At 40.2% G+C, this 114,443-nt stretch overlaps 1 protein-coding gene and 1 pseudogene across 1 annotated transcript; both read right to left on the bottom strand.

Annotated features, from left to right (window-relative positions):
• Positions 1-357: 357 nt before the first annotated feature.
• RALA (RAS like proto-oncogene A) lies at positions 358-74,159 on the bottom strand. Its single transcript, XM_027574421.1, has 5 exons — positions 73,933-74,159; positions 14,027-14,179; positions 11,625-11,833; positions 6,195-6,369; positions 358-543 (listed from the first exon to the last, which is right to left on the bottom strand). Exons 2-5 carry the CDS (start codon positions 14,138-14,140, stop codon positions 421-423), a joined length of 621 nt encoding a protein of 206 aa, XP_027430222.1. The 5' UTR covers positions 14,141-14,179; positions 73,933-74,159; the 3' UTR covers positions 358-420.
• Positions 34,369-40,425, bottom strand: LOC113911122 (annotated as a pseudogene).
• Positions 74,160-114,443: the final 40,284 nt, after the last annotated feature.

A 114,443-nucleotide genomic window follows, 5' to 3' on the forward strand; every position in this document is an offset into this window, starting at 1 on the left:
ACCATGTTCACAATTGTCATTTTTCAAGGCAGTAGAAGACCAAGACATTTTAAAATGATATAAAATTTAAGCTTTATAATAAACCAGAGGAAGTAGCCTTTCCTCCCATCCCCCCCACCCCGTCTCAGCTCTAACAGTTCCAGAAAGACTGCCCTCGAAACACAAGCCCACACGCTACATTCAGGACCGCGATAAATGTAGGCAATTACGAAAGAAGTTGAACTGTGCTTCTTGGCGAAGCCACATTAATTTCTTTTTTAAGTGAATTTGACTTTCAGTGCAGTTCCAATTCATGCTTTTAGTGATACATAACAATTTCCAAATCGTTAAAGTAATTTCAGTCAATTGAGCCTTCGATGGCAATGCTTATAAATTATATTTATTAGTATGGTCAAGATAAGAAAGGAGTTTGGGCTTTGATTATAAAATGCAGCATCTTTCTCTGATTCTCTTGGCTAAACTTTTCCTCTTCTTTTTTCCATTCTTTTCTTTGCTGTCTTCCATCTTTCTGGCTCGAATTTCCCTCATCAGATCAAAAAATACCTAGAAAGAAGAAAACAGGGTAAATAAAGCCAACAGATAATATGAGGTTGGTACTTCTTGGAACCATAGCAGTAAGCCTTGGGAATTAACTAAGAGTAACTACTTAAGCTTAAGAGCTCTTGTTTGGGGAGTAGAGGGAGAAGTCAGCACAAAACCAGTCTCCTTCTCCAAGTGTACTGGGAAATTTTCTGAGTTACACTTTTTGGTAAAATTGGTCACATCATATAACCTAATCTTCCCATCCCAATTTTCAAGATAAAGAAGACAATAGCACTACAAATGATGACAGTTCCAAAGTTACAGCTCAATGGATTCCGTTTACACAATTAATGGATGTATTTTACCAATTCATAATTAAAGTAATTAATTTATGTTTAATAAAATTTGTATTTACTAACTTGTTTTCCTTCAACTCCGTTTTTAGAAACAAAGCTGAGGAAAATGAGTGCTTCCTTTATCGTTTTGATACCAGGTACTAAGAAAACAATTTTCTTTGTTGCAACATATCTGAGATTTTATCAATTCTGTCTGATGTCTAGAAACTGGCAAATGAGAGCTGTTAGCATAATAATTTAAAAATGACTAGTGTAACAACTCAAAAGTTAAATAACACTAACAAATGTCTGAGGGCAGACAGACAAGGGTCTAGAAGGACATGGGCTCACACCGTACACAAAGAGTTACAAGTATGTGGATGATGACTGAATGAATAACTTTCATGGTCTATGCTCTAAAATTCTGAATTAAAAAAATTCAGTTATTACTTCTGTTTTATCTCTTTTTCTTGTAAGCATGAAATAAGAAGTGACACCACCGATTTATTAAGAACTCCACGGAAAACAAAGATGTCAAAAATTCTAGTTAGCTTGTGCATCGTGACTGTTTTAAGTAAACAAATGTATGTTATGTAATGACCGGTGTGCTTCTAGCTCTCTAAAGGAAAGGCTAACTGAAAAAGCGAGGTGCTGGAAAACAGGTAGAGAGCAACCTGCAGGAGTTATGTGGATCTGCCTGCATCTGAAGTAGAAATGATGAAATGATAAACCAAACACTACTATTATTTTTGGGCTGAAGGGAACAGGGGACATGGAACAGTGTGGCGTGTCTGAATATGCTTCATTATACAACTTCTACTTTGGCAACTAACTGTTCTACATATTAAAAAATGAAATTAAACACAAAAAAGCAGCTGCCAAAAACTGAAAATCAAACTAAAACAAATTAAGATGAATTATGTCACCACAGAGTTGGTGACATAATTATACAGAGGAAAGAATTCAAGAGACTTTAAAACACAGCATATGGAATATACATCTCAGAATAGAAGCTAAGAATAAAAATAAAAAACAAAACCTCAACAAATAAAAAACAAGACCAATCTTAAACATCACTTTGTAATTTAGCTGTTAATAGGAACAGGGAACAATCTTACATATACGTTGCAGGATAGTGTAAGAGAGCAAGTATGCTAATGTAGCTTAGCCTTTAGTGTAAGAGAGAAGATACAAAGTCAGAGTGGCAGAAAATCCTGATTGCTAAAACTGAATTAGAAGTAACAGTATGATCTCATGATTTGTTTTCTTTAATAATACATATTTCCCAGCACTTCACTGAAAGGCCATGAAACATAACAGTAGTGAGCACATTCATCCTCAGGCTATGGCTGCTAAATACCATTCCTCCCAAAGGAACCAGTGTTCCTTAGATAAATGGCTGATTCCTGATCTGGAGCAAGAAACAAAAAGTCAGTCAGAAAGCAAGGAAGCTATTAAAAAAAAAAAAAAAGGCAAGCGATTAGAGACTTATGGCTTAAATCAAACGGACATAGGACCAACAAAGGGGTGCGAATGGTTAGAACAGGGAAAAATGAAGCAAAGAAAATCCACAGAGAATGCAGGAGACTGAAACACACAGTGACACAGACCCCAGGGGTCTCTGCTCCCACTTGCTGCATCTTGGCTTCCCTGGGGTGATTTCGGAATTCGGAATTAGGCCTTCAAGCCCACAGCTGGCCAGCCGCGGCAGGAAGCTTCCAAACTAGCTACGTGTAATATCCGAGGGCTCCCCTGAAGCTTTCTGATGCAGATACATCAATATGGAAGGAACTTTGGAAGAAGATTTAATTTTTTTTTTTTTTTTTTTTTTAAGTAGGCTCCATGCCCAGCATGGAGGCCAACACAGGGCTTGATCTCACGACCCTGAGATCCTGACCTGAGCAGAAATCAAGAGCTGGACGCTCAACCGACTGCGCCACCCAGGCACCCGTTATAAAATTTAAAAAGCAAACTACAGAAATGCATGATCTACATACACAGAAATACTATATATATGTAGTATATAAATGTACTATATATACTGTAAAAATCCTATTTATACAGGGAAAACACAAGCAAACACAAGCCTTCCCTTAGACTCTATATACTGTTCTTTAAATGCACATAAATATCTGGAAAGACACACCTGAGTTACCACTGGTTACCTCAGAGGAAGGGGAGTGGAGTGGAATTTGGGTGAAGAGTGATTCCTTTTTTCTCCTTACTACGAATTTTTCTTTATGCAATAACATGTGTTCATGTTTTTCAATGAAAAAAAATTAAAAATATAGTATATTTCTACTAAAATTCTTTTCCTGACATAAAATTGGCTCTCTTCATGTAAGAAGTCATACTCTCCTTTTTGACATCCATCTACTTGCTCAACCTCCTTCCATTCCTCCACAACGTTCCTTAAAAATTAGGAGCGACCTTGGAGTTACGCTTTATAGAGTCAGAGCGTTTAGCCAGAAGGCCACTAACAAGGTCATGAGATGAACCTGGCACTCAGTGAGTCCGCAAGCAGGTTTGCCAGGGGGTCCTCTCGCCTCTGGGTGACTCCTCTGTGACAGACGTGGCCTCTGAGACAGGTGAGGCCCCGGCTCGACCACTCAGATGGTCATGAAGCTTTTCAGAGGGTGGATTCAAAATCCGCCTCTTGGAAACTTCATTTGATAGTCTATTGGGAATCCGAAAGAGGACATGGCATGAGCCCTTAATGTCTAGGATTTGTTTTCTGTGACAAAACAAGATACTTCCCAATATAATAGAAGGAGACAGTGTTAACACTCATAAGCCCAGAAAAACCTGTAGCAGGCTCCCACAGTGGGTGACACACACCCCGGGGGATACCACAGGTACTCCAACCACCGTGTGGAGTAAAAGAGCGAGATGACCTGGGCACCAGAGTCGGCCAAACCCAGAGCCAGCAGCTGCCATCACAGGCCTTCTGAACTTGACTCCGGTATGTAATTTCTCCACATCTCAGTTTCCTCATCTAAAAAGTGAGCATGAGAAGAGCACTTCTGCTTTATGGGGTTAAAGATGCACGTCTAGTGCTGGCCACAGCGCCTGTGTCTTATCAACACTACCGAGTATGAGCTCTTTCAACTATGAACATGATTTCCTCAGCAAGAAACCATATATCACCTAATTCTAGAAACTGAATAGCTGCTGCAAGTTACTTGTATTTAGCCACTGAGGTATTTTACCTGGCATGTACACTCTTCAGCGTGTAGCACGACATGCAATCACAGTATTCAGTATGAACCTGTACCTTGGTTTACAAGCCGCCACATTTCATCTAATTTTGCTTTGGAGAGGTGACCACTGGCTACAGACTACACTCTCCAAAACCGGCCACAGCAATATTCCCTCTGTGTTCTTCTAGTGTCTTGCCACCCTCCATCAAGAGCTGGAGTCCATTTCCCTTCCTGTTGACCCCGGGGCGGACTTTGGGCCTCCTTCGGGCAAGAGAACAAACTGGAAATAATGCCGCATAAACTCCTGTGGCTGGGTCAGAGAAGGTGACGTGATTCCTGCCTGGTTCTTCTTCTCTGGTGACGCTGGCCCTTGGCACCCACCCCACCTCCCTGCTGGAAGAAAGCCTCAAGTAGGGCACCTGGAAAAGGTCACATGGCGAGGAACCGAGGTGTCCCTGGACAACAGCCAGCATCAACTGGCTGAACCAGACATGTGTGTCCAGTTCCCGGACTTGAAGCTTTTCAGCGGAGGCACCAGACACTGTGGAGCAGGGACAAGCCATCTCCCCTGTGAGCTGCCCAGATGCTCAGCCCAGAGATTCCATGAGCATAATTAATGGCTGTTTTCATCCATAAGTTTTGGGGGTACAGTTTCTCATGTAGCCAGAGTAACTAAAATAGCCCTATACCTTGACCTTTCCTCCTTTGACAATCCATGCATAGGGCCAAAAAATTCCTGCCAGCAGATGACACCACAGAGATCGCTGGGACGACAGCTTCACGGCTTGGTTGGATCCTGTTCGCCTCCTCTCCCCACTCCCCTCAGTGCAAACAGGTTTTAACAGAGTGCGCTCTACCTGCGCAAGACATCCATCAGGAGGAACCCCAATACACACACAATGCTAATATTCCATGTTGCCTCTCAAAACTCCAAACACACTGAACTTTAAGACATATTTTCATTACTAGTTTAAATACATCTGCCATAGCTTTAGAGAAAACCGGTATACTAAGTAGAAATCTTGTAACACTCATTTTGTACAGATATCTTGGGCCTATAGGAATCTGACCACGTGACAAAAAACCCTAATCGGCTTAAGACAGTATGTTAAGCCATAAGTTAAGACAATGACATTGTCTTAACTAATGAATGTCTACAGTAAATGAAAAGAACGAATCTCTAATTTTTTTTTTTAGCCTTATGATTTCTGGATCAGCGTTATAAATCTACAGGCAACAAGCAGACCAGTTCACTAAAACTTGAGGCCACCTAGAAACAGTGTTACTTTAAGTGTGTGGTCCCCTGGGCCACAGTCTGTACCACCAGGGAGTTTCCTGGAAATGCAAATTCTCAAGTCCCACCCACAGCAAATGAATCAAAATCTCTGGGGGTCAGACCCAGGAATCCGTTTTTAAGAAGTTTCATAGACAATTCTGCCAGTTAAGAGTTTGCGAGGCACTCGGCAGAGCCGAGATGCTTGATGGCTGGAAAAGGCCCTACATGGGGGGCTCAAGGAGCCCATGCCTTGACCCAGAGGGCAGTTTTCCTGAACACTGAAGATGTAGGTCTCTGGTAGCAGGAAGAAATAATGTACCTGGGCTGGCTCCTAGAAAGGAGGCAAGGGTGTTCCTCACCTGGACTCAGGAAAGGGCCACCTGAGCAAAGGGGGGGAGATACAGAGGAGGGCAGAGGGAAAAACAGGTTGAGGGTGGGGAGTGTAGGTGTAGTAAAAAATTTCGAAGCCCTCTCCTCTGGGGCTCCTTTGTCTTGGGAGCGGACCTACATGGGGCTGGGCAGGTGTCAGCTCAGAGGACTTAACACCCTGCCTTCTAAATTACCCAGCCCATCAGGATAAGTAAAAAGAAAAATTTAAAAAGGGCAGGGATTCAGGTCAGAAATCCTGTCAGTGCTAGAAAAAAAGTGGTGTCTCGTATTTCAGTGTCTCTTGGGAACCTGAGGACAAGGTGAAGTAGGAAATTCGTAACATGTTGTACTTGAGCATTCAGGGCGGGTAACAATCAGCACATATTAAATCATTGTGTGAAAATTTCACAAATCTCTAGACACAATGGGGTGGAGTTAGAGTGAATCAACGTATTGTTAACACGATGTAGCTGTAAGGAGGCCGCCCTTTACCTTGTCAACATTAGCTCGAGTTTTAGCAGATGTTTCCACATAGTTAACGTTCCACTGGTCGGCTCTGGTTTTTGCCTCTTCTACAGAAACCTGCCTTTTATCTTCTAAATCTGATTTGTTACCAACCAGCAGAAATGGAACGTTCTCATCTTCTTTTACTCTTAAAATCTGCTCCCTGGATGAGAGGAAATGAGAAAGAAATATTAATTATTACCCCCATGTGTTAGACCAACACAATAACAAATACCATCTGCAACGAGCATTTATTTACATGTTTCTTTACAATAACAATGAGCTCATTTGTTGCATGGTGGGAAATAAGCAGCACGACCTCCTCATTCTATCATCAGTCACTTGGCGTTACATACTCACATCTCCGATGAAGGAACAATACACCAGAGAAGACAATATAAATATGGCAGTAGAGGTACAAAATGGAAGTGTCAAATGCAACTTCCTCCAAATGCTTTTTAAAAATAAACTTTTACGAGAAGGATGGTTTGAGATTTGCAGAGAAGTTGTGAAGACAGCACAGAGTTCCCGTCCTCTCTGCACCCAGTTTCCCCTACTGGTAACATCTTCCGCTAGTGCATGCGTTTACCACAACTAACGAGCCAATCCTGATACATCATTAACTGAAGTCCGAATTTTTTTTTTTTTTTTTTTACAGATTTTATTTATTTGAGAGAGAGACACACAGCGAGAGAGGGAACACAAGCAGGGGGAGTGGGAGAGGGAGAAGCAGGCTTCCCGCGGAGCAGGGAGCCCGATGTGGGGCTTGATCCCCAGACCCTGGGATCATGACCTGAGCCGAAGGCAGACGCTCAACGACTGAGCCACCCAGGTGCCCCTGAAGTCCGAATTTTATTCCGATATTCTTAGTTTTTACCTAATGTCCTTCTCCTGTTCCAGGATCCCATCCAGGATTCCACGTGACATTTAGTCATCAACTCTCCTTAGATTCCATGTGGCTCTGACAGTTCCCAGATTTTCCTTATTTTTGATGACCCTGACAGTTCTGAGACTTGCTGGTCAGCTCATTTGTAGAACATCTCTCAACTGGGATTTGTCTGATGTTTTTCTCGTGATTAAACTGGGATCATGGGATTTAGGGAGGAAGACCACAGAGGGAGAGAGCACCATTCTTATTCTTACTCATATTCTTATTACTTCGTATCAATGGTCCCACTAAGTGTTTTTAAAAGCCTCACAAGGGCCAGACATCTCTTGAGTATAGATTTTGTGTTTAGAGAGAGGTTAGAGGCCATCACCAGTTTTAAAGGTATCACGGCTCTCAGTCGCTCCTAGTCACGTGACTCTGAGCAAAGTACTTTGCCTCGGTCTCCTCATGGATAAAATGGGGCTAACAACAGGACCTTCCTTATCCAGTTGCCAGCAGGATGAAATGTAAAGTGCTTCAAACTGAGCCTGGCACAAAGTAAATGTTCAACACAGGTGAGCTGTTCTTAACGATTACCAGTACTCTACTGGAGAAAGAGGTTTTCTTCTAAAATCAACCTTCTCTTTCTACCTTATCAATGCCTCTCCTTTGAAATGAAGAGACGCTGAAACTACAGAAACAATATTTTAGACTAAGAGAAAATGAGAAAATTAAAGGGGTGATCAGAATGACAGGTCAGCAGACGACACTGATTTTGCAGGGATCTATTGTGATGTTTGAGATGGAATACGGATCTTCACCAAGGCTTAATCTCAGATTTGTCTATTTTGTGCTTCTTAGACAGCGTCGCCTGAATACCACTGCCACCTCCGTCACCGCTAACAATTCACTGAGCATCCCCAGTGGGTCATGGGCTTTCAATGCCGATCACTGCATGCATTATGTCATGCACCACTGAGAAAAACCGCTGCTAGTTAGAACAGTTTAAGATGTCCCACTACAAGACATGGCCCTGACATTAAGAGATGATAAAATGCAAAAAAATGTGTGTCTTAGAATCTGTGAAATTCCCTAGCACCTTGTTCATGCTCAGAGCAGTGCCTGGTGCGTGGTGAGCACTGTGTGAGTATTAGGCAGGGTTATGTTTAGTATTCCTGCATTCACCCGATGACCGATGTTGTCGTAAACATTCTAACAGACTCAGTGTTCGCTGGCAGCTCTCTGCACCCGAGTTCCCCGTTTTCTGGCAGGAATAGATTATGGACCACACAGTCACCTCCATCTTTCGCTGATTCTCTCTCTCCCTCTCTCCCTTCCCTTTTAGGAAGGAACAAGGTCAGTGGGGCACAGTAACTGGGGGACACGTGCTGAGCTGTACAGGACTGGAGGGCTGTGATGTTTCCCACCACGCACATGACCTCTTGCAAAGAGCATGTCAACACTCACCATTACTACTATTACATTTCTGATGTGCTTGTGAAGGGGATATGGGTCAGTCATTATCTTTTTCCAGTGCCGGTAACAACAAATGTGCTGGTGCCTTCTTAACCAGCTTCCTTTGTGATCAACAGCCTCAACTAAGATGTTAACAACAATGGGCTTACCACTTGATCTCACTAACCACCAGAGACTGACTCTGGTTTTTGTGACTCTGGTACTTCTGGTCATATGTATATACAGTCATTAGTTTCTTTCTTTCTTTCTATTTATTTATTTTATTTATATTTATTTATTTATTTATTTAGCAAGAGAGGGAACACAAGCAGGGGGAGTGGGAGAGGGAGAAGCAGACTTCCCGCCGAGCAGGGAGCCCAATGCGGGGCTCGATCCCAGGACACTGGGACCATGACCTGAGCCGAAGGCAGACGCTCAATGACTGAGCCACCCAGGTGCCCCTACAGTCATTAGTTTCTTAATAAACACCTACTAAGCTATACTCTGAGTCAGGTACTTCAGGAAGACCAATACCGAAAATGCAGTGATAGCATTAATGAATGCTATCAGAAACGAGGCCATGGAAAGCCTGGACTTACTGGGTTCAGGGGTGAGAGGACAATATTCATGGAGAGTTAATTAGTTGGTTTGAATAAGCTACTTTCCTGGATGTCAGAGAAAGGCAATGCTATGTCTACAATCTTCATACACATTTTACTTAATGTGATGCCCCCTTTAAATAGAGTGTTAGAGGCTGTTACAGAATTTAGAATAGGAAAGTACCTTCACAAACTGGTCCAATTTCTTTTTGACGTAAGAAAAGTGAGAACCAAAAAAAAAAGAGCGTTTTCTAACACTTCTATTAAACATTTGTTTACTAAGTATGCCCTGTATGATACATGCCAGGAACCGGGCCAAATATGGGTACTAGGGTTACTCAGATGGGTAACAAGTGGGTCCTGCTCTCAAGAGTTTTCCCCTCATCAGGAAAAATACATGCAAACCAAGCAGATTCTGGGAGTGTGGTAAGTGTGCTGGAGGCGCTGTTGCAAGCATACTGTGTGTTCAGATGAGGAAACGGTGGCTCTGCCCTGGAGACGGGAGGCCCAGGAAGGCTCCAGAGAGGAGCTGCCACTGTGGGTTAGACCACGTGGAGCATAACCATTCAGACGGCCTCAAAAATGCTTTCCTGTTGCCGCTGAGTCACTGGGACTATTTTTATTTATGGGAAGGCAACACGTCGGAGGTACAACAGAAGAATAATGAATGATTCACTTCTTCTCTGTCACAGCAGTAGCCCAAGATTCTCACTCTTGGCATAATAATTCTTTATTCCCTTGAGATACACTTTGGCTTTGGCAAACTCTGGTGACAACATTTATCCCCTTACCTAGAACAGGACTTGCTATATAACAAGCACTCAAATATTTGCTGAATGAGTGAATGAGCACTGACATTTATATAACTTGCAACATGCCTCCCAAGATTATAAGTTCCCAGGGCCTGCACCCTTTGCACTTTATCACATACAAAACTCCTTCCCTAGAGAAACCAACAAAGTTAATTTTACAAATAAATCTGCATTTCATTTACTTATTTGAGAGAGAAAATGAGCAAGAGCAGGGGGAGGGGCAGAGGGAGAGGCAGACCCCCTGCTGAGCAGGGACACGGGGCTCCATCCCAGGACCCTGAGCTGAAGGCAGCCGCTTAACTGAGCCACACAGGTGCCCCATAAATCTGCATTTTAAAAGTTTCTCAATGACATGTTTTTTTTGCAAAGAATGCTCTCTTAAATTCCTTCAAGTTCTTGAGACTTTCAAGCGGACATGAAAAGGAAGCTTTATATAAGCCCAGGTTCACTTTTTGCTCAACCACCGGAAAACTTCTTTCCTCATCAGTGGAAATCCTTCTGATCCTCCAGGCTCACCTATCTCATGAAGGCCTCTCACCTTCTCTCCTTTCCGGGATCCCGGCAATGATCACTGCCCACGTCTCCTACTTTGTCGCTACCTTGCTCTTGGTTTCATGCCTTTTTCAACTAGGCTGTGTGAATCTTGGAAAACAGAGGATACACTACATGTTTCTTTTGCGTCCCTCATATCAAGGCAAACTTGGCAACACAAAAATAAAAAAATATAATTAAAGAATACTTTTGGGGGCGCCTGGGTGGCTCAGTGGGTTGAGTGTCTGACTGTTGGTTTCGGCTCAGGTCGTGACCTCAGTGGGATCGAGCCCCGTGTCTGGCTCCGTGCTCAGTGCAGAGTCTGCTTGGGATTCTCTTTCTCCCTCTCCCAGCTCACACTCTCTAAAATAAATAAATTTTTTTTTTTTAAAGAATACTTTTGGGCGCCTGGGTGGCTCGGTCGTTGAGCGTCTGCTTTCAGCCTAGGTCGATCAATGATCCCAGGGTCCTGGGATCGAGCCCCGCATCGGGCTCCCTGCTCGGCGGGAAACCTGCTTCTCCATCTCCCACTTCCCCTGTTTGTGTTCCTGCTCTCGCTGTGTCTCTCTCTCTGTCAAATAAATAAAATCTTAAAAAAAAAAGAACACTTTTGATTACGCATGTAGTATCTGAGACTACTCAAGAACTTCTTTATGCCCTATCTCTCTTAGAACCTCTCTCCCCTTCACTAACCACCCCCCTGCAAACCAAATGGATGACAGATTTTGATGAAGCAAATAGTAAATAAGATATAAGAAATATATAACAGAACCTTCTGTGCCAATCTAAAGTGTTATTATTTCTATTAAAACAATCAGTGTGTGCTGCTGGGCATCTGTGTTGTGGGGGGGAGGGCGATGTGCCTGCTGAGCTTTACACAGGCGCTGTAACCCTGGTGACTCACACAGACAGATCTAAAATCTGGGGCAGAGCTCCACGAGGTGAGCCAAGTGTCAAGTATTACGGCAGCAGTAGGAGTATACTCCAAAGAGAAACACTTCAGTAGCAGGTACTGAGGCTGTCACAGTGGGAATAAACACAATGACACACAGAGTGAAAGACTAATGAGGAGCCACCTCCAGCTGTCTGCTTGTGTCGGGGGAAGACACCGCTGCGCGGAATGTCAGCGCAAAGGCCTCGGTCCCCATCGTACCTGAAGTCGGCCGTGGCTGCAAAGGATTCCATTTCTGTGATAGAGAAGACACAGAGGAAACCCTCTCCGCTCCGGAAGTAGTTGTCTCTAATTGCGGCATAGTCCTCCTGGCCAGCTGTATCCAAGATATCGATCTGCACTTCCTCCCCATCCAGCACTACCTTCTTCCGGTAGCTGTCTGCTTTGGTGGGCTCATAGTCCTCCACAAACTGGAAAAGATGAAATACAGATTCATGGGAAGTTGCCAAAACAGTACAGAGCTCCCATGCACTCTTCCTTCTGTGCTCCCCAGTGGTAAACACGACATTAATTTACATTTTCATTTTAGGTAATTCGGTGGCTTCTACTTTGGCAAAAAGCAAGCCTTTTTGTCTCTGGGGAGCTGCCTTCTTCAGAGGGAAGGAGGTAGGGGGCCGTGAATTGGCTGTTAGTTTCTGAGTTTTACCAAATAAAGTAGAATCTAAGAAGAAAAAAAGAAAAGCAAGGATTGAATAAGTCTAGACGGTTTACAGCTTGAAAACTGTGCCTTTTTCTTCCTGCAAACACGATTATACATCTACTTAATCAAATATATAAAAACTCTTTTCAATGTGACTCTAAATATACATTTTCATGCCAGAATTGTGGAAATAACTTGAAAGTGAGTCAATATTGAGGTAAGCATTGAAAGTTGCTTGGAAATCTTCTCTAAAATGAACCAAGTCAATAAAGTGGCTTATACTACTCAGCAGAACAGCAAATCACGAACTTTGAGATCTCTCTCTAAGTGTCTGACTTTTTAAATAATACAATTAAACAACTTTACATTCCCACATCTATCTTCAACTCTGTAAAATCTCATCTTGGTATTTTTGATCAATGTATCATTGTAAGCATGTGTGTATGTATACATACATATTTTTGCAGGTTTTTATTAGTTCCTATAAATATTTTCATTATCTGATACTTCCTTATTTATTGGCTCATGTCTGTATCTCCCTACAAGAATATAACCCCTGGGAGGAGGGACCTTGACTATTCTACTCATCACTGTTAGCTCCCAGAGCTTAGAACAGTTCCTGGTACGTGGAGGATACTCAACACATAATTATTTAAAAAATGAACACAGTGTATTTGTAACTATAAAGGCTACAGAACATTCTGCCATATTTCCATGATTATTTTTATAAGTATTATATATTTATGAAGATTTAACAAATACAAATATTCAGATATCACATCAGATACTACTGTGAATATTAATATTGATGAATACTAAGTGAAAGCTTAACCATTCATCAAATGTCAGGTATGTGAATAGTCTTACTTTTGACCTCCTACTTATTGTTAAGAAGGGGCCGGATTTAGCGATTAGTTTGAAAGACTAGCTATTAAAATGAATAGTATGGAAAACAGATTGAACAGATAAATCAGCAAGTTCATTTGAAGAACATTTCAATCTCTTCTGTTTTCAAATATTTTGCTATAGTCCCCAGTGAGCAAGACAACTGGCTGGATTTAAGCCGTTTGCATGTGTGACAGAAATGCTGATGAGCAGGAAATCGGGTGGTAAGGATCTGCAGGATTTGTTGTTAGGAGACCAGGCTTCACGCTCCGTTACTCATTGGAGATCACACTCCTCTTGGACAGATGGAGAAACCTCTCTGAGGTTCTGTTTTCTCATCTGTAAAATGGGGATACTACCATACCAGGATTGTTATGAGGATTAAGTAAGAAAGAGTAATCATAAAAACTTGCTTCTACTGGAAGGAAGAGTTGAGGATAAATGTTTAAGCTGGATTATCAACTCTTAAATCATTTAGGCTTGGTAAGAGTTTTCTGGGGAAAGAATATATTGCTGTATATGGGCTGAGACCTTAACTCTGGGGCAGTAAAGTCTGATATAAATACAGGCACACAAATCTGTAGCCTTCTCGTAATTATGTTTTAGGGACACAGCCTTTACCTGTCTAATGGTGAGTGTAGCTCCATGCCAAATACTACAACTGTTTTTTTCACCATTATTAAAGTTATTTTATTTTTATTATTATTATTATCACAGAACACCTTATTATGTCAACGTCAAGTTTCAATTAGGTACTGTATCTACTGGTTCTACTAATTCAAGGTGGGAACCTCCATTAAACACTTAAAACAAAAAAGCCAAAGTTAGATTGCTTAAAAGGAGGTACTGTTTCCAGGTCTGTTTTGTTTTTAAAGTATAAAGTTTTTAAGGATCTTGAGTTATTGACTTGTTAAATCAAGATATGTACAGATGTTGGCTCTGAATTTAAAAATGGGAAAAAACGATGACAGTAGCTTTCAAGGATTCAGGAATACATCTAAAAATAGCACCAAAACGAAGCCATAGAAATCCTCTCTGAAAGCCCAAACTTAGCTATTCATTAAAAATGGGCACTCACCTCATCATACATGAACTGTAGGGTCAAAGCGGACTTGCCCACACCACCACTGCCCACCATGATGACTTTGTGTAGGGCCAAAGAATTCTGACCCTTGGGCTTGTTTGCAGCCATCTTATGTCACAGAGTTTGCAGCAAAGGAGTAAGAAGAATCTAAAAATGAGGAATGAAAAAATAAGTAATGCTCAGTACATTCTTCTTCAGAATTCCAAGTGTAGGAAAGAGATACGGTGTCCTTGGGCTTCAAGATACTGGTTTTCATTTTCATGAAATCACTGTGGTGATTTTCAACAGATGCCAAATGAAGTATGCTCATTTAGAGGAAGAACCACTTATCAGAGAAGACCGTGACAATACAAGTATATGAGTCAAGGGCATTTCTCCTAGAACAGCTCATTTTCAGTAATAAGCTGTGACCCAAAGTAAAAATTTCCCAGTGCAACCACATCCTGACAATAATGGAGTGTTACAGGTATTAGAATATAATCACACAGATTATGAAAACAGGTTAAACAATCACTTTGTTTTCTTTTTATTTAAATATTTTATTTATTTATTTGACAGAGAGACACAGCAAGAGAGAGAGAGAGAGAACACAAGCAGGGGGAGTGGGAGAGGGAGAACAGGCTTCCCGCGGAGCAGAGAGCCTGATGCGAGGCTCGATCCCAGGACCCCGGGATCATGACCTGAGCCGAAGGCAGACGCTTAACGACTGAGCCACCCAGGCGCCCCACTTTGTTTTCATATTAACCTTTATTGGCAATAATTAAAGAGATGTTTCTTCTAATTCTAGTAAGAAACAACTGACCCCCGCCCCAGCCCCGCAACAACAACAACAAAAAAGAGGTTGCCGATTGAAAGGTTTACTCACTGTCAGTTTATAAATGAAGAAATCTCATCTCGGTAACTTGGCAGCAGAATTATAGATAGAATCCAATACTGTATACCACATCTCCCAAGGGGCATCATGGAGTAGATGGCCGATCTAACTTAAATGGCTGGATGCAGTGTGCCCTCACTTTCTTCAGAGCACACACTTGTGTACTACTTGTATGTGCTCACGGTGGGAAGACCAGGTTCCTCCAGAAGCTGGAGCACTGCTCCACACTATGGCACCCAGTACCAGGCCTTAGAAAAAGAGGCCATGAGGTCACAACCAGCAGCGTGGGGAGCCCAAGCTAGAAGCCTTCTGTTATTCGAGGTTCAAGGGGCCAGCTGCCGCGTTCCTTCTCAGCATCCTCTGACTGGTTCTGGTTGCCGTATGGCTTTCCCAAATTGCAGCTCACAAGACCACACCTCCTCCTGCCTACCTCCCCGTCCTGTCTCCCAGCTCGGCTGCATCATCCCCCCACTGGCCTCCTTCGGTTCTGCAGTACTCTTTGGTGCCTCTTGGCCCTCGCCATGCAGTATCCTGCGCCTGGCATACTCTTATTCTATTTGGCTAAGACTTCTCAGTTTTGGGGTCTCAGCCTTACCTGAAACTCTCAACCTCAATTAGTTAGGCTCTCCCCTGCCCTGTGCTCTCATACAACATCTGATGATACTTTCCCTCATAACCATTATTACAGGTTGAAACCACTCGAATGTGTTAGTTCCTTCTTCTGGGTCATCTTCCCTAATACACCAGAAACAACTCGAGTGCAGGGAGCCATGCCTACTTGCTTTACTTTATGCTCAATGTGACTAACACGGCTCGGCGAAATCAGCCATTCAGTACAAACATGCTGAATGAACAAATAAATGTTCTCAGTCTGACAGCCTTGGGGAGTGATTTAGGCTGTACTGGTATAAAGTGGCCATTGCTACTAGAGATCCGATCACAAGTCTGGGCAAGGACAGTCCACTGTGGGTCTGTGCCTCACACACTGGCTTACAGGCACTCAAGAGCTGGACAATTCTCAGGCGGCGCCCAGAGATCACACCCATATGACTATTTGCCCAAACAGAAAAGTCTTTTTTTTTTTTTAACGGATTTATTTGTTGTACAGAGAGAGGGAGAAAGAAAGAGCGCGTATGTGTGAGTTGGGGGAGGGGCAGGAATCTTCAAGCAGACACCCTGCTGAGCACAGAGCTCCACAAGGGGCTCAATCTCAGAACCCATGAGGTCATGACTTGAGCTCAAACCAAGAGTCCTACACTTAACCCACTGAGCCACCCAGGCGCCTCCTCAAACAGAAAAGTCTTAAGGAAAAAAAAACACAACCACCCATAATCTTACTATCCATTTAACAACATGAACATGTTATACTTTGAGACTGCTTTCAATCTGTATGGAGCATAACCTGAGCTGACACTATATATGCAATTTCTGGCCCCGTTCTTATTGTGTATCATAGACATTTTAGCAGAAGCAGCTTGCACTGTGAAGCGTCCTGTAAGGAATCTATACTTGGAGGCCAGCAATTTGATCAACTCAACACACAAGAATTGAGTCCCCCCTTTTTCCTGGGACCAAGGACATGATCATTAGATTATCACTGCTCAGAAATAGTGAAAAATAACAGCATATTTCAGATAAGGAACTAAAAGCCTGAAATCTTCCCAGCCTAAGCAGTTTATGGAACATGATGTTGCTGGTGTTCCTACGTGAATCAGGAAATGACTTCTCATCGTTATGATCCTTACTTGCTGGTAGCTGTAATCACTTCATGACTATGTAACTACTGTCTTATTTTTAAAACAGTAAGCATACTCTAAGAGCTGTGTGTGTGTTTTGAAAGCAAAACATTTAGCAGCAATAGCCAACTGGGTTAGAACACTTTTCTTTCCAGAACAATTTAAAATACTGTTTAAATATTTGTAATATATAATTTAAAAATTTACATTATATTTATTTCATATATATATTTAAATATATATTTAAATATTGTAAAATATTGTGATTTAGATATAAAAAAGGCAGATTCCCAAAGATATTTTTCCAAAGTACAATCGGTCCCTAATAACTATGAGCTGCATATCCCATATGTTCAAGAGGCTATGTAGGACAAGAAGCTTCCACCGAGGAGACACTCCTCTCTCCCCAGTTCAAAAACTTGGCATTTAGCTCCCAATCCCTAGTCTAAATGTTGTTTTGATGGTAAATAAGCCAAAGCCCCTTTTTACCTAGAACTTAAAACAAACACAAACATAAATAAGAAAATTCCATAGCGCTGAATTCAATAAAGAAGATGAGGGGCACAGGGCTGAAGAGTAGGGGGACAGGCTAGTTTAACCAGGATGGTCAAGGATGACTCCTTTGAAGAGGTAGCATTTGAGCTGAGACCTGAATTTTAGGAGAGAACCAGGCAGCTCTGAGGGAAGCGCATTCCACACGAATGGCAAGTGCAAAGACCTAAAATGGGAGAGTCTGGCATGTTTTAGCGACCAAGCTGAAGTCCAGAGTGGATGGAGCCTTCGAAGTAACAGTGGGGAGAGTAACAGGAGGTGAGACTGAGAGGTAGAAAAGGCCAACTGACAAAAAGCCTTGCAGGCCATGGAAAGTTGTCGGAGTTTAATTTTAATTGTAAGGGAAGTCCCTGGAGAGTTTTTAAGCAAGATAGTGACATAATTGCACTTACACCTTTAAGAAGACTAGCCTGGTTGGTGTGTGGAGAGTGGCTGGTAGAGGTGCAAGAGCAGAGCGCCCAGGAGGCTGTCTCACAGTCCCCTTAAGAGAGGGCAGATGCTTGGCCTACGGCAGCTGCAGCCCAAATGGTAATACTCCTAGGCCCCCATAACTAGTACTTGCATAACTATCAATACTATCTATACTGGGGACAACACCGGCAAACCTTTACTGAGCACTCACTAGTGCCAGGCACTGCTTAGAGCACCTTACACATATCAGTTCAGTTGGGTACCACATGTTATGAATGAACGGTCCTATGAGATGTACTATCTTAATTTCATTGAAAGCTGAGGATCACAGAAGTTGACTTGCTCAAGGCTGAGTCAGGACTCAAACTGAGGCAGCCTGGCTCTCCCAACTACTATGCTATCTGCATACTTCGGGAGAAACAGCTGACATGGGGGAAATGGCAGGGGGGCGGGGGGAACAAGAGTATCTTCTAAAAATACTGAATGTGTGGTGGTGCCACTACCTAACATGGAAAAAGACAGGAAGGAATAGGTCTGCGAAAGAAATCCTAAGCTCTGCTCCAGTTGGGAATTGAAAAGGAAATTGGACGTTCTAGGAATTCAGGAGTGAGGGTAGAGATGGACACAAGAATTTGAAGGTTAGTTTACAGATGTATTTAAAGATTTTATTTATTTATTTATTTATTTATTTATTTATTTATTTATTTATTTATTTATTTGAGAGAGAGAGAGAAACCACGCACACGCATGAGTGGGGCAGGCAGAGGGAGAGGCAGAATCTCAAGCACACTCCCCACTGAGTGTGCAGCCTGACGTGGGGCTTGATCTCACCACCCTGAGATCATGACCTGAGCTGAAACCAAGAGTCGGATGCTTAACCAACTGAGCCACCCAGGTGCACCAGTTTACAGATGTATTTAAAGTCACAAATCTGAATGAACTCACTTGGGGATAAGATGAAGACGGACAGGAAAAGGCAGCAGAGGAGAGACTCCTAAAACAACCCAGCAGTCTTGTTCAGAAGTGGCCACTCAGGAGAAAATCCAGTGACTATATAGTCAGAAGGTGGTTAAATATCAACTCCTGCTGGGAGACTGAGCTGAGATATGATGAGATAAGAGATTTACTGTAAGATATATAAGATATATAAGATAAGAGATTACCAGATTTGGCAAGATGAAGGTTGCTAATGACCTTGGGAAGAGTCATTTCATCAATGTGGTAAGAACCACAGCCCGGATGGAATTGGTTGAAGAGAAAACAGAAGGTACAGAAGTGCACTTTTACTCTGAAGATGAAGAAATGAGGCCATAGATGGACAAATTTATTGTTTGGTTGCTTTTAAAACATTATTAATGGATGTTCATATGATAATCATCTAAAAGAGGCAGAAACACATTAACAAGTGAAAGGATAAAAACCAGATGGCCATCTCAATAGATGCAGGAAAAAACATTTGACAGAGTACAATATCCGTTCATGATAAAACTTTTCAACAAAGTAGGTTTAGAGGGAACATATGTCAACATAATAAAGGCCACATGAAAAACCCACGGCTAACATCATATTCAATGGTGAAAAACTGAGAGCTTTGCCTCTAAGATCAGGAACAAAACAAGGATGTCCACTCACCACTTTTATTCAACATAGTACTAGAAATCCTAGCCACAACAATCAGACAAGACATAGTACTAGAAATCCTAGCCACAACAATCAGACAAGAAAAAAGGCACCCAAATTAGTAAGGAAGAAGTAAAACTTTCACTATTTGTAGATGACATGATGCGATATAGAGAAAATCCTGCAGACCAACAAAAAACTACTAGAACTGATAAATGAATTTAGTAAAGGTTCAGGATACAAAATTAATATACAGAAATGTGTTGCATTTCTATACACTAATGCTGAAGTAGCAGAAAGAAAAATTAAGAGAACAATCCCATTTACAACTGCACCAAGAACAAACAAATATCTAGGAATAAACTTAACCAAAGAGGTGAAAGACCTGTACTCTAAAAACTATGAAACACTGATGAGAGAAATTGAAGATGACACAAATGGAAAGATATTCTGTGCTCATGGACTGGGAGAACCAATATTATTAAAATGTCCATACTACCCAAAGCAATTTATAGATTTAATACCATCTCTACAAAAATACCAACATTTTTCACAGAAGTAGAACAAATAATACTAAAATTTGCATGGAACCACAAAAAACCCTGAGTAGCCAGAGGAATCTTGAGAAAGAACAAAGCTGGATATTTCAAGATTTACTACAAAGGTATAGTAATCAAAACAGTATGGCACAAAAACAGACAGATAGATGGAACAGAAATAAACCCATGATTATACGGTCAATTAATCTTCAACAAAGGAGGCAAGGATACAGAAGGGAAAAGACAGTCTCTTCAACAAATAGTGCTGGGAAAACTGGTGAGCTACATGCAAAAGAATGAAACTGGGCCACTTTCTTACACCATACATAAAAATAAACTCAAAATGGGAAAAAAAAATCCTCAAAATGGATTAAAGACCTAAATGTGAGACCTGAAACTATAAAACTCCTAGAAGAAAACATAGGCAGTCATCTCTTTCATATCATCTGTAGAAACATTTTTCTAGATGTGTTTCCTCAGGAAAGTGAAACAAGGGCAAAAGTAAACTACTGGGATTAGACCTAAATAAAAAGCTTTTGTACAGCAAAAGAAACCATCAACAAAACAAAATGCAACCTACTGAATGGGAGAAGATATTTGCAAATGATATATCTAATAAGGGGTTAGGAACCAAAACATACAAAGAACTTATACAACTTAACGCCAAAAAAAAACCAATCTGATTAAAAAATGGGCAGAAGACTCGAACATTTTTCCAAAGACGTACAAAGACGTCAATTGACACGTGAAAAGATGCTCATCATCACTAGTTATCAAGGAAAGGCAAATCAAAACCACACCGAGGTATCACCTCACACCTGTCAGAATGGCCAAAAGCAAAAACATAAGAAACAAGTATTGGAGAGGATGTGGAGAAAAAGGCACCCTCATTGCACTGTTGGTAAGAATGCAAATTGGCATAGCCACTGTGGAAAACAGCATGGAGGTTCCTCAAAAAATTAAAAACAGAATGACCATATGATCCAGTAATTCCACTAATTGGGAATTTACCCAAAGAGAAGGAAAACACTAATTCAAAAAGATATGCACCCCATGTTTATTGCAGCATTATATATAATAAGCAATATATGAAAGCAAGCCAAGTGTTCACTGACAGATGAACGGATAAAGCAGATGTGCTAAATATACATAATGGAATATTATTCAGCCATAAAAACAATGAGATCTTGCCATTTGCAACAACACGAAAACACCTAGAGGGTATAATGCTAAGTGAAATAAATCAGTAGGAGAAAGACAAATACCATATAATTTCTCTCATACGTGGAATTTAGGAAACAAAAGAGACAAATAAAAACTCAGATTCTTAAATACAGAGAACAAACTGGTAGCTGCCCAAGGAGAGGTGGGTGGAGAGACGGGTGAATAAACAAGAGGGGATTAAGAGTGCACTTATCGAGGCACCTGGGTGGCTCAGCCGGTTAAGCGTCTGACTCTTGATTTTGGCTCAGGTCATAATCTCAGGGTCATGAGATCGAGCCCCGTGTCCAGCTCCATGCTGAGCATGGAGCCTGCTTAAGATTCTCTCCCTCTCCCTCACCACCAGCCCCCCATACTCTCTCTTAAAAAAAAATAAAGAGTGCACTTATTGTGATGAGCACTGAGTAAGGTATAGAATTGTTGAACCATTATACTGTACACCTGAAACTAACATAACACTGTATGTTAATTATACTTCAAAAATAAGAGAAATTAATGATGTAAAAGAGAGGGTACTTCCAGGAGCGAAGTACCTCTAAGAGTGGGCCAGAGGAATGGAGAAGAGTCATGCAAGAGGAGGGCCATCTCTTTCTTTTTAACAGGAGGTGAGGTAAAGCGAAGAACAGGGGTGTATAGGTGAAGGTTGCAGACAGATCTGATCATTTCTTTATTTAACTGCATCTGTAGTTCCTCAATGAAACATGATCACACAGCAATTCAGTGAGGGAGTTGTAATTCAAAAGCAAAGCCTGTCTAGAAAGATCAATGGAACAGAATATACAGCAATAGATCTGAATACATACTATAGTTTAGTGCGTAATAAAGGTGGCATTTCAAATGGAGGGGGAAGGGGAGCATGGAGGATAATTCAATAAACGGTATGGGGACAACTGGTGAGCCATCTGGAAAAAAATAAAGTTGGATCCATTCTCCTCACACCAATATAAACTGTAAGCGGATCAAAGATTTAGATGATAAAATCACAACAGCACCGGGGCGCCTAGGTGGCTCCGTTCGTTAAGCGTCCAACTCTTGATTTCGGCTCAAGTCACAATCTCAGGGTTGTGCGGTGGGCTCCTCCCTTAACGGGGTGTCTGCTTGAGATTCTCTCGCCCTCTGCCCTTCCCCCATTCATGCTCTCTCTCTCTGATAAATAAATAAATCTTAAAAAAATATATCACAAAAGCACCTGGGGGAGGGGGGAGAGAACCCTGAAAGAACTGTCTGATAATCTCAGAATGGGAAAGGCATGAATTACTACAGAACACTCATCATCAAATAACTGACAAAGGGTGCCTGGGTGGCTCAGTTGGTTAAGCAATTGCCTTCGGCTTGGGTCATGATCCTGGAGTCCTGGGATCGAGTCCCGCATCGGGCTCCCTGCTCAGCGGGAAGTCTGCTTCTCCCTCTGACCCTCCCCCCTCTCATGTGCTCTCTCTCTCAAATAAATAAAATCTTAAAAAAAAAATAACTGACAAATTTTACTACTCAAAACAATTTCTATATGACAAAATCTTCTACAAGCTAAGTAAAAAGATAAACATAAAACTGAGGAAAATATTTGCAATTCATTTCAAAAGAGATAATTTCCCTATATAAAACGTTACTATAAATAAGATCAACAACTATAGGAAAATGAGCAAAAGATATGAATAGCCACAGGAAAGGAAATGTAAATGGCTCTAATATGCTCAACTTTGCAGATAAGAGAAATACAAATAAAATTACATTGGGACACCACTGTTTTGCCCATCAGGTTGATCACAGTATGTTTGCAAAGGTCAGCAAACTATAGCCCCTTGGCCTGCTTTTTGGATAGCTCATGAGCTAACAGTGGTTTTGTTTTTGAAGGATTGTAAACAAACCAAACCAAACCAAACCAAACCAAGAATATACAACAGAGAAGGTATGTGGACCATGCATCTAAAATGTTTACTTCCGGCCCTTTACAGACAGTTTATCTCTCCCTGGTGTAAAGAAACAGGCACACCCATTCGCTGCAGTGGGAGTGTAAGGGTGTGGAGTGTTGCCATTTGCAACCACAAAACACAAGGATGCTCTTTACCCAGTGATATGGAGGGAGCTCCAACATATTGTTAAAGTGAAAAAAACAAGATGTAGAACAGCGTACCTCGTATGCTATGAACCGCATACACAGATGAGGAGGAGGCTTATTTAGGAATTTACTTGTTTATTGTATCTGGAACAACGTAAAATAATGGTAACACAGGGTTGCCTGTGAGTATGGAAATGAAGTCACTTGTGGATAGAAGTGGGACAACGGCTTTTCACTGCGTACCATTTTTTTTGCATTCTGAGAATTCTGTATCATGTGCATCTACAACTTGTTTTAAATAAAGAATTAAAATCAGTCATAAAATAAACTAACAATATAAGCTTGTTTATTTCTTGCATTCACTTGGCAAAAGTGCAATTAACTACCTTGTTGGAACTTTCATCCAAACTAGGAATCGAAGGACTGAATCTACATTTTAATTAAAATATGACATCTCCATGTGTGTGCATGGGTTTCCCCCCTCAACTTATGAGATCGGGATTCTTGAATTTCAAATGGTTTGGTTTATTTGGTTTCTCAATTATCTTCTACCTTTTGCTGTTCAATTTTTTTTAAAAGTGATATCCTAGAATAATACTATAGAACCTGTTTGGTTATGGGTGGGCTTCAAGTTTTCAATCTTACTGTTTTTCTCTGCTTCATTCAGAAACTAGACACCTATAACCATGCTCAAAATGTAAAATACGAATTCCCTGATTTTCCCTCCCTCTCTGCCTTCCTTCTTTCCCTCCCTCCACCCACAAAGGCACTGTGAACTCCACAGGCCAAGGCCTTGCCGCTGAGCTTTAGTGGACGGGTAGCCACACGGATGAGTCTCCTGTGGTTGCTGCAACAAATCACCACAAACCTACAGAGGCTTCAAATAATACACATTTATTGTCTTACACTTCTGACTGCCAGAAATCCAAAATAAGTCTTAAGGCTCAATCAAGGTGTCAGCTGCGCAGATTCCTTCTGGATGCTCCAGGGGAAAATCTTTTCCTTGCTTTTTCCAGTTTTTAGAGACTGGCTTCCCTTGGCCCTAAGCAGTCTTAAATCCCTTTGCAAAAAGGATTAAATCCCCTGGCTGCATCACTGCAATCTCTGCTTCTGTGGTCACGCTGCCTTCTCCTCTACCGTAATCAACCCCCTTTCTACTTCCCTCTTAAAAAGGACACTTATGATTACATTTAAGGCCCACCCAGATTGTCCAGAATAAGTATCCCATCTTTAGATCCTTAACTTAATCGCACCTGTAAAGTCCCAGAAAGTAACATTCAAAGATTCCAGGGATTAGGTCATGGATATCGTGGGCCATTACTCAGCCTAGCACATACAGAAAGGGCAAGGCGCTTCAGACTACAAATCTTCAATCCAAATTCTAAACTCTCTATTTTAAACTTTAAGAAACTTTCTAACAAACGATCCAACTAGTTCTCCAATATTGAATGAGGAATACTCTTATCAAGTAAGATATCAAACAGTCCCTGCCCACCAAAAACAAAAATCCCAACAATCTTCATATTTCCAGAGTTCATTATTGTCTTTACACTTTCCTAATAAAGGCACTTACTATTAGGCTTTAGTCTAACAAAAATATTAGCTGTAAAAGTTCTTAATGAGAGATTCCTTGTACTAAAGAAATTAAATGAAGCATTCACCTCACCTCCAATTTCAATAGTGCATTAAAGGTTTATGATCACTCAAGTTCAGTTCCTATCAAACCGTTACTAATCACAAGTAGGTAGAGGGCGCCTGGGTGGCTCAGTTGGTTAAGCGACTGCCTTTGGCTCAGGTCATGATCCTGGAGTCCCGGGATCGAGTCCCACATTGGGCTCCCTGCTCAGCAGGGAGTCTGCTTCTCCCTCTGACCCTCCCCCCTCTCATGCTCTATCTCATTCTCTCTCTCAAATAAATAAACAAGATCTTTAAAAAAAAAAAAAAAGTAGGTAGAGGCCAAATTAGTGCCCTTTTCTCAAAATGTAAAGTATTTCATGCAAACTCACCCATGACACTCCCTATCTGCATTAAGAATATCTGCTCAGTAAAAAACCCCAGGAATTTAGTATAAAATTAACAATTTTAGAAGAGTTAGAGTATACTTGACCAAGTAAATAAGACACACTATTCTTTTTTGAAAGGGATTTAAGACTATTAAGGTTTATTACCAGGCACAAATAATATCACTGGCATAATTTTCCAGCCATTTAAAGAACAGGTATTATCAATACTACTTACTGTTCCAGAAAGAGCTTCCAAATCCTCCTCAGAGAACTAGCTTAACATCGATGAAATCCTAACAAAGAGAGACTAGAGGAAATGTAGATTAACTGACCTATCATGTGAATACAGTGTAAAAACTCTAAATAAAAAAATGTTACCGGGGCACCTGGGTGGCTCAGTCGTTAAGCATCTGCCTTCGGCTCAGGTCATGATCCCAGGGTCCTGGGATCGAGCCCCGCATCGGGCTCCCTGCTCAGCGGGAAGCTTGCTTCTCCCTCTCCCTCTCCCCCTGCTTGTGTTCCCTCTCTTGCTGTCTCTCTGTCAAAGAAATAAATAAAATCTTAAAAAAAATAAAATAAAACAAAATAAAATGTTACCATATAGGATCCAGCACATTAGAAGAATAAACCAAAGTGACCAAGTGGGATTCAACCAGATATTGCAAGAACAGCTTTATATTTTAGGAAGTCAATATAATTCCTCATATTAATAGATGAAAATAATTAGTATCTTCATAAGATCTAGAATATTTGATAAAATTCAAAGTCCACTACTTATAAAAACCCTTAACAAAGCAGAAATTTACTGGTACTCACACAACACAGAAACTGGTGACCTTAAAACCAAAACCCTAAAAATCTCATCATGCTTCTTGATAAAATAAAAGCATTTCCACTAATGTTTTTGTCAGGAATAAGATAAGAATGCCCACTATCATCACTCCTTTTAGCATTGTTCTGGAAGTAGCATCTGATGACATCAGAAAGAGAAATAAGGAGCAAATGATCATTATAAAATGAATATGATTTCATACTTAGGCCAAAGGAATCAACTGAAAAATTGCTATTATAAGAGATTTCAAAGGGTAAATGGTTCTGTTAACAAATATGTTACATAAAAAATAAATTTCTTCTCAAATAACCAGTTAGAACGTATAATGGAAGAAGGGGCCAAAGCAATTAAATGGGGGAAATGACAACCTTCAACAAATGGTCCAGAAACGACTGTATAAACCTTGGGAGAAAAGAACCTCTATGCATTTCTCACACTACACCAAAAAATTAATTTGATATGTATGATAGACACAAATGTAAAGCGAACATATGAAGTTTTCAGAAAACAGGAAAATACCTTTGAGACCCTGAGGGAGAAAAAGATTTCTTAGAGAGGACACAAAATATATGAAGTACAAAAGAAAAAACTGAAAAACTGGACTATCAAAACATTCTCTGCTCATCAGAAGAGATTGTTAAGAAAATTAAATGGTAAGCCACAGGCTGGGAGAAAATACTTGCAACTTATTATGTCTGTCAAAGGACTTGCATCCTGAGTATATAAATAACTCCAACAAAGTAATGAAAAAATTATAAGCAACCCAATAAAAACTGGGCATAATACTTGACCTTCAAAAACACTTCATAAAAGATATTTATTTGGCCAAAAAGTTCATTAAAAATGGCTCAACATTAGAGGAAAGTTCAAATTAAAGTCACAAGGATATCCTACTTCACGCCCACTAGAATAGCTAAAATTAAAAAGTCAACACTGGATGTAGGCAAGGATGATGAACTATCAGAACTCTAATGCCTTGCTGATGGGAGTATAAAAATGGTACAATCATTTTGAAAAATGGCAATTTCTCAAAAAGCTAAACACATGCATACCCTATGACCAAAAGTTTTACTCCTATGCTTTACCCAAGTGATTTATGTCCACAAAAAGACTTGTACAAGAATGTTCATAGTTTTGGGGCGCCTGGGTGGCTCAGTCTTTAAGCATCTGCCTTTGGCTCAGGTCATGATCCTAGGGTCCTGGGATCGAGCCCTGCATCGGGCTCCCTGCTCGGCGGGAAGCCTGCTTCTCCCTCTCCCACTCCCCCTGCTTGTGTTCCCTCTCTCGCTGTGTCTCTCTCTGTCAAATAAATAAATAAAATCTAAAAAAAAAAAAGAATGTTCACAGTTTTATTCACAGTAGCCAAAAACTGGAAACAACCAAATGTCTAATAATTAAGAAAAAAAAATATATATATATAATGGAAAAAAGACTGAATTTGGGGCACCTGGGTGGCTTAGTCGTTAAGCGTCTGTCTTCAGCTCAGGTCATGATCCCAGGGTCCTGGGATTGAGCCCCGCATCGGGCTCCCGGCTCAGGGGAGAGCCTGCTTCTCCCTCTCTCACTCCCCCTGCTTGTGTTCCCTCTCTCTCTGTGTCTCTCTCTGTCAAAATAAATAAATAAAATCTTTAAAAAAAAAAAAGACTGAATTTACAACAGCACTCACAAAGGGTACATAAGAATAAGACTGACACAAACTAAGATATACATGAAGACAATTTAATAATGTACTTAGTAACTTTATAAAGGGTGACTCAAATAAATGAAGATAGATCCTGTTTGGGGGAAAGAAGATCATATACTGGTAAAGGCACAAAATCCTATAATAAAAAAAGACTATTATTTTTTAATATATAAGGATTTATTTACAATAAAAAAAACAAACACCATTGACTCAAAAGACAAGGGACCTGATTTGGCAGTCATCGGATCTATCTCCTAGAATTTTCTTTACCCTTAAATTTGTGAAGATAGTTTCTGATGTTGAAAACTGGCTTTAACTTTTTCTATAAAGGCAGTTTGGCTTACATACAATAAAATCACCCTTTTAATGAATTTTGATAAATGTATAGAGTCATGTAACCACCATCACAATCCCAAGTAACATTTCCATCCCCCCCCAAAGGTTCCTCTTACCCCTCTGCAGTCAATCTTCCCCATGACCCCATCCCCCTGGCAGCCACTGATCCAGCTTCAGTTCCTAGACCTTTTCCAGAATGTTATATAAATGGACCATATTGTATGTAACCTTTTGTACCTGGTTTCTTTTACTTAGCTATGGCTTTTGAGATACATCCATATTGTTACATGTACCAGTAGTGCATATATCTTTTTTTAATGTTGGATGGTGTTCAGCTGCCTGCAAATAGCACAATTTATTTATCCATTCAGATTTATTTGGGTTGTTTCCATTTAAAAGATGTTAAGGATGAAGAAGCTATAAACATTCACGTAGAAGTCTTTGTGTGTGTGTGTATTTTTTTTTTCTACTTCTCTTGGGTAAATACCTAGGAATGGGATTGCTAAACTGCATGGTAAATTTGTGTTTAAATATATTTTCCAAGTGGCTGTACCCTTCTGCATTGCCACTAACACGTATGTGATTTCTAGTTGCTTTCTCTCCAGTACTGTCAGTCTAGTAGGTTAGTAGTATTTCACTGATAGCAAATCATGTCAAGCATCTTTTTATGTGGTTGTCTGCCATCTATGTCCTTGGTGTTCAAATCTTTTGCCCATTTATAAAAATTGGGTTTTTGTTTTTTCAGTTCTTTACATTTTCTGGAACAAAATCCTTTACCAGAAAATATTTTCTCCCAGTCTGTGGCTTATCTTTTCATTTTCTTTACATGTTTTTTGAAGAGGAGCAGCTTTTAATTTTGACAGAGTCCAATTCATTTTTTTGTTTCATACTTTTAGAATTCCAATATATCTTTGACAAATATTAAGTGACAAAGAAACTACTGTTTTGAATATTTATAAACAAAACCTTATTAATTAGTCATTATTAAAAAGAGAAGGTGGAAGGAAGTCCAGATGAAATGTAACATTAGTAGTAATTGTCACCCTAAAGTCTCAGGAGGTCTTCCTCCACTTTAAAGGATACAACCAAGCTCTGTATGAGCAACATTCAAAGTCGGAAAGTTTTATTTTTGAGGCACTGTTTTATTTTTAAAATGTAACAACATAATATTTTCCAATTATTCAAGCTGCACTGAATAAGGAGAATACAAAATTATAATAAAGACTGAACTAAGGAAAGTAATACTGTTTTAAAGATACAGTAGCTGGAAACCACTTAAAGATGGCCTAACATTTTGCCTTGTCTGAATAATAAAATTTATTTATATGATTTGTCAAACATGTCAGATATCAAAGCACAGACTTAAAATCACAAAGGCTCGAATTACTTTATCTCCTTGGGTCTCAGCTTGTTTGGAAACCCAAGGTTAACATGAATAAAACAGCATATGTAAGATGTCTAACAGAGTAAGTATGGGTAACATAAACATTCATCTTTTTAAGCATCTTTTTAGAAGATCCTACCTTTCTATGCAGCATACATTCTGCCACCAGCCAGGGCAAAATTACTAACAGCAGCACAAAGGTAAAGCCCTTGCCACAGTTAAAACTAACAAAAATTCTCTAGAACAAATGAAGAAGTGAGGGCTGAGACTTAAAAGACAAAGCACTAGCCAACCAGGTAAACCCAGGAGGGAGAGTGAGAGATGAAGCCAGAAGAAGTAAAAAGGGCCAGAAATAGAACCTGATGTACGAGAAAGTTAGATTTTTGTCCTCAGAGCAGTGGAGACCCACCGGGAGTTTTGAAGACAGACTATGACTCAGAGGCAGGCAGAATGGCTGGAAGGCTAGAGGGCCACGTGGACTTGAGTGTAGAGCAGGGAGAAGGTGAGGATGGATTCAAGAGATACTCAACCAATCTGGGGACAGGTTAGATGTGAGACTTGAAGGGGGAAGAAGTTCAAGCCAAATCACCCAACTCTCTGGCTAGAATGGACATGATGGGTAAGGAAAAGAAGAGGAATGAGCAGCCTTTTGTTGGGGGTGGAGGGGTAGGTGGTGAGAAGGGTTCATGCAGGGAAATGATGGAAATCAATACTGATCTTTTAATACAGCAAAATAATTTAAAACAAGAATCTAAGTATAGCCTAAGTGTTTTTTTTCACCCAGGCCTCAGTGGTTTTGTTACCATATTATGACTTGATTTCTTTTTTTTTTTAAAGATTTATTTGAGAGAGAGTGAGAGAGAGAGAGATGGAGAGTGCATGAGTAGGGGGGAGGGGCAGGGAGAAAGAGAAGCAGACTCCCCACCCAGCATGGGGGCCCGATGTGGGGCTCGATCCCAGGACCCAGAGATCATGACCTGAGCCGAAGGCAGATACTTAACCGACTGAGCCACCCAGGCATCCTTTCATGACTTGATTTCAATAATGTTGAGAAATAAATAACAGGGTGGAACCCGAAAGGTAAAAAACTGATAAACTACTATTTACAGCTATTTTAACACTTGTCTTTGAACCCCTAAACGGGCTTTTGAAATAAGATTATGTAGTTTACGAAACCATTAAGTAATTAATAATTATAAACAATATACATTTTGCTTCTGTACTGCTATGGTAACTCTGGAAGGATACATAACAGATAGTAATCATCTGAATTTTGAACCATGAGAATGTTACTTATTTGAAAATTAAATACATTGTTATTTACTGAATTTACCAGCTACAAAACTGGATAAAGAAATAATACTCAGAGCCTGGATGCTTAACAGATCTAATAAAAAAGTTTAATTTGGGTAACTTATATCTGCTTTAGGTTCTACTGTGTATGAGCTATAAATTAGGTATGTGTGTATATATATATGTATATGTATATATATATGTGTATATATATATATATATATATATATACACTGTTACAGTTTCTCTTATTGATAGATTTATGAACTGCATATTGTCTATGAAAGCTTTGCTAATTTAAAAAATGCAACCAGAAAAAAGAATTGAATTAATCATGTCTGGATGATCCAGCTTAAAAATTATTCAAGTAAATAAGACATATCAAACCTAGACATTTGGGGGGCGCCTGGGTGGTACGGTCAGTTAGGCGACCGACTCTTGGTTTTGGCTTGGGCTGTGATCTTGGGGTTGTGGGATCGGGCCGGTGTTGGGCTCTGCGCTCAGCGTGGAGTCTGCTTGCGCTCTCTCTCTCTTTAAAATAAAATAAGTCCATCTCAAAAAGAAAAACAAACCCTAGATATTAGAAGAAACACTGACAAAAAGTTTCACAGTAAATAGTCATGAAATATTTTTCAGGAATCTAAGTTCACATGAAGACATCTGTTAAATTCCGCTTTTTAATGCATGTTTCATTAGTAAGCTAGCTCTCTCTGTGTAAAGTGGCTTCTCTGATCTTTTGGCTTATTTTTGGATTTCCTTCCTGTTTCTTTTTCCTATGCCCATCTTCTGAGTCAATATATAATTACTGAGAGTCAGGTACCATGCTAAGGCATCAGGGGGCAGTAGCGGATGGGCACAGAGATAGCAAGTCAGGATCCCCGACTTCAAGGATCTCACAATCAAGTACTGAGACATGATGGGAAAAGGTTAAGTTGTAACACACAAGTTTGCTTTCTGCATCCCTTTCCACTTAAGTCATACTTGTTTTTCTGTGTTGTTTTGTTGACTTCATGGCTGTAATTCTTATGGCTACTTAATATGTCATTCTGGAGATATACAGCAGTTTACTTACCGAGTCCTGTAATAGAAGACATTATAGCCGGTTAGAATTCTTCAGTGTAACAATGAATGACCATCTATTTCTACACTTAAAATGCTTTTCATGAGGTTAAGGTTTATTAGGCATAATGTCCAACTCCTTTTCAAAAGGACTGTACAACTGTTCACAATATTCCTATTAGCGATTGGTATTCTTTAAAAAAATCTGCTATTTATATATTAGGAAAAAGATCTCATTGTTATTTCTCTGCCATCTTTGATTACATGAAGAGTGTGAATATTTTTTCCATGTATTTAGTAATTTTGTGAATTGTTAATTCATATACTGTACTAATCTGGCAATAGTATCGTATTACATTTTATATAATTTCATGTCCCCATTGGCTAGGCTTTCTTTCCTCTAGCTTCCCCAGGCCACCAGAGCACGTTTCCTCTGGTGGTGGGTAGATCTACTTCCCATTACAGATCTGGAGACTCCATGTTCACTGGCATTTTAACAGACACGCTTCACTTCAAGGTTCTTGGGCAAGCAACAGGATGACAGGTTGGATTCTTCTCCAAATATCCAAACAAGGAGAGCTTACCTTGGGTCACTAACACTTTCACTGGAACTCCTAGTCCTCCTCAGGCTGAGAGTTTAAAAAGAAACCTTTTTTGAAAGCAGATTTCCAAAATTAGCATGGGAACCAATGTTGTTGCAACATTTGTACGGGCTGGGTGTGTGGGCAGAACATCCAGTTAGCTCTTAATGCATACATGCATAATACCATGTCCTACCATCTCTTCTGCTCTGTTCCCACTGACTCAGCTGAAAGTCTCTTCAGCAATCTATGGAGAAGAAAAGATTCCACTTGCAGCTATTCCTCATGGGTATGCTGGACTGGGGCTTCCTCCACCCTGGTTCATCCATCAATGCCATCTGTCTTCTGTCTTCTAAAACCTGGGAAGTCTCTGCTTTGCTGATGGTCACTCCATCTGTTCCCATTCTCAGTGCTGTCATGAATTTACAAATTTCTGTCTGTAAATTTTATTTTCCTCTGTCATTTCACCGGGAGTCGGGGACACAGAGGAGTCAGTCTATTGGCTTTCACTACAAACTTGAGTTAAAATTCTTTGTTGGCTTACTTGAAATCCCCAAATACTTCAAATTCAGAAACTATGAAAATCTCAGTTAAAGACAATCGAATTAAAATTAGCCTCAGCTTTATCTTTTAAGATTATTTATTTATTTGAGAGAGAGCAAGCAAGAGAGCACGAGCGGGGCCGGGGGGTGGGGGCAGAATGAGAGGGACAAGCAGACTCCTCGCTGAGCAGGGACTGCGATACGGGGACTCGATCCCAAGACTCTGGGGTCATGACCTGAGCCAAAGGCAGATGCTTAACTGACTGAGCCACCCAGGGGCCCCAAATTAGCCTCAGTTTTAAAGAATACAATTATCCAGTACCAATTTTAAGAATAAACAGGTTTCCTGAAATGAGTGATCAAATAATCATAAATAAAGAAAAAAGTTAAGATTAGGCAATATCTGGCACAGAAAAGGAGTGAGGCACAAATGGGAGAAAAGAGAAAGGAGAGCCAGTAGTCTTCACTGCTGCCACAGAGAAGACTTGAAGTCATTTTTTAAAAAAATGTGTTCTTTATAGCACTGAGACAGGTTAGCTAAAACTAAGAATTTAACAAGGGCCATACTGATCAATCGTGCTCTGCAAATTAAGTACTGAAACTATTTTTATAAGCCCGGAATTTATTTTTTTTAAGATTTTATTTATTTGAGAGCATGCACAAACAGGGGGAGGGGCAGAGGGAGAGGGAGAAGCAGACTCCAGGCTGAGCAGGGAGCCCCACACGGGGCTGGATCCTCCAAGTCCCAGGATCATGACCTGAGCTGAAGCGGGATGCTTAACCGCCTGAGCCACTCAGGTGCCCCATAAACCAGGGATTTCAAGCTAAAGATTAACTCTACAGCAATAAAGAGAAGTTCCCTTTGTACCAACTAACCTCTACTACAGCTCTTCTAACAGGATGAGAACCTAGGCTAGTTACAGATATCTGTGCCTAAGGCAAAGAACAGCAACGCTAAGGGAGAAGACAGGAACATTAAAATGCCTGAAAGTATTAAAAAGAACTTTTCTCTTTCTTAAATAAGATAGAAAATGACATCTTTTATTTTCCTCGCGCAGTGGCAGCACGCTTGCTGGTTTTCATGCAACACGATTTCTGTAAGGAGGTCTGCGGATAATCAGCTTGCTCAGTCACGGGAGGACAAACACGAGGCTGCCTGCTAATGCTAGAGCTGGGTCTTCCCGCAACGCCTCCCATAGGTGCTATTCTCAGGCTGGATCTACAGAGGTGCCCCCAACACCATCATGTGTGGCAGTGAAAGCTTCTGGAACATCGCAATGGTATGATTGCGAGGTTTTTTGCTTTTTGTGTTTTTTGGGGGGCTAGGTCTTTCTTGTGCATGTAAACTCTTTTGGAACAGCTCGAGTTAAAGGATGAGCAGGAGTTCGGTTTTGAGCCACAAAGTTTCGGACACCCACCACAGAAGCCTCTGCCCTATTCCACAACATGTTCTTTTCTGAGAAACACATTCAGTGGTTGAGTGTTAAGTCCTGTGGTTGAAAGAAATGACTGGCTTGCCACCATCCACCATCCTTCCTCCATGTGACTCTCCCAACAGGGGAGGCCGGAGACGGGAAGGATGTCTCTGGTCACCAGGGAAATGACTTGGCGACCTAGTGAAAGGCAGGGGCAAGGTAGCCCCCTGCCACAGAGGTGTGGCCGTCCTTTGTCATACAGATAGAGAACTCCTTGGCCTCTCCGCCTGTGAAACAGAACACGCCAATCGGTCAGTGATGTGCTGCCAGTGTGGAAGGAGCCATCCTTCTTGAGGCAGGAGACCAGTGAAGTCCACACGCTCATGACGTGGTGGGCCACGCCTTCTACTTCCCGCCTCCGTTGTTTTCCCAGGTTGGGGCTGGTCAGGATGGTCAAGGCAATCTGGGCCCCACTGATCAGGGAGGGTTGGAATACATGGGACGGATCAAGATCTTTCACCGTGACTCCACCCTTCTGGCTGCCTCAGCATCTTGGCCGACCACAGTGACGGATCCCACGTGCTCCCCATACAGGCCCCTGTTCTTGGCAACAGGATTGGCCGAGACCAGCATGAATGCCCTGTTCAATGAAGTGGCGTACAGCCCAGGTGTCCTTGTTGCCATCACTGCAGGCAAAGTCTTGGGAGGCCATGTCAAAGAATGCCAAGAAATGCTGTTCTTCTTCACCACTGTTTGCGATTTCCTTCCGCTGCTCAGGGCAAGGGTCCGCTCTGGTGGAACTGTGGGCACAGGGATGCGGGAGAAGAACACTTTGCTGTGGCATTTTCAAAATGTCCTCCAGAGTGCTTGTGAAGTCAAAGCCGCATGTCTTGGGGTTACTGTATCAATTAACCTTTGGCTGCATGCCTGTGTCCCTGATTTCCCCAGAAAGGCATTTGGCTGAACTTAAAAAATCTTCGCAGAAAACTGGCTCCATTCCTCAAGGCCCCAGTTCCAGAAATGGTCTTCAGGGTGACATACCTGCTACTTCTCAGCACTTGGCTGTTCTTACCCGGGGCTAGTTCTGCAGCTGCATTACAAAATTCAGCAAGTCTCAGGACGGGCAGGTATTCTTTGTCCAAATTTTTTGCAGCAGTCTGGGCCTCTGCCTTCCGGATGCTGGGGAGCACATAAGGCTTTCCATTAGCACCCCAGTAGGTACCAACTCCCAGATTCATCTTTTTGCGGTTGGTGTCTCTCTGGAAGGCTTCTGGGACTCCCACGATGGGATGTGGGGGCCCCATTTCCACAGGGGTCCACCAGGAGCTGGCTCTGGCAGAGGCTGCAGAGCGAAGGCGGGGTGGAAGGTGGCAATGAACCTGGACAGCACGCCTGGCCTGGGGGTGCAGTAGGGCCACGGTGGGCAGACAGAAGGCAGTGGGGAGCTGCAGGGGGGAGCGGAAGGCCAGCAGCCAATTCTTTTAAAATAATAACAGGGAGTGATTCAAAACACAGAAAGAAAGAAAATAGAAACTGGTAACCTCTGAAATTCTGACATGCTATTATGCATGGCACCAGGCATCCACGTAGTCCCATTAAGCTTTTGGTATGGACTCTATGATGCTTACTGTATAAGTATGGCACAGCAAAAAGACAGGAAATAACACTGTTTTTAATTAAAAACTCTAACAATGAATATAAGAAATAGACAATCTGAACTTATGTTTAATAACAACTTGAGTATTTATCAGCTAAATTCTCCATTGCAAATCTCTCTACCACAGGCTCACTTCCGAAGGCTATCTTGAATCCCGTGGAGCACTCTTAATGTTATCATTAGTGTTGATCAACCGCCTACACACACGTACGCACGTGTGCATGCATACACGTGCATACACACACATGCATGGGATGTGTGCTCCTCCTTCACTCAATTTTTCATTATTATAAAAAGTAACATGTACTCATCATACAAAACTTTGAGAGTAAAGAGACAAGGGGAAAAGTCACCTGTGTGGTCCTATTACCCAATGTTAATATTTTTGAATTTTTATCTTCTTCTAGGACTATCTTAACTTTTTTAAAAGATTTTATTTATTTGAGAGAGTGAGCACAGGAGCGGGGGGGGGAGGGGAGAGCAGAGGGAGAAGGAGACTCCCCGCCAAGGAGGGAGACCCAGGCAGGGCTCAATCCCGGGACTCTGGGATCAAGACCCGAGCGAGCCCAAGGCAGATGCTTAACTGCTTAACCAACTGAGCCACTCAGGCGCCCCACGAGGACTATCTTATACAGAGCATTCAAACCAATCATATGGTTCAAGAAGCTGGGAGAAAAATCCCAAGGAAAGCAGGAAAAAGAAAAAAAGGAAAATTAAAAAAAAATACCTGGAGATAGACAATAACATTGGAGGAAAATAAATATTTTCACTTATTGAGTATTTAAGTTGGACACTTTTTCAACTACTTATCTCGAGAAACTCTTAAAGGACATTAAAACTATAACTCCCATTTTACAGCCCAGCCACAGAGAGCTTTTAGAAGGTGCCAAAAGTCACAGCGTTGGAATGAAGCCAGGGTTTTTTAAAAAAAATTCCAGATCCTAAGTGTTTACCATCTAAACATTACTACCATTATGGAAGAAACTGATAAGAATGAACTTTCTACGGGGTTTGGGCCCCAGACAGTTTTTGTTTGTTTTTCAAAGATTTTATTTATTCATTTGAGAGAGAGAGAGTGTGTGAGTAGGGAGCGGTAGAGGGAGAAAGAATCTGAAGCAGACTCTGCACTGAGCACAGAGCTGGAAGCTCAACTGACTGAGCACCCAGGGCCTCAACCCAGGTGCCCCGGGCCCCAGACAGTTTTAAAGACAATTTCTCTTAAACATAAAAAGATAATTCTCAAGGGCTGCACAGAAAAGCTACCCAAATCATTTTATTTGGGTAATAAAAGCCAGTGGTACCAAAATAGCAGTAATCATACCAAAAAAAGAGGCCACATTATAATTTCATTAAAGAACAGACATTTCGTAAAATACAAATACCTGATTTTTACCTCTTAGTAATGAATAATCCATTACAGTTAAATGTGTTTTATCCCAGAAATACTAACAGCTTAATAAGAATGCTAGAATATGATCTAATTATATGAATAAGCCAAATGAGAAAACCCATATAATCAACAGAAGAGAAAAGAAAAAGGCATTAGGTAAAATTCAATATTCCTTCCTGATAAAACATTTTTGAGGTAACTAGCAAAGGCTGTATGTTGTTTAGTGTATACATACACTTTAATGAAATGCTTTACAAATCTGAGAGTCATTTTTCTTCAGGAGCCACACTAAACTTAAACTTCTCTGTATTTTAAGGAAGTATGTATGCCACTAAAGCAAGCCCACTTCATGATGAAGGAATGCAAATCGGAGAGAACATGGTGGCAGGAAGTAGAAAAAAGCTCAGAATCCTCTTTTCTGTGTTTTACTATTCTTGTCTATAGCTGCCAATGAGCTAACAGAAAAATTTTGCCGGTAATTTTGGGCTTATCTAGAACCCACTTACCCAGAGATTTCACAACACTGGTTAACAACAAACAAGAGAACAGGACACAAATTACCATCAGTGAAGGGAGAAAGCTGCTGTTCAAAGAAACTCCCTCCACTTTTCTCTTGGCTACATTAAAATTACATGGGTAAGCTGACATTGTGAGTCACGTGAGTCAAGGTAAGTTAAACTGAACTGTGGCCCGCTTACTACTGTTTATTCTCTTTTGTGTGAAAATGCAAGAGTATATTGGAAAAGTGCATAATCCTAACTTTAAGTTGCATGAAAGAATGTGAGGTGACCTTTCATAACCGGGGGGGGGGGGGGGGGGGGGATGACTTGGAAATTCCTTGAAAATCATAAAAACATCCTATAGCACCTAGATTTGCCTTCCCAAGATTGAGTACTGATAAATCTTAATTTGAGATTTGATCATATCTGAAAGTTAAAAATGACAGTAATTTGTGGAGTCCTAAAAATAAAGTTTCAGTTCATGACCAGATAACAGATTACATGAAAAACATACAGGTATGTATAAAAGAACTTGTACATTAAAAGAAAAACAACCCGAAGGGAAGACTATCTGACAGGTATTTTAGCAGGAATATGAATCAGAATCATCGGGGGAGCTTTTTAAAAATGCATTTACCCATGGGGTGCCTGGGTGGCTCAGTTGGTTAAGCATCTGCCTTTGGCTCACATCATGACCCCGGGGTCCTGGGATCGAGTCCCGCATCAAGCTCCCTGCTCCACAGGGAGCCTGCTTCTCCCTCTGCCTCTGCCTCTCATGAATAAATAAAATCTTAAAAAAAAAATGCATTTACCCGGGGGGCACCTGGGTAGCTCAGTCGGTTGGGCACCAGACTCTTGATTTTGGCTCAGGTCATGATCTCAGGGTTGTGAGATCGAGCCCAGCACTGGGTTCCACACTGGGTGTGGAGCCTGCTTGGGATTCTCTCTCTGCTTCTGTGCACTGCCCCCTCTCTCTTAAAAAAAAAAAAAAGTATTTATTCAGGATCCATGCATGAAGATCCTGATTCAATGGGATAGGATAGGGGCAGTGTATATTTACATACTGCAAAAAGCTGACTAGATAATTCCAATTTGCATCCTGGTTAAAAACCATCACTCTGTATATCTATAAAGTTGAACTATATAAAACTGCCCACATTAGATTTCTTTTTTTACTTATAAAACGGCAATTTCATCTGATTCATTTAATAGAAAGTAGCCAAGACTAAAAACAGCTAACATTTACTGAATATCTACTACGACTACTTTGTACCAGGCACTAAGTTCTGTACACCTGTTGCTGCAAGTTTCCTAACACTAGCCAAGAAGTGGGCAAAATATACCTGGACTTTGTATGGGGAAATGAGGGGGAAAGAAAGGCAGTTGAGAAGAGGAGGAGCGGAGTCAGCAACGATACTACAGGGCAAATCATCATTATGTCTGGAATAAAGACCACTGGGGTTCTAGATGGATTGATGGAGGCAGGAGCAGAGACTGGATAACATTAATTTAAAACAAGTCCCACATACAGCAACTGTCTATGTGGTCAAGGAGGGACAAGCCTCCTCGGTCATTTCCAACACATCTAACAGCCAGAACACAGAGCAGAATGCATGTCCTATTACTGTAAGTGGGGTGGGGGGGGTGGGCCGGTGAGCGTGAGTGGGTGGAAGGGGCTGATGAGGGACAGTCACGGCTCATCAGGAATGGTCGAGAATCATAGGCTGGGTAGCAGGCCCATGCACAAGGAAGCTTCCCATCTCTTTAAACTGCATCAACAAAAAGTCAACCATATATTAAAATGAAAACACTAAACATGTGCACCTAAAATCAAACTGGGGGTAGAAGCAAAGTTGTAGCATCTCATTATCATGTAAGGCTCATAGGCTTCAGTATAGAGGACAATCTGATAATCAAAGAGCTAACATTTGAAAGGTCCAGGCCCCATAGAAAGTGAGATTTACCTAGGGACCTCATTCAATACAATATCTCCTTCGGTATACTAGCCTGTTTCTTCCAATTTTACAAGTGATAGGATTTAAAAAGTTATTTCCATTTTTACCTAGAAGTTTCACTGTAAGATGTTAAGTAAATACAATGTAACTGAAAAACTGAGAAGGAAGTCTTAAAATAGTCAATTCTCTCATCTTTCATAAGAAGAAATAAGGGCTAGAGAAGAGGTAAGTCACTTGCAAGAAATTCCACAGAAAGCTGTGGTAGAGTTAAAACCGGAACTGACCCAGGATGGTATGGTCCAGCAGAATCCATGTATCTGAGTCCGTGTAGTTAGAACAGATGGGAAATCACTGTGTACTCACTCATGACTTTTGAAGCCAGTATCCCTTACTGTCATTCTTTTGCTCTATCCCAAAACCCAGGGTTCAGTTCAAGGGACGGGCTGAGCATGTTTATTTTACTAGTAACTGGTACCCACTTATGGGCTTCCACAGTCACCAATTCACCCTCCTGGAGGACTGAGTTCAACTAACCTCCTGAAGGACTGGTCTCATATGATCTAGTAGTTTCATATTATGCCAGGTGTTGAAAGACATGGTCTTGGTTAGGCAGTGACAGGTGCTGCATGAAGACAAAGAAACTTCTAACAATAAAGTCACTTTAACAACAGAGCATTCCAGTTGCCAGAAGCCTGGCCACTGCTCCTAAATCACCTTTTTCCTTTCTGGGTTCTTGCCATCTCTTGCTGTCATCGAGAATCAGTAGGGCCTTACCGAGAATCATAACTAATCCCAAATTAGTGAACCTTGACTTGCAGGTTTGAAAGGAAGAAAAATAAGATATTTAAAACCATTTACATGCCATTTTATAAGATTTCATACTGGGATGAATACATGAAGCCTGTATTTAATTCCAGTAGACTAAATTCTTAAGCCTAAATACAGCTGTCATTCTCCCAAATCCAAGAAGCAGGAGCAAGAAAATTCAGGTAGCTCTGAACTTTGAATTGCTACTTACATTTCACTTGACAGGATGCAAATATAATGTACAAAGCCTGGGAATGAATTAAAGTATCAGAAGAAGAGTATTGACCCTGCCACCCCCCAAAAACTACATATTAACTAAAATACCAAAGAGACTGATACAAAGCCCCTTGTTAATAATGCATGCCTCTTTATGTAACCACAATCTATCACATTAAAAGGGAAATTCGTCTGACATGGCTTAGCTAAAATTCTTCAGACTCTGTAGTGCTCTTAAGGTTAAAATCTAAATTGTATAATATTGTCTCCCTATGTTATCTGCCCCCGGTCATTTCCTTTTTTACACTTTTCCCCTTAAACCTTATATATCTTGATCCTATGCATTTTTCAGTTTCTACTTGTGAAATAAGTGTGGACATTTGGGGGAGTATGAGTTAAAAGGATAACAAAGTGGGTTGTACGTAGTTGAACAATGGTACCAAGGAAAGATAATAGACCCTGTAGGAACTGACATCACATAAGGACTTGAATAAAGAAATAGAAGGTATACCTAAAATGAGTTTACAATGGTCACATTTTCTGAATGCTATGTTGAGATCTACACACCACTTTTTAATAGGAATAATAAAGCAGGGGTTATTGTATGAAGAAAAGATTAAGAAATAAGAAAAATTTTAGCTATCAAAAGTTTACTGTGTTATTCTACAAAATTTTTAGAATTTTATTTGTAACAGCTTTATTGAGGTATAATATATAATAAACTGCACGTATTTTAAAGTCTGACCCCTTGTAATCTCCCCTTCTATTGCCACCCTCCTTGATACCCAGAATTAAGCACACTGTTTTCTATATAGGTTAATTAGCATTTTCTAGTTTCTAGAATTATGCAGTATGTATCCCTCAGGCTTTTTTCACGCCACATAATTTTGAGATACATCCCTGTTGTTGCCTGTATAAGCACAGCACTCCACTGTATGGATACACTACCACTCATTTACCTATCCACCTGCTGATGGAAAAGTGGGTTGTTCATAGTTTTGGACCCCTGTCGACAAAGGTGCAAAAGGTAATGCAGTACAGAAAGGATAGTCTTTTCACAATGATATTGGGACAATTACGATATCCATATGTAAAAAAAGGAAAGTACCATATACAAAAGTTAACTCAAATTGGACCATTCTTAAATGTAAAACCTACCATTGCAAAACTTCTAGAAGAAAGCATAGAATTAGGAATGTGGCCTTGGATTAGGTGACCTTGGGTTAAGTAATGATTTCTTTCTTTCTTTTTTTTGACAGAGAGAGAGAGAGAGAGAGAGAGAGACAGGAGAGGGAACACAATCAGGGGGAGTGGGAGAGGAAGAAGCAGGCTTCCCGCTGAGCAGAGAGTCCGATGTGGGGCTTGATCCCAGCACCCTGGGATCATGACCTGAGCCGAAGGCAGACGCTTAACGACTGAGCCACCCAGGCACCACCCAGGCACCACCCAGGCACCCCTAAGTAATGATTTCTTAGATAGAATACCAAAAGTAGAATCCACAAAAGAACAAACTGATAAATTGGACATCAAAACGAAAAACTGCTACTCTTCAAAAGACCGGTAAGTAAATGATTCCACCATCATCCACTACATTCCTATGGTGTGCCTTTTATTCCTGGGATTTATTCATTCCAAAATGGTGACAAGTGGTAGCTACATTTGTGGTGAGCACAGAATATACAGACTTGTTGAATGACTATGCTATACACCTGAAACTAACGTAATGTTGTGTGTCAGCTATATTCAAATAAAAAAAATTTTAAAAACATATTTTCTCCCTTCAAAAAATAAAAGACAGTTAAGAAAATGAAAGGAGTGGTTCCTGGCTGGCTCAGTTGGGAGAGCATGAGACTCCTGATGTTGGGGTCATAAGTTCAAGCCCCACACTGGGTGTAGAGCTTACTTTAAAAAAAAAATGATGCACGTAGAAGAAGAAAATGAAAGGATAGAAAGGCCCCAGTGGTGAAGCTGAGGTCAACAGGAAATCTGAAATACTCAAAAAAGATACAAAACTGTTTCAGCACTGCAGACAAATAAACAAGTGCATTGTTTTGGGTGATGGTGGATGGTGCCGCTGGTAAAATGTGTCTCCTGATTCCCTACAGGATACATTTCCCTCTGAATATGTACCCAACTGTTTCTGACAACCATGCAGTCATGGTTATGACTGGTGGAGAGCCACATACTCTTGGACTTTGTGTGTTTCACTGTTGTCTCTGTCCTCATTCAAAATGTGAAAGAGGGCGCCTGGGTGGCTCAGGTGGTTAAGCATCTGCCTTCGGCTCAGGTCATGATCCCAGGGTCCTGGGATCGAGTCCCGCATCGGGCTCCCTGCTCCTTGGGAGACTGCTTCTCCCTCAGCCTCTCTCTCTCTCTCTCTGTCTCTCATGAATAAATAAATAAAAAGTTTTAAAAAAAAAATGTGAAAGAAAAGTGAGTACCTGAGAAAAGACCCCTTTCTTGCTGGTTGGGACCCAAACTGATCTCAGAGATGACCACTCTCCTACTGAGAAGCTTTAAGAACAAACAGAAGCCTACCACTCCAGAGACTGCTTGAAGGCTATCACATATGTGGAGTGCTTTGAACTTATACGGAAAGGCCTAAAGAATGTGTTTGATGACGCAATACCGGCTGCCCGCCCCCCAGCCGGAGCCTGAAGAGCCGCAGGTGTGTGCTGCTATGAACGTCTCTCTAGAGCCCTTTCTGCACAGCTGGTGTCAGCATCGTACTAAAAGCGAGGTTTGACTCAAAAATTAAAACCTGTCCTTCCAATAACAACAAATGCCCTGCACCTCCCCACATGTACTTGTGTGAGGCAGGGCCCATCAGTATGGCCCCCCACCTCCCCCGATACTGGTTAATTCTGAGTAGTTCTCTATTGTCAGAAAAGTGATCAGTATTAGTTTTCGATCTTTTGATTCCAAAAAAAAAAAAAGTTTCTGTTGTTGTTTAACAGCAAGGCATACTTGTGATGACTCTATAACAGGCTAATCTGGACTGCTGAAGCTGCTCCCTGGTTCCACTCCAGACAGTAAGCAGGGACATCTTAGTAGTATTTGTTCCTTTTCCATTTTGGGGGGTGTGTGTTTGGTTTGTTTTTATTTAGTCTTTTAAAAAAATCATTAGGTGGCGCCTGGGTGGCTCAGTCGGTTAAGTGCCTTCAGCCCAGGTCATGATCCCAGGGTCCTGGGATCGAGCCCCGCATCAGGCTCCCTGCTCCTCGGGAAGCCTGCTTCTCCCTCTCCCACTCCCCCTGCTTGTGTTCCCTCTCTCGCTGTGTCTCTCTCTGCCAAATAAATAAAATCTTTAAAAAATAAAATTTAAAAAGTCATTAACCAGTGGACAGCCCTTAAGGTATAGAGAATAAACTGATTCCATTTCCTAGATCTAGTTCAGAAAACATGTCATTACCCCCCGCCCCCACTACGTGCTCTTAGGAAGGTATGTATTAAAAGCCTCATGTAGTAACATACTTCTTTTTGAGAGCTGACTTTTCTGTCCACCGTTGAGTAGGTCCAGTATTTGATGAAACTCATAAAAGCAGGTGGTACCTGACCTGCCCCTACTCTTTTCCGGGATGCACTCTATATGTGACTGTGACTTCCAAGGAGATTTGTTTGTCATTTGCTGAGGTTTTTTAAAGCCAATTTCTAACTTCTACTGTTGATAAATGAAGAAAAGTATTGCATCTTTTGAGATATATCAAGTGGATTGAGTTCGTAATTTAAAAAAAAATTTTTTTCCCTTTCAAAAAAGAAAACGAGGTGTGCCTGGCTAGCTCCGTCAGTAGAGCATGTGACTCTTGATCTTGGGGTTGTAAGCTCGAGCCTCATGTTGGGTGTAAAGATTACTTTAAAATAATATCTTAAAAAAAAAGAAAATGAAAGGATAAGCTACAGACTGAGAGAAAATGTTTAGAATTTAAAACTAAAAAAACTGAGGAAAAGAAAAAGGCAAAATTTTGGCTCACCGGCAGATTCTCTCTGATTACTTATTATGGTAAAAAATGAATGAACTGTGTACAAGTTCCCAACAAAGGATTCAAACAGTAGAAATGAGGGTGGTAGAGACTCAGATAATTAAATTTAAATTGCGTCTCACTCTATAAATATACTTTTTAGCCATTTTTAAGATGACTAATTTAATGCATATTTGATACCATATTAAGTCAATCGTGAAAAAAGTTCTTGATTCATACAACTGGATCAAAACATTTTCAATGAAAACAATGGCCTAACAGGGTGATGTGAATGTGTACATGAGGGTAAAGAAAGCTGTTTAAACAGAGCCTCTTCTGTGAAGCAGGTCCAGCCTTCCAACTGCTCTCTGGGGCCTGAGTGGCTACTTCCTTGGTGATTCTAGAGCATTCTGGACATAACTTCTCTCAGTGCTTCACAACACATTAATTACTGGGGGCTTTTCAACAGCAAAGAGCTTTTTTTTTTTCAGTTCTGAAAAAAAAAAATCCCAGCATCTAGCATGGTATCTAGCAAATAACTAATACATACATATACTTTTGAAAAACAAATCAAACTCTAGAAAATGACTGGAGAACAGGTAATCAGTATTGGTAAAATCCTGAGACATTCCCCCAACAAGAATAGGAACTCCAGTTAAGAATTGCTGATTGAAGGGTGCCTCGCTGGCTCAACTGGTTAAGCTTCTGGCTTTGGCTCAGGTCATGATCCCAGGGTCCTGGGATGGAGCCCCACATCGGGCTCCCTGCTCCGCGGGGAGTCTGCTTCTCCCTCACCCTCTGTCCCTCCCTCCCTGCCCGGCTCATGCTCTTTCTCTCTCACTCAAAAAAAATTGCTGATTGAGGGATGGGTAGAGAAAAGAGAGCCAGCAAAGGAGACAGACTGCTCCCACATCTGATAATGTGATGTTGTATTACTTGGAATTATGATGTATTATGCATCATGGACAAATTAAACACTGCTTTAATTTGTTAAGTTAGCTTTTCCAAAACTAATGTCCAAAAAAGGCCTCAGAAAAAAATTAAATGGAACAGAGATAATTCTAAGTTCAGCAGATACTTCATGCAATTTTCTTAATAAATTAATATAACCACATCAATGTTATATAACATCTGACTACAAAGCAATTCAATCTTCTGACAGTAAGGTCATTTACTAAGATCACTACAGCAAGTGGCAAATCTCCACAAACATTTTTTCTTCTTACCTTACATACATATCATAATATTTAGGAGTTTGGGGGACATTAGATGTGTTATGTTCTTATACCCAACCCAAGAGGTTTATGTAAGGTAAGTTTATAGTCACTGACCTATTTTTGCAAATTAACTCAGGATGTGAATATCCCCGTCACTTTTGAGAACCTAATAATGTCTATGGACCCTCAACACAGAAGCCTCACCATGGTCCTATTTAAAAACTAATATAAATATTATAAAATTTGTATCTACAGTTATTGCTTTTGTTGAATTTGTATGTGAATTATTAGTAAGAACTGATACTTGAAAAAAAAGGCTATCATAATCATGGTTGTACAAAGAGAATTAACAACAAGGATATTTACTGTAACATTATTCATAATTAAAAAATGAAGAATTATGGATAGCCATAAAATGGGATTATAAAACAATCATTAAAAAGTGACATTGAGTACTGAAGGACGCTGAAAAATATCACAAAATATGTGAAAGCAGCTCACAAATAATGTGAAATATGAAAACAGATTACATATTAGTACAAACAGGAAAAACATCAGACAGCAAAATAAAATCTCAGTAAGAGTAATCTAAACAGAGGCACATGAAAAATGTTTAATTTCCAGAGCCTTTTACAATTCTCTGAATTCCAGTTTTCTTTCATGAATGTTTCTTTTGTAATCAGAAAAGAAAAAAGCTTAGCAAAAAGGAAACAATATTTAAACAGTGTTTGTGGTTGGGCTTTAATATAATCAAACTGTCACTACTAGCTGCTGTGGGCAGTTACGAAAACACTGGTCACTACCCGGCAAAGCTGGAGGTACACAATGTATTTTGCAGACGTTCAAATGAGTCTGTGTAGTCAGCCTCCAAGATGGCTCCCAACAATCCCCACCTTCTGGTATTCACACCCTTCTGCAGTATCTTCCTATAAGGTACCAGGGTTGATCTGTATGACCGTTACAATAGAGCAGAAGTGAAGGCATATCACTTCCAGGACTAGGTTATAAAAGACTTAAGGCTTCTGTCCTGGGCACTCACTCTCATCACTCTCTTCCGGGGAAAGCACGTTGTAAGTTGTCCCACGGAGAAGCCCCTGTGGCAAGGCACTGAAGCCTCCTGTCAGCACCACGTGAGCGAGACAGAAAGCCAGACCTCTAGACCTAGCCACATCTCAGATGATGGGAGTTCTGGCTGACACCTTGACTGCAGCTTCACGGGAGACTGAGTCAGAACCATACCGCTCAACTGCTTCTGATTCCTGACCCCCAGAAACTGTGAGATAATCATGTTGGTTGTTTAAAGCTGCTAAGATTGGGGTCATTTGTAACACAGCAATAGCTGACTATGTGGTTGGCTTATACCTTTGGAGACTGCAGTCCTTCTAAGAACCCACCTCAGTTTGAAAAAGCACCTAGACTATAACTCATTTTGCTCTAAATTCAAGGTTCTCATTTCCTTCTGGTCTGATCCAAGCCAGAAAAAACATTTGAATACCTTTTTCAAAATGTTCAGTTCCTTAGAACTGCCTTCTACTTCTCCTCTCCCACTCACATTTCATCTCCTCTTTCAGTTACTGTAAATCCAGGGTCGGCAAACCTGTTCTGCAAAGAGCCAGATAGTAAATAGCTAGGCTTCTCTGTAGCAACTCTCACAACAGCTTGAAAGCAGCCAGCGACAATAGCTAAATAAATGGGCACAGCTGCATTCCAATAAAACTTTATTTCAATGACAGTTGGTAGGCTGATTTTAGCTCCAGAACTGTGGCTTGCCAACATGCTATAAATGAAAACTAGTAAGATCAATGCTTCCAACTCATGCAGTAGGATTCCATTCCCTTTAGCTGACTCCAAATATCGCTCCAGAAAGCCCAGAAAACCAACACATCAATCTGTCTCTCTCTACTGAATGTAAACATGTTATTTCTCCTTTCTTAAAAAACAAAATTAAAAACAAAAAAACCCCAAAATAAACACTCTCAACCTTGCTTCCATTTCTCCAACGCACTGTCTTAATTTTCCTCCCCTCCTCCTCCCCAAGCTTACTCTTAACAGGCTTTTGTTAAGATCACCAATGATCTTCAGGTTGCGAAGCCCATCGTCAATTCTCAACCTTCATTATACTTCACTTAGCAGCAGCAGCTGACCCAGATATCGCTCCCTTTTTCCTAAAATACCTTGTTTGGGGGCGCCTGGGTGGCTCAGTCCTTAAGCGTCTGCCTATGGCTCAGGTCATTATCCCAGGGTCCTGGGACTGAGTCCCGCATCGGGCTCCCTGCTCAGCAGGGAGTCTGCTTCTCCCTCTGCCTGCCGCTCCCCCTGCTTGTGCTCTCTCTCTCTCTCTGACAAATAAATAAAATCTTTAAAGAAAAATACCTTGTTTTATTTCCAGGATACCATAATCACTTGGTTTTCCTCAAATCTCTATGGCTGCTCCCTTTTGATCCCCTTTGTTCTAAGTGTGGTGGATCTCAGAGTTCAACTTGAACCTCTGTTTTTTGTCTATACTCATTCCTTCATAACCTCACTCAGTATACTTCTATATGAGATGACACCCAAATTTATACCTCCAGATTTCATCTCTCCCCTGAAGGCCAGACTTATATTCAGCTGCCTATTTGACATCTTCAATTGGTTGTGTTCCAAACTCCAAACTGTCCAAAACTAAACTCCTAGTATCACCTGTCTCAACCTACCTCTCTCTCTGTTTTCTCCTTGTCTTAGTAAACGGCAACCCCATTCTTTGAGTTGCTCAGGCCAAAACCCTTGAGTCATTTTTGCCTCCTTTTTCACAGCCCACATCTGATCTGCTGCCAAATCTGTAAGCTCTAAAATAGATCTACTCCTGAGAAGAATTTCCATGTTACTCTGAATAACAGTCTTACAATGAAACGTAAGGTCCTAAATTATCTTGCCATGCCTTCTACTAGAAGATAAACACATGTCTCACTCACTCACATCATTTAGGATTCCCCTCAGTAAAATATGAGATTCACGGGGACAGGGAATTTTTCTTTGTTTACTGTTTGTTACATCTCCATTACTTTATGTAGTGCATAACACATAGTAGATCCCTACAGTAGTATTTGTTGAATGAATGAGTTAACCGTGAAAAATGACAAAAAATACTTTCTAGTTGATGGAAAAATTACTGGTAAAACAAATCGGGTATGTTAACTTTTTTCTCACTTCCTACTTTCATAGTGTTTTTTAAATATAATCAAAGCCCCTGGTAACTTAGAGCGTTTTTAAAAAAGACTAGAATATGAGTCAGCGGTCTAGGCTCTGCCACTTACCAGCCTCTAAAGTCTTTAGTTTTTCTCTAATGACCATGGTTTTCAGATCTGTAAAATGAGGTCTGCACTAGGAACCATGGCCCCTTTTAAAATTGATGATCATCCAAACCTGTGCATATGACTTTAGAGACTTAGGCAATGAGAGATACTCTTCAAGCCCACAGGCATCTGACCACAGCCTCTATAAAGGTGTGTTGATAGGGAAGTGTAAGTCTGACTTCCTGGAAAAAATGTCATGCTATATAGAAGAGTGGCAGCGCAGCTGTTAAGTTGGTGACACGGAGGTGAAACACTTACTTAAGGGTTTTAAATGTCCAAGGCTTTATGTTAGATACAGTAATAAGGCTGGAAAGTAGATAGGAATTTTCTTGGTTTATTATTTTTAAAGGTCTTATTTATTTGAGAGACAGAGAGACAGTATGAGTCGGGGAGCCCGACGTGGGGCTCCATCCCAGAACCCTGAGATCATGACCTGAGCGAAGTTGGATGCTTAACTGACTGAGCAACCCGGGCACCCCAGGAATTTTCTTTGTTTAGATTTTTGTAATAGACCATGTAAATGAGTCCCCAAAGTTATGTAACATGTCCAAGGTCACAGAGCTAATAAATGGCTGAGCCATTTATTCAAATACAGGTTTATGAAATCCTTGATACTAACAAGCTGAGTGGAGATGTGAACAGAGTCCATCTGTTTCCAAGTGCTACTACTCATACTTATTTGGATATTCACAGACAACTGAAACTCAAATGATGATCCACTCAGGCTCAGGGACCCATATCAAAAACTTCCGTTATTCTTGATGCCTCTCCTTAACTTTTCATTTGTAATTAATCACTCAAGCCCTACACAGTATTTCAAATCGAGCTGCTTTTCTTAATCCCCCTGATCCTATTTAGGACATTATCCTATCAGCCTGGGCTGTTCTAAGAATCATATTATCCTCGCCTGATAGCCTGACCCCTTCCAGTGCATTTTCTAGAATACTGACCTTGAGAGTAGGCTTATATGCACCCCAGGATGAATAGAGAATGAGCCACTGGAATATGGGATAATATTAGAACTTGTATTTACATGTGTTTCTAATCTCAAAAAATGAGAAAGAAATTAAACTTTACTAATAGCCAACATGCTGACTGACACTGACATCCTCACTGGGTCTCTGTCAAATGGAGGAGTTTGAGGGGTCGGACCTAAGGGAAGAGCGAGCAATCTGAGAGAGATGGAGAATGGTGCTCTCCTAGCTGTTCACTAACAGCTAAGGCAAAATGTTCACTAACAAAAGGCAAAATTAAATCAGAATATTAGGGTGTATTTAGTTTACATGACCCAGGTAGACAGATATAAAAAATATTATCTAAGTTTTACCTAAACATCTTTACAAGATAGATAATTTAATAAGCTCCCTGAAAAGAAACCATTAGTTGAAAAGATTCACGCAAGCAACAAGACAACAGCAGAGAGTCAATTCATTTTCACTTCTAGTATAAACTCTGCATCAGTTTCATGGAAGAAAACAATGACAAAGTAAATCAGATCTGAGAAGTAGGCCAAATTGAAATGAAAGATGGAAATGGTAATATGGATTTATATATCTAATTCTGTGTTAGATTTAGGTCTGGCTGCTAATGATGGAAAACCCCAAATGATGGTTAAAAAAAGAAATTAATTTCCATGATGATCTAAGTATACAGAGATAGGCAATCCAGGGCTGACAACATGGCTCCAATGTTATCTGGCAACCAGCATGCTTCCAGTTTTCCAGGGGGCAGCTATCCCCATGGTGCAGAGGATTCCCAGTCATTACAAGTAAGTTTAAGGTGTACAACCCTCTCAACTTTGAAAGCCCTTCCTGGAGTTTCACAAATCATTTCTGCTTGATCTCAACGGCCAGCCTGGCCATGGTTAACTGTAAGGGAGATGGGGAATTGTAGTCTTTATCCTGGGCAGTGGCATGCCCTGCTAGTATCCCCAGAGTGCTACTACTTATATTTATTTGGATATTCACAGACAACTGAAACTCAAATGATGATCCACTCAGGCTCAGGGACCCATATCAGTTCGTTTACAAAAGAAGGGGAATGCTGAGATCAGCTGTCTCCAACGTATAAACAATAACCCTCATTTCTATTCCTCCTTGCTAACCAAGAGTCAGCCACAGTATCAAAATACAAAAAGGTCTGAATGATGAAGTTTTTTGTAGGTAAGTATGGTGCAAACTGATGTGAGGCAAAACCTGAACTGAACAGACAAGAGACTATTTGTACTATTGACTTATTTAGTGTGAATAGTCAGATATTTTGCTGTAGAAATATTATTTGATAATTGAGTACTGCCCCAAATTATGAAATATTTAGTATATGCATAAAATTATCTTTCTTTAGGTCTAAGGATTCCAAATCCTAAAACACATTCATTTTGGATAAAAGGATTATGGAATAGCAGTAGGAAACAATTAGAGTTAATAAGGTCTTTAAAAATTAAGGGTTAGAACAAGAAAATCTCCATGTTTTTTAGTCATCTTTAAAGTAATGCAATACTGAGTCAAAACTTTTATTATTTATAATTACTCTGAAATTAATGATAAAGGTTCATAAGCATCCATTCAGGCTTCTTAATAGCAAAATCCACATTATATTCTATTAACACTTGTTGTTCCTGTCATGGTAAAAACGTCCAAAATAACACAGAAAACAAAAGGCAAAATTAAACTGAATTTCACTAACAACAAACAGTTCTGGAAATCACATAGGTTTTAGGTTAACAAGAACAAGAGGATTCTTACGTAAAATGCAGATGTTTCCATCATATCAGCTAAGGTATTTACTGGATTCCAGAGTAACATAACACACAAGAGCTGCTTTTTTATTTGCTAAAAAAGCAAAAGGTAGCAGAGAAGAGATCTCCAAAAGCAAACTACTTCTTTCATAAAACCAACGTGCTACATGGAAAAACTATGTGACTGTATCACTGGTGGAGCTATTTGGATGAATGAGGAGGATAAGCACATAGAGGTAGCACCACATCTGAAATTTATTCTCTGCATAATTCACAGCTAGTGTAACAAAACTGAAACTGAAAGTGCACAAAATGTTATGCCATTAATATGGTTCATTTTATAAAAATAAGACCCTTAAAATACAGAAGAGAAGAGGGGCCATATCCCCACTCATTTTGTAACACCAACATATCTTGGTATGAAAACCTGAAAATGAAAAGAAAGTCAAAGACAGGACAATCTCTCATGAACGAAGATGTAAAAACATTAAAGATATTAGCAGACCAAAACCAATGATACATCAAAAAAAAAAATCATGATCCAATTGGATTTATTCGAGGAATACAAGGTTCTCTTCACAAATCAATGTGTAATTCACAAAAGGGGAGAAAATCAGATGGTTAGCTCAACAGATGCAAAAAATTGTGTCTGACAAAATACAACATTCATTCATAGGAAAAGCCTTATTAGCAAACTAGAAACAGAAGGAAACCTCTTTATACTAATAAATAATATTTACAAAAACTTTACAGGTAAAAAGCAAATGTTTTCCCCATGAGATGAGGGATAAGACAAGACTGCTTACTTTAATCACTGCTAGTCAGTAAAGTCATAGAAATTCTAGTCAGTGCAATAAAGCAAGAACAGAAATAAAAAGCAAAAGACTGGATAGGAAGAAGCAAAACTGAGACTATTCATAGGCAACATTCCAAAACAATCAAATTTTAAATACTAACAAGTGAATTTAGCAAAATTGCTGAAAATGTGTTCCTAACTTAACATTATATTGCAATATTTAAAAAGTAATTACAGGATTAAGGACCTAAATATAAGACTTAAAATAATAAAACTCTTGGAAGAAAAAAAGGACAAAACCTTCATGATATTGGATTTGGCAATGGTTTCTTGGCTATGACACCAAAGGCAGAGGTAACAAAAGAAAAAATAAGACAAACTGGACTTCATGAAAATTAGAAGATTTTGTGCATCAAAAGATGTTATCAACAGAGTGAAAAGGCAACCCACAGAACAGGAGAAAATATTTGCAAACCACATATCTGATAAGGGATTGGTATCTAGAACATCGAGGGAGAGCTATAACTCAACAACAAAAACACCAAACAACCTAGTTCAAAAATGGGCAAAGGACTTGAACAAACATTTCTTCACAGAAGGTAAATGAATGGCCAGCAAGCACCCGAAAACCTGCTCAACATCACTAATTGTTAGGGAACTGCAAATTAAACTACAATGAGATACCATTTCACATGCATTAGGATGACCACTATCAGAAAAACAGAAAACAAGTGCTGGCGAAGATGTGGAGAAATCAGAACCCTTGTGCACAGCAGTGGGAATGTAAAATGGCACAGCCACAGTAAAAAACAGTATGGCAGTTCTCCCCAAAATAAAAAACAGACTTACCACAGGATCCAGCAATTCCACGTTGTGCTTTGTACCCAGAAGAAATGAAAGCAGGGTCTTGAAGAAATATTTGTACACCCGTGTTCAGAGCAGCATTATTCACAATAGCTAAAGCATGGAAGCAACCCATGTGTCCATGGGTAAATGAATAAGCAAAATGTGGTGTGGTATACACACACACACAATGGAATATTATTCGGCCTTAAAAAGCAAGTAGTTCTGACATATGCTACAACAAGAATGAATGCTGAGGACATTATGCTAAGCAAAGTAAACTAACACAAAAAGGCAAATACTCTAAGATTCTATGTATATGAAGTACTTAGAGCAATCAACATCATAAAGACAGCAAGAATGTGGTGGTTCGGGGACTAAAGGGAAGGGAGAATGTGAAGTTATTATTTATTGAGTACAGAGTTTCAGTTTTACAAGATGAAAAGAGTTATGGGGACGGATGACAGTGGTGATGGTTGCCTAACAACGTGAATGTCAATGTATTTAATACCACTAAATTGTACACTTAAAATGGTTAAGATGGTAAATGGCATATGTATTTTACCACAAAAAAAGGAAACAAAACCAGTAATTACATAGAATTTGAGAATGAAAACTTAAAAATAAAATATGTATAAGACTGTGCTGTCTTTTGCTGTACAAATTACCCTAAAACTTAGTGACTTAAAATAACAAACATTTATTATTCTACAGTTCAAGCAACCTAGCTAGGTGGTTCTAGCTCAAAGATTCTCATGAGGCTACAGTTAAGATGCTGTCAAACTGCAACCATCTAAAGGCTTAAACATTGGAGAATCTGCCTCTAAGATGTCACTCACCACTGGGCTGCTAAATGTTCTCTTAACATGACAGCTGCTTTCTCCAGATGAGTGATCCAAAAGAGCAAGGCAGAAGCTAAAATGTCTTTTATGACCTAGTCTTGGAAGTCACACAGTGTCATTTGGTCAATGTGAAAGGGAACAGAGGCAACAATCTCTGATGGGCAATTTGGAGGATGGAGACCACAGAGAACTTTAAATAAACAATTATAAAACAGCAATGAGAAAATTTAAAGAAGACCTAAATATGCTTTAGTTTATGTTTATGGCCTGGAAGACTCATTACTGTAAAAGAAAAAAATGTCAATTCTTCTCAAATTTATTTATAGATTTAATGCAATCCCCAAATCCCAGCAGGTTTTTGGTAGAACCTGGCAGTTGATTTAAAAATTTGTACAGCAACATGGGGCACCTGGGTGGCTCAGTTGGTTGAATATCTGCCTTTGGCTCAGATCATGGTATCGTGGTCCTGGAATTGATCCCCGTGTCAGACCCTACGTTCAGAAATGAGTCTGCTCTCCCTGCCCCCAACTCATGCTCTCTCTCTCAAATAAAGAAATAAAATCTTAAAACAAAAATCTGTATAACATCCAACATCCAAGACCAATTTTGAAGACAGTCACCAAAGTACCCAGTGGTTGGCAAACTAGGCTGCTTGGGTTTTTTCCTATAATAAATTTATTTTACTTACCTTTTTTTTTTTAGATTTTATTTATTTATTTGACAGAGAGAGACACAGCGAGAGAGAGAAAACAAGCAGAGGGAGAGGGAGAAGCAGGCTTCCTGTGGAGCAGGGAGCCAGATGCAGGGCTTGATCCCAGGACCCTGGGATCATGACCTGAGCCGGAGGCAGATGCTTAACGACTGAGCCACCCAGGCACCCCTATTTTACTTACTTTTAATGATAATGTATTTTTTAAGTGTTGGAACTATCTCAAATTTATAGAAAAGTTACAAGTACAATACAGAAAGTTTTCTCCCTGAGCCATTTAAGAGTAAGTTGCTGGAGCGCCTGGGTGGCTCAGCCAGTTAAGCGTCCCAATTCCTGATTTCAGCTCAGGTCCTGCATGATCTCAGGGTTGTGAGATTGAGCTGTGCGTCTGGCTCTGTGCTGGGCGTGGAACCTGCTTTAGGTTCTCTCTCTCCCTCTCCCTCTGCCCCTCCCCTGCTCTCTCTCTCTCCCCCTCTCGAGGAAAAAAAAAAAAAGAAGAGTAAGTTGCTGATAAGATGCTTCATCTCACCTGAACACTTCTGAGTTTATTTCCAACAAACAAGGACAATCCCCTACTAACCAATGTACAGTCATCACCACTGGGATATGAACATTAACACAGTCCTATCATAGAATCCTCAGACCCCATCCAAGATTCTGCACTGGCTTAGAATCATGTATTGCGTTTAATTGTTCCATCTCTTTGGCCTTCTTCAGTCTGAACAATTCTTCATACTTTGACTTTTATGAATTCAACAACTTTGAAGATTACTAACCAAATATTTTATAGAATGTCTCTTCATTGAGTTTTGTCTGATGATTAGATTCAGGTTATGCATCTTCCATAGGAACAACAAAAAAAGTGATGCTGTTTCTTCTGTCCGCATTTCTTTTTAACAGACTTTATTTTTTAGGGCAGTTTTAGGTTTACAGCAAAATGCTTCTCTTTGTAAATAAAGTTTTGTTGGGACATAGCCACTCTCATCTGCTTACGTATTGACTATGGCTACTTTTTATTACAACAACTGAGGTGAGTAGTTTTAACAGAGACCGTATGGCCTGCAAAGCCTACATTTGATATTTTGGCCCTTTCAGAAAACCTTTGCTGACTCCCACTCTAGTGACTATAAAGACTTCTACAGTAATTAAGACAGTGTGATATTAGTGAATGGATACACCAGGAGTTGGCAACTTTTACTGTTACAAATGTAGTAAATGTATCCACTTTAGAAGATAATCTCACCTGAACACCAACTTGAAAATTAATTTCTAACCTGTTTAAATCTATAGTTTCACTGGATTTTGAAAACATTTATTACAAATACACACAAAAAAGGAAACACATTTTGATGAATTTGCAAGAACTGACTGACATCAGAGAAAATGGAAATCAGCAAGACAAATTTCATGAAAAATCTGTTATTTATTAGATAAAATTAAAAACTGATGACTCTCATTAAGCCAACACAATCAACAACATCATTCTCATTTTTGATCTATATCTTAATGAGGGATCTATTTCAAATGTGACAAGCATTAAAACAAATATAAAACAGATTGCACCTAAAACCAAGCCTTTGAATCACCATTTCACAAAGTGAAGTGACTTTCACTAGAATGAAGACCGTGTAAGCAGAGATTTTTTTTGGGGGGGGGCATATATTATGGTCTACCGTATCCCCTAGCACCTATAACAGGGCCTAAATAACACTTGTTTTTTTACTTATTTTTTTTCCAGCTTGAGGTAAAATTGACAAATTTCTATTTGGAGAAATTATATACAACATGATGACTTAATATACTATTTATCTGTTGTATGAATGAACCAAGACTTGTAAAAGTTATAATAAAGCACATCTGACTACAGTGCTTTCACTAAACAATGTTTTAGTGCCAAAGAAAAAATTCATATTATAAAAAATTTTTAAATTTCAAATAGCTTATATAACCTCCCATTATTTACGAATTTTTATATTTTATGATTTATAATGTATAATGTATAACTGCACAGTATATGTATGTGATTTAAAAATAAATATACACATGGGGGTTTCTAGAATTCTGTAGTGATGGGGCATATGATCAAAAAGAGATCACTCCCCTGTAGCAGAGGTACTCAAAGCCTAACTAGTTAATGACCAGAAAAGAAAAAATTTGAGAGCATACATTCAGAAACTTACAGAGAAACTTAAGAGTGATTTTATATCTGTTCAATCTCACTTTTGAAATGGGCTTGTTTTGTGCTCGCTTCGGCAGCACATATACTGAAATGGGCTTGTTTTCTGTTTTTAAAATTTCATTTTTCTAGGAATTCATTATCGTATTTTACAAAATTCTCAGTCTGCTACGTACTGAAAATTTTAAAAACAGTTCTTCACCAAAGTTAATTTCAGAAGCACTGCTATCGAGAATGATCAAAACACAAATCTGATCATAATGCTTCCTAAATTTATTTGATGGCTCCACAAGGGCCTGAGATGAGGGGCTTTATGATGGGTCTACAACCCTCCCAACTCTCTCCCTCAAGGCCTTTACACTCTCCCCTCCTTACCCCTCAGGAATACGCCACACTCACTCTAAATTCATGGCATGAATTTGATTCCCTGGTCCTGAACCCTCAATGTCCAACTCAACCTGATCCTAATTTCTTTTACCAAATTCCTACTCATCCTCCTGGTGGTCACTTCCAGAAAACTCTCCTTGTTCCTAAGCGCAGGTTGAGTGCTAGTCCTTTTATGTGTCCCAGCACAGTACCTGGCACACAACAGGTGCTTATTCATTCAACAAACATTTTATTAAACATAACCTACGTTCATGTCACCACACTACACTGTCTCCCCCAAAATGTTCTATACTTCTCTTAAAAAAGTTTCATTCTACTGACAAATAAATGGATGTCTATCAGCTTCAAATATTAAAGAATAAACAAAACAAATTATAATTTCTAAAGAGAAATCCCCAACTACTATCAACCTTCCCTTTCTCGTTTCATTTATGAAACATTATTGCCAACATGTCCAAGTTTTGGACTGAAGAAAAACACATTAGCAACAACTTTCATCTCAAAATTATTTTCATATGACTGCCTTAAAAGGGAATGCTTCCTGGGTTAAGTTTCCAACTCTTGATTTCAGCTCCGGTCATGATCTCAGGGTCGTGAGATCCAGGCCCATGTAGGGTTCTGCCCTGGGTGTGGAGCCCACTTAAGATTCTCTCTTTCCCTCTGCCCCTACCCACCCCCCACACTCCTCACCTGCTCCCAGGAGTGCGCACGCTCTCGCTCTCTCTCAAAAAAATGAAAAACAAAAAAACCCGGAATGCTTCCTTCTAAACCCTCCTGCCCTAAAACACAGGTTTACTGACTAATCTAGGAAAAATAAACTACAAAAAGGAAACGTGCTGCTGTTTATCATTGGCCCAAATACTTCAGTGTAAGTGAAAATATTTTATACTGACAGTAAGTTGAAAAAATGAGTCCAGAGTTCTGAACCCAAATGCTGTTATAATTACAGTCTCAGTACTTTAAGCCAAAGAGCACGTCACACTTTTTTTTTTTTTTAATTTTATTTATTTATTCGACAGAGAGAGACACAGCGAGAGAGGGAACACAAGCAGGGGGAGTGGGAGAGGGAGAAGCAGGCTTCCTGCCGAGCAGGGAGCCCAATGCGGCTCAGGACCCTGGGTCGTGACCTGAGCTGAAGGCAGACGCTTAATGACTGAGCCACCCAGGCACCCCAACACTTCACACTTTTAAAGAAAGTCACTGGAAAGTCTGAATGTATCATACTTCTTCCTCTATCAACATAAAGAAACAGCACAAAGAAGTTTATAAGCAGAGGTTGGGTTTCCTACATTTTTCACAAATCTGTCAGGTAATTATATACATTCTATGCTGCATGACAAACTGTTCTTAATATGAAGTTACTAAAATTTCACTAAAAGCACAGAGAAGCTTACTGTTTTATAATCCTCAAGGGTAGCAATGCTCTGACAAGATTACTGCTAGGTTTTAAACAACCAAAAAAAAAAAAAAAAGACCCTATCAATATTCTGGCACTATACATTTTAATCTTTTTTTGATTGAAGAACAAATTGTCAATATGTGCATCAAAGACTTAAAGACGTAATAATATTAGAGACAGTTGAAACTTACAAGAATAAAGGGCAGTTGACTACTTATATCAAAACAGCAACCAAATGAACAAACTGGGGTTTGGAAGAAAAGGAGAGGAAGGCTAAAACCTAAAGTATTTCTGGAGTAATACAATCTTATACTTTTACTTCCCAATCCAAAAGAAAGCAACTGTTAACTAGGTAATTTTAAAAGTACTCACATACATTTTTATATGAAAATTTAAACTGTTCTGCTTAGTCCAATAACAGCATTCTCTAAATATTTATCAACTGATGGCAGGGGAAGTGGATCAGAATGCGCTGGCACACAAAGGGAAGACAAGCTGTAATAAACCTTAGCACATCCAAGATGGGAGAACCCTGGTAATTCAGCCAACATTATAGGAAACGACAAATTCTGACTGTATAGATTACCTCCCGCAATCAATCATCAACAAGTGAACAGCTTATTTTACTTAATGCTTAACAGACATTAAAAAAAAAATCATCATGGGAATTTAGTAAAGAGATGATAATCGATGAGAAACAAGCGATTTAGCCACCAGAAGCAGTATCCAGGTAGGATAGTACTCTAATTTTTGAGGTGCATTCAACAAAGATTTTGAGTTCAGAATTGTATGTCTCACAAATTCCTCAACTTAAGTTTTTTAAAAAATTCCTTGATAACCCAGAATCCTAATAAGCAACTATTCTCCTGTTCTTAGAGGTTATTATGACTCCGGGCCGTTTTCCCTGGATTCTGTAGCCCTAGAATGTGGAAGTCTGAATTCTCTTATGGTCATGTTATAAGTCTTTCTGCCTCTTGCTTTCCTCTGATAGTTGTCCCTCACTGATCACTACTGCCTATGTGCTTGCCTACAGCAGCATCCTTTGCCCCTAACTGTTTGGACGCAAACTACCCGGCTTTCTGTAATTAGATATAAAGTAAGAATTCTGAAAGATGGCATAATTATTCTCTTGAGCATCAGATGCATAATAGCCTTGGGTGCTAGGACCTTGCTTTTCTACCGTGGATGTTCAAAGGTCTGTTGTCTTTTCTATTTGTGTGTTTTTAAACTTTACTTCCTGATTCTGATAGCCTTTCCGTTTCCTCATCTTCTACCTCATCTGGCTGAATCTGGACAATTAAATGGAAATAATGAATCTGAAATTGTTTAGCGCCAGGGCCTGGCCACAGAAAGAAATCTACAGATTCAAGTTTCCTCTTTCCTCTATTCAGTGTGTTTCATATTTTAAGTTGTAAAATTTGACCTTGAAATAAGTGAATGTTACCGCATTATTTCTGGAAGCCTGTGATCAGGACAGTTAGGAACTAACTAAAGAAATGAGGGGTGTTTGGCCTGAACAGGCAGACACTTTGGAAGCTGGCAAAGGACTTGTATCACTGCCATCTTCAATTATTTGAAGAAAGGTATCTGCAAAATGCCTGTTTAACAAGGGTTCAAAAATACGTTTGTGTACTAAGTGCTTCTTCAGAGAGCAAACCAGGCACAAAGAGAAGTCACAGGATAATACACTTCAGTGCAAAACAAGAATGAATTTTTAAATGAAAACATCCAAAAATGACCCAGATTTCCACAAGATCACGGCAAGTGCTTAAGCAATGGCTCGTGGCTGGGTAGTTTTGAAGGGGTTTTTGTAAACGGTGGAAGAATATGTTAGAAAACCTTTCAAAGCCCATTCTTCTAACTCAATGAAAGATGATACAATTTATACAGACAGGCCCAAACCGTAAGTTCTCATTTCTGCATTTCACTTTCCTACTGAAAACAAACCCTAAAGCTCACGGGAAGAGTATGGAAGCAACTTCAGGGACAGTATTTATATAGTGGTTATAGCTATCTATTAAAGATTTTAGATAAGAAACCTTTTAAGCAATAAAAATTATCTCCTTTTTAGAGCAGGAAAACCACAACTACATCAACAGCATCGTCACTATCACCATATACATCATACACCCAATGTCACGAAAAGGAATTGGGAACTATCCTTACTTTTAAAAAATCACTTTGAAGATGAATCATACAACATATGGACACTGACAGGGCTTGAAAATCCCAGTAAATGAAAGAGGAGAGAAGGAAACTAATTATAAAAAATTGATTTCAGCAATCTGTAGGAACGTAGGAACTCCAAGACAGTTGGATATAACCCCCACTCAGAGAGCTAAAGAAAACTACATGAAAGAACACTCAAGGGGCGCCTGGGCGGCTCAGTCATCGAGCACCTGCCTTCGGCTCGGGTCGTGATCCTGGGGTCCTGGGATTGAGCCTGGCGTCTTCCAGGAATCCCTCCTCAGCGGGGAGCCTGCTTCTCCCTCTCCTGCTCCCCCTGCTTGTCCTCTCTGTCAAGTAAGTAAATTAAATCTTTAAAAAAAAAAAAGGCAGTCTACACTGGATTTCTGGCTCTTACAACCAAAAGAACCCTAATATCTGCAGTATCTATCTCTATTTGCTTCTCACAGTTCAGATGGGAAGTTTCCCACTGCTTAATTGCAGAATGAAGATGAAGGTGACTATCATTGTCTTTAATTATTTACTCTGCTTTTGTACTAGCTAGACATGTGGAAGAATTAAGAAAAGATTTAGCTTTTATTCCAATTGTCTAAAAAAGCCCCATGGCAAATGAGAAAAATTAAGCAAGGCTCATGGTTAACGTCATTACAAAAACAAAACAGCATTCTCTGGGAGAAAATCTTTGCAAATCACTTATCTGATGAAGGACTGTATGTGAAACACACAAAGAACTCACAATTCAATAACAAGATAGATAACCCAATTTAAAAAAATAGGAAAAAGATTTAAGTAGACATTCCACCAAAGAAAATTTGTGAATGGCTAATAAGCCCATGAAAAGATGCTCAACACCATTAGTCGTTAGGGAAATGCAATTAAATCACAATGAGATACCAATTTATACCCACTAGAATGGCCATAATAATTTCTAAAAAGACTATAACCACTGCTAAAGATGCAGAGAAATGGGGAATTCTCAAACTCGGCTGGTGGAAATGCAAAATAACATGTAGCCACTTTGGAAAACAGTTTAGCACCTCCTTAAAAGGTTAAACATAAATGTACCATACCACTAGGCATTTCTACTTCTAGGTATATAAAAACATATGTCCACATAAAGGCCTGTACATGAATGTTCATAGCAGAATTACTCATAATAACCAAAAGGGGAAACAATCCAAATGTCCATCAACTGGTAAATGGATAAGCAAAATGTGGCATATCATAAAATGGAATACATACCTACTATTCACCAATAAAAAGAATTACGGACACATGCCACAACATGATGAACCAGAAAAAAAAAAACACAAAAAACAAAAACAACAACCCAAAGATGACATATGGAATGATTCCATTTATAGTAATACCCAGAAAAGGCAAATCTGTGGAGACAGAATGTAAGTTAATGACTGCCTGGGGCTGGAGGTGGGAATGGGGATTATTAACTACAAATGGGCAAAGGGATTTTATTGAAGTGATAAAAATGTTTTTAAAACTGGATTGTGGTGATGTTTACACAATCAATTACTAAAAATGACTGTAAACTTAAACGGGTGAATTTTATGATATGTAAATTATATCTCAAAAAAGTTAATTAGAAAAGATGGAATAAGAGACTAAATAAGACATAATAAGCAAAGAGAAATCCTGAACCTTGATCAGACCCTGGATCAGAGGAAAAACAGCTATTAAAGACACTGGGTGGCAACTAGGGAAGGAAATCTGAATCTGGATGATGTTATGGAATTACTACTAATTTCCTTGTGTGTTACAATAGCATTAAGGTTATACAGGAGAATGCCTTTATTCTCAGAAGATGCAAGATGAAGTATATAGAGGCGAAGTTTCATGAGGTCTCCAGCCTTCTTTCAAATAGTAGAGAAAAATAAAAGCATCTATACTTAGAAAGATAAAGCAAACGGGGCAAAATAATAATTGGTAATTGGTGATTGGGAAATACAGACATTCAATATAATACTCCTTTAACTTTTTTATAAGTTTGGAATATTTCAAAATACAAAGTTGGGGGGGGAAGAGCACTCTCATTTTAAAATGTAACCAAATGTAAAAGAATCACCAATGCAGTTCTCTATGCATTTCAGAAAGAGGGATATAGTTGAGATCTAGAGACTGTCATCTCTTTATTAACATACAGATAATAACAGGGAACAAATGGAAACTGAAAGCATAAAATAATTATGCAGAGACTTAGCAAGTTAGAGCTTTATGAACATGCTAATACTAACCAATAATTTTTTGAAAGAATCATTGAAGACAAAGCAACACAGTTATTAGTTGGTGTGGAAATATTTAAGTTACAGGTATATCCAAGAAAACACTGTTGAATGAAGGTCAATAAATTTTCCCATCCCAAAGAGCACCCATTCCACCTGTAACTCTTGGCTGATATAAAGATCAAAGGAGATCATGTACACAAGAGTGCTAAGTTTCAATTTAGTCACTTACACTTTGTACCTTCCTGGTAAGAATAAGAATACAAACATAGGATCAAACCTAGCATCATTCTTGGCTGCTCTTGTGTATAATTGGTGTTCCTCAATTTTGTAGTCAACACTGCACCAACAAATCTCCAAAACACCGTCGGTGTTCATTATGAACGATTCCCCTTCACCCTCTATCTTCAGCATTTTGTCTTTCCACTTGTTAAGCCACAATTTTTAACAGTGTGCTTTTAACAATTTAAAGTTCTAACAGCTTAAAACTTATCAGACACACTAAAACAGAAATCTTGTTATGAATCAAAAGCAAAGTTCACCTGGAAGTTCAAACAAAAAGCCACGTTTATAGTTTTTACAATAAAGAAAACATTCTTGGAATTGGGCCTCAAAGTAAAATATCTAAGAAGAAAAAGATGTGATATGCTAAGATGTCATTACTTCACATACACAGGGCATCTCAGACAAAGTATTCCAGCAGATGAAAGAAGATAATCACACTCCCTGGGATGGCTGTAATTAAAAAGATGGACTATAACAAATGTTGGTAAGGATGCAGAGAAACTGGGAAGCCTCATACACCGATAGTGGGCATGTAAAAGAGTGCAGGTGCTTTAGAAAACAGTTTGGCTGTTTCTCAAAATGTTAAATATGGACTTACCAAATGACTGAGTAATTCTGTTCCCAGGAAAAATGAAAACACACATCCATGCAAAAACATGTACATCAATGTTCATGGCAGTATTATCCAATATACGCCAAAAAGTGGAAGCACCCAAATCTGTCCCTCAACTGATAAAAAGATAAACAAAATGTGGTACATCTATTCAATGGAACATTATTCAGCCATAAAAAGGAATGAAGTACTGATACATGATACAACCTGGATGAACACTGAAAACATGTTGAGTGAAAGAAGCCAAACACAAAAGACCACATATTGTATGATTCCATTTACGGAATGGAGAAATGTCCAGATGTGAAAATCTGTACAAACGGTTAAGTGGATTAATAGCTCTCTGGGGCTGGGGCTGGAGGGAATCAGGAGTGATAGCTAATGAGCATGGGGTTTCTTTTTGGGGTCATGAAAATGTTCTTAAATCAGACAGTGGTGATAGTTGCACAATTCCATGACTATACTAAAAACCACTGAATTATACTTTAAAGAGTAAATTTTATGGTATGTGAATTACGTCTCAATAAATCTGTTATTTTTTTTTAATGCAGGCCCTCCACTCCCCCAAAATAAGCAAATGACATAAAGACAATTCACAGAATAAAAAATATAAATGACCAGTTACTGTACAAAGAGCTTAAACAGTTGTACCCAAATAAACTTCAAAAAACAAAACAAAATATAAAGACAAGAATGAGTTTTGGGCGCCTGGGTGGCTCAGATGGTTAAGCGTCTGCCTTCGGCTCAGGTCATGATCCCAGAGTCCTGGGATCGAGTCCCGCGTCAGGCTCCCTGCTCCTTGGGAGCCTGCTCTCTCTCTGCCTCTCTCTCTCTCTTTCATGAAAAATAAATAAACTCTTCAAAAAAAAAAAAAAAAGAACTATTAAAGAATGAGTTTTATGATCTGAGCCAAAGCAAAGAATAAGAAGAGATAATAAACAGAGCAAATGATCAAGTTTTATTTATTCTAAGGGGTCAAGAAAGCTACTAAAACCCACAAGCAGCAAATAGGAATAAATGAAGAAACAGACACAGAAGAAGGGAGACCCTGGAGACCAACAGGGTAGTGGGAAAGTTACCAATAATCCAAGCATTAAGACCAGGGCAACCAAAGACCTCAGGGAATGGGGATCTTCTGTCACAGTCAAAATGTCTTAGGCAGAAGGATGAGGGGAGACAGACTGTCCTCAGCCTTAAAAGGTGGGGGTAGGTTAAGTAAGGAAAAAAAAAAATAGGAACAGAAAAAAATCAGCCTCCTCCCCAAGCTCTGCCATCAAGGTACCATCGATGTACCAGAGGGTGGGACATGAGGGTCTTCAAGGCAGGGCGGTCCCCACACCCCGGCAAGGCTGAACTGCATGCAAGTGAGGCAACATGACCCAGAGAGAAAAAGGCAACATGGGTCCCAGGAAAAGCGGAAATGGACAAGTGGACCACTCACTTGGTGAGTGAGAGCTCTTCAACCTAAGGATAAGAAGAGATTATTAAACACCCTACCTACCAGTGCTCCTGGGACAGTGAAGACGGACAATAGGCCATGGACTAAGAATTGTAGGGACTTCTGGGGAGGAGCTCCTCAGCATAAGGGGCAAGAAATTAATAAATATCCTACCACCCAACACTCCTGGGAAAGGAAATACTTAGAATGAAAAGACAACAGGATGTGGATTGGGAGTTCACAAATGGACCTAGATAATTGTGAAATTATAAGAACCTACAGAAAATATGCTATTTAAACGTTGTGGGTGAATTACATGGCAGTGAAATGAAAGCACCTCTAGAACTTGGGAGACAGCACTGGTGTGTATCCATAATTGACATGTGGATGGAATGTGTGCTAGAGGCCCAACACTTGCTTCCACACAAGCATATCGCTTCCAGTTAGAGGACTAAGTCTTTGAAAATGAATTTTGGAGAAAGAACAGATGATCCAGGCCCTACAAACTTGTCTGGAACCACCCCACATCTGTGTACTTTAGGTCACCCCCATGGATAAACTCATCTAATTACAAACCTGCCTCGCCACATGATCTATAGCCCCAAGAACCCAAGCCATAACCACATCAACACAAGGTAAGCCTAATTTGTCTGTCTGCAATGCAAAGAAACCACTTGAGACTGCAAACGCCTGGAAGGGCACCCTTAGATCATCAGACACACATGGGAGCTTCAGCCCAGAGGAGAAAAGGAGGTTACCCTGTGGCATCCATGACTGTCTGAGAGAAGATTATGATGAAGTTCGACAAAACTGCGTGGCAAGGTAAGAAAGAACAAACTCAGGACTGGTTGCGTGAGCTGGGAAACTACAGATCAGTCCTCACCTTGCTTATCTTTGTACTTTGCCCACTAAGAAAATCCATCTTTCCTGCCTCTCACCACATGCATCTCCATTTATAATTATAGAGACAGTGAAGGACTACAGTCTTTGAAAGGCACTTCCATATCTAAGTCAATATTTAGTGCAATGTACATCTTTGTATATCCACAGAAAAAATAATAAAGCAATCAGCACCTCTTATTAAGGACACTGTTAAACTGCAGTTTAACTGTCCTGGAGATATTAATCAATGCGATTAGACAGGATAAACAATTAGAGGCATAACCACTAGAAAAGAAAGGAGTGAAATCTCTGCAGGTGATATAATAGTATCTGAGCCTAAAAGAAGTAATGATAGAAGTAACTCAAAAAATATGAGTTTAGCAAGGTAGCAGGAAAACATGCAAAAATCTGCAATATTCACATACATGAGTAATAACCAGTTAGAAGATATAATGTATAAGAAAATTCTATTTATAATAGCAACAACCACAGCAACAAAGATAAAATGCTTAGGAATAAACTTAACAAGAAATGTTCAAAACTTGTATGAAGAAAACCATAAACCATTCCCCGAAGACATAAAAGTGGATTTAAGAAAATGAAAAAACATTGCTTGCTCTAGGTTAAAATGTCTCCACACCATCAAGAAATTAGTTCTAAGTTAAATCATAAGTTTAATGCAATCTCCATAAAAATAGCAATAAGCTTTTTAAGAATGGACTTAGATAAACTGATGCTGAAGTTCACATGGAAAAATAAAACATGCAAGAATATCAGGGACAACAACGAAGAGGACGAGCTATAATGGGGACTAGTCCCACATGGTATGAAATCATATCCAACGCCTCCATGACTAAAACAGTGTAGCACTGGTGCATGAAGAGTCAGACAGTCCAACAGAATAACATACACCCAACTACATACAGAAATCTACTATATGATAAAGGGAGCAAAGATTTTAAAAAAATAAATGGCCTGCTTCTCCCTCTGACCTCCCCTCTCATGCTGTTTCTCTCTCTCTCGCAAATAAATAAATAAAATCTTTAAAAAATAGATAAAGATAAAATACTTTTTTTTTTAAAGATTTTATTTATTTATTTGCGAGAGAGAATGAGAGAGAGAGAGAGCACGAGAGGGAAGAGGGTCAGAGGGAGAAGCAGACTCCCCGCCGAGCAGGGAGCCCGATGCGGGACTCGATCCCGGGACTCCAGGATCATGATCTGAGCCGAAGGCAGTCGCCCAACCAACTGAGCCACCCAGGCGCCCAGAGATAAAATACTTTTAAAAAAATAAAAAATAAATGGCATTGGGACAACTGGATAGTCATGTAGAAAATAATAACATTATATCCATTCCTCACACCATATTCAGAAATATACTCCAAATGGATCAGAAAACTAAATGTGGAAAATGAAACTATACTGAGTATTAGAAGGCATGGGTAAATTCCTCTATAACTGGGGGATAAAGAAAGACTCTCTAAGGATAAGTAAAAATCCAGATGTAATAAATTTAAGATTAATACATTTGATGGGGCACCTGGGTGGCTCAGTTGGTTGGGCATCTGCCTTCGGCTCAGGTCATGATACCAGGGTCCTGAGATCCAGCCCCGTCGGGCTTCCCTGCTCAGTTCTCCCTCTGCCTCTGCCGCCCTCCTGCTTGTGTGTTCTCTTTCTCTCAAATAAATAAAAATCTTTAAAAAATAAAATAGGGGGCGCCTAGGTGGCTCAGTCATTAAGTGTCTGCCTTCAGCTCAGGTCATGATCCCAGGGTCCTGGGATCAAGCCCCGCATCGGGCTCCCTGCTCTGCAGGAAGCTGCTTCTCTCTCTCCCACTCCCCCTGCTTGTGTTCCCTTCTCGCTGCATCTCTCTCTCTGCCAAATAAATAAATAAATAATCTTTAAAAAAATAAAATAAAAATAAAAAGTGGGCAAATAACGTGAACAATTATTTTTAAAAATGTAAAAAAATGGCCCTTTAGTATACAAAAAAATGTTCAATTCACAAATTAAAACTATACTGAGATACCATTTCTCACCTATTAGATTGGCAGAAATTCAAAAACTTGGCAATATACTCCGTTGGTGAGGCCATGGCACTTTTACACACTGTTGATAGATATTCAAAATAGTACAGCTCCATTAAGGAGAGGAATTTAGCAATATCTAACAAATCTTATAGCTGCATTTATCCTGAATATTTACTTCCAATGATACAAAGGCACACGTACGTAAAGATTTTCATTATAATGTCATTTGTAATTGAAAAATACTGGAAATTACTTAAGTGTCCAAGTACAGGAGACTGGTTGAATAAACCATGGAGTACTATGCAGTTAAGAAAGAAAATTATTTTTTCTTTTAAAGATTTTATTTATTTGAGAGTGAGACAGAGAGAGAGCACGAGAGGGGGGAGGGTCAGAGGGAGAAGCAGACCCCCTACTGAGCAGGGAGCCCGATGCGGGACTCGATCCAGGGACTCCAGGATCATGACCTGAGCCGAAGGCAGTCGCTTAACCAACTGAGCCACCCAGGCGCCCAAGAAAGAAAATTATTTAATTCATGTGTATTTTTTTTCCGAACAGCTACTAAATTTTTAGGACTTAAATATTTAGTAAGTTGGTTGGGCTTATTTAATAAATTAAACCGTTAGGTGTTTCTTTTGATCTAGGGATGCTGTGAAAAAGTTATTGATATGATAAGGATGTCATGAACCAAGCAAGTTTGGGAAATTCTGGTAAAGGTCTGTGAAGGCTTTTAAGAGTGTATTTATGAGTTATGTGTGTAGTTACTATGGATTGTGGTCATGAAAGTTTATATTAGACTAATGAAGGCACTGCCCATGGTGGTAAAAGTGCTATGTTGGATTTTATGGCAGCCCATAAAAAGAGCAACTAGCCCAGTCTTGAAAGTTGTTAAAGTTTTTATTTGTTGGTTTTTTGGCTTCTTGTTTCTGAGGGATGAGATCAAGAGAAAGAATCCAATCAAGATACAGTTCTGGAGAGGTATAACCTACACTGAGTGCTGGAAGACAAACAGGCATATAGTAGATTGGGGTAAGGAGGAATGGCTACAAGTACAAGAGGAAATGGGGCACTAAGAAAACGCTAGCATTCTAGAAGCTTGTTACTGCTGAAAGAGAATATCCCGGAAGAGAAGAGATGACGCTAGAGAGTTAGGGAAGGAGCAGGTCTTGAAAGTTTTGTATATGAGATTAAGGATTAAAGGAGTTTGGATTTTATTAATGGGCAAGAAGGAGCTGCAAAATGGCTTTAAGCAGGGGAGTGTCACGACTGCTCTAACCAAGTGTGGAGAACAGATCTGGGTGGAGTGGGCAACAAAAGGCTAACAGGCTGCTGCAGTGATCCAGAACAGATCTAGAGGGGCAGATGAACCAAAGCATTTGCAATCTGTAGTGGGCAACCTCCATTTTCAATGAGTTACTATGCTAGCTACTCAACTGCATTAGAAAGCAGGGATCCTGTGGCTTAGATGACTACAATCGCGATCTTTGTGGAAACTGGGGATCTCTGCCCGCCCTTCATGATGCATCTGGGAGTAGAAGTCATTTCATAATCTTGCTATGTTTCATTCTCCAACATGACATTGTCAAACTCTAATAGTTTCAGTAAGTGAATTCAGCAACCCAATTGGATCCCAGACTTCAAAAAGATTATGTGTGTCCAGCGTTAGGTGTATTGCATCTAATAGAGAATTCTACCTGTGAAGGGCTTGAAGAATAGTATCCTAATATTTTATGTAAGCTTACTGTTTTTGGCTTGTACAGACTACCCTCTTGATGTTGAGGAATTATATCTTCAGGTATAATTACATCAAAGAGTCAAATTCTCTTCTAAAATTTACTCACATGACTCGTAAAACTCACAGAGCTTTAATTTCATTTTTTCTATATTGTAACCAAATCCTTTTGAATGTAATAAGGTAGTAAGAAAGGTGTCTTAGAAAAACAAAGAATAACTGTTCCTATGGGGGCTGGGGAATGAACCATTTTTTACTTAGAGCTACATACTTTTTTTTTTTTTTAACCAAGAGAAATTAAGCCCATTAAAAGTGCATTAAAAAAAAAAACTGCATAGGCTTGAGAAGAATAAAGAGAGTTCGACCAGCACTGAATAGCAATTAGACCCTTACAAGAACTCTGCCACCTTTAAGCCTCTATATTAAATCCAAAGTGAAAATGATACATGGTCTGAAATGGTAAAAACAGACCCAGGATACCTCTGCTTCTTTTACATTCTTCCCAATTCTGCCTCTTCCCCCTACCCCCAACATCCCCCCCACTACCTCCTTTAGCGAAAGAACTAAAAAACAAGATTTCAGGAAAGGTCACTACAAAATAGGTTTTCCATTGTCCCCTCCAGTAGGGATTATTCAGGTACTTCAGAGGTAAAAAGCAGTAATCAACACCACTGTTGAGTTCCTAACACTCTCCTCCTTCAGGACCCCTCAGGACAATACCAACCACTTCATCACGGCACACACAGTGGATGGTAACACCGCATTTGTAGGCACACTGGAGATAAACAGTGGTGACCCCAGGGCCCACCTGATGGCCAAGAGTGCTGAGATCATTAGATTCATTTCCTGAAGTTCAGCTCAATCAGAAACTTGTTTTTCCTTTTAGGATTAATTGCAATATGCAATGCTCCCAGAAATCGTTACTTTCAAATCCAGACTCTCCTAAATACTAGCTATTACTCTCCAGCCAATAGCTTCACTTAACCTTAGTAAAGTATGGAAAAACTACCTATCTTACAGAGGCACGGTGGAAATTAAAAATAATATAACTAAAGCTCTTATCACAGTGCTTGGCAGGCAATCAATGTATACAGACTGTTATTACCAAGAGGGTTGCTGAATTAAAGAGAGATCTGACCTCTGTACAGTGGTGATTTTGCTGGGATAAGAAACTGCAGGCTTCTTTCTCCTTAGTGTCTAAGAGTTAAAACATTTTATAAAACAATATAAAAACTATAAACCGTCTCCCTACTTCCAAATCATAATCTTTTTCCTCATTAAAAATACATACTATTTCAAAAATGACTGTCCTTGTCACCCATCTATAAGGGTTACAAGTGTGTATAACAGTGATACACACATATACAAGAAGTGATTCTGGTACATTCATTTATATCCTGCAGAAGCTGAGCTTGGAAAACCAGTGCAGGACCACCACTAGACATTTGGAGAGGAAAGAAGATACCAGCACTTTTTTTTTTTTTTTGGACCTCTCTAAAGTGAAAATAACCCAACCCATCTATAGACAAAAATTATTCCCCCACACAAATGGTACACAAGATTATTCCCTATAATTAGCCCTTTTTTCCCCTGAAAGCCCTGCAAAGAAAGGGTTGTATGAAACTACTTTGAAATAAGTGATACAGATGACTGCACATTCAGCAGACACACTAAAGAACATCTGGATCTCTGCAAAGAAATGTGAAAGTGGCTACTGGTAAATCATGCTAAGGTCATATCAGGATGTCAGAGGATTTCATATACCCATGGGAGAAATAAGCCACTATAAGCAATTCTGTGATGTATCAGGTTTTCCAAACAGCGGTGACTCCCAATTTCCTCTTTTTTATTAAGATATGGTATGGTTATCAACCCCAAACATAAACTTACTATCACTAGGAAATCTCTTCTTAATAACCTTGGATAAACATGTTTAAGTAGTAACTACTGAAGACTGGAATACAAGTTATTATAATATCCAATCACAATACCCCAAATATAATTTCAACCTTTCAGGGGAGGATAGTTTTGGAAGAACAGCAAAGGATTCTTCTTGGATTGTCCTTTCACCACTCTAAAAAAACATTAAGACAACGCAAAGTCTGTATATGCCAAGAAACTGGAACACGAAACAAAAAGCCAACAAAATAAATGACTCCTGAGGCAAGTGTGGGATCACCTACACATTCATTCATTCAGGGAAGAAATATGGGAATAACTTCTATGTTCCAGTCATCACTTGTGAACACAGGAATGCATAAGACATGGTTCCTGCCCTGAAAAAATTCAAAGTCTGAAAATAATGTCTGAAGAGTCACAAGAGTCATTTTATAATAATATTGTATTAATTGGCACAGAAACACAAACTAGTAAGATACATTTAAATATATTAATAAACAAGCTAAAGAAAAGGCCTTCTACTGAGAGTTTACTAACAAATTTTGTTATCTGAGTTTGGGAACATGATTAAAGTTGTAAAACTTTCAGGACAAAAATTAACTTATGACACATGTTTTATAAAGGCCTCCCCACTCCCCCTGCCCCCAACACACACCAAACACAATTTGTAAACTGGGTCCTTTTCAGCGTGACACGTAGGGCGTGGCACTGGAGTTCTCACACAACCCCAAAGACACTTGGATAAGCTCTCACAAGTCTGGACATTCAGGTTTCCCAAGCAAAGGCCAGTTAACTCCCTAATTCTCCTTAAACCTTGAAACAACACTGCCACCTCTCTGTGGTCATCCCTGCCCACTTACACACATACACCCAGGCTAAAGCATACAAATCACATCTTCCTTCCACTCCGGAAAACCATAAGGAACAAATCACAGGAATTACCCCCTACTCAAAAAATATCTATATTCTCTTCCTCGCTTTAGAGGCTAGATTACTCTAATATGGGTAAATCTGTGCAGTTCAATGCAGAGCATCTAATGACTTCAGTCTGAAAAAGCCATTCCTTTAACTGGCACAAAACCCTGGCGAAGATGCTTAAAAAGCAACTGCTCTAGTACAGGCGAGGAGTGAAAGAAAGGGAAGGAAGGGAGAGGGGCGGAGTGAAGCGCGGGGACTGCGGCGGTGGCGACGGGTCCCCCCAGGTCGCGGGCACCGCCCAGGCGGGGACCTCGGCGCGGCGGGCCAGAGATACAGGGTGACCTTCCGACGAGGCCAACTCAAGGAGGTGCTCGGCTCGGAGGACCGCGCCGCAGCCGCCGGCTCTCGGGGGTGCGCTCGCCCGCACAGTAGCGAACACCGCGCCCCGGGTTCCAGCCCGGGCTCCTCCCGCAGCTCGTTCCCGGGCAGAACGCGGGATGTGCAATCTCGGCGTCCGGGCCCTGAGCCTGGGCCTCGGCCCGCCGCCGCCCGGACACACCCCCGCCGTCGCCGCCCCGGCGGCCCCAACCCCTCCCGGGGCGGCCCGGGCAGGCATCGCTCACCTGCACTGCAAGCCGGTCCGCCGCCCCGCGGGCTCCGGAAGCCGCGGCTGAGCTGGCTTCGGCCGGAGAGAGCTTGGCCCTTGTCGTCTGGGAGGCTCCCCGCCGCGAGCGGCAGAAGGACGAGTCCGACGGGCGGCGGCGGAGCCTGGGCGGCAGGAGGAGGAGGAGGACTCGGGGCGCTCCGCTCTCCGGAGATCCACCCTCCTCCTGGCCGCTCTGCAGCAGCCGCCGCAGATCACTTCCGGGGCGCTGGGGGAGCGGGGCGGGGCCGGCTGGGGAGCGACTTCCTGTCCGTGGGCGTGAGAGGAGGGTGTTGAGGGCAGGGGCTGGAGAACAATGGCCAGGAGGGCGGGGGCTTGCCGGCGTCCACCCGAGGCGTACCGAGAGCTGGCTGCGCTGCACTTTGGACTGCCCCACCCCCGGCTCCCCGCGCGTGGAGAGGTGGAGTCGCTTTCTGGGGGCTCGGGAGCTGCCGCAGGCCTCGCGGAGGTTCCCGGATCTCGGCGTCGGCGCCGCGACATCCTTGTCTCTCTTCTGAGGACCAGGAGGGGCTTCTCGGGGAAGGAGGGGAAAGCAGAGGCCGCCATCTTGCTTCCGGGGGTCAGCCGCTTCTCCCTGGTTGTCCAAGGGTGGAGGCCGCTCTGTCCCGCGGCTGGGGTTGTCCAGAGCGGAGCTGGCGACGTGGCTCGTTGCGGGCCGAATCCTTGGAGATGGTTTGGTCAGTTGCCTGCACTGGCTGGAGGGTTTCGGTAGCTCCCCTGGGCCTCATGTCTAACTGCTGATCCCGGGAGAGCTTGGCCGGAGGATGGTCTGTGGTCCTTTACTCAGGGGGCTCGAGCCCCCGACACCACAGGTCTGGTGTCTGGTGCGGCGCTAAGATCAAACGGTGCCCCCATCTTGTGATTTGGTAGCTTAAGTTAAAAGTAGTTCCACTAAATCGGTTGCTTTATTTGAATCCTTCCACAGGTTCGAAATAGATCGTTTGCCTAACATCCGTTAGCACTTACAGTCTTATCTATTGACATATATTTATCCCCTATCTCCTCCCACCGTTGAGTACCAACTCCCTGCTTTGCACAACTCGTTCAAGGAATACCCAAGTCTAATGGGCAGACATGAAAGCAGATAATTATGACTGGAAGTATGGTCTATTGTATTCAGAGGAAAGAATGGATGACTCGTAACTGCGTTAGATTTTCAAGATAAGGGATTTTCTAGCAAAAACATAAGGGGTGGGATGGTAAATCCAGATTCTAATAAAAAGGACATGCAGCACAGGGACAAATAATACGTATTTAGAAGTCTGGGTGGTAATTACAGGACTTAAAAGTTCAAGCCTGAGTTGCTGAAAAAGATGAATCTGCAGAAGTAGATAGGAACCAAATTGCGAACTTTCACTCCTTGGTGAGGCAATGGGTAGAGGAATGACCCTGGACAGTTTTACAGTTTAGGCTGTTAGTAGAGGACGTGAGGGGAGGAGAAGGGTAAGAGGGCTTGTAGACAAGGGGCCGTGAAATCAAGAGACAGGATAAGGACCATTAGGAGAGTGTCAGTGAGGACTCAAAGAAGATGGATTCCGAAAATATCAGGATGCCAAGTCAACTGATTGTATTTGATTGCTGGGGGCAGATTCTGGGTAAGCAAATGGAAGTAGCAACATGATGCCTTGTTTTGCTTTTGGGGGAGGGTAAAGGTGTAATTTACGAAATGAAAAAGAAATGGCTGGGGTGGGATAGGGGAGGGGATGTGGAAATCGAGTGCCATTTTGGACCTGGCCAGCTTGAAGTACCAGTGGTGCTGTCTAATGGCAGTTGCTACATGGGTCTAGAGCTCGGGAAATTCTGGGCTCAAGTTAGAAACCGCAGGCTTGTATCACCACATCCACGCCCACTGCAGTCTCACTTCATTGAGCACAGTTTCAGAACCACTTCTCCCTCTTCTTGGGAAAATTGCTGAAATACTACATTTTAAAAAATCCCTACGTGGTGATACGTATGCCCAACGATATGCTAATACTCAAATGTTTAATGTTCCTGTTAAGGACCAGAAAGGTCAGGCTTACAAAAATCCAAGTATGACAATGATTAACTAGGATATAAGCATTAACTCAGAAGATGAAATGCCATTGTTAATTTTAAAAAAATTTAGGTTTAATCATTGACAATAAACAACTTCTTTAAAGCAGCCACAAAGGATTGAGGATGGTAGGCTGCACAAATATCTGTTGAATGGAAAATGAGGAGGATAACTTCAAGAAGAGTGAGCAATGAGAACACAATGACAGACAACCTCAAGTTCATTAGTCAGCCTGTCTCAGCTGCTTCTTAGTTGTTGATAGCCCCGCTAACCTAGCTGAAAGCAGTCAGAAATAGAATGGATCATTTTGAGCAGAGACTTCAGAAAGCTACAAATAACAAAAGCCCTGTAAATAAGAGTTACAGTGGCAAACCAAAGAGTAATTATTAGTTTTTATTCAGCATTTTTGAACATTAAAAATAAGGAACTCTCACCTTTAGTTTGTAGATTATTCAAATATATTATTCTCAGTTTTCCTGGAGTAGAAATACATGTAGGTGTATTAAACTACCCTTTAATGGATACCATACTGAACTGGAAATGAGAACAATGATCTTGAGGCCCTTTTTTGTTCTTCGTTCACCATATGACCCTAGCACAGTCACTGAACCTCTCCATGCCCTAGTTTCTTTGTAAAATAGAAATGATAATAACCCTCTACTGGCCTGCCTCTTAGAGATATTATAAGAAATAACAAATTAATGCTTTAAAAGCTCTTTGAGGTACTTGGATGAAAGGGTATAATTGTAACTACATATCATTAATAATTAGCACTAATATCCAGTAGAACTCATGAGCGTTCTTAAATTAGCTGCCTGGGCAACTCAAAGAACCTGAAGGATTCTGTTTTTAAAATAGGCTTAGATTCCAAAAAAAAAGAAAGATAAGCTTAGATTTCTTCTCATGAGTTTCATTTTTATTATGATCAAACCTTATATATTAAATATAGTATGAGTAAAAAAATTTTAGTAACTACAGTTCTTATGTTCACTGCTGTTATAGCTAATCTATGTTTGGGGGGATGTTTACTGGAATTTTCTATGAAAGCATTATTCTTGTCCCTATAGAATAATAAGAATTTTACCTGCAATTACATATTTATCTGAAACATGAAGCATTCCTGTGACTCTTCTGTCATTCCCATCATTGCTTAATCAGAAATACAAAATAAAATATATAGGCCTGTGAGGTTTTATCCAATGTCTACCCTACAGTAGATGAAATTTTGCCCACTAGATTCATGTCTTCAGTATTTCTATTTTGAAAGGTATATGCATAAACACATTTAAACATCCATGGCTATATAATGTGCATATTTTTATATACATACTTATTATATACCAATTTATAAAAAATATTATATGAATGTAAAGTAACTACACATACACTAACAACTGTTAACAACAAAAGCCTCTTTGGGTGTATTGGCGAGATAAGAAAGCAGTGGTTATAGGCAATTTGTCACTATTGATGGAAAAGCAACTCAAAATACATGTTCCTGTCTATAATACTCATGGTTCCTTAACATTTATAGTACTTCATTTTGTTTTCACAATTTTGTGAGGCACACATGGTTCAAAAAAAGAGGCCCAGAAGGCTTAAAGACTTGCTACAAATTGTCAAATAGCAGAGTCAAAGTCAAACTTTTGAGATTCTCAAATGCACTGTTCCCTGTAGTACATGGTGGTTACCAGCTTGATATGACAGGGCCAGAACATATTTATAATATGGACATTTTTGGCTTCTGATTGCCTGCAGAAACTAAAATTCAGCCAGACTTAAATTTTTAGAGCTTAAGCTGCTATTCTTATGTTTATGGCTGTGTCTTCACCAAAAACTTTGTTTTATTCATCTTTGTATCCACGATGTCAGGCATAAATACTCAAAGTATTTTAGGGATGAAAATAAAAAGTATATTGTGAAGATCAGCTGAATAAGAAAAAGAAAAACCCATATATATAATCACCTCCAAAACAGGCGTGTGAACGTGTGTGTGTGTGTGAGTGTGCACGCGCACGTATAACACTCTCCTTCGAATTCTGATCATCGGGTTTGGGAAGTTCTGGTTTCATTAACTTATCCAAGGTCACCCAGAACTAAGTAGAACCAGAAACAAACTCAAATCTTACAAGTCCAAGTTAAAGATCTTTTCACTGGACCTTTACTGAATACATATGATGGGGTAGGAGAGAAAAGTAGCAATTTCAAGTTTTTTAAAGTACTTTTTATCATATTGTGTTACATGGTTTTTTGTGCTTTTTTTAAGATTTTATTTTATTTTTTAAATTTTTTATTGTTATATTAATCACCATACATTATCATTAGTTTTTGATGTAGTGTTCCATGATTCATTGTTTGTGCATAACACCCAGTGCTCCATGCAGAACGTGCCCTCTTTAATACCCATCACCACGCTAACCCATCCTCCCACCCCCATCCCCTCTAGAACCCTCAGTTTATTTTTCAGAGTCCATTGTCTCTCATGGTTCGTCTCCCCCTCCGATTTCCGCCCCCTTCATTCTTCCCCTCCTGCTATCCTCTTCTTCTTTATATTTTGTTTCTTAACATATATTGCATTATTTGTTTCAGAGGTACAGATCTATGATTTAACAGTCTTGCACAATTCACAGCGCTCACCATAGCACATACCCTCCCCAATGTCTATCACCCAGCCACCCCATCCCTCCCACTCCCCCCCAATCCAGCAACCCTCAGTTTGTTTCCTGAGATTAAGAATTCCTCATGTCAGTGAGGTCATATGATACATGTCTTTCTTTGATTGACTTATTTCACTCAGCATAACACCCTCCAGTTGCATGTCGTTGCAAATGGCAAGATCTCATTCCTTTGGATGGCTGCATAATATTCCATTGCGTGTGTGTGTGTGTGTGTGTGTGTGTGTGTGTACATCTTTTTTTTTTAAGTATTTATTTATCTGACAGAGTGACAGCAAGAGAGGGAACACAAGCAGGGGGAATGGGAGAGGGAGAAGCAGGCTTCCCGCAGAGCAGGGAGCCTGATGCAGGGCTCGATCACCGGACCCTGGGATAATGACTTGAGCCGAAGGCATATGCTTAATGACTGAGCCACCCAGGCGCCCCTATACCACATCTTTATCCTTTCATCTGTCGATGGACATCTTGGCTCTTTCCACAGTTTGGCTATTGTGGACATTGCTGCTATAAACATCGGGGTGCATGTATCCCTTCAGATCCCTACATTTGTATCATTGGGGTAAATACCCAGTAGTGCAATTGCTGGATCGTATGGTAGCTCTATTTTCAACTTTTTGAGGAACCTCCCTACTGTCTTCCAGAGTGGTTGCACCAGCTTGCATTCCTACCAACAGTGTAGGAGGGTTCCCCTTTCTCCACGTGCCCGCCAATATCTGTCGTTTCCTGACTTGTTAATTTTAGCCATTCTGACTGGTGTGAGGTGGTATCTCATTTAGATTTTGATTTGGATATCCCTGATGTGAGCGATGTTGACAACTTCTTCATGTATCTGTTGGCCATTTGGATGTCTTCTTTGGAAAAATGTCTATTCATGTCTTCTGCCCATTTCTTGATTGGATTATTTGTTCTTTGGGTGTTGAGTTCGATAAGTTCTTTATAGAATTTGGATACTAGCCCTTTATCTGATATGTCATTTGCAAATATCTTCTCCCATTCTCTTGGTTGTCTTTGGTTTTGTTGACTGTTTCCTTTGCTTTGCAAAAGCTTTTTATCTTGATGAAGTCCCAATAGTTCATTTTTGCCCTTGCTTCCCTTGCTTTTGGCGATGTTTCTAGGAAGAAGTTGCTGTGGCTAAGGTCGAAGAGGTTGCTGCTTGTGTTCCCCTTTAGAATTTTGATGGACTCCTGTCTCACGTTGAGGTCTCTCAACCATTTGGAGTCTATTTTTGTGTGTGGTGTAAGGAAATGGTCCAGTTTCATTCTTCTGCATGTGGCTGTCCAATTTTCCCAACACCATTTGTTGAAGAGGCTGTCTTTTCTCCATTGGACATTCTTTCCTGCTTTGTTGAAGATGAGTTGACCATAGAGTTGAGGGTCCATTTCTGGGCTCTGTATTCTGTTCCATTGATCTATGTGTCTGTTTTTTGTGCCAGTACCATACTGTCTTGATGATGACAGCTTTGTAATAGAGCTGGACGTCCGGAATTGTGATGCTGCCAGCTTTGTTTTTCTTTTTCAACATTCCTCTGGCTATTCGGGGTCTCTTCTGGTTCCATACAAATTTTAGGATTATTTGTTCCATTTCTTTGAAAAAAGTGGATGGTATTTTGATGGGGATTGCATTGAATGTGTAGATTGCTCTAGGTAGCATTGACATCTTCACAATATTTGTTCTTCCAATTCATGAGCATGGAATATTTTTCCATTTCTTTGTGTCTTCCTCATTTTCTTTCATGAGTATTTTATAGTTTTCTGAGTACAGATCCTTTGCCTCTTTGCTTAGATTTATTCCTAGGTATCTTATGGTTTTGGGTGCAATTATAAATGGGATCGACTCCTTAATTTCTCTTTCTTCTGTCTTGTTGTTGGTGTATAGGAGTGCCAATGATTTCTGTGCATTGATTTTATATCCTGCCACTTGACTGAATTCCTGTATGAGTTCTAGCAGTTTTGGGGTGGAGTCTTTTGGGTTTTCCACATACAGTATCATATCATCTGCAAAGAGTGAGAGTTTGACTTCCTCTTTGCCAATTCTGATGCCTTTGATTTCTTTTTGTTGTCTGATTGCTGTGGCTAGGACTTCTAATACTATGTTGAATAGCAGTGGTGAGAGTGGACATCCCTGCTGCATTCCTGACCTTAGAGGGAAAGCTCTCAGTTTTTCCCCATTGAGAATGATATTCGCTGTGGGTTTTTCATAGATGGCTTTTATGATATTGAGGTATGTACCCTCTATCCCTATACTCTGAAGAGTTTTGATCAAGAAAGGATGCTGTACTTTGTCAGATGCTTTTTCTGCATCGATTGAGAGGATCATATGGTTCTTGTTCTTTCTTTTGTTAATGTATTGTATCACGTTGATTGATTTGTGGATGTTGAACCAAACTTGCAGCCCAGGGATAAATCCCACTTGGTCGTGATGAATAATCCTGTTAATGTACTGTTGGGTCCTATTGGCTAGTATTTTGGTGAGAATTTTTGCATCCATGTTCGTCAAGGATATTGGTCTGTAATTCTCCTTTTTGATGGGATCTTTGTCTGGTTTTGGGATCAAGGTAATGCTGGCCTCATAAAACGAGTTTGGAAGTTTTCCTTCCATTTCTGTTTTTTGGAATTAATAGGTACTAATTCTTCTTGAAATGTTTGGTAGAATTTCCCTGGGAAACCATCTGGCCCTGGGCTTTTGTTTGTTGGAAGATATTTGATGACTGCTTCAATTTCCTTAGTGGTTATAGGTCTGTTCAGGTTTTCTATTTCTTCCTGGTTCACTTTTGGTAGTTGATACATCTCTAGGAATGCATTCATTTCTTCCAGGTTATCTAATTTGCTGGCATAGAGTTGCTCAGAATATGTTCTTATAATTGTTTGTATTTCTTTGGTGTTGGTTGTGATGTCTCCTCTTTCATTCATGATTTTGTTGATTTGGGTCCTTTCTCTTCTCTTTTTGATAAGTCTGGCCAGGGGTTTATCAATCTTGTTAATTCTTTCGAGAACCAGCTCCTAGTTTCATTGATCTGTTCTACTGTTCCTTTGGTTTCTAGTTCACTGATTTCTGCTCTGATCTTTATTATTTCTCTTCTCCTGCTGGGTTTAGGCTTTATTTGCTGTTTTTTCTCTAGCTCCTTTAGGTGTACGGTTAGGTTGTGTATTTGAGACCTTTCTTGTTTCTTGAGAAAGGCTTGTATTGCTATATACTTTCCTCTTAGGACTGCCTTTGCTGCATCCCAAAGATTTTGACCAGTTGTGTTTTCATTTTCATTGGTTTCCATGAATTTTTTAAATTCTTCTTTAATTTCCTGGTTGACCCATCCATTCTTTAGTAGGATGCTCTTTAGCCTCCATGTATTTGAGTTCTTTCCGACTTTCTTCTTGTGATTGAGTTCTAGTTTCAAAGCATTGTGGTCTGAAAATATGCAGGGAATGATCCCAATCTTTGGGTACCAGTTGAGACCTGATTTGTGACCTAGGATGTGATCTATTCTGGAGAATGTTCCATGGGCACTAGAGAAGAATGTGTATTCCATTGCTTTGGGATGGAATGTTCTGAATATGTCTGTGAAGTCCATTTGGTCCAGTGTGTCATTTAAAGTCTATTTCCTTGTTGATCTTTTGCTTAGATGATCTGTCCATTTCAGTCAGGGGGGTGTTAAAGTCCCCCACTATTACTGTATTGTTGTCAGTGTGTTTCTTTGCTTTTGTTATTAATTGCCTTCTCCCATGTTAGGGGCATAGATATTTACAACTGTTAGATCTTCCTGTTGGATAGACCCTTTAAGTAGGATATAGTGTCCTTCCTCATCTCTTATTACAGTCTTTGGTTTAAAATCTAATTTGTCAGATATAAGGATTGCCATCCCAGCTTTCTTTTCATGTCCATTAGCATGGTAAATGGTTTTCCACTCCCTCACTTTCAATCTGGGGGTGTCTTTGGGTCTAAAATGAGTCTCTTGCAGACAGCATATGGATGGGTCTTGTTTTTTAATCCAATCTGATAGCCTGTGTCTTTTGATTGGGGCATTGAGCCCATTTACATTCAGGGTAACTATTGAAAGGTATGAATTTAGTGCCATTTTATTGCCTGTAAGGTGACTGTTACCCTGTATATTGTATATTGTCTGTGTTCCTTTCTGGTCTATGTTGCTTTTAGGCTCTCTCTTTCCTTAGAGGACCCCTTTCAATATTTCTTGTAGGGCTGGTTTCATGTTTGCAAATTCCTTTAGTTTTTGTTTGTTCTGGAAGCTTTTTATCTCTCCTTCTATTTTCAATGACAGCCTCGCTGGATATAGTATTCTTGGCTGCATATTTTTCTCGTTTAGTGCTCTGAAGATATCATGCCAGTCCTTTCTGGCCTGCCAGGTCTCTGTGGATAGGTCTGTTGCCAATCTAATGTTTCTACCATTGTAGGTTACAGATCTCTTCTCCCGAGCTGCTTTCAGGATTTTCTCTTTGTCTCCGAGACTCCTAAGTTTTACTATTAGATGTTGGGGTGTTGACCTATTTTTATTGATTTTGAGAGGGGTTTTCTGTGCCTCCTGGATTTTGATGTCTGTTTCCTTCCCCACATTAGGGAAGTTCTCTGCTATAATTTGCTCCAATATACCTTCTGCCCCTCTCTTTCTTCTTCTTCTTCTTCTGGGATCCCAATTGTTCTAATGTTGTTTCATCTTATGGTATTGCTTATCTCTTGAATTCTGCCCTTGTGATCCAGTAGTTGTTTATCTCTCTTTTTCTCAGCTTCTTTATTTTTCATCATTTGGTCTTCTATATCACTGATTCTCTCTTCTGCCTCATTTATCCTAGCAGTTAGTGCCCCCATTTTTGATTGCACCTCATTAATAGCCTTTTTGATTTTGACTTGGTTAGATTTTAGTTCTTTTATTTCTCCAGAAAGGGTTTCTCTAATAACTTCCATGCTTTTTTCAAGCCCAGCTAGTATCTTTAAAATCATGATTCTGAACTCTAGGTCTGACATCGTACTAATGTCCGTATTGAGTAGGTCCCTGGCAGAAGGTACTACCTCTTGTTCTTTTTGTTGAGGTGATTTTTTTCCGTCTTGTCATTTTGTCCAGAAGAGAATAGATGAATGAGAGAACAAAATGCTAACAGGGTAACAATGTCCCCAGAAAATATACTCTAAATAAATCAGAAAAGACCTGAAGCCGGGGAAAAGACAGGGAAAGAAAGAAAAAACAAAAAGAAAAAAAGAAAAAGATAAAAACAAAGAAAAACAGAACAAAACAAAAAAAACCAGAAAGAAAAAAAAAAAGAAAAAAAAAAAAAAAAAAAAAACCAGAATATGATCAAATATGATCAAGCTGGTGCATAGATCAGTGCCACACACTAGATTTTGGGTGTATTTTGGTCTGTTAGAAGAAAGTGCCTCCCAAAATTTTAAAGAAAGAAAAACTTATATATGTACAAAAATAAGGGTCGATACGATGAAGGGATGGAATATGACTGTAAAGATGAAAATTATAAAAAAATTTTATAAAAGGAATTGATAAGAAGTTGTTTGAAAAAAGAAAGAAGAGGATTTAATAAAGAGAGAGAGAAAAAATAAAAAAGGGAAAGAATGTGATCAGGCAGGAGACTAGAATAAAGCCATACACTAGAGATTTAGGGTATATTTTGATCTGTTAGAAGAAACTATCTCAAAATTTTAAAGGGAGAACAACTTATATATATATATGCCAAAAATAAGGGTAACTACTATAAAGGGATAGAATATGACCCTAAAAATGAAACATAAAAATGTTTTTTTAAAAAAGGGATTGATAAGATATTGGTTGAAAAAGGGAAAAAGAAAAATTCAAAAAAAAAGAAAATTAAAAAAATTAACTTTAGAAGACTAAAGAATCAGGGGAAAAAAAGCCATGAATTCTATGTGCTGTATTCCCCTAGCGCTGGAGTTCTGCTGTTCTCCTTGATCGGTAAATTTGGTCTTGGCTTGCTGGCTGTTCGTGCTGATCTTCTGGGGGAGGGGCCTGTTGCCATGGTTCCCAAATATCTTTGCCGGAGGCGCAATTGCCCCGCCCTTGACGGTCCGGGCTAAGCAATCTGCTTGGGTCGGCTCTCGGGATCTTTTGTTCCCTGCAAGTTTTCGATACAGCTTTGGAGGACGAGACTGAAAATGGCGGCTTCCCATTCTCCACCCGGGGAGGAGCCCAGGACTTGGGGCCCCACTCTTCAGTGTGCCCCCAGCGAAAAGCAGTCAGTCACTCCCATCTCCCCGGTCTCTGGCCGCACTCCGTGCTCACCTGGCCTGTGACCGAGCGTTTCTATCTCTGGCACCCGACCCCGTGTGGAGTCTCCAAACCCAGCAGATCCCTGCGGTGCGCTCCCGCGCCGCTCCTCCCGGGGGAGGAAGGGGAGTCTCCCCAGATCTGCCGCTTGTTAGGTCCCTGCTGGAGGTGCAGTGGCTCGACTGGGCCGCGGATCACGGTTTATGGCAACCCCGAGCTGAGAGCCCGCGCCTCGGCTCTGTCTGTGCAGCCTGCTTCCTTGCTCTGTTACCCAGGAGCTCTGCCGCACTCAGGCACCCCCGGTCTTTCTGTGACCCCGAGGGTCCTGAGACCACACTGTCCCGCGAGGGTTCCAACCCCCTCTTAGCCACTGGAGTGACATCCCTCAGCGGAGCCGACTTCTAAAAGTTCCGATTTTGTGCTCGCGGCTCTAGCACTTGCCAGAAGCAGCCAACGGAGACCCCCTCCCCCGCCGTCTATCCTCCCGAATATCGCCTCGGATTCACTTCTCTGCACGTCCTACCTTCCAGAAAGTGGTTGCTTTTCTGTTCAGAGAGTTGTTGCTATTCTTTTCTTTGATCTCCTGTTGCATTCGTAGGTGTTCAGAATGGTTTGATCCCTATCCAGCTGAGTTCCTGAGACCAGACGAAATCCAGGTCTCCTACCCCTCGGCCATCTTGCTCCACCCCCCTAAGATTTTATATTTAAGTATCTCTACAACCAACATAGAGCTTGAACTCAAGACCCCGAGATAAGAGCTGCATATTCCACCGATAGAGCCAGCCAGGTGCCCGTCTGTTACATGGTTTTAAGATTAAATGAGTTTAGGGGCGCCAGGGTGGCTCAGTCGGTGAAGTGTCTGCCTTCGGCTTGGGTAATGGTCCCAGGGTCCTGGGATCGAGCCCTGCATCAGGCTCCCTGCTCAGCAGAGAGTCTTCTTCTCCCTCTGCCTGCCACTCTGCCTACTTGTGCTCTCTCTCTATCTCTGTCGGATAAATAAAATCTTTTCTAAAAAAAAGTATTAAATGAGTTTATACCTGTAGAGTGCTTAGAACCGTACCTGACATGAGGCAAGTAACGTGTAAATAATAAGTCTGTTGTCTAATTATAGTGCTACCGTTGCCCAGGGTTAAAATTGGTAAGATTGTGTTAGATATAGGCATTTTCTGTGTAGAAAAAAAATGTATGTAAATACTGGTGGAATCCCCAGTCTTTTTTTTTTTTGTCATGGAAGCTTTGAATTTGTATAGCTGAAAGTATTTCTATATTGTTTCTTTCAGTCTTTGCTGACATCTTAAAAGAAATGTTAATAATATACCTATTAGAGGGACGCCTGGGTGGTTCAGTCAGTGAAGCATCTGCCTTCGGCTCAGGTCATGATCCCAGGACTGGGATCGAGTCCCGCATTGGGCTGCCTGCTCAACAGGGAGCTTGCTTCTCCCCTGCCTGCCACTTCCTCTAGCAAACAAATAAACAAAATATTTTTTAAAAAGTAAAAAAAATAATATATCTATTAAAGTTTTGGACTTGTAGCTGTGTAGTATTTTCATATCATTTTCTTTAAGATACAGTTATAGTTAAGGTACATGAGATGATGTACTATATTTTACATTGTCCTCCTCTCACTAAACTAGTTCCAAAATCGATTCTTACTGTTGTGTAATCAAGTATTCATTGGTTAGAAGCCATCGGCTGCTCGGATTGATGTTTCAAATGAAATATTTCCCTGGAACGAGGTAATAGATAAACTTGGTCCTATTTATCTATTTCTCTACAGGTTTCTTTGTAGTCTTTCAACCTTTAACAAATTTTTATACTTGTTAACTATAAATACAGTTGTACATTTTCATCCCGAGTAAATGAAGAACCCAATTTGATATTTTTAAGGGCCCTTTTTTTCTTTTTTAAAAGATTTTATTTATCTATTTGACAAGAGAGCCATAGAGCACAAGCAGAGGGAGAAGGAGAAGCAGGTTTCCCGCAGAGCAAGGAGCCCGATGCGGGACTCGATCCCAAGACCCTGAGATCATGACCTGAGCTGAAGGCAGAGGCTTAACCACTGAGCCACCCAGGCGCCCCTAAGGACTCCTTGATATATTGTGCGAAAGTCTGTGAAAGACTGTGAAAATTGATACCCATCTTAGTTTTTGTTCAGTTTTCTAAGTTGTATTACTTTTCAGAGGAATTATCACATAGCTAGCAGCAATTTCTAGGGGCTCCTCTTTTCCTTTGTGTGCTCTGGGGGTGGGGGCATGCACATACACAGAATGCCTTCACATCTTCATGCAGAATATGAATGTAGTCCTTAATATACTTCATTAAGTGAATTATACTATACCATTTTCCAGAGGTGGGGCTAGACCAGAACAGAAGGTATTTTCAATGTCAGGAGGGACCTAGTAGGCAGAGACGCTTAGACCAGAAGGTACAGATCTGCAAAGCCAGAAGGGAGAACTAGATGCCTTTAGTGGTGAAGCAGCTGACTACAGGAGTCCAGAGTCAGCCAACAAAAGGGAATTAAATTAGCATTTATTGAATACTTACTATGTTTCAGACTTTGTAGTAGGTACCTTGCAAAAGAAGAAATGTCTGGCTAGGCTTCCTAAACCTAGATGGCTTGAGTCTCGGAAGTCAGAGAAAATGGTATTAATAAGCAGGACAAATCTTATTATTCTCTGCCTTTTAAAATACTTATACTGGGGGTGCCTGGCTGGCTCAGTTGGATGCAGCATGTGACTCTTGATCTCGGGATTGTGAGTTTGAGCCCCACGTTGTGTGTAGAGAGTTTTAAAAATAAAATCTTTAAAAATACTTAGGGGCGCCTGAGTGGCTCAGTTGGTTGAACATCTGACTCTTGAATTCGGCTCGGGTCACGATCTCAGGATCGTGAGAGCGAGGTTGGGCTCCGTGCTCCGCCGGGATTCTGCTTGTTGCTCTCCCTCTGCTCCTCCCCGGCTCCTGCTCACTCTCTTTCTCAGATGGATGAATGGATAAAATCTTTTAAAAAATACTTATACTGGGCACCTGAGTGGCTCAGTTGGTTAAGTGACTGCCTTCGGCTCAGGTCATGATCCTGGAGTCCCGCGATCGAGTCCCGCAGGGAGCGGGGAGTCTGCTTCTCCCTCTGATCCTCCCCCATCTCATGTGCTCTCTCTCTCTCTCTCTCTCATTCTCGCTCTCTCAAATAAATAAATAAAATATTTTTAAAAATACTTATACTGTATAGTTTATTATTATAAGAATTAAAAATTACATGGTAGCGAATGTTCGTTATTATAATCAACCCCACATCTTTTGAACCATATCCATCCCTTCGTCCTTCTTTCCACACTCGAACACCATCATTCTGTCTTTTCTGAATCTCAACTCCTCCTGTCTACTGGAGGACCTAGCTCCGTCAGTCATTCTCTTTGTTGTGTATTCAACCTCTCACCCTACTTGTTCCTAGCCATTGGTATTTTCATTTGGGGAAAGTATCGCCCTCATATCCTCCCTCCCTCTAGCTTCTACCCAGCTTCTCCTTCCTTTCACTAAAGAAAATTTTCCAGAGAATTTTCTGTGCTTGTTATCTCCCCTACCTCACTTCCAAGTCACTCCTTAACCATTTTTAACCAGGCTTTCATTCCCAACACTGCTTTGAAACTACTCTGATAAAGTCACCAATATCATCCCTATTATATGATATCTCTTACTTTTTTGTTTTTTGGAGGGGGTGAGGGGCAAAGGGAGAGGAAGGGAGAGAATCTTAAGCAGGCTCCACTCCCACCACGGAACCGGACACGGGGCTTGATCTCACCACCTGAGATCACGACCTGAGCTGAAATCAAGAGTTGAATGCCTGACCGACTGAGCCACCCAGGCACCCCATGGTATCTCTAACTTAATGTTTCAACAGCATTTGAATTCGTTGAGCATTCCTTTCTTTTTGAAACAATCTGTTCTCTTAACTTCTCTAATACCACACTTCACTGTTTCCTTTATGGCGACTCCTCGTTGTCCTTGGTCCTTCTGTCTTTGCTTAAATATTGCCATCCCAAGGAAGTCTAAGGCTCTTAACACTCTAGTGTAGTCTACACATTCTCTTGGATGATCTTATCCATGCCCATGGTTTTACTATCCATATGTCAATGACTTCTAGCCATCAACTCACTCCTAAGCCTGAAACCCATATATTCAGTTCCCTCTTTGATATTTCTTGGGTGTTTCATAGGCACCCAACTCAAATATAGAATGTCCACACTGAACTGATGCCATCACCCACCCAAATGCCCAAAACTGGAAATCTAAATGTTTACTTTACATTTCCCATCTTCTTCCTCAACATCCACTCTATCACCACAATCTTTTAAACTTTCCTCCTTAGTATATCTCGAAGTCATCCATTCCACTCCATATCTACTCCCACTTTCCTAATCTGAGCCATTATTTCCTGCTTACTATTACTGCAGTACAGATCCAGGGGGTTCAGTGTATTCCCCCTACATCTACTTTTCATGCTGCAACCCTCATGATCTTCTGGAGGCAAAGAATTTCATATAATTCCCTGCCTCAACACTTTCAGTACTTCCATTAATCTCAGGATGGTTCTGAATTCCTTTATGTGTCTTATAAGGCCTTACACAATCCAATGTCAGTTTGTCTCTGTAGTCTCATATCTGGTCACTCACCATTTCCCTCACCACACACACACACACACACACACACACACACACAGATCCAGGTCAAGGAATACAAGTAATTGTCTGCTTTTGTACATAGTGGGTTCCCCCAAAATATGTGAAAGTTAAATTAGCAAAAGTTAAGACATGTTATACCAGGTTTGTAAGATTATAATACAAATACTAGAATATTCCCAATTATTGTACAAAGGTTTTATTTTTTAACCCCTGCCATATGTATATATAATATTTTTAAAACCTAGGTTAAACATTATGATAAATTTCTTAACACACATTCTCGTTCTCCCATTTATGGTGACATTTAGTAGACAAAATTCATTTTCATGTTGGAAAGAAGTTGATGATGTATATTTCTTAGAATATTGATCGTTTTTGTTAATGTCTTATTAACCTTGGAAAGTTACTGAGAAACTTGAATTCCAGCTTTCTCTTGGTAACAGGTTCATTAGTGAGGTGCATCCCTATTCTGTTTGCACCACGTTCTTCCTGTGTTCGAATCACTGGAATACTTAAGGATGGCAGTTATCAATCCATAATTTTAACAATTTCTCCATTTCCTTCATCACTGTATTTTATGTTTTAGACACAACAGTCAAGGGTAAATTTCCAGTATTTTCTAAACGTGCTTTAATAACGTTCTTTCCTTTCATTGAACTCACAGGAAATCCACTTCAACAAGCATCTGATTTGGGCTAAAGATTCACAATGTGAGGAAAACCTAATGATTTTTTTTTTTGGCCTTTGTTTCAATTATACTATTAATAGTAACATTTTTTATTTCTTTCATTAATTTTTATAAAATATAAAGTTCCAATGCAGTAAAATATTCAGATACTTGCACAAGCACTGCTGTACAAAGATTATCTAAAAGTCAGCTGTTAGTTGGCAATGAACACTGCTGTATAATAACAGCTTCCCATTTTTATCAGTGGATATGTTGTGATCTGAATTCAGCCTAGAAAAGTAGAGGGTGGGGTGGGAGTGGGTTCAACGAAGTCTAGTACCACCTCGTGTGGTGTTCTTGTCACTGCTGTTTCTTCTGCCTGGAGGAAATCTCTCACCTCCGCCTCCAACCTCCTACCTCCCCTTCACTCCTCTTTCACACCACAAGGCAACCACTCATTGCTACTTTCTCCTCTCCTTTCACATCACAACTTAGATGTCACTTCATCCAAGAGGACTTTCCACAACTTCCCTGATTACCGCAGGTGATGTAGGCATGGGCTCCCTTCACGTCCCTGGGCTTGGCTTAACACATAGCACAGTATATTAGAATCACTTGTTTGTATTTCTTACTCACCAGGGAGGGCAGGAATTATATCTATTTTGTGTATAGTTATATCTTAGATTGATATCAACTTTTTTTAAAAAAGATTTTAATTTATTTATTTGAGAGAGAGAGAGCACGAGCAGGGGGAGGAGCAGAGGGAGAGGGACAAACAGGCTCCCCGTTGAGCTGAGCATGGAGCCCGACGTGGGGCTCGACGTGGGGCTCAATCCCAGGACCCTGAGATTATGACACAAGTCGAAGGCAGAGCCCCCCAGGCGCCCCAGGGATTTTGAAGTTCTAAGATATGTTTGACGTGGTCTAGATCAGGGAATTTCTCAAAAATTGTTTTACCATGACCCCTGGAGGTAGGGCAAAAGATCCAGCAGACCACCAGTTTCCATTTTCTTTTCTTTTCATTTTTTTAAAGATTTTATTTTTAAGTAATCACCCAGTGTGGGGCTTGACCCACATACCTCACATCGAGTCACATGCTCCACTGACTGAGCCAGCCAGGTGCCCCTGTTTCCACTTTCTAATGAAAAGAACTCAACAATGATGAATGGATCAATAAAAATTGAAGTAGAACCAGAATTCTAGTTTTCCTCAGACCAGCAATAAGTAAAAAGCATAATCTACAGAACATGAATCACTCACCTGTAAGAACTGAAGAAAAGACTTGCCTTGTAAAAAGTTCTCAGTTCATATATGTCAGGGTTCTCTAGAGAAACAGAGCCAACAGGAGATTATCTATCTATCTATCTATCTATCTATCTATCTATCTATCTATCTATCTATCTATCTATCTTTAAGAATTGGCTCACACAACATGGAGGCTGAGTAGCTTCAAGATCTGTGGTCAGCAATCTGGGGACTTGGTGGGGGGACAATGATGTAAGTCCCAGTCCAAAAGCCAGCAGGCCAGAGACAAGAAGAGCCAGTGTTTCAGTTTGACTCTGAAGGAAGGAAAAACGCTGATGTCCCAGTTCAAAGGCAGTCAGGTAGGAGGGGTTCCCTTTTCTTTGCAGGGGGGTCAGCCATTTTGTTTTACTCAGGCCTTCAACTGATTGGATACGGTCCACCCATATTAGGGAAGGCAATCTGCTTTACTTAGTCTAGTGATTGAAATGTTAATCTCCTCTAACAACACTCTCACAGACACCCTCAGAATAATGTTTGATCAAATATCTGGGCACCCTGTTGTCCAGCAAAGTTGGCACATAAAGTTAGCCATCACCGCCCATTAAGTAGGGTGCCAACTTACAGTAGGTTACAAAGTCACTTTGACCTGATCTGGTTTCCCACCAAAACAAGAATCTCTCAATAGCATTGCTGCAAGCTGGCTATGTTCATTTGACCTGAAGGGTGTCTCACTGTAATTTCAGCCAATTGTCCTACTTCTAACCTGTGGAACTACTCAGAATAGGTCTATACCATATCCCACACACTAATTTTTCAAATAAATTAAGACCCCTGTTATAGTCTCCCAGTGTTCCCCCTCCCCGGGTTAAATAGCCCCAGATTATTCTTCTAATTCTCATAGTATAGGATTTCTTTGATGTACTCTAATTTTGTCAGTTTTCATAAAATATGATGCCTTGAACTGAACATATTTTCTAAATGGATTCTACCTCCTTTATGCTGAAAAAAAAATCAACTTTGAGTCTCTGTTTATATTCTTCCCATAAAACAAAAGGAAATTCTTGTGAGAACCACTAAAACCATTATTTATGACTAATAATCAAACTAGCCTTAATATAGTATATACTATATATAGTGTGTGTATATATATATATATATACACACACAAACTACAAACTATATATGTACATATGTGTATACCTCTTACACATCCTGCAATGTATCATTTTCCTTGAGACTCATATACCTGTGGAAGTCACACTGTAAACCTAAAATCCTGATTTTTTTGGGTATCTGCCTGTACCTGTCTTGTGAGTCAGGTGAAGATGACTCATCCCCAACCCAGGAGTAAACCTTGATTGGTCTAAGCCAATTAGAGTGTTTCTGGATGGAAGCAATCTCCCTTATCAGGAGATTGGTTTAACAGCAAGCGTGTGATACACTTCTGGCCAATTAGATGTGTAGGGAAGTCTGCTCAAGTTGCTTCTTGGAAAGATTTCCTCATTCATAAAAAGGAGATTCCAAGAAATGGCCTCTTTCCTGCCTCTGGATATTATATCAGGATATACTGGCAGGAACTGCATTTTGCTGTCAGCTGGAAATGTCAGAGTGAAGATATTGAAAGCACATAATCCTTAATGTCAACCAACCCCTCCTCCATATTTTCTGCCCTTCCTATATTCTTGCAATTATATGAGGTAATTAACTACCTTACCATTTAAGTCAGATTGAACCAGGGTTCTCTGTTACTTGTGTCCAAAGTCGTCTTGATTGCTAAACTCTGCCCTTGATATATTTCAAAAACTGATTTAACTCTCATCTCGCCATTGGTGGGAAATCCAAAATCCTCCCAATATTTCTTTGAAATTCCTCAGGCTGACATTCTTCAAGTCCAACTTCTTGATTCTATGGAGTTCTTGATCACGCATCTCATCTCCTGTGGCAAAGTGTTTCCTTATGCACTGTGTTTATCCAGCCATGGAACATGACTTCTTTTCCTCAATATAAAAAAATCCATTCATATCAGATACACAGAGCCTGTGCATTGTGTGTGCACGTGTGTGCATGTGTGTGTGCACATGCATGCACCAACTTTACTGAAGGTTCAGGATAAGGGAATAGAGTTTACATTATCCCAGTAAAACACCTTAAAATGGATTATTAGGCATTCTTGTTTTTAAACATCCTCAGGAATTCTGTCTATTGGAAATTTTCACTGATCATCTTCCATAGTAGTCTCCGGCTTCAATCTTCAAGCTAATCTCTTCAGGAAGAAGTATTTCATCACAATTCTCAGACCTTGTTTTCAGATTAATTCTGTTTTCCATCTACTTAGGGACTGGGGTTTATCTTTGCATGTCAAAACTCATTACATGCACTGCTAAAGTAGGAGCCATTTACATTGGGTCTTACTTATGTTGGCAGATACTTGAAAACTTGAAAACTTCAGTCCCTCTGTTCATCCTCTTCTGTGAGTATCTGCCAAAGGAAGGAAGCAACACAGAGTAATGTTCTCACTGGTAGGAATTCTGCCACTTCATCTTAGAAGAAAGAGCTATAGTAACTGTGAGTTTTATTTATTTATTTGTTTGTTTGTATTTATTATTTTAGAGAGAGAGAGAGCACATAAGCAGAGTTTGGGGGATGGCAGAGGGAGAGGGAGAGAGAGAATCTTAAGTAGGCTCCGTGCCCAGTGTGGAACCTGATGCAGGGCTCGATTCCACGACCCTGAGATCACGACCTGAGCTGAAACCCAGAGTTGGACACTTAACTGACTGAGCCACCCAGGCACCCCAAAGTCACTGTGAGTTTTAAAGAATATTTTCCCCCTGTATTAGCATTACAAGAATGCTAATACAAAGACTGTTTGAGAATATTTGCAAAGTGAATCTTCTCAGAAACCTTGAATCTTCTTGTGTGCTAAAGATATCTATGGCATGGGAATTCCTCATTTCATCACCAGTTTCTATTCAGGGTAAAACTTTGTGTAAAATAAAACTTGAATTTTAAGAACTCTTAGAAATGTATTGTCTACCTATATCCCTGCAAGTCTCCTAGGTATCAACGAAGCCAAATATGTCACTGCTTTCGTTCAGTGGTGTATCAGTTGGATTGTGCTGGGGTGTGGTGTCTTTCTGACAGTAGTGGATTGGGGAATTTTCAGGGAGAGACTGGGTAGGCTGAGTCCAGGCTAAATTTAACCATGTCTCTCTAACCAGATATTTTCTTAGATCTCCTTTCTGACCAGCTGTCTTTTTGAGTCCCTCTGGTCTGCTTCTAGAAAGGATGGAGGTAGCAAACATGATCCCAAGACAATTACTACTCCACAAAAATTCCCGTTAATTACTCTTTCGTGGTTGCATTTTCAAAAGTAATCTGCTCTCTTAATACATTCATTTTTTTCATTCATTCCTTCATTCAATATTTATTGTTTTCTATATGCTTAGTATGCCTCATCATTACTCTCCTTGAAGTTAGAATATTCATGAATATACTTCAAACTCTTGTTATTTCATATCAGTGTCAAATCGATATAATGCTCTTCCTAAGGATTCAAATGAGATTCAATGCAACAAGGACCAGTTAGGTCAAGGGAAGTTGGGCTGTTCTTTACAGTTTATTGTTACATTTATTGTCAGTTATTCTTGAGAATTCAAAAGAAACAGTGCCATAAGCAGATTTGTTTACTGGTGTTACTTGGCTCCGTAAACATTTTACAGTGTTTTCATAAAAATAGTAGAGGTGATTACAGAACTTCGACTGAAATAAAATTAAACAATGAGATTTATTCTGTTGCTGACTTCAGTCTGCTTTACTGTAGCTACCGACTTAGCTGTAACGTCGGATACTGAACATGCTCTTGGCGTAGAGTTTAGTAATATGATGCCGGTTCCAAAAACCTTAGATAACTTTTTAGAATTGTGCCTACCCAAAAAGTGATTTCATTTTGCTCTTGATTATGTTTGGTTTGAAAAATGTTTGCTTATGCAAAATAATACTAACCAAAGCATCTCTTTCAGAATAGATTGAAACCACCAAGAACTACACTTACAAATAAACATACACAGTTTTTTAAAGATGATGATGCAACTAAGCTACTGAATTCATTTCCTGAGGCTGCCATAACAAAGTACCACAAACTTTGGGTGGCTGAAACAAGAGAGTTCTGGAGGCTAGACGTTTAAGTTCAAGGTGTGGACAGGGTTGATTTCTTCTGCCAGGATGGGGTTGGGAGGGAAAATCTCCCCTGTGGCTTCTGATGGTCTGTTGACAATCATGGGTGGTCTGTGGCTTGAGGATGCATCACCCCAAAGCTGTCTTCATCTTCACATGGTGTTTCCCCTGGTATATGTGTCTATTCCCAAATCACCCTTTAAATAAGGACATCAGTAATACTGGATTAGGGGCCTACACTTCTCTGGTATGACATCATCTTAATGACCCTGCAACAACCCTATTTCCAAATGAGATCACATTCTGAAGTACTGGGGATTAGGACTTCAACATAAGAATTTCAGGGGGAGGGGCACCTGGGTGGTTGGTTAAGCATCTGACTCTTGGTTTCAGCTCAGGTCATGATCTCAGGGTCCTGGGATGGAACCCCGTGTCAGGCTCTGCCCTCAGCAGGGAGTCTGTTTGAGATTCTCTCTCTCCCTCTCTCTCTGCCCCTCCCCCATTCTCTCTTCTCAAAATAAATAAATAAAGTCTTTTAAAAAAACAATTTTGGGGGGACACAATTCAACCCATAAGACTTGTAATTAAAATTATGTTTCATAATAATTGTTCTTCCATTCCTTCAACAAATATTTATCACTTGTGTGCCAAGCATTATGCCAGATACTGGGAATACCATAATAAATAAGATATACACCTTGCCCTCAAAAAACTTTAGTTGATGGATTTGTGCCCCTTTTCACTTCCAAGGAAATGAAATAAAACACAAAGGGACTATAAATGATCATAAACCATATGGCAGGATAGCTAAAAACAATAATAATGGTCATTATTTGTAGGACACTATGGAGTGCCATCCTGTAAATTATCTCACTGAATCCTTAAAACAACACTACAAAGTAGGAAGTATTATCACTTCTATTTATAGATAAGGAAACTGAGGCTCAGGGAAGGCTAACAGATGACCGTGGGAGAATTTAACCTGATGGTCTGGCACTTGAGCTGGATTCCCCTGCTACCTAGTCCCTACATTTATGTACATCTTGTAATGGCGGGAAGAATTGAAACATGTCTTTCTTTCTTTTTTTTTAAGATTTTATTTCTTTATTTGAGAGAGAGAGAGAGCACGAGGGAGAGGGAGAAGCAGGCTCCCCGCGGAGCAGGGATCCCATCAAGGGACTCGACCCCAGGACTCCAGGATTGTGACCTGAGCCGAAGGCAGATGCTTAACCTATTGAGCCACCCAGGCGGCCCTTGAAAGCTTGTCTTTCTATCATCTTCAAACAGTGTGTAAAGTAATACCTATGGCTAATCCAGGGTAGGGTTATCATTTCTTCCCTTTGTTGCTTTCTTTCTGACTTATCAACATTCACAAATCCATTTGTTTCTTTTGTCAGCATTTCTTCCTATGTATCTTACTTCACCTTTCTCCCCCCTTTCCAGAGAGGGCTCCCCTTTCTACCCAGAAAGTGAATTTGCACCACAGAGTATGTTAAATCCAGGTTCTGTACAGAGAAGTTTAATGGGAAGGTAGTTGGCATACTCTTCTAGGACAAAGAACAGAAAGCATCTTACCTTTTATTTATTTATTTTTTTAATTTTTTTATTGTTATGTTAATCACCATATATTACATCATTAGTTTTTGGTAAGCATCTTACCTTTTAGAGATAAACCTTTTGGAAATGGGTTCTTTCCAGAATCGAAAACAATCCTGTTTTCAGGCTGTATCTATTGAATCTACCCAGTAGCATCTCAATGCTACTGCTGATAACTGGCTTCTTATTGACCTGGCGACAGTAGATAAGGGGTTGCTGGCTGATCAGAGGGGTATCTTTTCTCCAGGATTTAAAGCAAAAACATAACTCAGTAATGGCACCTTTGTGAAGAAAAACAAAATGTAATAAGCTGAGGCCAGCTAGTTCTTCAAGCTGATAAGTCTCCAAAATTAAACTCATGATAAATTAAGCAGGTGCCCAGTCATACATTTCACTGTCTCTTTTCTAATAAGTGACACAGTTCTGAGGGTGAAACGATTCTGTTTGATTATGTAGTACATCGTGAGTAATACAAGAAGGGTATCTAGGGCATATACATATCTATATTTATATAAATATAGATAAAAAATATATATATATTTACATTTCCTAAAGACTTTAATAGGATCCTTTCTATTGTAAAGAGGCACAGTTCAAAAATAACTGCATTTTAGGGACAAGCCTTGCATTTCCAATCTGTTAAATGATGGCAAACCCCACAGTTACTGTGACTTATTCCAGAAATGTCTTTTAAAGTTTAGGTACTAATTATCACTGTAAGTACAAACTGAAAGAAGGTCAATTCCAGCTATGTAGAATCATATTTGTTTCTAAAATCTTTCCCTTGAAATTTGTATAGACATGACCCATTTACTTATTGTAATGTTAATTAATTTCCATACATTAGTTGTGTCTTGGGCACAGTCATTAATTTATCCAACAAACATGTATTGTGGATCTACTTTATTCCAGGTACTGACCTAAAAGCTGAGGATTCACAGTGAAGTGAGAGATAAGAGCACATCCTCAAGGAACAGATTGTCGAATAGGGGAGACAGGGATGTAAATAGGGCATTTCAACGCAATGTGGTAAGTAATAGGATGCAAGTATGTACAGGGAGTCTGCAAGCCACAGCCTAAGGCAGGCTGTGAGGTGAGTGGAGTCAGGAAAGTGATCCAAAAGATGGAAACATCTAGGCTACCTCATGAGTAATATCTATTGTTAGAGGTGACTTACAGATCGCTAGATCTGGTAAAACTCAATTTTGTCAGTTCCCAAATGTTCCAAATAGTAAGTGCTTTCCTTTTGCAAACTCTAAAAAAAAAAATTTTGATGATGGAGAATTCAGCCATGTGTGAATTCCTTTGTCTTTTTTAGCTCAATTAATTAAGGCCAGAGACATTAAGAAAAAGATGTTTTCAATGGAGAAAATTAACAACTGGGCAGGACCTTAACTGCTTGAGTTAGAGAAAGAAATATGCTGTATACAGTCTTAACCAGAAAGAAGCAGGTATGATTCCTTCTCATTTCAGGAGGGCTTAATGTGAGACAGTTTCCAAATGCGTTCCTTAGATACCAAATCTCTGTTCTTTCCATCTTTAAACCCACTCATTCCAGGCTTAAAAGTCAGCCATGTATCTGTTTACTGACACCACGCACAGCTTTGAATAAGTGTGATGATAGCAACAATAATTGTACTTGAGAGTCAGAGGTGAGGGGCCCATTTCCCCCTCCTTTTGTAATACAGCAGTTACTGAAAAAGTTGTTTAGGAACTTTTTATTCACTTATTCAGATATTATTCATCCTTAAAAAATTATTGTATGGCATGTAAATTATATCTTAATACAGCTGTTTTTTTTTTTACTTTTTAAAAGAGATTTATTTATTTTAGAGAGAACGAGGGTGAGCGGGGGGAGGGGCAGAAGGAGTGGAAGAGGGAGAGAAGCAGACTCCCCACTGAGCACAGAGCCAGACGTGGGGCTCAGTCTCACAACCCTGAGATCCCGACTTGAGCTGAAATCAAGAGTTAGACGCTTAACTGACTGAGCTACTCAGGCGTCCCAATAGAGCTGTTTTAAAAAGACGTTTATAGTGTGTGCCAATGTCATCTCCCACCCCCAATCCCAATGAGACCAGCACCATAGTTTGGCACATAAAGATTCTTCTTCTTCTTCTTCTTCTTCTTCTTCTTCTTCTTCTTCTTCTTCTTCTTCTTCTTCTTCTTCTTCTTCTTTTCTTCTTCTTCTCCTTCTTCTTCTTCTTTAAGGTTTCTTGAATTGAGTAGACTATGTGGACTAGTTGTGTCCCTCTATAAGGCTCTCCATCTTCTTTGGCGCATGTGACAATCTTTTCTCATTTCATGGTTATTACATTAAATATGAACTCAAAATCCCCTTTATTCAGAAGTGAACAGTACAATCCTCTAGGAAAACTCTACATAATTATTGTTCTCAATAAAAAGAGAACAATTGAATGGAATGCTTGGGAAATGTTCCCAGGCACTTCATCAACCTTGGAAAAATAATCCCCCATCTATATTATTTCTATTCACTAATCCACAGGAATAGAATTGGAAAGATAAATCAGGACAAGTAAAATCATATCAGTAGGGAGGTTCTGGAGAAAAAGTAGCCTGACAGCTTCTTTTCAGCAGAGAAATGAAAGAGCAGCACCAGAAGATGAGGGGAGAGGCAGTCCTCTTTCCAAATATTTTATCTCTAAAAAGTGAAAAAACAAATCAAAGCATATTTTGGTAGGGAGCAACAGGGTTGGTATAAATAAATACAATGCAGATGTCTAGATATGGAGCAGATTTTTCTTGGTTAAAGCGGAAAAAAATGAGGTTCCACTTCCATTAATGGTTGAGTAGCTTGAATCAGATCAACCAATCCATAGGTAACACTTTAAAGCTCTGTGCAAAATATAAGAAAACAACTGTATGAAAGGACTGAAAAGTGACCAAAGCAGGCAGAAAGTGGAGAGAGTTGACACTTGGAAGAAGGGAAGGACATTAGATGAGTTTTCCATTTTTAATGACTCTACCTGAGGGCCGACTCCCGTCAGCATCATGCAGTGTAGCTAAGGCTCAGACACTTGTAATCTCACAGGTTAAATATTCAGAATCAGTGCTTGGAGCAACTACAGTTGAAACATGAAGGAGAATAATCCAGAAGGGAGAGAGCCATACAGGGGTCTCCAATTTCTGAGTATAAACTCTGCATCAACTTCTCCCTGATTCCTGCACTATGTGTGTGCAGGGCAGAATCTAAGCAACCTCTATAACGCTAAAAGAACTGAACAGAGATTTCAGCTGTGGCTCAACACAGAAGAGTCAGGGTTTGGAGCCTAAGTTCTGCCAAGTTAACTGTCTTCTGTAACAAAAATTGATACTCTTGAGAATATAATGGAGTTCAGTCTCTACAATGTATCATTCAACATGTCCAGTGCAAGATCCAAAATTACTAGAGTGAAGAAGAAACAGGAAAAGTGTGACCAATACTCAAAGAAAAAGATAATCAATAGAGACCAACCCTAGGATGTCTCTGATTATAATGAGCAGACAAGGATTTTAAAGACAGTTACCATAACATACTTAAGGATATAAAAGAAAATATAATTGCAATAAACAAACATATAGGACATCCCAGCAGAGAAACAGAAATTAAAAAGAAATAGCCAAATGGGGGCACCTAGGTGACTCAGTTGGTTAAGCATCTGATTCTTTTTATTAAAAGATTTTATTTATTTGAGAGAGAGAGAGAGAGCGAGCATGTGTTTGTGAGTGTGCATGAATGGCAGGTGGGGGAGGGAGCTGAGGGGGAGGGAGAAAGAATCTCAAGCAGACTCTGCATGTGGAGCCCTACATGGGGCTCGATCTCACGACCCTGAGATCATGTCCTGAGTGGAAACCAAGAGTTGGACACTCAACCACCCAGGTGCCCCAAGTGTCTGACTCTTGATTTCAGCTCAGGTCTTGATCTCAGGGTAGTGAGTTCAAGCCCTGTATTAGGCTCCAGGGTGTGGAGTGTACTTTAAAAACAACAACAACAACAATTTAAAAAAAAAAAAACAGAGAAAGAAAAGAAATAGCCAAATGGAAATTCTAGAACTAGTTATTAAAATACCTGATATAAAAAATCCACTGGATAGCTTTAACTTCAGATCGGAGATAACAGAAGAAAAGAATTAGTACCCTTAAAGATAGGTCAATAAAATTATCCAATCTTAAAAAAGCAGAAGAAAACCTGAGAAAAATGAGCAGAGTCCCAAGTGACTTGTTGAATAATATCGAGAGGCCTAACACTGTGTGTAAATGGAATCCTATAAGGAGAGAGAGAGAGGTGTTTCCAACTTTAGTGAAATATCCAAGACTCTTGGCAAACTCCCAAGCACATGAAGTACAAAGATAACCACACAGAGGCACATCCTCCTTAAACTACTGAAATCCACAATTAAAGAGAAAATCTTTAAAGCAGCCAAAGAAAAAAAGCACATTGTAAACAGGGCAGCAATGACACATAATGGCAGTTGACTTCTTACTGGAAGCCAAAAGGCAATTAAATGGCAGATTTAAGATGCTGAAAGAAAAAACAACAACAACCTGGAACTTTATATCTATTTTATATCTAGTGGAAGTATCTATGATTTTATTGGCATCTGGCAAAGATACCTTCAAGAATAAAAATGAAATAAAGGCATTTTAATGTCAATGAAAATTAAGAGTCTCCATTGCTGGTACAACAGCACTTTACAAAAAACGCCAAAGAAATATTTAGGACTGTGTACCAAACAGCATCCCTCATGTTTGAGGTAGTTGCTTGTGTTCCCAAGAAGCCACGCCTGGAACAAAGTTTCAGGTGAAGTAGTGTATTTAGTAGAGGTTATGGGCTGAACTGGGTCCCTCCCAAGTTTATATGTTGAAGTCCTAATCTCCGGTACCTCAGAATATGACGATATTTAGAGATAAAGACTTTAAAGAGCTGATTAAAAGGAGGTCCTCAGGGTGGGTCCTAACCCAGTATGACTGCAGTTTTTATAAAAAGAGGAGACATGGACATGGGGAGACATAGCAGGAACATGAGTGCATGACCATGTGGGGGACACGGGGAGGAGGCAAGCCTCGGACAGAGGCCTCAGAAGGGACAAAACCTGCTCACACCTTGATCTCAGATTTCTCATCTCCAGAACTGTGAGGAAACATATTTCTGTTGTGTAAGGCACACAGACTATTGCATTTTGTTATGGCAGCCCCAGCAAACGAATACAGAAGGTGGTGGTCCCAGGGAACACGGCAGAAAAGTGGGGAAGACAGAGGGGTCACTGGTGCAAGGTGTGTTATGAAGCTGTGTGGGCGACCACCAAGGTGGGCACTCCAGTGGAGAGGCCTGAAGGGATGTTGCCAAAGATCATAGCGTTTAGGGGGATAGGTTTGCCGCCAGGCGGATAGGGTTTCAATCTTACTGGCTCTTGATTTATCTGTAAAATAGGGATAACAGGGGGCGCCCAGGTGTCTCAGTCGTTAAGCGTCTGCCTTCGGCTCAGGTCATGATCCCGGGGTCCTGGGATCGAGCCCCACATCGGGCTCCCTGCTCCGCGGGAAGCCTGCTTCTCCCTCTCCCACTCCCCCTGCTTGTGTTCCCTCTCTCGCTGTGTCTCTCTCTGTCAAATAAATAAATAAAATCTTAAAAAAAATAGGGATAACAGTAGCACTTAATGAGAATAAAATAACAGTTACCCTATGAAACCCTTAGCCAGTGTTTCACATAATCTAAGTGCTCAATGAGTTTCATGATTTTATCATTGAATAAACAGATAATAAATAATAAATAGTCATTTCTGACAAGTGATGATAATTACATCTAAAATATCTCCACTAATTGAAATGATTAAAATTTAAGTTATGTTGGGAATCTTAACTCTATTATTGTGGTTTATAAGTGTTTAGCATAGTGTCTTAGTAAATACTTAGTATACTAAATACTTAAATACACAGTATATATTCGGTAATAATCCATTTATATACACATGTGATTTTCATGTTGATGGGGCTGGGCTGTACTGGAATTATACTCCCTTGTGTTCTGAATTTCCTGCTTCTACAATCACATACTGTAAAGTATAACACATATTTTATTAGTGACACATGTCAGGTGTTTACTTCCTCTAAGGCCCGAGGTTTGGAAAGGGACTTTTGGTGAATCATCGTCTTGGTGTCTCATGATGTATGACCTTATTGTCTGCCTGCTACCTCCAAGCATGGCTTCCTGAAATAAGCCTGCATTTCCCTAAATGCTGACTGGTTGCAGCGGCTTTGTTACTGCTCTAGATGCTGGGGCCAGATTCCTGGAATCGCCCTTGATGGGCCTCATGGCGCCTCCTGGCAAACACAAGAGTATTTTGTAACAGAGGTATCAGGTACTTAAGTAAATCACCTTCAGTTACGGAAAACACAAAGGCTTATAACAGCATTACTGATCAAAATGGATTATCCTTTCATAAGCAGTAGTTAAGAGGAATAAAAATTTTTTTAAAGATTTTATGTATTTGTTTGACACACACACACACACGAGATCACAAGCAGGCAGACAGGCAGGCAGAGGGAGAAGGAGAAGCAGGCTTCCCGCTGAGCAGGGAGCCCAATGCGGGGCTCGATCCCAGGAGCCTGGGATCCTGACCTGAGCCGAAGGCAGATGCCTAACTGACTGAGCCACCCAGGTGCCCCAAGAGGAATAAAAATTTAGATACAGAAGTTCTATTTTCACATTTTAAAAAACAATTTTCATGTCATACAACTGAAACTGAAAGAGACAACACACTTTTTTTTTTTTAAGATTTTATTTATTTATTTGTCAGAGAGAGAGAGAGAGCACAAGCAGGGGAAGCAGCAGGGATGCCCAATGCAGGACTCCATCCCAGCAGCTGGGATCATGACCTGAGCCAAATGCAGATGCTTCACCGACTGAGCCACCCAGGAACCCCAAGCCACGTCACTTAAAAAAAAAAAAATTCTTCTTTAAGAGAATGTTGAAAACACATTTTTAATAGTTTTGTTTCTACTAAAATCATGATAAGCATTTTATTGATTTCAGTGACAGAAAAAAAAAGCAAGTTGTGTGTATCTTATAACCAGTATTAGGAATCGGGGGATTAAAGAAAAGGATTTGATTTAAATGTTCACCCCATTCATTTAAGGTATTTAAGGTATTTATTAAGCACCACATATTACCGAGCACTAGCCGAGGTAGGGTAGTCACAACTGTGAATAACATACAATTGTTTCTTGAACAACACAGGTTTGAACTGCGTGAGTGCACTTATGCGCTTTTTTTTACAGTAAAGTACTGTAAATGTATTTTCCTTATAATTTTCTTAATAACATTTTTTACTCTAGCTTACTTTATTGTAAGAATACAGTATATAATACCCATAACATACAAAGTATGTGTTAATTGACTGTGTATGTTATTGGTAAGTCTTCCAGCCAAAAGCAGGCTATTAGCAGTTAAGTTTTGGGGAGTCAAAGTTATACGTTTCGATTTTCAGCTGTGCGGGAGGTGGGCATCCCTAATCCCTGCATGGTTCAAGGGTTAACTGTACACTTAAAAAAATTACTTTTGGGGTGCCTGGCTAGCTCAGTGGCATAGAGCATGGGACTTTTGATCTTGGAATCATGAGTCAAGCCATATTGGGTGTAGAGATTGCTTAAAAATAAAATGTAAAAAAAATTTACTACTTTCACATTTGAAAGAATTATTTCAATAAACAAAAATATCTGGAATAATTATGAAAGAATAATGAACAAAAACAATTCCTGGCTTTTAACAAATGTCAAAGACACAGTCAAATCCCAGATGAGGAGTCAGGGGTAGGCAAATTATTTCCAATTTGGAAAATGACCAAAAATAAAAGAAAAACAAAAATAGAAACAGTCACACAGTACACATAATCAAAACAAAAAACAAACAAACAAAAAACTACCACAAAGATGGTTGGGCAATAATGGTAGAAAAACAGTCAAGGAATGTTGTTGGCCATTTAAAACTTAAACCCATGCACCAACAAGCAATCCCAAATGGATCTAGATAGCCATCAGATCCAATAAGACAAAATCCTAGGGATGGAATAAAATAAAAGAGGGAAATCCAACAGTCATCTGCATGTTCCCACAAGGTCTATGTCTTGGTGGGTTCCCTTGGATGCTTGATAATCTCTTACTCTGTGTTCAGCAATTCTATTCCTTCTGTTCAGAGCAATCAGGTTCTGTCAAATTGAGTCATATAAACTATAAATCCAAAAGACCTAAACAAACCAGACCAATTATGTCACTTTTATTCATTTATACCATTCCAGTGGACAAAATCCTCATAGACATCTAAGATACCCTTCCCCAGAAAATAAAGGGACTTGCATGAATTTAAGGAAGGGTCGTCCAGACTGTGGGAGAGAAAAGAATCATCCTATGGAATGTTATTTGTCTAATACATGTATACTGAGCACTTACTAGATGTCTAGCAGTGTACTAAACGCTGAGGATCCAGATTTTTTTAAGATTTTATATTTATTTATTTAAAGATAGAGATAGTGAGAGAGAGAGCACAAGCAGCGGGGAGCGGCAGCAGGCAAGGGGAGGGAGAAGCAGGCTCTCCCCCTGAGCAAGGAGCCCTACCCCAGGACCCTGGGATCATGACCTGAGCCGAAGGCAGTTGCTTAACCGACTGAGCCACCCAGGTGCCCCTGAGGATCCAGATTTTAATGAAATCTGTTCAATCCCAGTAAGAGCTCACAGACCAATGGGGCAACCCTTAGGACTAATCATAATGCGTGATGTGGCAACGTAGGATGTCCCAGGGAGGCATGGAGGAGAAAGTTATTAGTTTAGCTCTGGCAGAATGAGTAATGGCTTCCTAGAGATGGTACTTTGGTTGAATGTAAAGGAGAAGTCAGTGGAAAAATTTATTCCAGGCACCACAATAAATACTTAGATGAACAGAGTCCTTAGGGAACAGCATGTGTTACTCTCCCTGGTGGGTGAGGCTTTGTTGTACTAACGGGAGATGACATTTAAAAGGAAGGCTGGGTGGGGTGCCTGGCAGGCTCAGTGGGAGGACCATGCGACTCTTGATCTCGGGGTTGGAGTTCAAGCCCCACGTTGGATGTAGAGATTACTTAAAATAATTAAATAAATTTAAAAAAGAAAAGAAAAGGAAGCCTGGGACCAGTTGTTTCCATCATGGAGACACATGGAAGAGAAAAATATGATCTTTTAGAAAGATCCTTCTGGCAATATTGTGCAGGACAGGGGAGCTTTGGGAAGTAAGTAGGGAAGTTGACAGGGTATTCCAATGGCACAGGCAAAAATGATAAGGCAGCGGAAGTTAAAGTCGATGTATTTAACATCTGTCCCTGAGCATGACTGAGTGCTCAGCTAAAGAAAAAATATTTTTTTTCCCAGGACAGTGCTCCATACATACCAACAAATATTTCTGCATTGATTCTCCTTTTTCTCAAATCCATCCAAACAATTAGCGAACAGTTAACTTGATATGTTTATCTCTTATTAGACCTTAGACTTCTATCTCTCTCTGGAGTTCAGGAGATGGACTAAATCACTGACAAGATTTTAAGAGAGGGTAGCCTATTATGTATTGAAGTCTAACAGTTGCCTTTCCAGATAGAAACAGGCCTTTTGTACACCAGGATTCCTCAGGTGTTTGGGAGTCAAAAGGGAATACTGCCTTTGCGGGTGTGGAGGAGGGGTGGTTCAGATTAGATTCTGCTGGTTAAACACCAGCTTGAAGAAAATTGGGTTTCTTGCACAGCTAAGAACCACGTTTGAGCTATTTTATACTCTATCAAGAAGAATATGGGGACTTTTACTAAAACTCGGTAGGATTTGGGGTCCCCAGTTATATAAGAAAAGATAATTTATCTATAAGTATTTTTATACACATTAGTAAGTTTGAACACTACTGTATTCTAATTAAGCAACTCAGATGCTGCAAAACTGACGTCCCACCAGAAGGACGCATTTCAGTTTTGGAACATCAGTACTTCTTTGTATATGTTTAAGGACGTTCTTCCCAAACAATCAACAAATAGCTTCAGTTTCAGATTTCAGATCCTAAAATCCATGTGCTCTTGAGGCCACTGAACTAGCTATATAGAAAGCTACATAGTAGGAATGTTTATCTATGGCTACCACTTTTCAAAATTCACCAATTTCCAAGGTAAGTTGGTTTCTATGGCTTCTAAAGTGACCGCAAGTGACTTACTTTATAACTTCTTTATTTTACACTAAACTAAACTAAAATTGCATAGTGTAATTCATTTCTAAAGTAAGTTCTAAAAACGGAGGGTGATGTCTTTAGAAATCAGAAGCAAGCAAGAGAATAAAACAGGAAGACTGGCTTGTTGTAAGTGGATGTAATCAGCGAACAGCTTCTAACCAAATAGCCACATACTTGGTAGGAGTGGGGAAGCCTTCCTCCTTACTGCCAGAAAAGAAACACCGGAAATTCCTGTCCCTGCTGGACAGTGTGGGGAGTAGCTGTGATTTTTCCTTCTTCCAAGCTTTGCTAAGTTTACAAGCTCCCTGCATGTACAAAGGAGTAAGTGTCACTAGCTTTTCAAAACCAGAAAGCCCACAGTAACATGTTAATTAAATCGAGGCTGGAGCAAAAGAAAGACTGGAGAAAATGTAACATCTCTCAGAGACAGATATAGTTTTGGAGCTTTAAAAAGACCTGGAAAAAAAAAAAAGCCCTGGAAACCGGTAGAGACTAAGAATAAGTTGGAACCACTTAGCCAAGGAAAGGAAATAAAGAAACTAAAGAGAATTAAAGAAAAAAAGACGTAGTGAGGAAGATACATACAAAAGTTTTTGTTTTCCAGATTTTATCCTAAGTTGCTACCTTTTTAAAGTAGTGGTTTTTAGAACCACATTGACCCACGTGTCTACGCACTTTTCCATGAGTAATAGGTTGTAATGCATCCTTGACTCCCTTGAAGTGAAATTTATAATAACTTACCTCCAGACATAATTTAAAAAATTGTGATGGGGTTCACCTGGGTGGCTCAATTGGTTGGACCTCCGACTCTTGATTTACACTCAGGTTGTGATCTTGGGGTTGTGGGATCGAGTCCTGCATTGGGCTCGGAGCTCAGCCTGGAGTTCGCTTGGGATTCTCTCTCTCCCTCTCCCACCCAAATAAATAAATAAAATCTTAAAAAAAAAGGTAATTGCAATATAAGGGAGAAGTAAAAGGAAGATAATTAACAGCAAAAGCGTTGGTATTTTAAGATGCGAATGTGTGGGCACTACCTCACCAAGGCATGACAGAGTCTGCAGCTGGGGGCCAGGGGGGCTTGTGACAGATAAATTAGCCGCATCAGTGGCTTGATACCAGGAGCCATTAGTTGTCAGTTGGCAAAATTCCAAACACAACCCATTACAACATTCTTTCTTTTTAGGTAGTAGTATCCCCAGAAAAATTCTGCATGTACTAAACTGCACCAAAAAAAAAAAAAAAAAAAAAAGGTGTCTCATGTTCTTAAAGAAACCATGGTACCAGGGTGGTAAAGGAAGGGGTTGTAGAACAAAAAGATTGACCTGAAAGTCAGGATTCCTGATCCTGAGTCCGAATTTCCCCTTGGTGGTGGACATGGGCCACTTTGTGCCCAGCATCTGAATCTCCTTCTGTGACTGGGGGATCTTCCCACCGTCTGAGGCTTGCTGGCAGACACAGCTCTCCCCCTGCAATGTGAGGTACCAAGAGTCCTTCTGCCTGTCCCTGACAGAACAATTAACTGAACACTCTTGCCTAGAACTTGGAATCTGAAGGGAGTGGACGAAAACCTTGGAGTGGTTATGGAGAATTTCTGGTGGCAGACTCAAGAGGCCACACTGGCTGGGGCCTCGCAGTGGCTGGGTGAGCTGTGGACCCCCTCCCTTAACCTCCTGAGCTTGGTTCTTCCGTGGTGTCCCAAGATCCCACAAGAAATGATTTTGGGGGCTTCTGTTGACCAGAATCAACCCATTTCCCCTGGGTCTCAGTTTCCCTCCATGTGTGGTGAGTAAAAGCTCCTTCCAGGCTTGATGGTTTCCATTCAGTGACTCCATGAAGGTCACTGTTGGGGAGACATCCTTTACATCAAAATTAGTTTGAGCTTTAGAGTTTCCAAAGGGGTCTCAAGTCTACTATCTTAACTGGCTTCGAGGAACAGGGAGTAAGACATTGCAAGCAAAGTGTTTATTCCAGTGCCTGGAACATACGAAGCCCTCAGTAAATGATAGTTAGCACTGCAGACACAGGCTGATACCTAGGATATATTATAAAGGGAACAGATCAAGCTGCTTTTTGTATATTTGGTATGATTTCATTTTGTAGGGATTTTGTTCTGCACACCGAAGTATTCAATGTGTATCTGTTTTGAGCAATGAATTTCTGTAAAATAAAATTGTGCCATTTGCTAGTATGTACCTAGAAAGATTCTGGAGGAATCTGGAGGGGTGACTTATCAGTTTGCACAGGCTCCCATAACAAGGTATCACAAACTGGATGGCTTAAACAACCGAGATTTGTTTCCTCAGAGTTCTGGATCAAGGTCAGGACATCAGCAGGTATGGTTCCTTCTGGGGTTTCTCTCCTTGGCTTGCAGACAACTGTCTTCTTCAATGTCCTCACATGGTCTTTCTTCTGTGTCTCTGTGGATGTCCGAATTTCCTCTTCTCATAAGGATACTGGTCAGACTGCGTTAGGTCCCCCCTACCAGCCTCATTTTAAGTTAATCACCTCTCTAAAGGCCCTGTTTCCAAATACAGTCACATTCTGAGGTACTAGGGAATAAGGTTCCACCATGAATTTTGGGGGGGACACAATTCAGTCCATAACAAGTAGCAATATGGAAGATTTACTTTTCCTAAATAATATTTTCTACATTGTTTCTGTAATGTTGAAATACTTCACGAGGAACCTAATTATTTTATAACTTGGAAAAGCAATAATGTTCGAACAAAGGAAAAACCCATTTGGGTTCATATTTAATAAGTAGTTAGGTTCTAAGCTTAGATCATTATAAACAGATTTTCCATTTACATGAATGTCTCCTGGGGCATTTGAACGTCGTGAGGGATGCAGGACAGTTCTGTGTTGCGAAGGGTTGATCTGGGTATTGCAGCATGTACAGCATCCTCTCCCCCCAACTATTGCTAGGGGCACCCTCCTCTATCACTCTGACAACCAATAAAAGGTCCCCAAAGTTTCCAAAAACTCCCCCATCGATCATCACTTTAAAGTATAATTTTATACTAATTTCTGTAAATCTTTAAAACATTTTCTTCTTTTCTCCATGTAACCATCCCTCCTCCCAACCCCCGCTAAACAAAAAAAAAAATAAGAGAGGAAGGAATCATGCTAATTACCTTTAGCCATGGCAGTGGCAAGCTCGGCTTTGTCTGCATCAGGGCAGATTTTCATGATAGCTAAAGTTGTTTAAAGACAGCTAAAGCTCTTGCTGCAGTTTATCCAAATAGCAGGAACGATGCTCAGGAGAACAGAAAATGAACAGCTAATGAGTCGTGAGAACTGCAGATGTACCAGGCATTGTCCGAAGTACTCCACATACACAAATTCATTTATTCTTCTCGACAACCCTATGAGGTAGGCACTATTATTTGAGAGATGCAGGAACAGGCATAGGAAGGTGATGGGACTTGTCAATGATGGAGCTTCAGAGTGGACAATCTGCCATCCTTAGCCACCGGGGACACCAGCTCTCCTGGGTATCCGACACCGAATAAGCACTTGACTTGCATATGTGATGGCAGGGGATCCTCAGAGAAACACTGAAATTGCTACCATTACCTCCATTTTACAGGAGTGGGAATGAAGAGGCTCCAATTGTTTGCAGAAGCAGACAGAATACCGTATGTATGTATGTATGCATACAGTTTATTAACAAGCATGAAATAATGGCAAATTTGACCAGTTATTGCCATAGCCAATCACCATGGAGAACCAAAGAAATGTGAATATATATATATATTCTCTTCCAAATCTATTTAACTTAGCAGTCAGTCACTTCTTGTTGAATTTTTTGAAGTTCTGAGTATCTTATTATTGGGTAAGATGTATTGTGTACAAGTGATTCATATGTATGATATTGGTCTTCCCTGGGAGTCAGTGAAAAATAACTCAATTGGGCTAATAGGAATACCAATTTTGTGAACCGATCTTTCTCTTTTAAAATGGAAGCAATATCGTGACAAATCCAATAAAACACTTTTTAATTTTAATTTTTGTTTGTTTTGTTTTATTTTGTTAAGGCCAGTCTACTCATGCTACTGAGAGTGTATCCACATTCCTGGGGCACCCCCCAGCAGGTATAATTGTTAGTATCAGCTGAAGTAAAACCTTACAAGGGCTGTTAGAAAATGCACTAAAGGCAAGTAGAAATGGCTTCTAGTGTACCCCCTTTCTTTTCCATGGGGTTTAAAGTCGATTATGTATACTTCAAGGAATAAATTTCAGGTTTTGATATAATTGGAAAAAATTATAAACTTAATAAATATATTTTGATTTATTGTTGTATGCCCCCTCACCAGAGAGTAGCCTGGGGATCTTCTCCTGATCCACTGTTTTGAATTAAGTGCATTTGCTTTTTTTCCAGACTCTGAATTTCAGAATAAAGCATACGTGGTTCCTGTTCTTAAAAATGAACAGTTTTCCAAATATTTTTCTTTTCTTATTGTAAAATAGCACAACATAAAAGATAATTCTGAAAAAGAAAAAAACCCTCTAATCCTACCACACGACTACATTACCATATCTGAGCATAATCTTCCAGTTTTTATCTGTAAAGTACACATTTTTCAATATAATTTGTCCACATAGGTATGTAACTTTTAGCTTTCACTTAGAAATACCCCATAAGTATCTCTTGTTTCTCATAATGATGACCTGTAATGGGTGTGTCACACTGCTATGACTAGATGGATTATAATTTAGGTAACTATTCTTTTTTTTGAAGATTTATTTATTTGAGAGAGAGAGAGAGTGCACGCAGGGAGAGGGGCAGAGGGAGAGAATCTTCAAGCAGACTCTCTGTTGAGCACAGAGCCTGAGGTGGGGCTCAATCCCATCAACCTGAGATCATGCCCTGAGTCATGAGCAAGAGTTGGATGCTTAATCAACTGAGCCACCCGGGTGCCCCTTAGCTATTCTTTTAGTGCTGGTCATTTAGGTTGTTTCTAATTCTTCTCTACTTTAGATAGAATGTAGCAATGAGTATCTTTGTGCTGAGTTTTTATTACCTGTTCAATCATTTCCTTAGATCAAATCCTAGAAGTAGGGTATCTTTGATTTCATACAGACCCCACCATGTCAAACTAAAAGCTGTGGATCTTCAGCAAACTTCTTTGTCAGCCTCTCTACTCATTCTCTCCATCAACTGAATGATATCTGTCAATGGCCACTTACTCTGCCTAACTTTTCTCCAGTCGTCCCTTGGTTGCTTCCCTTGAGCCAGCAGTAACTTGGGATGAGGTCAGGAGTCTCATGTTCATGCGCAAGAGGTAGAGCCTGTGAGCAGCTGAGTGAACACGGATCGCATCTTTGACCCCAGTGCTGTTGCTACCTTCACCAAGGCAGTCCTTTGTTCTAGCATATGGGCAGAAATAAAAATGGTCTCTGAGCCGACAAATGGGGTCATCATGAACACGGCCAGACTGAGGACTTCGTGGGAGCCTCATACAGTCCTATAAGAAGATTAAAACACAGACTAATAATATATTATTTGGCATCTTGAATAGCAAAACAAAGTGATTTCAAAGAACAATAGTTTAATTGGCTCCCGCTTGGGATTTAAATGTCTAAGTGCATTAAATGAGTTTTCCTTCTGTAATCAACCCCATGACAATAATTCCTAGCACAGATGAAAAGTTTGTGGTTTTTATTTTTTTTAAGATTTTATTTATTTATTAGAGAGAGAGATCACAAGCAGCGGGAGAAGCGTAGAGGGAGAAGCAGACTCTCCACTGAGCAGGGAGCCCAACATGGGCCCCGATCCCAGGACCCCGGGATCATGACCTGAGCCGAAGTCAGACGCTCAACCGACTGAGACACCCAGGCGCCCCTTGTTAGTTTTTCACAAGTTAATGACTTCATCGTTGAAGTTTCCTAAAGTACGATTTGATGTTTTATGAGACAGTTGATAATCACAAATGAGAGTCCCTGGTTATTTTAGGATCTGATTTTGAAAGAAATTGTTTTGTGGTCTTTCCAAAGAAGAAAAAGAAAGGTGTTTTATTTTCAGGTTATTTACATTATACCCTCCCTTCAGTCCAGTTTTGCCTTATTGGCAAGAACTGTCAAATCACTCTTTATTGTTGTCAAATCACTCTTATTATTACAAAGGATTTGGCAAGTTATTTATATTTTATGTTAAAAAATTTCTTATAGAAATGAAGGGGAGTAAGTCGGAGGGGGAGACGAACCATTAGAGACGATGGACTCTGAAAAACAAACTGATGGTTCTGGAGGGGAGGGGGTGGGGGGATGGGTTAGCCTGGTGATGGGTAGTAAAGAGGGCACACTCTGCGTGGAGCACTGGGTGTTATGCACAAACAATGAATCATGGAACACTACATCAAAAACTAATGATGTAATGTATGGTGATTAACATAACAATAAAAAATTATTTTAAAAAATTTCTTATAGAACTTATATACCTATTTTATAAGTAATATTACATAACGGTGACTTCGCGACTCCTAAGAAAACAGGCTTAATAGTAGCTGGAAAGAGTTGTATTTGATGTGAGGAAAACCTCTGGTTGTAGACTTGTTGATGAAAAAAAGTAGGGTTGTGACATATCGGAGAGGTTAACAAAGTAAGTTGTTGTCTCTCCCTACCTCTAAATCCTGAGAAGTTGTGTTTGTGTGTGTGTATGAGAGAAATAGAGAGAGATGGAGGTAGGATAGAGGGAAACAGGGGGAGAGAGGGAGAGAGGGAGAGAGGGAGAGAGGGAGAGAGGGAGGGAAAGATGGAAAGAAGGAGAGGGAGAGAGCTGGAGAGGGACGGAAAGAGGGAGAGAGAGAGATTAAGATTGTTTGAAACCCTTTAGGCACAGTCCGGCCTCACAAAATAGAGATACTTCAAATTATAATTTTATATCACTTCTGTTGATTAAAGGCCCTATACTTTGGGTTCTAGGTGCTTATTT

This window comes from Zalophus californianus, chromosome 12 (assembly GCF_009762305.2).
Source record: "Zalophus californianus isolate mZalCal1 chromosome 12, mZalCal1.pri.v2, whole genome shotgun sequence".
Taxonomy (NCBI): Eukaryota; Metazoa; Chordata; class Mammalia; order Carnivora; family Otariidae; genus Zalophus; species Zalophus californianus.

What these genes read in the sequence shown, in the direction of transcription:
- RALA (XM_027574421.1), bottom strand. Translation starts at nt 14,140, where the DNA reads ATGGCTGCAAACAAGCCCAAGGGTCAGAATTCTTTGGCCCTACACAAA. An exon ending in GCAGCCACGGCCGACTTCAG is followed by an intron (nt 6,370 to 11,624) that starts GTACGATGGGGA and finishes CCTCTCATCCAG; the next exon opens with GGAGCAGATTTTAAGAGTAA. An exon ending in CTCGAGCTAATGTTGACAAG is followed by an intron (nt 544 to 6,194) that starts GTAAAGGGCGGC and finishes TCTTCTTTCTAG; the next exon opens with GTATTTTTTGATCTGATGAG.